Raw genomic sequence first — 136,670 nt, forward strand, 5'->3', positions numbered from 1 at the left:
TATGGGATACAATTTTTTTTAATTGAAATAAAAAATAACCCAGTGTCAAGTGGTCTCATGCCGACTAAAAAAACCATCCTTCCACAAATGACCAATCCATGTTCTCCGAGTTACATAAAAATACCCAGAAGTTGACCCGACAACACAACTTCTGTAATATGCCAATAAAATCTTAAATACATTTCTCCAATATATTGGTCATTTAGAAGGACACATTTATATAGGATCCCCTTCAAAGAGAATCTTGCTTTTTAACAAATATTAAATATACATTTACACAAATATTAATAAACAATTTGCAAAAAGAGTATACTTTTAATGTACCTTAATAATCCTAAACACACATATAAACAAAATATTTGAATATACTACTGTATATATCAAATTAGATCACATGTAAAATGATAAAACGTGTCGTTTTCAATGTACTCTTAATTTTATTATGTGTTTGTCTCAAAGTATATCCCATTCTGATAATTATGGATTTAATGAGCGAAGTAAACGGGCTGAAGTCTTTCGATACATTCATTAAACACCAATTGTTTCAAATAAACAACTAACACACTAAGAAAGATAAGATTAACATCTTTATTGAAAAGAATTCAAGATTGTATACCTTTCATCGATAGTGCACAGAACAGAAGTGGATTTATTCTACAGTGTAAATCCAGTGGCACTGACAGATGAACGTCCGTTCCAGAGAAAATCATCCTCTGTTGTTATCATAAGCCACGGTAATCAGAACTGTGCAGCAATAAGCAGGAAAACAAAATGCATGTATGATGGTGGTAGTTTGGTTAAGAGTGTGTGTGGTGTTTTGAACAGATATTAAAGATATTAGCAGCTTGACAAAAGGCATTCAAGCTGTCTGTCCTTTAACATGCATCTTCATACATCCCCTTCTGATGCTTTTTTACCCTTCCGGTTCCCCTGTAAAAAAAGAAATTACAAACATTTTGAATTAAGATACTGGTGATGTCATGTTTATTTCTCACTGTAGGATGCGTCTAAACATAAACAATGTTATGCTCATATTAATATTTTGACAATTTAAAAAAAAAAAAAAAAAATCCAGTCCAAACATAATTTTGATTAAATTCAACATATGTATTAAAATTATACATTAAAGTATACATTAAAGTACATTAAACAATTATACATTAAAGTATAATGAATTAAATAAAATTACATATATTTTAGATTATCAAAATTAAAACACACACACATATACACATATACACATATATACATATATACATATATATACATACATATATATATATATATATATATATATATATATATATATATATATATATATATATATATATTAGGGCTGTCAAATTCATTAATTACATGATGTGCCAATTAATTAATCGCACATCAGTCCCCCCCCCCCCCCCCCAAAAGACCATTTAAAGTCATTATTGTGTTAGATGAGAAAATTATTGAATAGACATTACAAAAAAGAACCTTTAAAAATAAATATTGTGATTCAACAGAATAAACTTTTAAAGCTACAATGTGGTCATGATCATTTTTTCAGTGGCATTTAGATATACTGACACTGTTTAATGCAGCTCAGGTGGCATGAATGTGAATAAAAAAAAAAAAAATAAAAAAAATGAAATTATGCTCTTAATATGAAACTAAAACCAGCAGTAGGAGTCAACAAGTCACTGTCTTAATGAGTGAGTCATTCAGTCATTCATTCAACTGATTCATTCAAATGGCTGATTCATTCAGAACTGAAGCTAGTGACCGTCATGAATGGGTCACTTAATCATTGTTTTACTTGATTCATTAAAACCCTCAGATTCAGTAATGAAACACTGCTGTGTTGCTCAGAGATGCACAACAGCTCTGCTGTGGCTTTGTTTGGAACTATTTTCATTAGCAAAATTGAGCAAAAACAGTTCACTGACAGCCGATTATTGACTGTTGTGATCAAATTTTACCTCCAATGAACTTCTGGCAGTGTGAGAAGATTTGGCGCACAGTCCTGTTGTCCTACGATAAGCGTCAAATTGTGGCAGTGATCAAAATTAACGCTAGAGATTTCTTTGTTAGCCACCATTTTAGTCCCGCATGTAATTCAGCTCACAGTCACCGAATGTGTATGGGTTGATGATGTAAAACTCCGGACAAGTTGTTCATGCACACGTCCGTTTTAAAAGCGTCTGGACTGTCGGGCAGTCTGACATAAATGACAGCTGAGATCCCACAGTGTGACATGAGGATCATGTTCGTACAGTCTGACAAGCAACAGTCGCAAAGGACTATTGTAAATCTCACAGTGTGCATCCGGCTTAAAGCTACTGAATTTGTTCTAGATCATTAAATGTGATATAACAGTGCCTTGGAACTGGGTCCAAAAAAGTGGTCAAAAACTGTCTGCACTGAGACTCACTGGGCAGTGACCCAGACACATTTCAGATACACTCATGAAGTTCTGCGGTACATATGCTAGAATGTGATAGTCATTGCAGGTTTGGATGCATCATACCTGATGTTTCGGTTGCTCTGACTGTAAGCCCTTCACTTTTGACCTCTCTTGTTCCAGAGCTGTGTGCAATTGTGACACCTAGAAAGGGGAAACAAAATTTGGTATGCTCAAAACATCACAACACAACACTAACATTAAGGCAAGTGCATCCAGAGAACGACTGAATGTACAGACACACACCTGCGAGGACAACTCCTCTTTAATGTTTAGGAGCTCCTCCACCTGCAGCAGAATTTCAGCTTTGTCCTTCACTGAATATAAATAAATGTTATAAATAACCAGAATAAATGCAAGATTTCAGTCTGTCAGCTGTATTTGCTGTCCTGCACTTACTTTCTCCCTGTTGAAGCATTTTAAGCAGCTGACCGTTTCTGGCCTTCACTTCCTTGTATCTTTCCTGAAAAAGACAGAAAGATACTGTTAATCACACTGAAATCATCAGTTGTTAATTTAGCATTAGTCAAAAAGACAAGCCACAAACACATTTCACCAGAGAAAGCAGAATCTTCATTACATCAAAATCATCAGAACAGTTATTTACTAAATTAATTCTAACTTAGCCAAAATGTCTTTTCTTATGTTGTTTTTTGCCCTTGATATTGTAATTATTATTGCCAACTAATATAATTCACATTCAAATAAAATGTGTGTGCATGCCATATTTACACCAATCACTTTAGTTGAACATGAGTTTTGCACTCTCAATGTCAATGTCTACACAAGTGACAAAAATTAACTTTTCTATTAAGGTGCAATGTTTGATTTCTCGGATTTTTTACATTTACGGCAATTTTTTCTAACATTTTTTAAAATATTGGTGTCATATTTTGTCAAATTCTTAAATTTAATAAAATTCAATTACAATAATACAACACTATAAGCTGTTACCTTTCAAGATTAAAATCAGCAAAATCCACCTCTGAGTCACAGTGAGTCATTGAATCAATCATCCAACCATTCATTCAGAAATGAAGGAAGTGACTCTCTTCACTGGGTCATTCACCCTATTCGAACACGACTGATTTTCTAAACTTTTGAGCTACACTTCTTATTACCTAACATCTGTGATTTCATGTACTGATTTGGACGAGACTAACATCTCTGTGTTTATTACAGAAGTGTGAGTGTGTGTTTTCTAGATGTGGGCCTTGCAGAAGGTCATCTGCTGTGCTTGCGTGCATCACGTACATGACGCATATGACATACATGTCTTTTAATTAATTATTTATATAACTGTAATTTTACACCTTAATTAAAATATTTTAAACTTAACATGAGGTTATAGAAGTGGCGATTTATAATAAACCCACATAAGTGAGCAGAGATATCTAGACAAATATCTTACCTGAATGATATTAATATGGGCAGTCTTTGCAGTTTTGGCTATATTTATTAATTTTATCATTTTATTTTTTTGTCGGATAACATCCATATTGAGATGAAATGAAAGCATGCAGAGATTGGTGCACAAACAGTAGCTCAGGTAGATCAAAAAACATGAGAAGGAGAAACGTGAGAATAACACAATATTGACAATCACACACATTCGCGTTAGAACTGGATTAGATTTCTCAGAGAAACCATTGAGTGATAAAATTAGCATTGAAATTTTTACTGAGGTTGTGTGTGAGAATACACAAACTGCTGGAGTTGTAATCATGATTTTTTTTTTTTTTTAATTGTGCAGCCCAAATTAACATTTCTAAAAACATCAAGATTTAAAAAAAAAAAAAGTTAACATTGGTTTATAACATTTTTAGGCCTGGTTTCACAGAAAGGGCTTAGATTAAGCCAGTTCAATAGTTCCATTAGGATATTTAAGTAGCTTTTATAAACGTACAGTAGAAAAAAAAACATTACTGGTATGCATCTTGACAAAACAATGGCAGTGGAATATTTTAAGATATGTCAGTGCCAGTTGCTTTCAGTTAAAACAGCTCAAACATGCATTTTAGTCTAGAACTAGCTTAAGCCTTGTCTGTGAAACCAGGGGTTATTTTTTAAATGTTCATTAAAACTCTCAGACCGAAATATACCAATGAGAATAAAAATGCTGCCACACTTCATCACTCATCAGCTTCTTACCTCCCATTGTGAAATCGTCTTTTTCAACTTTCCAATTTCCTGGTCTTTCTTTTCCAGTTCATATTTTAACTGTTCAGTTCTCACATCCTGCGAGTTTCAGAAAGAAAACAAAAACAACAGTTTTGGTGTTATACTGAGCTACATTCTACATTATGATACATCTGACCACAAATTCCGCACTTTTCTTCTTTCATCTGGGTCAAAGACTGCGAATGAGTGAATGTATTGGCAGAACGTCTGACCTGCTCCTGCTCTGAGGATGTGTTGACCTCATGACCGGCGCTGTTGCTGTACTGCTCTCTGCGTTTGTCCCGTTGGACGATCTTGCTCACATCATCCTCTAGCTGGTTGAAAAACTTGTCGTCACGCAGCGCAGGATTCACAGGCTTAAAAAACAACAGGAAGAAGAAACTGCAAATCTGACAAACACTTCATTCCACATTTTCAGTCAGTATCCACTAATCCCATAACATCACTGGAGTATCAATATGTGACACACAGTATGATGCTTTATCATAAGTGAAAATCATAAAGAGTGTTCAAACGTTTTGATACCAAGCACCCCCAAATACTGTATACCAATCCCCCTGAGAGGGAACAGAGCCATAAAATATAAAGACAGCGGTATATTTCCATGTATAAATCCATTTATACAAGTGTTGTTACTGTTACCTAAAACCAAAACTATTAAAAATCCTTGTCATTAATTGAAAAAAGATTAAATAAAACCAAACATAAATATTAAATGAAAAGCTTAAAAATCTAGAAATGTTGCCTTGGCAACTAACTGAAATTAAGTAAGTTTAAGTACAAAACTTAATAAATTACAAAACAAAAATAAATGTAATTAATTTTCTTTCTTTCTTTTTTTTGTAATTTTTGTCATTTTGTCATTTCATATATAGTTTTTATTAATTAAATTAAAATGAAAAATGTTTTTTTTAAAGGTTAAACTAAATGAAAATGAGAAATGTTGCTTTGGCTAATGGTTGCTTTCAGCTAATGGTTATTTTATCTCTATTAAACAATTTTTTTGGTTTTAGTTTCAGTTTTAGTTATAATAATTCTGGTTAGAAGTAAATTTAAATATTAAAAAAAGTGAAACAAAATAAAAACAACAAATTGAAAATAAAAGCACTCAAAAAATTAATAAATGTTTCAATTGTATATAAAAAATAATAAAAACATTTACACTGTAAGAAAAACATTAAGTATATTACAAAGACAAAATATTTCCAAAATTAAGCTATTATAAATAATTTATAAACAATTCTAAGTATTTCATGTCATAATTGTACCAAAGACAAAAAGTTAATTTATAATTAGAATATTATCTGGAGAACATTTATTTTGTACTAAATTGACAGTATCTTTTTCTACTCTTAGAGTAATATTAAGATGTATAAACTTCTAAACAGATTTTTTTAACTGATTTATGACCAATTTTTATAAAGTGGAACCATCAAATTTATTAATTTTGTTAATGCATTAAATGTATTTAATATCTTAAATGAACACTAACTGCGACAGCCCTAAAAATTCATGTAGTAAAATTCTTTCTCTCTCATATTTTCTGTGGAGCCCTCTAGTGGCCCTCTGGGTGTTTCAAACCCTAGTTTGAAAACTCCTAATCTAAATTACACCGAGAATTAAGTGTTTATATGCAAATGCAGTTTGCTTGAAATATATAAAACATTTATGGCTTTAGGGTATATAATTAGTCATCATCAGTCCCATCATGCTTCAGATAAAGCTTGTCAGAACCGGAGAGACCGACTCTACCATCAAACCAGCCTAAACTTGTATTAAACTTGCAACTACATGCTCACTCACCTCTCTGTCAGGCTTCTTATTCTGCTGATCTGCAATAGAGATAGTCAGTTAGAACGGCCTCAGTCCCTCTCACACAGCAGTATCGTAACAGTGATTTGTCCGCCATCTCTCTTGATAAGAATACAGCATTTCTCACCCACACCACCCTCCTGCTGGAAGTCTTTGAGAGATACAGTGACTCGTTTGTCTTTCCCCTGCTGATTCTTCTTCCTGTCCTTCTTTCCTCCTGCCTTTGTCTTTGGCGATGCCGTCTCTGTTTTTTCAGGATCCTTGAGAGATTTATAACATTAACCATTAAGAATCATGCAAAATATGAAAATGCTGAAATAAGTAGCGCAATAGTTGCCATTCATAGTTTCATAATCAACTGCAATTATATTATATTGTACAAGGTATTATAGACCATTTAACTTCTAATATATCACTCTAACCACAAGAGGGAGTAGTTACACTTGTCACTACATTTAAAAGAGCTAGAAAATGAACCTCCACAAGATTGAACATGTAGCATATTGATGTTTTGGCAGCGTGGAGATGTAGAGAACAGTGGGCTGGTGCTCAATACGCTTAAAGGAATTGAATATCTATAATTTAAATTTCACTCTGTTCCTCAAACACATTAACCCTGTAAAGCCCGACATGAAATAATAGCCATAAAAAAATAAATAAAAATAGAACACTCTAAATATATCGGGATATTTATATGGCCTAAAATGAAGATGAAATTCTGATAGCTTGCCATGTAAATCAGAGAGATCTTTCTAACAGTATAGAGATTACTTTCATAAAATGCATATAAATATCAGATTTCACTCTATATCTCCCCTTAATATGCCTTAGTAAGATATTTAAATGCTTACTTTTATGATCAATGCTGTAGTTTTAAAACACATAATGCAATGCAGTACAATGATGATGAACAAATAAACGTTTCTCAAAAGCCTGTCGTGTCATATTTGATACTCACACTTTAACATGATTTTTCTAAAAAATGATGTATGGATAATCGAGTAAACCTAAGTTTCTTCAGTCCAGTAAGTGTTCATTTTGAAATATTACTAACAACATAAAAGTTATTCCTACATTTGCATACTAAAAATCAGTAAAGATTTCACAGAAAAAAAGACACGTGAACAACGACCTGAAGTGGGACATTTTTGCAATTATACTAAAAGGCCTTTTACTTGCTATACAAAAAATATCAATCAGACAACAGAAGGCATGTAGTAGATTGTCAAAAAGGTTTTTCCTCAAAGTTGATCATAATGATAAATTAGAGCCATTAGAAATTTGCATATAAAATAAGGTACAGTAGGCTTTAAAGGGTTAAGAAGATTTGATTGTATTCTTCCAGTAGTTTTTTTGTCCAGTTTTTAGCAGTGTCCATCCTCACTCACTTTGATATCATAGAGAAGAGCCCTAAAGGTTCTATCAGTGTCTTCATGTCGCTCCAAACCCATAAGACTTTTGTTTATTTTTGAAATACAAATGAAGACATTTTACTGAAATCTGAGAGCTTTCTGTCCCTCCATCAACAGCTACGCAACTGACAATTTGACTCTTGAAGAAGTTCATGGAGAGATCTTAAAACTAATCCATATGAACTGAGCGGTTTAGTTAAAATTTTCTGAAGACACTCAAACACTTTATATGATGTAGAGTAGGGCTGACCCTGAATAGTCGACGCTTCGATGCTTCAATAGGAGGAGCCTGATTCGACTAACGTTACCAATCTCACAGTCAAATCTTCGCAGGTGTTATGAAACAAGATATGGGTGTGCTCTATATCTGATTTTACATAGATGTACCGGTTCTCTCCCAATAGGTTAATATACAGCCTATTATGTTAATGCTGTAAATAAAAATGTGAAAAGAAAGAAGCTTTTAATAAATATTTTTAATGTGCGTGAATAAATCCAACCACCCCTGTGACAGATTTAAGTTTCACTTGATGAACCATGATCTGTGACCGATAGAGGAGCATCTTGGCGGCAGGATTACATCTTTAACAATGTCTGGGATAATAAAATCTAAAGTGTAAAATTGGATGCACTTTGAAATGGTAAAAGATGATCCAAAAAACGTATGATGCAAGTTGTGCAAACAGCTCATGTCCTACCGCTCAACAAAGTCAAACATTGCGGCGCGCTTCTGCTGGCCAACGAGCTGACTATAGTGCACTATTTGAAAAGACTCAAACGGACACAGGCAGATCGCGTGAAAGACTGGATTTTTTTCGATCGTTAAAAAAGACAAAGTTGACAATTCTGGCTATACTTTCGTTATTTTAATAATTTCTTTAATTTTAATTTATTTATTGATCACTCTGGGTTATCTAATTTAACTATTTGTGGCTTGTGTTTTGAATATAGGCTATGTATATGGCATTTTGCAGTTTTGACTTGATTATGACTATTTCATTTTTTTAAATTTTTAAATTTTTATGTATTAGAATGGTATATTCTGTTCTAATTCAATTTTGTAAATTAATGCTTGATTAAACAATTGACCCTTCGCCAGGAGTTTGATTGACAAGCGATCTAACCAATCAGAACGCCGAATCCGCCATTTTGTCCGACAAAGCAGTCAGTAGAACTATGATTAACCTCGGATGGAGTTAAACTTGAAAAATTGTGCATATTGACGTCTTTCCGCGTTTGAAACAACATACCTTCTGATGTTCATTCATGTTTATTTGATGTTATAAATAAAATAGTAGGAAGAGATTATCGGTTTACGAGCCTCTTGAGCTGAGGCGCTACAGCAATCTGTCACGACCATGGTCACAACCCATTAAAGAGCTACAAAACGGTTTTTATTGTTTCAATTTCATAAAAAAACTACAAAGTCTGAAAGCTGGGACTTTGTTTAATATCATAAGTAACCTGCTCTGTCTTGTCTGTCGACGTGTTGTCCGTGTCCTCTTTGCTCAGCGATGTAGGTTGATTAATTTTGTACACGTATGTTTAGAGCCAATTTGATTTTTTTTTTTTTTTTTTTTTCATTTTTCATGAACTTTACATTCTCGGAATCACTCAAATGTGTATTAAAGGTGCCATCGAATTGAAAATTGAATTTATCTTGGCATAGTTAAATAACAAGAGTTCAGTACATGGAAATGATATACAGTGAGTCTCAAACTCCATTGTTTCCTCCTTCTTATATAAATCTCATTTGTTTAAAAGACCTCCGAAGAACCAGGCGAATCTCAACATAACACCGACTGTTACGTAACAGTCGGGGTGTACGACCCCCAATATTTGCATATACCAGCCCATGTTCCCAACATTATAAAAGGCATTACACAAGGGCAGCCAGTATTAACGTCTGGATCTGCACAGCTGAATCATCAGACAAGGTAAGCAAGCAAGAACAACAGCGAAAAATGGCAGATGGAGCAATAATAACTGGCAGGATCCATGATAACATAATATTTTTAGTGATATTTGTAAATTGTCTTTCTAAATGTTTCGTTAGCATGTTGCTAATGTACTGTTAAATGTGGTTAAAGTTACCATCGTTTCTTAACTGTATTCACGGAGACAAGAGCCTGTCGTTATTTTCATTTTTTAAACACTTGCAGTCTGTATAATGCATAAAAACAACTTCATTCTTTATAAATCTCTCCAACAGAGTGTAATGTTAGCTTTAGCCACGGAGCACCTACCAAACTCATTCAGAATCAAATGTAAACATCCAAATAAATACCATACTTACGCGATTAGACATGTTGCATGACGAACACTTTGTAAAGATCCATTTTGAGGGTTATATTAGCTGTGTGAACTTTGTTTATGCTGTTTAAGGCAAGCGCGAGCTCCGTGGGCGGGGAGCGTGAGCATTTAAAGGGGCCGCAGCCTGAATCGGCTCATATTTAATGATGCCCCAAAATAGGCAGTTAAAAAGATGAATAAAAAAAATCTATGGGGTATTTTGAGCTGAAACTTCACAGACACATTCAGGGGACACCTTAGACTTATATTACATCTTTTAAAAAGACGTTCTACGGCACCTTTAATAAACTTCGTATAATAGTTTACTGATGCCTTTGATGAATTGTTTTCATTTTGTTCTCAGCAGCAAAACGTTTTGCAATTTTGATTGCAACTGTATATAATAGTAGGGATGTCCAGATCCGATCACGTGATCGGAAATCGGGCCCGATCATGTGGTTTCAGACTCGATCGGAATCGGACGTTACCTCCCGATCAGGACTCGGATATATATGTATATATATTCTCATTATTCTTAACACATCTATAGTGATGCGGTGGCACAGAGTTAGGCCTGTTTCACACTGCAAGCGTAAGCGGCGCGTGAGTAGCGCATATTTTTTTCAGCGTGCAGCTTGTAAAGCGTCAGGCAGGAGCGTCGCGTAAGCAGCAGTGCCGCAATCGTCTCGGCACCGAGTCTATCCCTGTGTCTCAATCAGCTCCCTAGCTCCCTAGGTCGTGAATCAGTATATAATGAAAGTGAATGTGGCTGATACCCTGATCAGTGCCCTGACTACTGAACCAGGGAGCTGATTGAGACACGCTGCGCTGCTGACGCGTAATTAAAGTGAAAGCACACTTTTGATGGACAAAATAAATATAATTTCACACAAAAAGTGTTCAAAATGCACACAATACGCATGTCTAATGTGTTTTAACAAGAATTTGAGTATGACAGAAAAGAAAATTAAGAATCAAAAATAATAATAGAAGATTTAACCATTTAAACTTGTTTTTTATTATTCAGTTTGGGTTAAAGTATGGTGTATTATAAAAAACTAAAGTAAACTAGCCAGAAAATATGATATATATAAACATTATTTTAGTTATTACACAGACTGCAGCATACCCAAATCAAACCAAATATATTTGTTTTTATATTAGACTTTTTTATATTTACTGTTGCACTAAAGTGAAGTGAAGTGAACAATTTATGTTATTTATTACTTGATTGTTCAAGCTACCTCACAGAAGTGCTCTGTTTGTAATTAAATAAAAAAAAAAGGAACGTCCTGGATCTGTTTTTTTTTCGCTCTTCTTTATTCTTTTTTTGATGTATTATAGAAGTATCGGATCAGGACTCCGTATCGGCAGATACTCAAAATCAAATGACTCGGACTCGGACTCAAGGGCAAAAAAACCTGATCGGGACATCCCTATATAATAGTGTATCAGTCTGGTGAGTAAACTATACTAGCCAATGGCGATTCTATTGCCAAGGTGTGTGTAGAGTGTTGAGTTTTAACTTGATAGTTGCATGAAATTAAATTTTTAGAGTCATTTATTTAAACTATGAAAATATACCTTTTTATGTTCCTCAAATTCCAATTTACTCAGAATCAAGGCCTTCTCAAGGTCTGCCTCATACAGGTCACTGGTCAAGCTGTGACAAACACAAACATGAACATGTTTGCATAAAGCAAGGAGAGAAATGGGCCATAGGAAAGTCAAATTATGGGGTTTTGGGAGAAAGGTTTACCTGTTCATCTCTCTGTTTCCACTCCTGCCAGTTCTCCTGGGGCTTGGAGCCATGCTGGACAGCTGCCGGGTTGACCAGATCATTCGCTAAATCCTGGAGCGTGAGTGTGGAGGGAGGTACCGCAGACTTCTGAGGGATCTTCTTAAAAGCAAGACTCCTGAGCTACAGTGTGTAATGACAAAGACTCTTTGTTAGTAGGCATTTAGCTGACGTTTTATCTAAAGTGACTTTAGCCCAAAACAAAACAACTAAACCACCCTCTTCACATGTAAGGATGTTAGAAACATCAACACTGACTCATCATCATTGCTATTTTCAGAAACAAACATGGGGCCTAACAGCCTTTTTAGATACATAGATAGATAGATTCGGCTGAGTCATGTAAGTGGTTAAATGATAAATGTTATGATGCAAGATTTGTAATTCGCTTCAACCTTTTCGAACTTTATGAATGATTATTTTAGGTTTAAGTGGTGTGTGTAAAGGAACTGGTAGCAGGCAGTGTACGAGTGTTTCTAAAGCACGTATAGTAGCGCCATCGGCGGTTTAAAAACTAAGCTCAGAATCGATTCAAGAGACAATCGCGATACATCGGAAAATATCAGAATCACTCCAGATTCTTCATATCGCAAATTGAGATTCTATGTATTGTCCCAGCCCTAACAGACACAGATAGACAGATAGATAGATAGATAGATAGATAGATAGATAGATAGATAGATAGATACACACTCAAATGCTCACGAAGAAGAGCGCTTGTGAGTTCGACTGAGTCTGAGAATGTACTTGCATCTCAGAATGCTTTTATGACGCGAGATTAATGTAAACAGCCCACTGTAAACACCCCTGTAATTCGCTTTAACTTTTTCGAACTTTATGAAAAATTCTTTTATAGAAGGTTTAAGTGGTGTGTGTAACGAATTGGAAGCAAGCAGAGTACGGCTATTTCTAAAGCACGCAGTGCCATCTGCTGTTAAAAACTAAGCTCAGAATCGATTCGAGAGAGAATCGTGATGCATTCAAAAAATCTCAGAATCGATCCAGAATCATTTCTCGATTCGTGATGCATCCATTTATTGTCCCAGCCCTAATAGATAGATAGATAGATAGATAGATAGATAGACATAAAGAGAGAGAGAGCTATATAGATAGACAGAGATTATATGACACAGATAGACCTCATTGGCTTCACTCTGCTGCTGTTCCTTCTTTCGTCTTCTCTTCTCTTTCTTTTTGTCTGCATTTTGGTTGGTCTTCCCGCTTGGAGATTTCCCAGAGCGAGGCTTCCCAGCTCCACGACCGGCCTTTGGCTTTCCTGCATCCGAATCGGTGTCAGAATCAGAGTCGACCTGCAGCAGAGCGAAGCGTGATGCCGTGGTGGGCACTGAGATCATTGTTGATGCCATCATGAACCTGCCAATGAGACAATCAACACATGATGGTCAGTTTGGATGCTGCTGCTGCTGCTGCTTGACATGAAATGATTGTATCAGATTAGTGTGAGACATTTCAGTGAAGTGCTGGTGGTCTCTGGGACCAAGATAGAAAAACATATTAATAGCATTCAAGAATCAGTGCAATGTACACATTGAGGACACCTCTTTTCGCATAATATACTGTTAATATAATGCAATCAAATAACACCAGCTTTAATTTGTATTATTGAAAAGCATTATTGTATTATTGAAAATTATCATTGAAAAGCATAAATCTGCTTGCTGCAGAGTTAATAAACACTTGTCAACTAGAATGTGTAGTAAGTCGATTTGTGCTGGATTCGTGAATTGTTAATATTTTAGTCTGTTTAAAATGAACTGCCTACTAGACTAAAGATTTGGTTATCACATTATTCGACACCTAAAATGTCGCTAGCTTAGACTTTTTTTTAGCTCGCCAGTGCTGAACACAAGAAACAAACGAGCCCCTATCGCTTTCATTTTTCCTGAACGCGTTTCATTCCGTTCAACATGTCTCGTGTAAACCTGCCGGAGTTTTGAGCGGAGACGCCGTTAAAATGAACTAAACAAACTTTCACCTGGTTATGACTGTCGGTATCCTCGCCTCGGCTTCGTGCGAATGGAAACTGCAAACACAGACGAGAGTATGGCGGCCTGAACGGACACAAAAGCTTCAATGCTATCATTGAGTAGAAATGTCCATAACCTGTCATATAGTAGTACTTACTGCAGAGGGCGCTCTGAGGCTCAGGAAGAGGAATCTTCGATTGTTTGTCTCTCTGAAGACATTTGTATCCTAAAAATAATTTAATTCTATGAATATATATACCTGACATGCATAGGAGTACCTGCCGCAGCAATCTATAGGCTATAGGATTAATAAATAAATGTTTTATCAAGTAATCACAAATGACTGTGAAAAGTCTGTGCTAATCAACGGTGAGAAAAGCAATGCATACCACGTGACAACGCTAACTGATAATTCAGCAGCGGTCTGAAAATAATTTAGGCCTGAATAATGAGAGAGGGTAACTTTAAGACATTAGTTCACTTTCAAATTAACATTTCCTGATAATTTACTCACCCCCATGTCATCCAAGATGTTCATGTCTTTCTTTCTTCAGTCGAAAAGAAATTAAGGTTTTTGATGAAAACATTCCAGGATTATTCTCCATATAGTGGACTTCAATGGACCCCAAACGGTTGAAGGTCAAAATTACAGTTTACAGCGATCCCAGACGAGAAATAAGGGTCTTATCTAGAGAAACCATCGCTCATTTTCTAAAAAAAATAAAATAAAAATTTTATACATTTTAACCAGAAATGCTCATCTTGAACTAGCTCTCTTCTGCTTCTTCTCTATTTGAATCCCAGCAGTGTAGACACTGCTAAGTGTATTACTGCCCTCCACAGGTCAAAGTTTGAACCAAATTGTCTTATACAATATGCTAGTGCAAGTATATAACAATTAGTTCAAACTTTGACCTGAGGAGGGCAGTAATACACTTAGCAGTGTCTACACTGCTGGAATTCAAATAGAGAAGAAGAAGAGAGCTAGTTCAAGATGAGCATTTATGGTTAAAATGTATAAAATTTTTATTTTATTTTTTCTAGAAAATGAGCGATGGTTTCTCTAGATAAGACTCTTATTCCTCATCTGGGATTGTGTAGAACGTTTTGAAGCTGCAATGAAACTGTAATTTTGACCTTCAACCGTTTGGGGTCCATTGAAATCCACTATAGGGAGAAAAATCCTGGAATGTTTTCATCAAAAACCTTAATTTCTTTTCGACTGAAGAGAGAAGGACATGAACATCTTGGATGACATGGGGGTGAGTAAATTATCAGGAAATTTTAATTTGAAAGTGAACTAATCCTTTAAATGACACAAAAAGTCAAAACAGATCCCAGAGCCAGAAACACTGCCCACAGCCAAGCCCCAAAATAAAATATGACGATTCTTATTTTTTTATGAAATATTAAAGTATTTAGTATAAATTGGGCCTATTTATCTGTGCTCATCTTTCCCCCTTTTTTTAAAAAAAAACTCATGTGCCCTTTAATCAAAATAACTTCCCCTCCCTCTTGCAGGACATCTCATCTCTTCTCTGATGACGTGTTTACTGGCGGGAGGGCGGGGCAACCTGTCAATCACATGAGTTCACAGCAATAGAGTACCTCAGGGATGACGTGTTTTTGTAGGCCAACCTGGAAGTTAGCGGCACATGGGTTCCCTCGATCGAAAGCATTTTTTTCCAGACTTTTGGAAAATCATAAAAAATAAGCTCTGTGTTTAACAAAGGGTTATGACACTTACATGTTTTGTCTATCAAGATAATCTTTACAAGTTAACACAACATTTATACATTTTGAAGTCTAAATAAAGTCGTCAGATATAAAAAGCTAACAGTAGGCTATAAACGGACTACAGCACACCATGGTCGCGGATCAACGTCGTCACCACCAAACTTCCTCAAACTTTATTTAAAAAACAACTTTATTTAAAAACATGCTCACTGATTATGATCTGCGCTGTGTATGAATACTTATCCACTTTTTCATGAGAAATACTGTCCAAATGTCCCGTTTTTAATGATGACGTCTAAAGTCCCCGCCAAAGGAAGTAGTCCCTTTTAGCAACTTGTTAGCAACTGCCGTTTTAAAGACACAATAAAGGTTTAAAAAATCACAAGTGGGTTATAACTGGTGTGTTTTATGTCATAGATAAAAACTTGAAAATATTTAGAGGCTTTGTTAACCACAGACCTTATTTCATTTATCAAAAACCCATTCAAAAAACCCATTGACTTTACGGCTTCCGGGTTTTGCCTACAAAAACATCATCCCTGAGGTACTCTATAGCAAAAGACAACAATCCAATGATCCAATAAATTCTCGATGGGCAAAATCAAGTGCTTCCCTTACATTTTTTCTTGTTTGAGAAGCCATTTCACTCGGATGTCACAATAGGGAAAACGGCAACTTCTGCTTGATGCCGACTTTAAGGCCCATTCACACCAAGAATGCTAACTAGGCTATAGCTAAGAAATGGAAAATTTATTTTTACTTTTTATTGTATATGCGTGCTACAGTTAGCCTATGTCGTCTGCTACTTTAAGCTCTATTGTATCTTCTCCTGTATGTTGGACGGGACTCATAGCATCTGCTGTTCACATAAGCCTAGTGTCAAAAGACATCATAAAAACCATGTCTACTACAGTTTAAACCTGAAATGCTGTTTTAAAATCAAGTTAAAATCAAGGTTTATTCTTAGCTTTTCTGTGGGTGCACTGATTGGTTGAGGTATGCCTCTAATGAAGACATATTAGACATAATGAAGACATAGGCCCAGTTTCACAGACAGGGCTTAGCCTAAACCAGGATTAAGCCTTAGCTCAATTAGGATATTTAAGTAGCTTTTATAAAAGTACACTAGAAAAAAAACATTACTGGTGTGCATCTTGAGACTAAACTATGGCAGTAAAATATTGTAAGATATATCAGTACTTGCTTTCAGTATCAGTTGCTTTCAGTTAAAACAGCTCAAACATGCATTTTAGTCTAGAACTAGCCTAAGCCTTGTCTCTGAAACCAGGGGATAATGTTTAAAATCTATGTTACATAATACTTTATGGAAATGTCGTAGTACTGACTGTTGATATATGAGTCATTCCACGAAACCAGTATGATTTGAGTCCCTCTGACATTTTTCAGTGTATTTTATCTGTTGGGTCACCAAAATATATTGTTTAAAAGCTTTTTGTATTAACTGAAATGTCTCCTTTAATAATGTTTAAAAACATGACATACATTTTATCTTTATATTAGAATCTTTTTTTCCCCTCAAGGCCTACTATGAAAGTGTACTTGGGATATGAATAATAAAATGAGAAAAAAGTCCATGCATTTTGCCATTCCCATAAATATCTATCTGTGATTTTTTGCTGGTAATGTTTTTTTTTTTTTTTAAAGTAAATTCATTATTCATTAAAATAATTACATTATTTCACATTATTTACCTCCGTACCTCAGTAACCCCTCAACCCTGTTACACAAACCATTCTCCCCCTATAAAAATAATGAACCAGAAGTCTTCTGAACAACATTGTGAGCAGACACATGCAAGTTACTACCTTCTTTAATAATTATAACTAAATGTTGTTGTGAAATTGTGTTGGTCAAGCTTAACGACTCAACCCCGTTACATCGATTAAAGATAGCAAACTATTACTTGTGAAAATTATCTTTGTTATTTCAACATTATTCATGATTTCTTAATATCATGCATGCCATGCGCTCTCCATTTATTCTCTAGATTTAGAGCAGTGGCCAATTTGGGGAAAAAATCACAACCCCGTCACACCTAAATTTTTATTATTATTATTTAAGTTTATGAAAAAGTAATTTAAAGTTAGTTGAACTCTGTCTGAAATGTTCAGAGCAATCATAAGAATACTGATTTTAGTTCAAATTCTGAAGTTAAGCCTTTGATAAAAAAAATGATGAGGTTGCTGTCACAAAAAGTGCCCATTCAGGCTTTAGTATAGCAAAAGTGTGAGGTTTTATAAAACTTTTATATTTGCAATTATTGAATTAGTGTGAGGGACATCTGATTAATAGGAAAATGTTGATTTTATTACAAACACATTTTATAATAATATTCAGAGAGTTCCCAGTGTCCATAACTTAAAATAATGACCAATAATAATAGGGATTTGATGCCTGAGATGGGAAAATATGTTTTTCTGGAAGTTAAATATGTCATTAATGTTCAGAAAAGTAATACATTTTGGTAAAAAAGTCCAAATCGTACAATTTTCATGGAATGACTCGTATACACACAATGACTGTTTCCCCTCTATTCTCTTTTTAACAAAAATATTTATACCAAATGCAAATCGCCTCATTTTCATAACTTTATTTAAAGGTATAAACAACATGATACACAAAAGAACTTAGCAAAAAAAGATGATGCTGTCAATAGTAGATGCAGCGAGTGTGATGTATTGGAATATGTGCCATTTCTTTGTGGTGTTTTTTAGCATAGGGCCACAGGTAAAAGTCAATAAGAGCAGAGTTGATGTGACAGCTCTTCCCATCTCTCTCCTCCACAAGCTTCCACAGATGGTGCCGGATTCTCTCCACACACCAGATGGAGCAACCCCTGATCTCCACCTCTTGCCTCTCACCCGAGCTCAACAATTCACCTGTGAAAGAACTAATAATCACTACAACAATACTGGTAAGAGTATCTGTCTATTATGTAAGGATTAATCAATTATGTGACAAAGATATTTTTGTGAAATTCACCCATAATCAAGTGCATGTTGCAGTCTTTCACATCAAACAAAGGTTTTGAATTGAACAAAAATCTCCAGATTAAATTAATAGGACAACTGGAAGGCACAACAAACCGTTTTTCAATGTCTCCATAAGGGCATCAGAGTAGCGTAAAGCCCCAAGGTACACGAGGCCTTGTGGCACCCTGTAGTCAGCGAACATTGTCAGGTAGTCAAGGTTAGGGATGTTGCCCTCCCCTCGTGCCTCCATGATGCCCCAAAAGTCCGCCACAAGGATTTGAGCCCTCTTGTAAAATGAGATCTTCTTACCCTACAAATACAATATACACAAAACATTACACATTATGAAGGAAGTACACTTTAGCATGCTTTTTAAAAAAAGTACTTCTTACAGAAATAATAATAATAATATAGTGCCCATATTATGCTTTATCAGATATTACCCTTCATGTAATTTAGCTGTTTGTGAATGTAAAAGGTCTACAAAGTTTGAAAGATTAAAATGCATGACAAATAAAGTGATTTTCTCTTAAAAGAAAGAATCGATTCTGAAATGCCGAAACGAGTCGCCAGTAATTCAAGTCTTACTTCCCGTAGGTTTATATCATTTGCATAATGCCAATCTATGGTCTTCATTAGCTGCCCACAAACTACTAAATCTACTTTGACCTGGAATCAATTACTGTAGTTGTAGCTTAGGCCTGGAAACTTTTGGTTTGTGTTGTCGACATATTGAGAAGATCCACTCTGCATGCACTTCAAAAGGATGAGAACTCGTGCTGGAATTGATACAGTAAAGCCGACACCATCGTTACTGTTTGTATCACTGTGTATCAAGTGAGGAAGACCCGGAGCTGAAATTCAGTTATGGTAATGGCCGTTTCATTTCCGACATGTGCTGTAAGTGGTAGATCAATCACAACAGACTGAGTCATCTGACCAATCAGAGCAGAGCAGGCTTGCAGAAACTAAGGAGGGGTTTAGAGAGACTGAATTTTTGAATTAACCGTTTTCAGATATGAGGTGATGTGTAATGTATATACCAAAAAAATAAAGTGTTGTTTGATCTGGGTCCATGTAAACCTATTGTAGGAAATAAAACGAGGAACCTTTAAAATGGCATAAGGGGCACTTTAAAAGAATATACTTAAGTACAAACTAAATGTAATGCTTTTAGACTCTTAACTGCATATTATTTACAATTAAATGAAAACGTATTATACAAACCCGATTCCAAAAAAGTTGGGACACTGTACAACTTATATTTTATTCTCAATAGAATATAGATAACATATCAAATGTTGAAAGTGAGACATTTTGAAATGTCATGCCAAATATTGGCTCATTTTGGATTTCATGAGAGCTACACATTCCAAAAAAGTTGGGACATAAGAGGCCCGAAAAGTTAAATGTACATATAAGGAACAGCTGGAGGACCAATTTGCAACTTATTAGGTCAACTGGCAACATGATTGGGTATAAAAAGAGCCTCTCAGAGTGGCAGTGTCTCTCAGAAGTCAAGATGGGCAGAGGATCACCAATTCCCCCAATGCTGCGGCGAAAAATAGTGGAGCAATATCAGAAAGGAGTTTCTCAGAGAAAAATTGCAAAGAGTTTGAAGTTACCATCATCTACAGTGTATAATATCATCCAAAGATTCAGAGAATCTGGAACAATCTCTGTGCGTAAGGGTCAAGGCCGGAAAACCATACTGGATGCCCGTGATCTTTGGGCCCTTAGTCGGCACTGCATCACATACAGGAATGCTACTATAATGGAAATCACAACATGGGCTCAGGAATACTTCCAGAAAACATTGTCGGTGAACACAATCCACCGTGCCATCCGCCGTTGCCGGCTAAAACTCTATAGGTCAAAAAAGAAGCCATATCTAAACATGATCCAGAAGCGCAGGCGTTTTCTCTGGGACAAGACTCATTTAAAATGGACTGTGGCAAAGTGGAAAACTGTTCTGTGGTCAGACGAATCAAAATTTGAAGTTCTTTTTGGAAAACTGGGATGCCATGTCATCCAGACTAAAGAGGACAAGGACAACCCAAGTTGTTATCAGCGCTCAGTTCAGAAGCCTGCATCTCTGATGGTATGGAGTTGCATGAGTGCGTGTGGCATGGGCAGCTTACACATCTGGAAAGGCACCATCAATGCTGAAAGGTAAATCCAAGTTCTAGAACAACATATGCTCCCATCCAGACGTCGTCTCTTTCAGGGAAGACCTTGCATTTTCCAACATGACAATGCCAGACCACATACTGCATCAATTACAACATCATGGTAGCGTAGAAGAAGGATCCGGGTACTGAAATGGCCAGCCTGCAGTCCAGATCTTTCACCCATAGAAAACATTTGGCGCATCATAAAGAGGAAGATGCGACAAAAAGACCTAAGACAGTTGAGCAACTAGAAGCCTGTATTAGACAAGAATGGGACAACATTCCTATTCCTAAACTTGAGCAACTTGTCTCCTCAGTCCCCAGACGTTTACAGACTGTTATAAAAAGAAGAGGGGATGCCACACAGTGGTAAACATGGCCTTGTCCCAACTTTTTTGAGATGTGTTGATGCCATGAAATTTAAAATCAACTTATTTTTCCCTTAAAATGATACGTTTTCTCAGTTTAAACATTTAATATTTCATCTATGTTGTATTCTGAATAAACTATTGAAATTTGAAACTTCCACATCATTGCATTCTGTTTTTATTCACAATTTGTACAGTGTCCCAACTTTTTTGGAATCGGGTTTGTAGTTTACATTTATATTAAAACACAATTAGTTGAACTTAAGAGTGTTTGTTTGAATATACTTATGTTTCTATTTAAACTTTATTTAAATTATACATTTGTAATGATAAAGTTGTAATTTAGTACATTTAAAATATATTTACTGTAGATGTAATACTGAATAACACACTACAGTTAAAATTAAAATCTAGTACTTCACATTTGCTATAGTTTGTTAGTTAACGCATAAGTGTACTTCTTTAAAGAGGACTTATGCTTCAATGTTCAATTTTCTTTAGTGTGTAATGTTGCTGTTCTGTGTAAAGTTCTGCCAAGTTATGAAGCACAAAGTCACTCCAAAGAGAATTATTCTCTATATCAGTGTCACTGTTTCTGAACTCCTTGAAACGCCTCCATTGTAGTCTTGAGTTTTCTTCCGGGAACAAACATGTCACAATATTCCTAATTCAAATAATTCCTGTCCAGGGCAAACGCAAAAAGAGGCGAAGCCTGGTTGAGTTAGTTAGTTGTGAGTTGAAACTCACAGGTATGGTAAGGGGTGTGACATTTCCAAAACACACTCAAAGCGATTGACCAATCACAACACACTGGTCCAACTGACCAATCAGTGCACACTGTGCTTTCTGGAAGAAGGTGCTTCATAGAGATAGGAACTAAACAGAAGAGCTGCAACAATGTCAATTATGTGTAAATGAATTTTTTTCATGTAAACCTATTCTAGTAGACCCCAAAAACAAGTCAAGATTGAAAAGGGGCATAATAAGTCCCCTTTAAAGCACACCAAAACATTATGAAAAGTGAACTTAAGTTCACTTAAGTGGTCTTTTATTTCAGTTAATATTATACTTGAAAGGATATTTAAAAAAAAAAAAACTTTTAAGATTTGAAGTACACTACAAGTGCACATTCAATACAATTAAGTGTGCTTATTTTTTTATCTAACATCTAACATGCTAGTGAAAGCTAAGCAAGTTGAACTAAAGTTCTCAAAAGCCATGCTTTAAATGACAAAACTGAAATTGTACTATTGATTTAAAAAATGTTTAATGTGAATATATTCACCTCATATGTGGCTTCATCTCTGTATGACGGTATATTCTGAACAATATACTTCATCATCCTCTCTGCATCATTCTCACAATGACTCATGAACATCCGGAAGGATCCACCATGCTCCATGAGCACTCGTCCGGCCTCTGTTAGGGCCTGGTGACGCTCTCTCAGCATGGGCATGGGAGTAGAGTTGTCCGAACGCAGGACTTTGGCCAGCTCGGCCTCACTGATCTGAGAGAAGTAGGTGGGGCTCGTAATGGGCACTCCTAAATGAAGACATCATAAAGTTGAACTTTCACAGAACACAAAATGGTTCTTATAAAATGAAAATGATATAAATTCAGAGATACATATTCAGTCACCTTCATCCATAGCTCTAGTCACCGCAGCACAGAGAGACATGTACCCTCGATAAGTGTTTCCCCTGCACGTGACCTCACACTGTTCTTCCTCCTTCTCAGGCCAGAAGGAGAAGTTCATGGTGTCTGTCACAAATACCCAGTTGATGGCATCATCCGAGTCTGGTGAAGGTGCCAGAGGATTCATCATTTTCCAGCCGCTGGCTGTGAATTCTTCGCTGTCACGGAGCTCGTAAATCATCTGCGCCACACGTTTAACACCATCTTCATCCACAAACACATCTCGACTCCTCTCGGCCACAAACTGACCAGACTCTCGAGGGGACAGTGGCTCTTCCATTGTTTTCTGTTTGGGAAGAAACATTGCGTGACTATGGCTTCTTCTGATTGGTTGATAACTTTTGACAGCGTTTTATCCAGAAGCAAATTCATTTCTGCAAGAGCATGGAGAGATTTGCGAGCGCGCAGGACACAGTTTGAGCGCGCACACGCAATATCTGAGCAAGAAGAGAGGCAGTTCATAAGAGAGTACTGTATATTTGAGAGCGGACATCCAGTTTTGTGTGAGAGCAAAGGAAATCCGCATTACATTGATGCGCATTACATTGATGTGCTCTCGACATTTGTCAGTAAAATAACTCCATAGGCAATCAGTACTGTGATTAACGACCAATAAAATCTTAAGGATCGGTTGCGGGGCAGCATGGGCCTGGCTTCTGACGTCACACCTGGATGTGGGCCGGCCGGGTTGGATGTCCATCGCAGGCTGCAGCGAGACGCTTCTCGCCCACACTGAAAGCGAGCTCTGCAGCAGACTTCTTCCCGACAGTCAAAGCGGCGTTACGTCACGAAAGTGCAGACTCGTAGGAAGACAGCGAGTGTTTAGGGTGCCATTTGGGACAGGGCCAAGGCCGAATTCCAAACGGCATTTTTGAACCCTTCAAGGGCACTTCGGGAAGGGGGACGCCATTTGTAGGGGCGTTCCAAATGGCTGCATTACTGCATTACCATCCAAAGTCCCCATTTCAAGGGCTCTGCCCTTCAGAGAGAGTATATAGGGATGCTCACATCCGATTGAAATTCAACCTAAATGTAGTATGTCCAGATTTTATTCATACTACATACAACCAAACTTTATAGAACATAACTTTTTTTAACAGTCGTGAAGTAGGTACTTAATCAAAATTAGTAACTACTCAGAGAGTATGTGATTTCAGAAGGCAGTCCTCCTGTTAAGGCACAGACCATCGGAATATCCCATGCGTACTGGAAAGTTGCATACTGTGCACAGTATACTGCAGAAATAGAGTAGCCTATGCTATTCCATCTTTGTGCTATTCAAAAATGAAATAATTAGCAATTAAATCATTACTTAAAAATGTTTTAGATTTCTTAATCCTTGTTTTATGACCATTTTTCAACAATTGTAATTCTAACATTTTTCTATAAACTTGCATTTTGTGTCATGTGCCTCGTTAAATAGTACTTACTGAAAAGCCCGTGTCCAAAAATCGTCGCTACTCAAATTACAGTCCTTTTAAATTTAATCAAGCAATCTTGCTTTAGTTTCCAGCCCTGCTAGAATATACGGTAGTAGTCAAAGATCATTTCTACACAAGTGAGGAGAGTGCAAGAGGGTCTGAGTGTGAATGTCTCCTGGTACAAAGTACATTAGGTCGTTTATCTACTGCATATTTACTGACTTTTCTCCTCGTGAGTAAACCTATAACACCTAATGACAATTAGAATTTGGAAATACACACGCTGTAGTTTTTAATTTCCGTGTTAGTCAGGCTAATCTTACCGCTTGTTTTCAAGCTAAAACTCGTGTCACACCATCACGCGGATTTTGTCTGGCCGTTTTGGCTTCAAGCGGATTATAAATGCGCAAAAATGCGCAATGTATACAGACAAGTTTTTTGTACAAAATTTTATAACATGCATGCTATTTGGACCCCCAAAAGCATATGGACACGTAAAAATATCGTTGCAATTTTATATTATATGTTCAAAAATGAAGACAAAAAGTCTTGGAGACTTTATGGAACATGTTTTTATGTTAATATGACATATGACCTACACTACACCATGAAAAATGACTTTAGATAAACTGGTAAAACATATTTGAAAACGCTCAGAACAGAAAAGCTCTAGCGCCATTCGTTTGCACTTGGTTTGGTATGTGTGCATCTAATGCAATACATTTCATTTCAGAGAGTTTTGTGTTTTAAGCAAATAAAAATGTCCAAATACTGTACAGTATGTTCAGGCTGTATTGAAAAATCAACTGTGTCAAACAATATCTAAACGTCTTTATCACAAACAAGGTGTGAAGCCATCAAGATTACTGTCGGCCAAAGTGCAAAAAAATCTCTTGAGGCAACCATTTAACTTCATAACTTGCATTGCTTGCATGAATGTCAAAGGAATAAGAACACAGGACAAAATTTTACTGCAAAAGGTTCAAATATTGTTTTTGAGTCATGTATGGCACAAGTCTTTAACCCTCTTCTAATGATTGAGATGATATTCTGGTAGTTCACTTGAGGGAAATTTAATAATACACAAGTTCAAGATAACTATAATTACATATTAGGTGAATATGGACCACACAAAATAATATTTTGCATATTCATTTGAACTATTTAAGCCTTACTTAACTACATTTGTAAAGTAGGACTTTACTTCATGTAGGTATTTTTGTTAAATGTTTGTCCAGACATAATCATTTTCATTTTATAGAAGGGATGGGACATTAAGTGTATTGACACAATTTAATAATCATACCACACTGAAAAAAATGGCAATTCCTTTATTTCAGACAAATGACAAACTCTACAAATGTGCCTGGTTGAAGAACTTCAGAGAAAATTTGAGTAAAAAAATAAAGATAAGAAAAATAAAAGACAGGGAGAGTGAGAATTATTGTCCTGCTCCGACACAAATATAGTCTAAAACTTCAAATCCACTTGTTTTTTCTTCTTAAAAAGAAAAATGCACAATGATTATGAGCCTTCTTTAGGATGGCAGGCCTACAAAAAATTCCAGAGGTAGAGTAATTTTTTTTAAAACACTAGATTTTAAAAACCCAGCAACAGACAGGAGAAAAGACATACAAAAAAAGTACTGCAAGCTTTCAGTACCTGGTGAAAATATCTGTATTTTTGCTGAGGAAAAACATCACATGAATGAAACAGAGTGTAAAGGATATATTCATATGTCCATAGTAATCATTTTCCATAGTATCACTGGATATTTACATTTTATTCTCTATCAAATGCAGTTTTAGAACACTCAGGGGTGTTTAAAAAATAATAATAAAAAAAGAAGGGGGGGTTGAATGTGTACATTCCGGATCAAGCTTTTGGAAATTTTCCTAACTAATAAAACATTCACTCCAAAAGGGAAAAAGAAAAAAAAGAAGAAAAAAAAAAAAAAAAAAATCAACAACAACGTCCTGTTGAGAAGCAGCTATCTGCTCATTCAAGATTTGTGTGAAGTGATAGTTGGCCCATATAAAATTAATATTTATAAAAACAACCAAAAGAAAGAACAATCCCACAAAATCCACAATCAAGGACAACCAGAGGGCTCGGGCTTGTACGATTCTATGAGGGATTCCTATAAAGGTGACAGACAAGGACGCGTCATGTGTCAGGCCATCACGCGGTGACGAGGACTTGAGCTTCAGTTGGATGGATATCCTGAGAAACAAGGGCTGGTTAGTTCTGGCGTCCCAAGAGGTGTAGAGCGCTGATGAACAGAGAGAGTGGGAGAGAAGATCAGTCAGCATCATAATGCTTTAGTCCACTCTGAGGTGATCACTCAATCTGTAACATACCTGTTCTGTAACAGGTACTGAGCGTTCTGGATCTGGTCTTGGGTTCCTGTGATGGTGATGATGCGGTCCTCAGAACCCTGTAGGGGCTCGTCGATTTTGATTGATGCTCCGGACTCATGACGAATCTGCTTGATCCTCTGACCCCCTTTACCGATGATCGATCCGGCCAGCTGAGAATCACAGCAGGAGGAGTTAAATACGTGTTTCATGTGTAAATGGTATCGCATCAGGAGTGATTTACTCACATCTTTAGGAATAGTCACTTGTGTGGTGATCACAGGACCTTCACTGTAACTACTTCTTCCACCTGAGCATAAAGAGAGGGAAATGTATCTTAATGGGAGATGTACAACTGGAGAATTTCAAGAAGTCTATTTGAATTTGAAGGAAAAAAAAAAAAAAAAAAAAAATATATATTATATTATATAAATTATATACAGTACAGTCCAAAAGTTTGGAACCACTAAGATTTTTAATGTTTTTAAAAGAAGTTTCGTCTGCTCACCAAGGCTACATTTATTTAATTAAAAATACAGTAAAAAATAGTAATATTGTGAAATATTATTACAATTTAAAATAACTGTGTACTATTTAAATATATTTGACAAAGTAATTATTCCTGTGATGGCAAAGCTGAATTTTCAGCATCGTTACTCCAGTCTTCAGTGTCACATGATCCTTCAGAAATCATTCTAATATGCTGATCTGCTGCTCAAGAAACATTTATGATTATTTTCAATGTTGAAAACAGTTGTGTACTTTTTTTTTCTTTTTTCTCAGGATTCCTTGATGAATAGAAAGTTCAAAAGAACAGCATTTATCTGAAATACAAAGATTCTGTAGCATTATACACTACCGTTCAAAAGTTTGGGGTCAGTAAGAATTTTTATTTTTTTGAAAAGAAATTAAAGAAATGAATACTTTTATTCAGCAAGGATGCATTAAATCAATCAAAAGTAGCAGTAAAGACATTTATAATGTTACAAAAGATTAGATTTCAGATAAACACTGTTCTTTTGAACTTTCTATTCATCAAATAATCCTGAAAAAAAATATTGTACACAAATATTTTGTACAATTGTACACATTAAATGTTTCTTGAGCAGCAGATCAGCATATTAGAATGATTTCTGAAGGATCATGTGACACTGAAGACTGGAGTAATGATGCTGAAAATTCAGCTTTGATCACAGGAATAAATTACTTTGTGAAATATATTCAAATAGAAAACAGTTATTTTAAATTGTAATAATATTTCACAATATTACTGTTTTTACTGTATTTTTAATTAAATAAATGTAGCCTTGGTGAGCAGACGAAACTTCTTTTAAAAACATTAAAAATCTTAGTGGTTCCAAACTTTTGGACTGTACTGTATATATTAGGGCTGTAACGATATGCGATATAAAACCGAAATCGCGATACGCAGGTCCACGAACCTGTATCGCGATGTGAGAAGGCAGAATCGCGACACACCCCTTCCAACTCCCAGAGTTATCCTGTCTCAATCAGCTCTCTAGTTCAGTAAGTGTTTCGCGCACACATTGAATCTTGCAAGCAGGTTTAAACGTTTCTCATGTCAGTCTCTTGCATGGTCGCGTGAGAAAAGTCGTGGCTTTCTTTCACCGCAGTGCCACAGCAACAGCTGTGCTCACAGAAAAGCAAAAGACGCTTGCGATGCTTTGCTTTAAGAAGTTCTGTGGGGCCGTTCACATATTGCGTCTTTTCCGCGTGCAAGTCCGTTATTATTTTCAAATGTAGCCGCGTGGCAGGCGTGCTCATAATGGGATCAACGCGGTCGCGACGCGCATGCAATTCTCAACTTCTCAGAATGCCGCAAGCGCACCGCAGGTCGTGTGACAAGAATCAACCGATCAGCTATGGCCTTTCCGTAACAAAACATCAAAAGCTCAGCCGAACAGCTGATCATAGCTGTACATGGTGGTTTTTATATCTTATCTCCATCAATATATCTCGTAGTAGAACTAATGCAAGGGCTAGAAATCATTTATCCTTTGCAGAAACATCCTGTTCCTCTTGGAGAGCTCAGTTCATGGTTGCATAGCAACGACCGACGCCACGGGAGCGCGAGCGCTTTGGGAAGAAGGAGAAGCGGTGCGGCCGCGCCTTCCACGCGTTTTTAGACGCGATATGTAAACGTCTAAGTTCATGTTAAATTTAACATTTTTTTTCAGTGACAGACAGCCCTATTCAACTGTTAATTTGAATACAGAAGGTTTTTATTAAATTTTTATATTTATTTATTTTATTGAAATGTGATCTTGTATGTACAACAAGGAAAATTATTGAAATTTGTTCATGTTTTTTTAATAAATCTTGTTTGAATTTCAGTTTCATTTTGTTCAAAATATCGTGATACGTATCGTATCGTGAACTCCGTATCGAGATACGTACCGTATCGTGACCTGAGCGTATCGTTACACCCCTAGTATATATACACAAAGCTTCAGCTTTGGACACACCAAACCGATGGTCAGCCATCAGAGAGAGAGATTACTTTGATTGGCGGTTCAACTAAGCAAATCAGCACACGAGAAAAAAAAAAAAAAAGCACAAATGTGGCTAAAGCAAATGATAGAGTAAAGAAGGAACACACTACAGGCACGTATTCTTGTAATTTCATCTCATTTGAACAGTAAATTATTTTAATAGTAACATGGCTTTCAGGACATCAAAGCTACACAAGTAAGTCTGTAATGAGCAAGACTGGTGTGAACAATGGTAAAATCAAGCGTTGCTTGCTTTGTATATCCACAGTTCTAGCTCTTCCAGTGTTTCGAATACAGACTACTGCCACCTGCTGGTATGGGGGAGTCATGTCCTCATGCAGGCACAGAACATACGTTCTATTTGGTTGTCGGCTGTAATCTGTGCGGTGTTCAAGTATAACTTTTTTGCCCCAATCCGAGGCGACGCCACAGTCGGCTTTCATCAGCGCTAGTTCTTTGGCGCTGGTTTGGTGTGTCCCTATCTTATTATAACAGGATGGTGTACTTACCAGACTGATAGGAGGAATCCCAAGATGAATTATTGTCTGATTTGAGAAACAAAAAGAAAAAGTAAATAATCTTTACTGTAACAGCAGTGGTTCCCAACCTTTCCCAACTCACGGCCCACACAATCAAACACTTTAAGTTTCTGCGGCTCACTGCAAGAATTTTAACGGACCCGACTAGGTGTCATGTTGGTTAATGATGACTTACAAACTGATATTGACACTGTAATTACTGAATAATTTACTGAATAAACTGGCAATGAACAGAAAATGCAGATAATGGGTTACACCGAGCCCAGGCCCGGTTCCAGAATCAAATCGGGTACTCTAGCCTTAAAAGGGTTAGTTCACCCAAAAATGAAAATTCTGTCATTAATTACTTCCCCTCATGTCGTTCCAAACCCGCAAGAACTTCGTTCATCTTCAGAACACAAATTAAGATATTTTTGATTAAATCCGAGAGCTCTCCGACTCCTCCATAGACAGCAATTTAATTACTACTTTAAAAGGTCCATAAAGGTAGTAAATACATCACTAAAATAGTCCATGTGACTGCAGTGGTTAAACCTTAATGTAATGAAGTGACTAGAATACTTTTGTGTGCAAAAACAAAACAAAAATAATGACTTTACTCAACAATTTCTTCTCTTCCCTGTCAGTCTCCTACGCTGTTGACATAGTGAATGCAGTGCAGCACTTCCGTGTTTTTACGTCAGAACGCAGTCTCATTATTGGTCGGCTCCTGCGTCAGCAGCTCACACATGCATTGTGCTGCTCAGTGTACAGCGTCGGCCAATAATGAGTCAGCTTTCGGACGCAAACACAAAAATATCTTAATTTGTGTTCCAAAGATGAACGAAGGTCTTACGGGTGTGGAACGGAATGAGGGTGAGTAATTAATGACAGAATTTTCATTTTTGGGTGAACTAACCCTTTAATGCATGTATATCAGACTTTTGTCTTACCCACTGCTATGCAAATTTGAGAGTGAATTCCACATTTGCAGCATGTACATGGCTGTTAATCAATGAAGCTGTCTACACTGCACAATAAATCTCTTTACATCGTGTCTACACTTTGTTTGATAAAATGAGATTGAACAAAAGCGGTGAGTGGATTCAGACTATCTGATTGGCCATTGCATTCCAGAAATTAACAGATATACCTGTGATTGGCTACATTGCTCAACACTGCAAAAGTATGTTGTAAATAGAACCATTTGACGCTGTCCAGAGCGCAAACACAAAAACGCACTGAAACGTTTGCTAAATCTGTGTTGCCAATATCCTATTATTAAAGCTTCGACTGTGGAACAGGGCCTGGCCGAGCGTCAAGAGACTCTGGCACATAATTAGACCTTATAAACTAAAATCTTTGTGACTAACCTATTCTAATGCAAAGGTTGGTGTTTTTTAGCATTTACTAAGCACTGTATTTCGGGCTGAAAAGAAGCAAGTTGCAAACGGAGATCAGGCTTGATCTGCTAAAGCTTTTTCCAATAAAATGTGTAAAGTGAAAAAAAAAAAAAAAAAAAAAAAAAAAGCTAAATAATGTAAAGCTTCATTTCAGCTGCTTGTTCTCCGTTCCAACACGTGAACACTAGAGCTAGGTAGTCACTACTGTATTTTCTTCGTTTAGCTTTATTTTTAGTCTTTTTGATGTCAGGCGTTGCTGAAGATTTATCCTTACTTGTAGATGAAGAAACATCTGCATTTGTCCTTTTCAGCGACCCTGTTGATAACCATTTATCCATGTTTAAATCTTTTGTAGCCTACAGTAACTGTATGCAGCAAAATGGCAGATAAACTGGTGGTTTATTCTTAAAACAACCGAACAGCGAGCTTAGATAGTGAATATACAGTAACAGTTTAATTTTTTGGGCATTTAATTATATATTGAATTATTATATTGAATTAGACATTTTTACATATATTAACAAAATTATTATTTTTACTAATAGTAAATGGCACCCCCCTTCCCCGCAATATCAAAAACCACCGGTGTACAGTAAAGATATGTAAACTGGGCCACTCTTTTGATAGTCTTGAAAGTAAAAAAAAAGTGTCCCGATTTACTTGAATTCACTCAGTAAATAATTAAAACTACAGAGCCCCTAAAAGGACATGGTGATGGTTAAAGAAAAAAAAAAAAGATGAGATGGATGGAAAAGTTGTGTTTCAGTGCTTTTGCATTCACTCAAAAACATTTTCATTTGTAATGGAAATAATATGTTGTGGGAGGAAAAGCTATATTTCAGTGAATGCAAAGTTATGAGAATGCATTTTTTTTTTTTTTTTTTTTTTTTTTTTGGTGAGAGAAAGGAAAAGCATTGAAATATAATTTTCCCTAACATGTAATGTTTTCCCATCATCATGTCCCCTTATATTTTAGATAAACCCACCCCTAGACAACATGCAACTAATAAAGTTGTGGTTAGTTGCTTCACACAGTCAGACAATCTTCCTGTCTAAGTGGGCAATACTCGGCCAAAGTTAGTCAAATAGTTTATAAAACATTTCAAAGACTTTGGTGAGACTAAAAGTTGACATAAAAAGGTGAAACAAATTTTCCTCAAGAAAAAAACACAAACAAAAACAATTTCATTATGAGCCACCTTTCGAATGCAGAAAAGCAAATATGTATTTAAAGAAAAACTTACCATATCCATCATTCTGTAAAGAAAGAGAAAAGAAGGGTGAGAATTAAAAACCTCTGTGCATGGACTGTGGTTTTTAAAATGTAGTTTGAGTCATTTCTTGAAACAGAACTAAATAATAAAATTGCAAGAAGACTGAATACTGACCATGCTGCCTCCATAACGATCACTGCGCCCTCGTCTTTCCCCACTGGAGAAAAAAAGAAAATTGATAAATATGGCATACAGTGATTAACTGCTAATAACATCCTACACAACACAAGAAAGCATTATAGCTGATAACAAGGGAAAACATGAACAGCACTGATTCAACTGAAGAACTTACTGCCGCCTTTCTTCCATGTGGCCACGCTGGGAGCTGTAGGAGTACTGGTCATCACTGTAAAGTTAGAAACACAGCATTCAGGAACTGTTATCCAACAAAATGACAAATCAATATTTAACGATAAACCAAAATGAAAATTCTTGGGGGGAAAAAAAAATGTCTAAAGTTTTTTAGATCCTACATATGTTAAGACTGGAATACACTACACAACTATTAATTTGAAGAGTTATTGAAAAACTAGGCATCATACACAAAACAACTACACATTTTACACACTAACGGACTTTCAAGTCAAAGTTCTTCAAACACTGAACTAAATTAAAGTTGCTCCAAACATAAACTCATGCAGAAACATGCGCCTCAATGCATGAGTGTTCTAAAATCAGTTAAAAATATCAAAGACGTGTGATATTCTCCGACAGTCTGTGGCCATCATACACTATACGATTTTCTGTGACGGTCAACTCCGACTGCCCAAAACCTGCAGACTGGCTCTGACTTTCAGCTACTAGCGTTGACTTGTCCAGACTGCAAATAAGGGGAAAAATCAAGGCAAAAGGCATGTAGTGTATTCCAGTCTTTATATTTCAATGGAATAAAAATATATATCAGAGTGGCTCACCCTCTCCTGTGGTGTGGGGGTCCCATGGGCATGTTTCGCGGGGGACGACCCCCTCCTCTCCCCCCCTCTCTGGGATGGAGGGGGGGCCCCTGCGTGGGCTCATGTCATCATAGTCTCTCCTGTTCTGCATGTGGTGGCCACCACGTCCTCCACTGGGGGGCATTCGATCAAAGCCACCTCCGCTGCCACGCCCCCGCGAAGAGAAGCCTCCCATGGGCCGACGGCCCCGCTCTTCATACGTACTGCTGAAGCCACCATAGTCGTAGGTCTCGTCGTAAAAGTTAGGGTCGTACTGCTGAGCTCGTCCTTTAATGGGAGCCTGGAAAGAGAGAGAGAGTTAATGAGAAACATGTATAACACCACAGTGACAAACAGCACTGGGAAATGATATGTCAGTCTGACCTCCACAATGAGCTCTAGCATGGTCCTAATGCACTGCACCACCCGCTCTGCTTTGCCCCCCACTAGCACCACGCGGTCAGTGGACTGAGGACAGCACTCCTGAAAGAGTTTGATGGTGGTCTGGGTGCTCTAGAACAGAAGGTTTTTGATCAGCACAGATATAAAATTCATATTTTATGGTTAAAATTCTCATTTTAGTGTCTTACTTCACGAAGTTCCTTAATCTTGGCACCCTTCACGCCAATGATGCTTCCAGCTAGACTCTGATGGATGAGAAGCCTCAGTTCACAGTCAAAGTCCACGCCCTTATGATGTTGATACTGCTCCAACCAATCAGAGACGAGAATCAGATGTGCCATTCAAATATATAGTAACAGGTTCAGGGAATGTGCAGCTTCTCATCAAGGGGTAGGTGACATAAATTACATTATTTTAATATAAGTTGGTCAAGTTAAAATTAATAAATAAATATATTAGTACTGTCAATCTGTTTAAAAAATAATCAATTATTATTATTTTTTTTTTTAAATCGCTGTAATTAATGGTGATTTAAACATTTGAGTTTTTAATATTTTTATATTGTAATAATTTCACAGTTACTCTCCAAATTAACGTAGAAACAATTTAAAGGCAGTATATTTCAAATATTTGTGTAATGGCATCTTTTTATGAACGAAGGCCAGTATCACTGAAACTAATACTGGTACCGATTTCTCAATGAAATTGATTATTTTTTTAAAACATTAATTATAGACATTTAACATCAGTGCTTCCCACACAGACTTTACTTGGGAGGGCCGCCCACGTATAATAACGACCGCCCAAGTATATTTGGAGACACATTTTTGCTTTTATTATTTTTATCCTCTTATACTTTTATATCCGCGCAAGATAATGAAACCATCCGCGATCGATTAACTAGTCGTTTCGTACCTGCTCATTATGTGTGCGTCAGAACTGTTTACTCCCGCTAGCATTCCCACGGGCGCTGCATGTTGCAAAGTCACAAGGTGGCGCTGTTGCGCGTTCTACAAGCTCACGCAACAGTGCCTCAGACTGCTTCAAAGTGATTCTCAATCAATGAAAAGCGCAGATTTATGCCAAGTGATTGCTAATGAACTCAAGTTGATGAATTATTACAAAGTCTACTTCATGGCCTTTATATAAAATATTTTAGACGATTGTAAGAATCTGAAGGAACAGCCTGCAATAGTACAGACATTTCAAAATAAGAGTACCTGTGTATTTCGGGCTTGTTTATAATTAAAAGTCACACATTAAAAGTTTTTTCTTTTTCTTCTGGGCATTATTGGGATTTTGGTTACACAATAAATTGTATTTAATTTGATTTCCATTTAATTCATAGTAAATTATTATAGTCTCCCCCACAGGAAGAAAAGACTAAGAACATTATTTGACACGTATATTATTCATTTTATAAATTTTACTAGTAAAAGCTGTGTCCCATTCACTGAGAGAGACACTATATGACAGCAAGGAGAACATATGAAAAGGTGAACCATTTAAATGCTGTCATTTTGCATAATTTACAATGCATAATAAGCATAATATTAGTATGTAATTAAATGTAATATGCTATGTAATTAAAATTAATTTCAATAAATAAAAATACTGTTAAAAATCACACATTATTTGTTTGTCACATGTAGTAGACGATTTTTGTGCCGTGGGTAATAGGAGGATTTTTCGCCCGGCTACCACCGCAAGTATATTTCAAACCTGTGGGAAGCACTGAACATTACAGTATAATTAAAAGCCATCAATTTCAACATTAGGCTTAAAAATAAATGTTAATTTAAGTGAACTTAAAACAATCTTCACATAAACCCATTATAATAAAATGTCATATTTACCTGTCTAAGAGGTAGGAAATATACAGAAATTGAATAAAGTTATCAAACACTTTACAGTCTTGACTGCATAAATTATAAATTAAATATAGATTAATCCTTATTAAAGCTACAATTTTCTCTGTTACATTTGTTCTTTGATTGACATTAATGACAGATATCACAGCAACTGGTTTATTAGGCTGCTGTGACTTTAAGAACTGCTGCTGCCGTACATGAAGTAGAACTGACACGCATCTCATTTCCTCACAACTCTTTAAGTTCATTTAAGACTGTTCTTTTGAGGATACTAGACAAAACTGATACTTGGGCATAATTCTGTGTTATTGTTTGTTCAAGCGCAAAAGAGAACTTGATACTGGCACATGTCTTTCTGTGCACGAGTCGTGTGTGTGTCACACAAGACAGACATTACATTCTCGTTTGTCTTGTGGCGCTTGAATGGTTTAAAAGCATTTGCGTGAATAAGAGCATGATCATATAATGTAACACTAGCCAAAAATGGATGCTGGATTAATGCCATTAAAAACACGCACTTAACGCACTAATTTTGACAGCATTAAAAATAAATAATAAGAATATCTATTTAATTTTTAATATTATATATATATATATATATATATATATATATATATATATATATATATATATATATATATATATATATATATATATATATATATATATATATATATATATATATATATATATACACACACACACACACACAAGTATTTTTAAAATGATCTGCCTACGTGATTCCGAAGCAAACCATTTTCTATGTAAATAAATTAAACTCAAATAAACCAAAATAAATGTGTATCACCCACCCCTACTCCCATGTCATATGAATTGTGAAAAACACTCACCTCTTCTAGAGTAGGTATGATCTTCAGCAGTATCTCAGCTACAGTGGGAATATCGGCACTGATGCTTAGGATTCTGTCAAAGTAATGTATCGCATTCCACGAGAAGAGAGAAGAGAGTGGATATTAGACACACGAACAGCCTGAAGAAAACGATCAGTGCTTTTGTTAGCGCATTTAAATGTGAGGAGAGGGAACAGACCCCAAATAGAGTCATGGAGTCATGCACCCCTTGGTCAAAGGGGAGTGGAGAACACAGGAAAACAAAGAAAAACAAACTGAAGCTCCTTCCCGTTGCTGAAATGTCAAGATACAGGGAAGGTCAAGGTATGAAACTGATAGAGGGGTGAGACAGTGCAGAGACAGAGAATGGCAGAGATGAACATGAATCAAGCAGGTTCCAGATCCAGTAGAGAAGAGAGACAGATGATAGATAAACAGACAGGGGGGTTGAGGGTTTGCGGGGGGGAGCAGTGGAGCAAAGTTCAAAAGTCAGATACCACAGTAAAACAATACAACAGACAAAAGGGAGAAAATGTATTTTGCACTGCCCCTTCACCATAAATAACTAAATTCAGCCTTGTATTAGCAAGAAACCTTTAAAATGAAAACTGTGGAGGAAGTACATTTCCCAAAGGTACAAAATGTTTCTGACGTCGGAGAGGGAAACAGGGTGGGAAAGGGCTTCCCTTACATGACAGAAAAGGCATTTGAACATAGCACAACAGCATTTAAATTCATATTGATCGTCATGGCAGCATCATACTCATGTTTCATGGTAGAAAGGGAGTAGTTTGTACATTAAGGATGTTAAAACAGTTCTGATATTGGCAGTAACAGAGCTGATATGACTTGGAGGTTGGAGTATCTGAGTGGCACGTACCGCTCGGGCCCACTGCTGTCTGGGACTGACACAGTGGCATTGTACTGCAGGGGGCGGGGCCAAGTACCCAGAGCAATCAAGCACACGGATGTCAATCAAGTAAGCCGCCCAATAGGAAGGGCGCGATTATGGGTGTGGCCAACCAGGGAGTCAGGAGGTCAGGCGGCAACGCAGGTGGGCGGTACGAGTCGATCCGGAATATGGGAATTGGCCAAAAATGAACAGAAAAATAAAAACAAAAACAAAAAAACAAGGAAAAGGGGAGAGGGAGTGGAAGAGGAATACATTTTTTAATTGGAAACACTTTCAGTGTGAATTCTCATAATGTTGGAGGAGAATGGAGAACAGGAGAGGAACAGATTATGAGAATATGTACTAGGCCAAACACTAATTTAGCCAGCATCAAAGATTCATATATACTCTTCAATTAACTCAAGAGTACAGTAGAATGTGGGGTATTTATTACACAGCACTGCTTTTGTAACACAAACTGCCTTGGTTCCACAAAATCTATCATTTTCCTTGGACAAGGATGATGAGCTTAAAGTGTTCTGTTGGTTTTTATACTTATTAGCATTATCATATTATAACCCAGTTCTACAAACATCTACCACAGAAAGAGTGAGAATGTGCAAACTAAACAAAAGAGTACTCACATCTGTGCGCAGAGCTTTAATATTCTTCCCACCCTTTCCAATCACCGCTCCGGCATTCTGGAGAGAAGAGTGTATCAGCATTGAGGTACAGCAGGAGAAACAAAACTCAGAAGTCATGGGAAACTCAGGGACTTACTTTGCTCTGTAGCAGAATTCTGAGCTCCACCATGTCATCAGAATTTCGTGATCGCTTATGGGGCTTGTCCTCCTCAGTATCCTCAGCAGAACGCTTACCTGAAATGGAATTCGCAACACATATGTTTATCATGTAAAAGCTGCAATGAAACGGAACTAGCGACAGATCTTTTCTTCTGTATTGTGACATACATTAAAGCAGTGCTTCCTGGAGGCACACCAACAGTGCACATTTTGGACGTCTCCCTTATCTGACCCATATATTTCTGGGCTGCATTCCACTCCAAACTTTCATGCCCTTCACTCACTAACTTTCCTCCATCTCATGAAATCGGATATGCGTCATTGCTTACATTGCATGAGTGCCCACTACTGGCGGAACTCGTGCATAAGGTTTAAATGAAACGCACGTATCACTTGGAATTCACTATGGAGCTGATTTATTATTTAAACCCCTTTTACCAATTTGTTTTATGCACCATTCTAAATGCATATAAGCTGTTGGAGAAAATATAAAATCCTATAAGTATATGAGCTGTTAAAAAAAATTAAATGACAAAAAAAAAAAAAAAAAAATCAATAGATTATTATGATTATTATGTGACTAAATCTCAACATAATTATTAATATATGATACACTATTAATTCAAAAATAATTAATATATCTTGCACTTCAGTCTGCTGTGATATCACAATCAAGCTGAATTGTGAGATATAGATCTGCTTGAAGTGTACACCTAAGTAGACTCGCTCCCTCGGTCAGAATCGAGGGAAAAGGGTCTGTCCATATAAACTTCCCTTGTTCAAGTGGACGCACTTCAAAAAGCAGCGAGAATCCCCCGAGGGGAAGTGCTTAGTGAAGTTCATGATTGGGTGTCTAAAAGTGGAGTGGAACACAGCCCGGTCTTGGATGGGTTGAATCAGGTGTGTTTGATTGGAAAGAGTTTGAAAATGTGTAGTGTTGGTGTGTCTCCAGGAGAGTGCATTAGAGTGTAACTGCATTAGAGTGTAACATTATCGATAAAGAAAAATTTAGGTTGGGGAAATGTGGGGTATGCAACGGTCTTCAACCTTGCTCCTGGAGGCCCACTGCCCTGTAAAGTTTGCATCCAACCTGATTCAGTATGTGATTTTCAAGCGATCCTGAATTAGCTGGTTCAGGTGTGTTTGATTAGGGTTGGAGCGAAACTCTGCAGAACAGAGGGCCTCCAGGAGCAAGGTTGGAGACTTCTGGTGCAGGCAGATGAACGCAAGTTTGCAGGGGCACGTTTGAGTGGACCAAATGTCTGGAGAATTTGGCATATGTCATCAATGAGAAGTTCGTTGAAGATCCAGTTCAGACACTTTGATTAATTTACAGGGTCAAAACAATGTTTTAAAAATTAAATCTATACATGGATGAACCGCTCATAATAATATCTATAACATGCATTTAGAAAATAGGATTAATTTTCATTTCATGCTAACTTTAGCCTACTGTATGATATTTGCTTTCAAATTTCTAAGGCCTCTAAATAATCAACATGATCAAAAATTTGCTGAAAAACCTGTGGTACACCATCTACTACATACCTTCTGTTATCTGATTGATGGTTTAGACTTTTTTTAGCAAGTAAAAGGCCATTGAGGGCCTATTTACACCTGGTCACTTCATGCGTTTTCTCTGATCAGACGGTTATCTGAACGTGAAAAGACCAGGTGTAAATGTCCTCCAAAGTGCTTTCGTGAGGAGGTGGTTTGAGGTGCATTTCAGATGAAACTGGACAACTGTAAATGCATCTGGTTGTTGACACCACATATGTAAATTTTACTCCTCCCAAAATGTGTGAGAGCGTGTTATAGGCGATATGTTATAACCAGATATGACGGCGCTGCCGACGTGTAGCCGAGTTTCTCTGGTATCTCTTTAAATGAAACTGAAACTAAGTTGCAGACGCTCAAATCACAATAATCATCATTAAAAGTAATAAGACTAAATGATCTTACCAGTGCTGATGCCGCTCTTTCTCCTATTGCGGTCTTTGATCTTGAAATTAGCTGATGATAAATAAAATGCAGCTCATACATGTTGCTTTCATTGACGTGAACTCCGTTAAATTTGCATATAGCGCGGGAATCGAAGATCGGATTTATATCCGTTTTGCGGAGACACAAACTATTCCATTTCAGAAATTAGATTTTTCTAACTATTATTTCATGTGTCTGGATTTAAAGGGTTAGTTCACCCAAAAATGAAAATAATGTCATTTATTACTCACCCTCATGTCGTTCCAAACCTTCGTTCATCTTCGGAACACAAATTAAGATATTGTTGATGAAATCCAATGGCTCAGTGAGGCCTGCATTCACAGCAATGGTACTTCCTCTCTCAAGATCCATAAGGTACTAAAAATAAATTTAAATCAGTTCATGTGAGTACAGTGGTTCTATCTTAATATTATAAAGCAACGAGAATATTTTTTGTGTGCCAAAAAAAAAATGGTTTAACAATATATAGTGATGGCCGATTTCAAAACACTGCTTCGGAGCATTATGAAACGCGTATCAAACCGCCAATCTGAAGCTGAAATCACGTGACTTTGGCGCTCTGAACCACGGATTCGATTCGTAAAGCTCCGAAGCTTCATGAAGCAGTGTTATGAAATCGGCCATCACTAGATATTGTTAAAAATTCGTTATTTTGGGGTTTTTTCATGCACAAATATTCTTGTCACTTTATAATATTAAGGTAAAACCACTGTAGTCACATGAACTGTTTTAAATATATTTTTAGTACCTTTATGGATCTTGAGAGAGGAAATGTCATTGCTGTCTATGCAGGCCTCACTGAGCCATCGGATTTCAACAAAAATATCTTAATTTGTGTTCCAAAGATGAATGAAGGTCTTACGGGTGTGGAACGGCATGAGGGTGAGTAATAAATGACATTATTTTCATGAACTAACCCTTTAAAGGGTTAAACAAGTTACTGCACAAGAAACAGAAGGATTTTGGGAAGTTGGGAAGTGGATGGTTTTTCTTTGGAAAAAGAATGCACAATAACAACATTCAATATATTGGTTCCATTTTGATTTTATGCTGCTTTAAAAAAAAAAAAAAAACACACACACCACAGTATCTTACCATTACTATCTTTGTTGCTGTAGGTCTCCTCTTCCTGCGGGTCGTTTTCTGGCTCCATTATCTATCTACAACAAGTGGAGATGAACAGTTCTCTCTTTCCTAACGGATGCCTAGGGGAAAATACAAGTAGTGCATGACAGAAAATGTTATATGACCTGATAGGATGCTAATCCCAAGATTGTTTGTATGATCATTCTAGGGATCCCATCAGAATGAACGGTTCTCTTTTTGTCCATGGAGCATGATTAGTGCAAAACACAGTATTTTAAGAGGAATGATTAAAACAAAGCAGAACTGAAACTAAATGTTCTGGTAGCTATTCTGCAGGAATAAGAAAAACCTTAAATATGGACTGAAAAGCAGTACACTGCAATATAACGTATCTAAAATTAGAAAGAAACTCAAGAACGTATTAAAAACAAACCAACACTTGGGCTGTGTATCAAAATGTATTGGGCTGCCTACCTAGACAGCATTGTGCGCACTACAAGGGCATATGAACGCTCGAACGCGCCTGTGATGCTCACTAACTATTCGCCAACTGATTCCTAACGATGTTGTCTAGATATGCAACTTACAGTGCTTTGAGACACAGGATTACTGTAAATAAATTGATTAGTCGCCATCTTCCTGTACGGAATCAGCTGCATGACGGGCTAATTAACAATAGTTTCAGGAAGCTAACGAGCTAGCTAACTACCATAAAGTATTTTTTCAATAGAAGTTCTCATGGTTACTACCTTTGGTGGTAAAAATTAATAAAACAAATAAATACAACGCAAACGCTTTCTTCAAACTGTGGAAATTACAGTAGATGAAATAGCTGATTAGGAATGCTAACTTCCTTTAGCTAACAGAGATGAGGTTAGCTATCTAGCAAAAATGCAACTTAACCGTGTGCACAAAAAATGTATATCGATCATTTAGAACTGTGAACATGTTTTACACTGAAATATATTGGTTTACTGTATTAATAACAATAATAGAATGATTTTTGTATCAGGAAATATACTTACCGACCTGTTCCTGTCTTACTCCCCCTTCGTAACAACAATGACGCACTAAATCTTTCTAACGCCGATGTAGCGCGGACCAATGAAAGCACCTCCCTCCACAAAAGAAACGCGCTCTGATTGGCTCAAACCGCAGCAATACCGAAACTCCAGCAGCGTCACGAACAATCATTGGTCAAATGAAACGCCAATCTTTTATGACCGCGTTCATGATTAGCACGACTAGTCTTTCAGAAAGTACAGTTGTGTTTTGACATGAGGTAGGTTTAATTGTGATGTTTCTTTGTAAGTTATTCCATGAAGTGTCAAAAAAGTAAATTAGTCGCTGTAAGGGAATCACAAGACGACCTGTAGTGTAGGTTATGATAGCAACACATTCACTAGAACAAAGTGGCGCTCTCTAAAATTAGGCACCATGCAGCCTGCACAGGAATAAAGATGGAATTACTCATTTTCTGGTAAGGTATCTACTTTAACTAATCATAAAAAAGATGTATATACTGTAGTACAGTGTAGTTATTTGGTTTTATTTTAAAAAATGAAAGAAATAAAAATGTTTTCAGGATATATATATATATATATATATATATATATATATATATGTATATGTGTATGTGCATATATATATATATATATATATATATATATATATATATATACATATGTATATGAGAGAGAGAGAGAGAGAGGGGATATGCATTAAAGGTGCAATATGTAAGAATTTTGCAGTAAAATATACAAAAACCACTAGGCCAGTGTTACATATTTTGTTCACTTGAGTACTTACAATATCCCAAATGTTTCCAACTATTTGTAAATCGTGAGAAAACTAATTGTTGTTATATAGCTCAACACGTTTAGTCTTATTGTTTAAATCGAATTTTCTTGATTTTTTGCGAGTACCATGTTTTACCATGCCTCAGAGAAAAACTATATTTTGTGAAGTAGCTAACATACATAATCAGATGCAGCTTTATTTTTAGTATCAGTAATACAGCATTTCCATCATACAATACGTTTTAAAATTAATTGCATGCCATTTATCAACACAAGCCATCCAGCATTTAATATGATCGAAGCATTTAATAAGAAATCGATCTATCTTACTGCAGTGTGCAACAGCAGCCGCCGAGCGAACGCACAAAGTAACATTATAACATCATTTTCAACACACTCAAATGTATCTAATATGATAAACAGAGCTGCGTTACCTCATACTCATGACTGGAAAAGTGGAAGCGGCGCCGGCGACTGTGACATAATAAAAGTCCCGCTGCTCGTGAGGCGTGTGTTGATCAATCGCTCCAGCTCCTCGTTCAGCTCCACAACACTCGGTCCTGCTCTGCTTCATACTACAGTAACATTAATAATCGCATCCATGAACATGATTTCTTCCCGAATCCTATCCCAATTGTTTTCCACCGGCCGTGAGGTGAAGACCACATGTCCCAAGTTTCCGCACCCAGCTTGGCTACGCCTTTGTTTTGAATAGACCTCTAGCGACCTCTAGCGGACAAAAAAATCTTACATATTGCACCTTTAACTCTTTATTTAAATCCTAATTCTTTACTATATATTTGCCTCTTTTCATGTTTAAAAGATAAGGCTCTAGGGTTTGAGAGGATGTCCGTGGGTGAAGTCCAGGTTACCCAGGCATGGCTGCACTCTGAATGGCACGTCCAAGTCCCTCCTGCCTGGCTGGACGCTTGTGTGAACTGGATAAAGGAGGAGGCGGATAGAGAATCCGTGCCTCAGTCGCAGCTGAATCAGCGAGTCTTGGAGCAATGGCTGCTGACGGACCTGCGAGATCTGGCCCACCCAGTTCTCCCCGAAGGAATTTCGGAGGCACTGAAGACACAACTGGACAGCTGTTACTGTGTTCAGATGGACTCCGTACTAGACATCAGCCAGCCTGCCTACACTCAACTGCAGCGTATTCGAGGCACCGACTGCTCCAATGATCAAGTCTCGGCTGTTACGCAGGAAACGCAGAGGCCGTGGGAGGCCAAGCCCACTCGCGTGTTGATGTTGCAGCTCACGGATGGAGTGCAGAGTCTGGAGGGTATGGAATACCGGCCTATCCCAGCTCTGAGTACCAACCTGCCTCCCGGCACAAAGCTCCAGCTAGTTGGGCCGATCGCCGTCCGTCTAGGGGTGTTGCTTTTGAAGGCTGAGAACGTGAAGGTGTTAGGCGGGGAGGTGGAACAGCTTTTGGAGATATACTCTCAAGGAAGAGTGCTTTGTGGGACACTTGGTTTGCCTGAGGAGAACCATCCACAGGGTGAGGAACCGGATGACCGGGAGCTTCTGGCCAGCGTAGAGGTTGTGGGAGATCATCAGGTAGCCGACAGCGGCTATGACAGCCTAACTTCAGAAGCTTCCTCCAGACCATCTCACCATCATTCACAACCCCATCCTCAAGTGATGCCCATTTCCAGGGAAGACAACTGGGATAATATGGATGAAATTCCAGATGATGACTTCAGAAGTATTCCAGACAATTTTGATGATGTTCCACAAAACGCCGCTGATGATATGATGGACTACATTCCTGAGGACTTTGATGACATCCCGTTGGAGGAGCTGGACAGTGTGATGCGCCCGATAGATTCAGAAGTCTTGCCAAGTATTTGGGAACACTCTGAAATCCAGCAACCTGACTCAAAGTTACCAACCCAGCCCAAAACGGAAGAACTTAATCCTCTAAGTTTTCGCTCCAGAACTCCTCTTAGCAACACTCACCAAAGCAGAAACTTAAATGAAGCTTGTGATACATCTGGTGCAAGTTCCTCTACAAACACCGTAGAGTCTTCTGGTTGCAAACGAAACGCACCTGCTCCCACGTACCTTTGCACACTACAGGCAGGCAGTTGGCCACCCGCCAGCATTCAGGTTTTTCGTCTACAAGCTTTCATCGTCACACTGGTGGGAAAGTTGCGCATTAGCGGCAGTGCATGGAAACTGGAGGCCACCATATCAGATGGAACCGGGTACTTGGACGTGGATCTGTCTGACACCATGCTGGCCAATCTCATTGGCTTCTCGGCAACGGAGACCCGAGTCCTACGGAAAGACCCGGCGAGACGCGGTGAAGTGGACAGTGGGATACTGCATTGTCAAAGAGAGCTGGTGGATATGTGCTGTATGATGAGCGTGCAGGTGGATCAGACGGGCAGAGGAGTCGTGTTGAGTGCCAGTCCGCTCTCTGACAGAGACTGCTCCGAGCTGCAGAAAAGAGTGAAAGAGAGGAGGAATTAAGCACTACTTATTCTCTTGACTCTCTTTTTAACCTAACCTCACAGTGTTTGTACTGATTCAGTCAGTGGCTTCAACAAGATTTGAGTGGAATAACTTGTTTTGGTTCTCTCAGTCTCAAGAAAACTGCATTTCAGAATTCATTGTATTCTATTTTCATAATTGTTTTTGTTCAATTTTTTGTGTTTTTTGTATTTTAATGTCTTCTGTGAATATTAAAAAATAAAGAATTCTAATTTCACTTGATTTTTATTTATTTATTTTTTTAATTTCTAGCACAATTTTAACTGTTACATTTTCTGGAGAAAATGTAAGGTGTTGTAATTGGTTGCCAGGGTGTTGCTATGTTGGTTCTACTGTGTTCTGGGAGGTTTTAACATGTTTCTTTATTAGAAAAGTAATAGAGCACTTTTCCCCAATAAACAACATGATTTGAAGTAGTACTATATCAAGTATAGTCATAACGAAGTGCAGTTGTAACATTGGAAGTCTTTCCAACTTTTTTAATGAGATCCTTCCAGAAAACATTTTAGAATTTTTAATTTTTGTGTAATTTAATTTATTGTATTTTTCAGTTTTATTTTGATTGGTTTTATTTCTACTTTGTAATTGGTAGAAATGTATAACACTGCTATGCCAAAATCACCTCAGCTGCTGACATGGCATTAGAATTGTCTACTAACTAGCATGAAAATCTTTCCTCCTCATGCATGTTAGAACTCTCATCATCTGTGCGCACATTCACATTAGCATCTTCTCTGTGCATTGACAATTTCAAGCATGTGGACCACATTCCTGCAAATGTGGGTTATGCATTTTTGCATTTTTATTGTGAATCTATCAGTATTCCTGTCCACCCTGCTGACAAAGAGAGAAAAACAAACAAACAAACAAACAGCTAAGCAGTTTAACTGGTTTTCCAGTCCAGTCATAGCTGGGTGATTTAGAGGGGTTTTAACCAGCTAAGACCATCCAGCCAGGCTGGTTTTCAGCAGGGTGATCATGAAAACCAACAGTGTCTGTTAAAATTACTGCTTTGTCTTTCTTGAAGTAAGGTTTTTAGGACATTATTTGCTTAGAAAATCAGGCAAACATCCAAGATGGTCAGTGGTAACAGTTTGCACTAATGCTGGTGGAGGGAATGTATGTGTCACCACTGTGAAAATGAGCAGAAAAAAACATAAAAATACTGAACTAATATGTATACATTCAAAACAATATGAAAACAATAAGAGTATAAAATGTGTCAGCGAATGAGAATTAAAAGTAGGCCTAATATCAAACGGAAATGTGTTTGCAAATCCGTCATCCTTAACAATAAGAGTGATGCTTGCCTTTAGCATGGACTTCATAAAAGTCCTTAAACAAATACCAATGGGCACCGGTAGATGGCAGCAGTGGAGTGTAATTCCAAGCACATCCCAAATGGACCGTTTAATGAACCAGCTTGGACAGCCAGCTTCTTTCTGCTGTGTACATGAAGGTACCTGCTATTTATAAAAAAAAAAAAAAAAAAACATTGTGGAAAATGTATGCACAATTCAAGACCACAACAAGGCAGGGCTTTCATAATGAAGTATCTCTTGTTTTAAGTAATCCCATACTCCATCTGTTAAATTTAAGCAGATAGTAGTCCTGGCTTCTACATCTTTATCTTTATGGTTTATGGTCTTGGCCTAAAAATACTTGAGTGTCATTAACTGAGTGCACGTAAATTGCCCCTTCACGAGACTCCCACTGTGCTCATCTAATTCTCCTTTGATTTATTTTCCCGCGTCGTGCGTCAATCCTGACGTCATTAGAGTGACGTTTAACCGGGTAACGGTTGAGCAAGCTGCTGTTCTGAATCGGTTCATTAAAACGATTCGTGAGTGCCAATTTGTGTAATTATGAGCGAGTCATTATTCGATTCGTTAAAATCTGTTTGTCGTGCTCGACCGAAACAAATCTGCTTTGTTCAAATTTTCTTGTCCACAAGATTTTAGCCCTGATTTTCCACTCACCGGCAGTTAATGGCGATCGCAAAAAGATGAAAATCTGAGGTAAATTGGTGATGCTGTTTGAAATATCTGAGAGAAGTGCTGAGATATTTAGGCTATATAAAGGTAAACAGATCAGTAATTGCTTATCATCATCATAAACAGATATTAACCTAGCCTAAATAAAATCCATTATGATTTTGATCCATTTTAATCGTACAGTCGTCATTTGTTTTTACACAGCCTAATTCTTCCGTAAGCTAACGTTAATTTCTTTCCTTGTTGTGAATCAGACTGCACTGAACGACTCACTTATTTGAGCATACTATATCAGAAATTATAGTCCTACTGTGAAAATTAATATTATAAATATGAATAAAATAATACTTGGAAAATATTTCGTTTCTATTATGTTACATTAGGCTATTGGCCTACGTTTTTTCCTGCTTACTATCATTTTTAGATGTATTATTTATTTATTTTTTAATCAATTTACATTAATTAATTTATTTATTTTAATCAATGTTTTGTTGTTGTATTCAATTTTATGTATTTAGTTTAATCTAATTTTTTATTATTTAATTTCACAATTTTTACACTGTTTTTCTTTAGACTTTTCCATGGACATGGGAAAACTGGGAGAGACTTAAGGGAACGAGTCGAAAACTGCGAGTCAGTGCATGGAGGAAACGAGAACAATTCATTCATTTAAAAATTCCTTCCAAAAACTGATTCATTCACAAATGAAACACTACTGCCATGTCTGGTTCTGTGTTAAAGGATTATTTCACTTTCAAATTAAAATTTTCTGATAATTTACTCACCCCCATGTCATCCAAGATGTCCATGTCCTTCTTTCTTCAGTCGAAAAGAAATGAAGGTTTTTGATGAAAACATTCCAGGATTTTTTCTCCATATAATGGACTTCAATGGCCTCCAAACGGTTGAAGGTCAAAATGACAGTTTCACTGCAGCTTCAAAGCGTACACGATCCCAGACGAGAAATAAGAGTCTTATCTAGAGAAACCATCGCTCATTTTCTAAAAAAATAATTAAAATTATATACATTTTAACAATAAATGCTCATCTTGAATTAGCTCTCTTGTTCTTCTATATTTGTAGACACTGCTAAGTGTATTACTGCCCTCCTCAGGTCAAAGTTTGAACTAAATTGTCATATACAATATGCTAGTGCAAGTATATAACAATTAGTTCAAACTTTGACCTGTGGAGGGCAGTAATACACTTAGCAGTGCCGGAATTCTAATAGAGAAGAAGAAGAAGAGCGCTAGTTCAAGATGAGCATAAAAAATGTAAAAAAAAAAAAATTTTTAGAAAATGAGGGATGGTTTCTCTAGATAAGACTTATTCCTCGTCTGGGATCATGTAGAACGCTTTGAAGCTGCAATGAAACTAATTTTGACCTTCAACTGAAGAAAGAAAGACATGAACATCTTGGATGACATGGGGGTGAGTAAATTATCAGGAAATTGTAATTTGAAAGTGAACTAATCCTTTAATTAGTGGCTGTCATTAACAAAATCTGAGCAACATTTTTCCTTTAAACAGCTGTCCTGACTTGCATTGATAACTGAATCAGAACATAAATATGCGATTTATCTATACAGCAGTGTATAATCCATACGCCTTAACTTAAAGTCTTAAATCGGTGTAAGGATGTTGTCAATAATCAATAAAGTGCTTTAATGATCTCTTCTCCTCCTCTCGTCGTCTCCTCCCCTCAGATGCGCTGCGCATCATCCAGCGCTCGCGCTCCCTCACTTCAGCACTCGCGTTTCTCAAGAGCGCGTCTTCTGTCCTTCTCCGCTCACCCGGACGCGTCATTGAACGCCAGCATCATTCTAGGTAGAGCGAGACGTACAGAGGCAAGAGGAGGAGAGGAATACGAACACTTCGCGTAGATAGAAGCCCGAGACAAGGTCGACTGAGTCTTACGATCCGTTTTGCGTGTCTCCAGACGCGGGCGCGTGTGTTTTGCGCTGTCTCCACGCGTCGGATTCCAGGGGTCTTAAATCTGGAGGCGAGGACCCGGGGATGAGCCTGCTGTCGAGGGGCTTCGGCATGTCGGGCTGGGGGCTCAGTGGGGTTCTGATGCTGCTCGCGCTCTGGAGGCCCGGTACCGCTTGTCCGGAGCCCTGCACGTGCACGGGCGTTCGGATCTCGTGCGTGGATGCGGAGCGCAGTATTGTGGCTTTTCCAATGCTGCAGTCCGAGGCAGAGATGGAGAACATCACAGACATGTAAGTCATACAGAAGATGCCAGGGGTCACTGAAGATGATGCATGTTGTGTCAACTCTTTAAAACAGACAGCCAATGAATTACAGAGTCGTTAACTTGCATAATTGTGCCTGATTTCTATGATTTATTTAGTTTGATTTATTGTACATGAATTACTGTGCCAAAGTAATTTCATAAGTACAAACCACATTATTATTGGCATTATATTCGCTTCAGTGCGAATGTTGACAGTTTTGCACAAATGTTTGCAAAAAATAATATGAATCTGATGTCATTGAAGACATTTTGATGGACTTCAGGTTAAGTTGCTGTAACAAATCACACCAGAGCATCATTTAATCAAGCGTCCATTACCCTGGATGACTGTTTTAGAGACAATGTTCTTGTTGCTGTTTACAGATACATTGCAAATCAAATCAGTTTCACATCCATTAATGAAAAAGATCTCAACTTATACCGCAGCCTCAGAAACTTGTGAGTACTAAAATGTGGAACCACTTTTATGGTCTTTTTATGCTGTCTGTGAGATGGAAATTTGTGAAATCAGTGTTTGTCTTATCCTACAGAACTGTAACAAACACACGGCTCACGTATATTTCGAGGCAGGCCTTTCAGAGCAACCTGAAACTACAATATCTGTGAGTGTTTTTGGTTTTGGAGGAGTTTTGGTTGTTTACAAATTTTCATTTTAGCATTATGAAATAATAATTTTACCTATTAAAACACATGATATTGTAGGAATTTAGTATATGTTTCGTTGTCACAGCTGATCATTGCCTCCTTTTACAGGAATCTCAAAGAGAACAATCTGTCGTATCTATCCTGGAGGACGTTTCATCACTTAAACATTTCATACCTGTGAGTCTCAGAATGTGTACTGAAGATATATTACAGTTACCATTTAGTGTACTTAAAGGGTCAGTTCACCCCAAAATGAAATTTCTGTCATTATTTAATCACCTGCATGTCCCATAAGACCTTTGTTCATCTTCAGACCACAAATTAAGCTATTTTTTATTAAGGTTTTTTTATCCCCTATAGAAAGCAACGTAATTACCGTCATTCAAGGTCCAGAAAGGTAGTAAAGACATGGTTAAAATAGTCGACATGACTGTAGTGGTTCAACCTTAATGTTATGAAGTGACGAGAATACTTTTTTGTGCGCAAAAACACAACAAAAATAACGACTTTATTCAACGAATTCATCTCTTCTCTGTCATTCTGCTAACGTTCGGCGTTCTGATGTAGAACCTGGAAGTGCTGAACGTAAACAACGTAGGAGAATGACACAGAAGAGAAGATATTGTTGAATAAAGTCATTATTTTTTGTTTTGTTTTTGCTCACACAAAGTATTCTCGTCGCATTTACTCACAAATTTCCTCAACATGGCGACAGAAGAGCTGTTTAAAAGTAATCCGTTACTTTACTAGTTACTTGGAAAAGTAATCTGATTACGTAACTCGCATTACTTATAATACGTTACCCATATCCATGCTATGAAATATGCTATGACCCTGGACCACAAAACCACTCATAAGGGTCAGTTTGTTTTAAATTGAGATTTATATGTCATCTGAAAGCTGAATAAATAAGCTTTACAATGATTTATGGTGGTTTGTTAGGATAGGACAATATGTGGCCGAGATACAACTATTTGAAAATCTGGAATCTGAGGGTGCAAAAAAATCTAAATATTGAGAAAATCCCCTTTAAAGTTGTCCAAATGAAGTCCTTAGCAATGCATATCCACTCACAAAAATAATTTTTTGATATATATATATATGATAGGAAATTTACAAAATATCTTCATGGAACATGATCTTTACTTAATATCCTAATGATTTTTTGCATAAAAGAAAAATCGATAATTTTGACCCATACAATGCATTGTTGGCAATTGCTACAAATATACCCGTGTGATTTATGACTGGTTTTGTGGTCCAGGGTCACATATACTGATTATGATGTAGTTCAACGAGGTTACATGTAGAGTTATTTGGGTTGAGTACTGCATGTTTCATGGCACTGTTATAATACACTTGTATGCATTTACCTGTTGCAGGTTGCTGGCAGGCAATCCTTTGCAGTGCTCATGTGAAAACGTGTGGTTGAAGCAGTGGAGAGGAGAGGAAGCCGAGGAGCTGCTGTGTGTGGAGGAGGGAGGAAAGAGGAGGGCTCTGTCTATGCTCACACTGCCTAACTGTGGTAAGAATTAGTTGATAAAGAAAAGGTATGGAAAACACAATCTAGACTTTACTTTTACAGGGGTCATATCATGAGCAATCAAATTTTCCTTCATCTTCTGAGTAAGATATACAGAAGGAGCTGTATGAAAATGTAATGTAACTTTTAGAACTCAAAACTTTAGGCCATTTATTGAAACAAGATTGCAAAAAAACATTCTGTACTTACCCAACTTTCTGATGTAAGACAGTCCCAGTGAGATAATATGAAGCTGGTTAGATTATTGTTAGACTGTGATTCCTAAACTAATGATAAATGCGTAATATAAGCAAAAGTTGGGTCAAGCCTCGTACTTTCTGGTGCTGAAGGATCCCAACGTTTGGAACGAGGGACTGAATTTTGTTTTTAACAAGGCCCCTGATCATTTCAGTGGTTACTGTTAATTTCACCATAGATTGTTTTGTGAACCTGTCATAATGTATTATTGACTGCAAGGATGGGACAGTTAAAAACTTTACTGGAATCAGCATTGACCCACAGCGCAGTGCTGTATCCTATTTCACATGCGAGAGTGTGTTTATATAGAATTATAAAAAGGAAGCGCAGCAAAAATGCTGTTGAAATTGAAGGATCAGAAAGAAAAAAAAGAAAAAACGATGAGGAAAAAATTTGATTGTGGCTGTTTTGGTGAAAAAAGTACATGAGCACACCTGAGGGGAAAAAATAAATAAATAATAATAATAATAATTAATATCTATGGATAATTTGCATAATAAACTGCTTTCAAATGTGTCTTTACCAGTGTTAGTTTAGTATTATTTTACATGCTATTTTAGTATTTATTAATAGTAATTCACTAATATTAAGTATTAGTAATTTTGTTATGTGCTTTTGTCATTTTCATAATGTTTTTATTCTATTTAGCTTAAATTTATTTTTAATAATTCAACTTTAACTTAATTTATTTCAGTTAGTTGCCACGGCAACATTTCTAAATATCATTTAAGTTTTTCTAATTTTTATATTCTATTGTATTTCAGCATTATTTAAATTACTGAAAATGATTTATAACAGTTTTAGTTTTACTTAACAACACCAACACTGGTCTTTATTACAAGGTTTCAAGAATTGAATGTCAACCAGATGTGTTTCTGTGACGAAGCCAGTTGATTAGAAAGAATTAACTAAGACAATCCACTATGGCCTGGATAACTCAGAATCAGTGTATTTTAAAGGAAACTTTCGGTTTCACTCATTTAATATTCAAGACTGAAGTTTAGGTTTGTTTGTTTGGTAAGATGTGATTTGTCCAGGCTGTAGTTTTATGGCTGCGGCTTGAGACGCGGATCATTATTGATCCAAAGATCAGCCTCCAGCCAGGCCTATTTTAAGCAATACCACAGCAGAAGGCCCTCGAGGGAGGAAGAGAGAGAGGGAGGAAAAGGGAAAAATAGAGACAGACGGGGGGATCCCCAGAATGCAAAAACACTGAGACATTTAGACTCTGCTGCGAGCGTCTGCTGGCCTGTGGCCAAGTGCTGCCTTTCTTTTCCATTTTTTGTGACATGAAAGAAAATAAGCTGCTCCACTGAATCGTTTTAACTTACCGTTGTTTTTGAAACACCTCGAGTGCCAAATGTACATGAGAGATTTTAGTGGAAGTGAAACTTGTTGCCGTTTAATCCCAAAAATTATTCACTTGCTCTTATGTCATTCCAAACCTGTATGACTGAACACAAAAGAAGACATTTTGAAAATGTCTCAGTGGTTTTTTGGTTTTCTTGAAAGTCAGTGTGGTCCAGTGATATTTTAGACCCCAGTATCTTTCATTGTATGGACAAAAACAACTGAAAACAACTTCAAAATGTCTTCTTTTGTGTTTCACAGAAAGTCACGGCGGTTTGGAATGACATGAGCATGAGTAAATGATGACAGAGTTTTCATTTTTGGGTGAATTGTTCTTTTAAGAGTAGGAGCTGTTATGGGAAAACTGTTTGTCTGGTCAGAACAGGCTGAAGGTGTGTGTTGTGTGGTGGATATTTACAAAAAAACTTCAAGCATAAAAAATAGCACGAGTCTTGAAATGATCGTAGTTGCGTGACCTGCAGTTTCCTGCGGCAGAAAGAGATAGCAGGGATGCGATGATAAGGATGTAACCTGCAGCAGCCCGGGAGCAGATGGAGATAGAGATCTGATTTGGCTGTCCATTCATGACAGAGACAGTCAGAGCTGTCTGCACTCTTTGGCCTCGAATTTAGTGGGAGCACCTAGCGGGTTAGAATGGCATTCCTGTGATGCAGATGGAAAAGTAAAAGTGATCTGATATCTGATAAATAAAATCAAATATTATACACTTCGGCGTCACTTTAAATCTACCCTGAAATCGCCTGTTAGAAAATAAGAAATAAAGTATATACAATTATAATATAACATAATATGCAGTAATATAATATTGAAAGATTCGGAATATACTTAAATACATCACAAAAATTGTTTTTGAGAATTGGTGAAATGTTTTCAAAAAGTTTTCATGTTAAACTACAGCTACAGGCTTAATTTTACTATGCAAAACAAAAAATGCATAAAGATACAAAAGATACGTGAGCTTTTATATCTTCACTTATTAATATTTCGCTGGTTCTCTCTTGTTTTAGCATGTGTTCATAATTTTTTTGTATGACAGATGGCCAAAAATTATGTCCGCACAATTTGGAATGTTTCATTGTGTTATCACAAATTGACTTAAAGTTCAAATACGCAACACGCTTACAAAACCTGTAAAAAAAAATTAACAATACTTGAATAAAGAGTGAAGATGACAAAAAAAAAAAAAAATGAGAGAATTTGAACATTTTTTAAATTCATGTGAATTTTAAAGCTGCAGTCCGTAATGTTTTTTGGTTAAAAATTATCCAAAATCAGTTTTCAAATCAAGTACATAACCAGCCAGTGTTCAAAACTCACCTTAGCCCGATTCACAACGGTAAGCTTGTAATAATGTTTTATAATAAAATCAGTACTGGTGGATTTCCGCGGGAAATTCGAGCATGCAGTCGTTCATCTTTGCGTCATTACGTCACATCTGTTTACATAAAGAACGAGTCCCAGCTAGTAGGCTATATGGCATATAATGATAATAATAATAATAATTTACAAGGTTTGACGTGATCCGAGCTAAGCGATCGTTAGATTTAATCACCATTGGCACCATTTCCTCAGATGGTCAGAACAAAAGTGGCAGACGTGTTACTTACTTGTTCAGATTATATTTTCCGGTGAAAATTCCTACTTTGGTCATACTTCCAAGACAACAATCTGTGATTTGAAGTACAGTATCCACACCGATGTGGTGACTGACAGCAAACATTAGATTCATCCGCGCTGAGTAGCCATGCCGATGTACAACCCACGTAAAGATGATCATTCTGCAAATAACTGCAATTGCAGGTTTCAAACAGAAATGGCGACAAAGAGGCAAAACTTACGGACTGCAGCTTTAATATTCATGTTAAAATTAATTAACTTTCTTACTCATTTATTTAAAGTGATTCAATTTAAAAAGCTAAAATATGAAATATACAGTGGAAGTATATATATAGTATTCAGACCCCCTTAAATTTTTCACTCTTGTGTTATATTGCAGCCATTTGCTAAAATCATTTAAGTTCTTTTTTTTTCCTCATTAATGTACACACAGCACCCCATATTGACAGAAAAACACAGAATTGTTGACATTTTTGCAGATTTATTAAAAAAGAAAAACTGAAATATCACATGGTCCTAAGTATTCAGACCCTTTGCTCAGTATTTAGTAGAAGCACCCTTTTGATCTAATACAGCCATGAGTCTTTTTGGGAAAGATGCAACAAGTTTTTCACACCTGGATTTGGGGATCCTCTGCCATTCCTCCTTGCAGATCCTCTCCAGTTCTGTCAGGTTGGATGGTAAACGTTGGTGGACAGCCATTTTTAGGTCTCTCCAGAGATGCTCAATTGGGTTTAAGTCAGGGCTCTGGCTGGGCCATTCAAGAACAGTCACGGAGTTGTTGTGAAGCCACTCCTTCGTTATTTTAGCTGTGTGCTTAGGGTCATTGTCTTGTCGGAAGGTAAACCTTCAGCCCAGTCTGAGGTCCTGAGCACTCTGGAGAAGGTTTTTGTCCAGGATATCCCTGTACTTGGCCGCATTCATCTTTCCCTCGATTGCAACCAGTCGTCCTGCAGCTGAAAAACACCCCCACAGCATGATGCTGCCACCACCATGCTTCACTGTTGGGACTGTATTGGACAGGTGATGAGCAGTGCCTGGTTTTCTCCACACATACCGCTTAGAATTAAGGCCAAAAAGTTCTATCTTGGTCTCATCAGACCAGAGAATCTTATTTCTCACCATCTTGGAGTCCTTCAGGTGTTTTTTAGCAAACTCCATGCGGGCTTTCATGTGTCTTGCACTGAGGAGAGGCTTCCGTCGGGCCACTCTGCCATAAAGCCCCGACTGGTGGAGGGCTGCAGTGATGGTTGACTTTCTACAACTTTCTCCCATCTCCCGACTGCATCTCTGGAGCTCAGCCACAGTGATCTTTGGGTTCTTCTTTACCTCTCTCACCAAGACTCTTCTCCCCCGATAGCTCAGTTTGGCTGGACGGCCAGCTCTAGAAAGGGTTCTGGTTGTCCCAAATGTCTTCCATTTAAGGATCATGGAGGCCACTGTGCTCTTAGGAACCTTAAGTGCAGCAGAAATTTTTTTGTAACCTTGGCCAGATCTGTGCCTTGCCACAATTCTGTCTCTGAGCTCTTCAGGCAGTTCCTTTGACCTCATGATTCTCATTTGCTCTGACATGCACTGTGAGCTGTAAGGTCTTATATAGACAGGTGTGTGGCTTTCCTAATCAAGTCCAATCAGTATAATCAAACACAGCTGGACTCAAATGAAGGTGTAGAGCCATCTCAAGGATGATCAGAAGAAATGGACAGCACCTGAGTTAAATCCAGATCCAGGAAGTGGAAATGGGTAGATTTAGATCCAGGGGTGGAGACGGGTAGATTTAGGGATATGTAAAGTGGGAGGAGTTGGATCTGGATCCAACCTCGCCCCCTGGATCTCGTGTTCTGCAGTGACCATCTCAGTTAAGTAGCCCTATATGAGGGAAATTTGAGCAGAAGTGAGTGGATTCAGACACAGATACAGATAATATTGTTCCGTTTGTATGTTGTTACATGTGTCATGCCCTGAATGGCAGACTACTGCCAATCTGCTGATTCAGACTGAAATGCATTTTGAAAAATCTGATTTCAAACCACATATGTTCTAAGGCAACCATACTGATTAACAATATGACATTTTTTACTTAAATACTTTATTGTTAATTAGTGTATAAACCTTGTGTTTTGTGGTGTGTGTTTTGTTTCTAGTCCTCCCCACTGTGACTCTCACTCCCACTAAAGTGACCATGAAGAAAGGGTTAAATGTGACGCTGATGTGCAACACCTCAGGAACGCCCACGCCTAGTCTCAACTGGAACACCTGCAAATTAAATTCAGCATACGAGGTAATACTGACCTTCATCTCTAAGTTGATTCAGTTGTAATTATCAGTGGTTGTTGCAGTTTCTTTTCATGTGAATTCTGCAAGGAGACTGTGGGATTGTGGGTAACTACACCATTTAAATTCACTATTTTCACTAGTTTGTTTGGTCTTGCCACAGCATTTTAAAATTGATTGTATTGCAAATATGAAAGTTATGCATTATGAAAGCCATTTCTTATGACATTTGCTTTAGATTTTTGCTGAGAGTTTTGCTTTGAGTAATTCTTTTAACACATATAATATATGATATACACATATATTTAACCCATATAATATATATGATAATATATGAAAGAGGGATTTTTTTGTTGATTTTAACATTTTTAGGCTTTGAATTATGGAATTGGGCAAAAACAATACACAAATACACACAAAAAAATTTTTTTCCACCATCGGTTAGCCAACCATGCTGAGAATTCTGGGCCGAGAACGGTTTGTAATCATGCCGAACCAAGCAGATCTGGAAATATAACCAAAATCATTCCTTACCGTTCTTATAAATGTTAGGCCCGACGGTGGAAAAGTGGCTAATGTATATTGCAATTTGCAAACCATTTTCTTAATGTGGCGTAACAGGATATTCACAAAAACAGCCATGTCCGAGCTATTGGTTAACATTATCCAATTGGTCATCTGCCTAAGTGACGCCAATGGAAAAGGAAAGTCATTTCAGAGGAAAAGCAAGTGATTACATTTTGATTAAATATAGTTTTCTTTGGAATAACATGCAACAATGAATTGTTCACAATAAGGCTAGGAATCTGTATTAAGACTGTAAATAGGGAGGAGTTCGATTGCATAGACTTTAAATAGAAATGACATTGACATTGTTGTAACTCACACCCCCAGCAAGAACGCTCAGGTCAGATGTTAGCGCTTAAGCTCTTGAATGTCTCTTCACTGGACAACGGATGCAAAATCACCTGCAGATCTGATAACATGGTGGGAGAGTCTGAGGCATCTGTGCATCTGGACATACTGTGTAAGTAATCAAGAGTAACACACAGCTGTAATACCAACATGTTTTATGAGAATTATTACACAAGTCTGGGATACTGGGATATTACATTTATACTTTTTATTATACACACTACCCAGGTTTTAATGTTTTTAACAGAATGCCCAGATAGCTACATTTATTTGATACAAAATACAAAAAAAGTTGTAATATTGTGAAATATTATTGCAGTTTTCTTTTTAAATATATTTTAAAATGTAATTTATTCCTGTGTTCAAAGCTGAATTTTCAGCATCATTACTTCAGTCTTCAGTGTCACATGATCCTTCAGAAATCATTCTAATATGCTGATTTGCTGCTCAAGAAACATTTCTTTTTTTATATGTTATTGTTGAAAACAATTGTGCCGCTTAATATTTTTGTAGATACTATGATGAATTTTCTCCCCCCAACCTATCAGTGTTTATTTGAAATCTTTTGTAACATTATACATTTCTTTACTGTAACTTTTGATCAATTTAATGGTGAATAATAATAGTAAAAGAAAAAAAAAATCTTACTAACCCCTAACTTTTGAACAGTAGTGTAAGTCCACATTAATTCAATGATTTGTTCGCCAGAATATCAGAATTTAGTTCGCAATTTTGTACCTTTAAGATTTCTGTATTAAAATGATCTTTGATATGATTGGCTAACCTTCATCAGTTTATAGATCACAATGTTGTTTATCGAGTTGTTGAATATGTGATATGTAAAAGCGGGTGATCTTATGTTAATGAGCTGGTTGTTACTGAGTGCGAGTACGATATTCCTTTTAATCCATTCATCATCAATTAGAGTTTTGGTTACACTTTATTTTGAGGTGTCATTGATACAGTGTATTTTAAGTACTGAGTAATATTAATTTACTACATGTGCTTATAGGGTTAGGGTTAGATTTAGGTTTAGTGTTAGTTGCATGTCATTATGCATAATTTATAATTATTATTTCTATAGTACATTGTAAAACCTAACAATCAAAATAATGAATTGCTTTGAGTAGGACAAACTTAAATGAATCAAATTAGTTCAGTCAAATTAACTTTTATGAGTATGAAGAAATCTCTTTTTCTTTTGAGTTCACAGAACTGATATATTTTAAGTAAACTGAACGGTTTCATTGTTTTGAGCTCTATGAACTTATTTCTTTTAATTTAGACTAACTTAAGTTGGACTGGGATTTCTATTTCCCAGCATGCTTTGCCCATGGCATTTGAAAGGGAGAGTAAATGCTAAAATTAAGTGTTATATAATGTTTTAATGTTTTGTTAATGTGTGTTTTTGGAGAGTTGCTATCATGGTGAATAAATGGTGCATGCAGCTTGGTTTGAGAGCAAGTATGTTAAATGTTTTATATTGCTGTACTCATTCAGCAAGTACTATACTATGCTATTGTTAACATGTTAGCAAATGAGCAAGTTAGCATTTTATGAATTAGCTTGTTATAGCTAGCTAAGTTTAAACTAATAAAAATATTCACATTGAGGTTGCATTGAAATTTTAAGTTAAATGTATGAATTAGTTTAGTCAAACATTTCAAGTTAAAGGGGCTATATGTAGGAATGACGTTTTTTTCTGCCAACTGTCAACCTATGATGTCGAATAACTATTGGATAAACTGGCAGCACATGGTTTCACACAGACCAAAACAAAGACAGACATTCCGACACGGAACACACATTTCAAAGTAGAATGTCTGGCTGTAACATTGTTTTTCTGAGAAACAAGTAGGTGAACTTAGCATGTTTCATAAATATCTGCAAACATATTAGGGTATTTTTATGCTTTATTAAAATGAAAATCTTACATAGAGCCCCTTTAAGAACAATTAAAATGTATGAGTACGAAATAAAAATCTGTAAATTCTGCTTACTTAAACTGAATTTCTTAACTTCTCAACTGATTGTCTCAAATTTTTTGAGTTTTGCCAACTTATTCATGTTTACAGTAAATGTGTTACGAGGACGCTGGAAAATAAAGTGTTACCTGATTCTTTAATCATCAAATAATACATTTTAATAAGACTAAACCTGTAAAGCTACCATAAATAATTAAGTATTTAAGTTATTTATGTTTGTTTACGCTTGTCTTGTCCATTTATTTGGGATGCCAGTTCCACCTGTAATCAGCAAGCTGATGGATGCTGTCTCAGACCACCATTGGTGCATTCCCTTCAGCGTGTCGGGCAACCCAGAGCCCAAACTGAGCTGGCTATTAGAAGACAAACCCGTAGAAGAGGGCAGCTTTATCCATACCATGATCCACGATTATTCAGAGGGTGAATACCATGGTTGCTTACAGCTGGACAGTCCCACACACATCAACAATGGAAAGTACACGCTGCTGGCCAGTAATGCATACGGAGAGGACAGCAAGGCAGTATCCGCTCATTTCATGCATGAGCCATGGAACGGTGAGTTGAAATTAGCATGCAGCCAAATCAAAACCGTTTCAGTGAATGTGACTCAGAACTTGCCTTTTTTTCTTTTTCATGTTTATTCATCAGAATCAGTTACTGATCCACAGTATTATGGTGAGTCTTGTTTAAGAACTTAGAATTGAATTATGCAATATTATGAATGAAAAAAGTCATAGTTCACCCCAAAATGTAGATTTTGACATAATTTATTCACACTCACATCATTTCAAACCCATATGGGTTCCACACAAGAAAGTCATATGGGTTTAGATCAACTGTTGACAGTTTTCATTTTTGGGTGAACTATTGCTTTTTTTAGGCATTAATTACATATTACATGTATTAATTATAATGTTATTAAGTTTTTATTACAATAATTTTTATATATATAAAAAATGACAATTCATAATCATTCTTACATTTTCTTCTTCTCTTTGTCTTCTTGTGTGTGAGATCCCACAACAGGTATGAACAAAAGACACAGGAACATGCACATTATAGATGATAGATTTATAATTTAAGATGCACATTTATCTTAGTGTTTTTTCTCTTCCAAACAGATGACACTCCTCTTGGACCGCCTGAGGACAAAGTTGCTGTGAGCAAAATTTAATTATTCTTCATAATTTCTGTTGACCTTTTACTGCATCAAAATCAAAAACCAAGTCTGTGTGTTACATTGATTTTATTACGAGTATGATTTTACAAACGATGCAAAGTGGAGTGCCTAAAACCCCTTAACAATGTTAAAATCATTGTAACACACCCTCAAGTGGCTTTTAGACTTTTGTTTTAAATGGCAGCAATAGCAATATGATAATTGACACTTATTTTTAATAAATGGCTACTTTTATTAATATGAATATTTGGAATAAACCATTAGGCTGTTAAAGGGATAGTTCACCCAAAAATGAAAATGATCCCATGATTTACTCACCCTCAAGCCATCCTAGGTATGTATGACTATCTTCTTTCAGACCAACACAATTGGAGTTATATTAAAAAATATCCTGGCTCTTCCAAGCTTTATGATTGTAGTGAGATTTTGAAGCCCAAAAAAGTGCATCTTATCCGTCCGTCATAAAAGTAATTCATACAGCTCCAGGGGGTTAATAAAGGCCTTCTGAAGCGAAGTGTTGGGTTTTTGTAAGAAAAATATCCATATTTAAAACTTTATAAACTATAATATCTAGCTTTCAGTAATGGCTGTACACGAGTCTAGTTCTGGTGGACGAGTGACCTCAGATGCGTGACCGGTGTTTTGTCTTGCTCTATCCTCTGCGCTTGTTCATCAATACGTCTTACGTCGGGTTAGAGGTCACTCTTCCGCCGGAAGTAGACTCGCTTATGGCCATCTGCCAGAAGCTAGTTATTATAGTTTATAAAGTTTTAAATATGGATATTTTTCGTAAAAAAAACAAAAAAACATTGCTTTACTTCAGAAGGCCTTTATTAACCTTCTGGAGCCATGTGGATTACTTTTATGATGGATGGATGCATTTTTTTGGGCTCCAAAATCTCATGACCCTTAACTCCCATTATAAAGCTTAGAAGAGCCAGTATATTTTTTAATATATCTCCGATTGTGTTCGTCTGAAGAAAGTCATATATACCTAGGATGGCTTGAGGGTGAGTAAATCATTGGATAATTTTCATTTTTGGGTGATCTATCCCCTTAAGCTTGCCACATTAATATGTGATGTATGTTTATAGTCATTTTACAACAGCTTTAAATACATTTCAGCCAATCAGAATTAGTCTAAACCATTTTTTTTTTTTTAAATAAGTACACTTTTATAAATTTCATCAAATGACAGTGTTAGGGCATCAATGCAACCTGGAATTAAATAGATTAAGCCAACTGTGATGTATGTTTGTGACCTAAGATGCCCAATCAGTTTTTAGCATAGTAAACTCGTATAAGAGAAATTGTCAAAATCTCATCCTCATGGAGAGCAAGTTTTTTTACCCACTGAAGCTTTGAATGCACTGACTGCTCTTTGAAGACTCTTCATTCTGCCCGTAGGTGTACGTGGTCGTGGGAATTGCAGCAATCACATTCACAGGCTTCATCTTGATGCTTGTCATTCTGAAGTTTGGACGCAACTCAAAGTTTGGAATAAAAGGTAAGCACCTCTCAGCTCTATGCGCGGCTCTGCCAAACCTTCATTAAGGACTGTAGCTTTGGAAAGACATATTGTTCTGGGCGGAACAAGTGGGTTTCCTTTGGGAAAATTGAAAAAGAGGAATGCTCAAGGAAGGCTGTGCTTCGACTCTTTAATGAGCTCTAATAATTACTAATACACGCTTAACCTATTATAACATTTGTTTCTGATGGAGTATATTAAAGAGGACCTATAATGCTTTTTTAACATTTTCTGTTGCTGTTTTAACATAAAAAAGGTCTGCAAAGTTCCAAAGCACAAAGTCCCTCCAGCGGGAGTTATTCTCTATATCATTGCGCATTGTTTCTGAACTCCCTGAAACGCCTCCATTGTAGTCTTGAGTTTACTTCCAGGAACAAACACGTCACAATATTCTTTATTTAAATAATTCCCGGCCAATGCTAAAGCAAATTAAAGGGGCGAGGCTTGGTTGAGTTGCATTAGTCCCAAACACGCTCGAAGCGGTTGACCAATCACAACACACTGGTCCAGCCGACCAATCAGAGCACACTGTGCTCTTCAGAAGGAGGGGCTTCATAGAGACAGGAACTAAACAGAGTGTTACTGACAGACTGGGAAGAGAGGAGATGCAACAATGTAAAATAAGTGAAAAATAAGATGTTTATTTTGAACATTGAAGCATGTAAACCTATTCTAGTAGAGGCCAAAAACAAAATCAAGACTATGTAAAATGGTTTAATAGGTCCTCTTTAAAGTGCACACTAATATATTAAAGTTTGCTTGAATAATCTTTGCTGACTGTTAGATGACTACTAGATACTAAAGAGTTTTCTTGCATTCTTGTCTCTGCCAATGGTTTGTGCCTGAACATGACTCCTCTTAGGGAATAAATGTCTGCATTGTGTTGTGGAGGGGTGATTATTTTTCTTATGTTTGTTAGAAGATACGTTTTCTTAAGAAAATAGTGTGAAAGTGCAGATGTTGCTGCCGCGATGCTAGTGTGGTTGACAGAGCATTGCTACAGTATATGGTGGTTAAGGTGCTCTGAGTAGTTTCTATTTCATTGTTATGTGGTTGTTAGGGTATTTTGGGTGGTTGCTAGGTGGTTACCTGGTATGATATTCTTGATATTCTGATTGCTATGCCTTGGGTCCTCCAATATAAATAAGCGATTTTTTGCTGATTTTATCATCAGAAATTGTAGGTTTGATCACTAAAAGTAATTGCACACCTCTTATCAACAAATTGCATAGTTTATTTTTGTCTGTAAAAAACAACACATGAAGAATTACACAACAAAGTTTCATACTAAGAAGACACTTTAAAACGAAGAGGCTTTCTTTTGGGCAGTGCGGTAAATCCACCCATTGCAAAAGTATGGAACTTTTTTGGAACCTTTCTGTTGGGGTACCTAGCACAGTAGTCCAGTACCTAAAGGGCTGAGCTACACTCACTGCAGGACGTTGATTGGTTGACAGAGAATTGTCACTTGCGCGTGCTACAAGGGCAATGACAACACAAGAGGCGCCATTTTTTAAATATACAGTTGAAACACAAAACCATTGCAACACAGTGGGCCCTATCATACACCTGGCACAATGCGACAAGTTTTTTTTGGCTAGTTCAGCCCGACGCAGATATCATTTTTTTCACGTCCAGCACTCATGCCCATCTGTTCGCCAATGGCTGTGCTGGTCTGAAAACGAGGTGCGTTCAGGTCCGTTGTTGGCGCTTTGCTATTTTAAGGCAACTGAAAATGACTGCACCATTGACCAACTGAGACCTGGTCTAAAGTCAATGGCGCATTACATTTTTTAATTTAAAGGGCGTTTTACTAATATGCGCCTATAGACGGGTACACAACATGCGTACACTTTGCTTGTTACACAGCAGCAGCACACAAACATTTTAAATATTAAAAATTACAGGATTCGTCTCTTGAGAAGCGTTCTGTCTTTCCGCTTGCAAATACTGCAGTGTAAATAGCGAATCCCCCATGCTGCAAGCACAACTGGCTTTTAAAGGGAATGGGAGATTGGTTTACTGCAATTATTTATTTAAATTATTCATTAAGAGACTAGGTACAACCCTTTTGGACCATGTGCCTGGTGCGGCGACCATTTTTTCCATCGTTAAACTATCAAAAGAGGATTCGGCCTAAGTGCACCTGCACCATGCACTTCAGACCTTGCGCTTAGATCATTAAAATAGGGCCTAATGTCTTCTTGTGACAAACAGCCACATGCTAAGGAGCAAGAACAAGATTTGCTGTATGTCCTCCATTGTTGTTTACTGTCGCTTTTTTCTTCGTGCGATCGCTACTCTCCAGCATACACCACTCCTATCAGGGTTTACTGTCCCAAATCGTATACTGTACTGTACCGCTCGATGGAAACGAGCCATAAATGTGACCGCGCCTTTAGGGATTTGTTCAAATCACTAACCCTGAGCAGAAGTAACAGTGACGTTTGGTTTTTCAAATAATCTCGGCACTCGTAATTTACTAATTATCCTCTAAAACAGATTTTCAGGTTCATGCTTGAATGTTTTTTTTTTTTTTCCCACATGAATGTGTGTTTGCATTTGTCTTGCTCCTGACAGCTTGATAGTCAGTTGGTCTCTGAGTGAGAGCGTGTGATTGTTTTTGTGGTTTTTCTGAGAGGAAGTGTTGAGTTAGATGTCCTAAGGGGCTTATTTTCGCACAGTGGTCTTGAGTGTGTGCGTAAGTGCCTCCTTGGTTGTCCACAAGGACAAAATGCATGATTACTTACTTATATGAATGTTTCATGCCTGTATTTTTGGGTTCTAAGAGTGTTGTAATCACTTTCTCTCTATTTCACTCTATTGTTTTCTAATTTAATACACTTTTGTATGTATAAAAATTATATTGTAAGAATAACGATTTGAGTGAAAAAAATTTTTCTAGATTTTGATCCCAGACTTCCAGTGTGTTTTCAAACTTTCGGACCTCACTGTAGATAAACACACAAATACACAAACATATCTCACTGCAGCACAGAGAAAAGCAGACCCCTGCACCATTCAGAGAGGAGAGGAAGTGGAGTGGGAATGGAATGAGGTGAAATTGTAGCCCTCAGGTTCAGGAAGTGTGGGTGTCTGAAGAGATGCAGCGCTCCATCTGCCTGACAGAGAGAGAGAGGGAGAGAGTCAGCAACCTTGTGCTTATCAATGATTCAGAGGGCAGGTATCAGTTTTCTCTGGTTTGGACGAATCAAAAAAATCAATAAAGCTTGTCAAGGTCAGAAGTATCATCAGTCCTGGACTCGTGGCCTTTGGTTAACAATCTAAAGGTGCACCTCACCCTCCTCTCAGCCACTATCCCACAATTCTCCTCTCTCCACCATCAGACGGGGTGGTTTTTATAGGATTGTTCCTTGTTCAAAACAACATTTGAATACTTTGAACATGACTCAAAGAACCATGATTAAAATAATGCACTTATAATAGAAGTCTACGGGGAAAAGCACTGCTATGGAAAAAAGTAAAAAACACACTGTTCTGAAAGTACAGCCACAAGTGAAATGTTATATCCAATATTTCAACTTCTGTCATGACAATGGAAATCTGTTACACCAGTAACTTTCACATGGATATTAGAAAGAGTCTGTTTACATTGGTAACACTTTACAATAAGGTTCCATTTGTTAACTGCAACAGTTAACTAATCATGGAAAAATACTTCTAAAACATTTAATAATCTTAGTTAACATTAATTTCAACATTTACTAATACATTTTTCAAATCAAAAGTTATATCTTGTAATATTATTTAATAGACATGAGCTAACATAAACTAGAAATGAATGTACTTAGTATTTTTATAAACTAATTTTTTATAAACAAATATTAATACTGTAACAAATGTATTGTTCATTGTTAGTTAATATTAGCTAATGCATAAACTAATGTTAACCATCGGGACCTTATTGTAACGTGTCACTGCTAAGAATTATGTTGGTAATCTATAACAGAATGTCTAACCCGATCTCATGAGAAAACATAACTATTTTATGAGATGGTGATTTTTTATGAATTTGTACATTCTGAATTATATTGAAATGTATGATTTTATAAATTAGCCATCAATTTGCAAAAATGTAAAACAGCTACAAATTGCCATTAAATTGAATTAGCATATCCACCACTAAAAAATATGAATTTACAGGTAAACACATTTTTATTAATGCTGTAAAATCGATTAATCATAATAGTAAAATATCTCTGAAGTATTTTTCCATTCATATTTACATTTTTTAGCACACCAGGGTGACTAGGAGCATGAAATTGTCCAGCCATGACTTCCTGTTCCAAAGGAGTACAAATATGTGTAAACACAAAGGCCAAATTCCCTTGATCATTCATCACAATGAGAAAAAACAAAGAATATAGTTCTGATGTGCAGCAAAATATTGTTGAGCTTCACAAAATAGAAAATGGCTATAAGAAAATAGCTAAAGCATTGAAAATCCCCATTTCCACTATCAGGGAAATAATTAAGAAGTTCCAATTAACTAAAGATGTTACAAATCTGCCTGGAAGAGGATGTGTGTCTAAATCGCCCTAATGCGCGGTGAGGAGGAACGTTTGAGTGGACGAAGACTCTTCAAGGATCACAGTTGGAGAATTGCAGAGATTAGTTGAGTCTTGAGTCTCAGAAAGCCTAAAAAAAAATGATCAAACAGCACCTACATCCCCACAAGTTGTTCAGGAGGGTTTCAAGAAAAATCCTCCTCACTCATTCAGAAACAATTTCCAGCATATTCAGTTGTCAGACACGACTGGAACTTCATAAAGCACTGGCTTCTATGGTCAGATGAAACTAAACACATGGATAAAAAGTACCCCATGCCCACGGTTAAATATACTGCTGGATCTTTAATGTTGTGGGCCTATTTTTCTGCTGGAGGTCCTGGACATCTTGTTCAGATACATGGTATCATGGATTCTATCAAACACCGACAGATAAAAATCAAAATCTGAGTGCTTCTGCTAGAAATCCAATAATGGGCCATGATTGGATCTTCCATCAGGACAATGATCCAAATCAAACATCAAAATCATCACAAAAATGTGTCACTGAGAACAAAACCGTCCCAGTCCTCTGACCTGAACCCTAAAGAAAATGAGTGGAGTGAACTGAAGAGAAGAAGCACCAACATGGAGTTGGGAATCTGAAGGATCTGGAGAGATTCTGCATGAAGAAATGGTCTCTGATCTCTTGTCAGGTGTTCTCCAAACTCATCAGGCATTATAGAAGAAGACTTAGAACTGTTATATTGGGAAAAGGACGTTGCAATAATTGTGGCCAACGTGAACTGTTAAACACAACTTCTGTTTCTGCTAGCATAAAGTAATACAGCGTACGGAAGCTAAGGGAAAGCATATGGAAAGTGGAGCTGCCTGAACCGAAAAAACACATTGCATTACTTAAAAATACTTTATCTTTGCAGATAAATTTTCTTTATCTGCAGCTTTGCCTCATTCAGTTGGTATCACTCCCTCATTCAGGAACAACTTTGAAGCAAATCCTGCTTTGTACTGTCAGCTTGAAGTGATTAGCGCACACAAGCAGGTTTTTGCTTACTGTTTCTGGGGTTTTTCCATTGAAAATAAAATAAAATCTGTGCAGCCAACAACAGAACAGTTAGCATGCTTTGCTCGAACTTTTGCCATGCCGTTAGGACTGAAAAAACAAAATGGAGGTACCGTGGGTGTAAACATGCAGATTAAGGGATGGTAATATTATAATAAGATCCCCTTCCTACAGTACGCCACTAGGAGAGTGAAATCTGAATGGCTCATTTTTTCACATGCTTGCAGAGAAAGGCTTACCAAAACAAAGGGTTGCTGGGTTGTCCTTTTTTTCACGTTTTCTGGGTTGGTAAAGGAGACCCAATTATAGCACTTAAACACGGAAAAAGTGTCCCCTTTAAAAATCAAGCTGCGTATTTCTGCTTTTTGGCTGTCTAACGCTTGCCCCATAGACTTCCATTATTAGAGCATTATTGTAAAATGCACTTATTTCTTGCTTAAAAAATAGTCATTAGTTTTTGTGATAGTCGACAGCATGCCAGAGATGTGCGTTTTGTAACTGTAAAACAAATATAATTATTAGGTTCTAAATGTATAAGCAATTTTAACTGGTGTTTTGCTCACATTATTTTAAAGAACCTTTAAATCACAACCAATGTCACAGATCTAGATGAGGCACACAACTGCTGCGGATGTTGGATTTATTAAGTGCAGTATCACAGTAAAAAGTCCAGCCGGTAGGTCAAGGGCACATTACAGTGTTTCTGAGAACATTGATGGTTCATTATTGTGAAGAGAGCGTTCAATATTCAAGTGCATTCAAGCATTCAAGGGGCTGACCGATAATAGATGCCTAGAGAGCAGGGTGGCTGTTATAATGTCAATATATACATGCAATAACACAATTTAACGATGACAAATGAGATGTACACTACTGTTTAAATTAAATGAACACTTATTGTACACAATATTTACTCAAATTCCATAAAAAATGTTTTTGGAACTGACACAAGAGTGTACTACCAGCCATACTGGCTAATTAAAGAATATTCCAGATTCAGGTAAATGTTAATTACTACAAAAATTACTACTTCCTTCATTTTTGTAAAAAAAAAAAGAAAAAGAAAAACGTTATAGTGAGACATTTACACTGAAGTAAACGGCGTTAATTCGTAAATTTTAAAATTCTCACATTTTCAATACATGGTTTAACAAGATGTTAACATGTTTTTGGTGTGAAATAATTTATTTACCTGGTTAAACATTTCTTTGTAAAGTTATATCCAATTTTAAAAAAAAAAACATTAAAATGGCTGCAAAATTAAGTTATTTTAGTTTGTAATTTTAGTTTTATTTATATACTATTATAGTATTTATTAATATTTTGAATTACCTTTTATTTTTATTTTTCATTTTTGTTTTAGTAATTTTATGTTTTGTCATTTTTGTCATTTTTTAAAAATATTTCCATTTAGCTTTCAATTTTAGTTTTAGTAATTTTAGTACTTTAACTTCAGTTTATTTCAGTTAGTTGCCTTTTTAGTTGTCAAAATGTCTTTTTTTTTAAAAAAGAAAATGAGAGCTGAGTCAAAATTATTTTGTGGTAATCGAGGTATGCATGGATGTCACTTTCCCGCCGGAACACACTCCCTCAGCTGGAATGAGTGGCAAAAGAACCTGCTGCATGACTGGATTTAATAGGGGAAACTGCAAAAACGCGAGTAAAACAAAAGATTACACTAAAGTTTGGGCTCAAAAGTCCTCCTTATAACATGTCAAAGAAACCTAATCCATGGATATTGACATGCAGCCAGGAATCGTGTTTCATGACATTTGTATGTGCCTGATTTCAACGCCGAGGAAATACATAAAGCAAATCTGCCTGTGAATGCTTTATATAAATACAATATAGGTAGGTTTAAATCAGAGTTATCACTTATATCAATGTTATATATATCGTCATATCGTCCAGCCCTAAAACTTGTATTTTTTGTCATTTATTTAAAAACATCCAATTATGCAGAATATAAGATGGTAAATATTTAATTGATGAGTTGTCAACACAATATATAACAATACAATATATACGGTATGATTTTACCCCAAAATCCAACATTTTGACACAAAATGATAACTGCAAATCCATGTTTCTCTGCCTGGAGTCTAGCTGTTTTTGTGAATTACCATTTGCTTCTTTTTTTCTGTTGCTTTCGGCAGTCTGTAAAATTATAGCTCAGATTTTGTGCCAAAGCTGTTTGTACAGTCAATCGCAAAGCTCTTTCCCGTTTTGGATACATTGGATGTTTTTTTTTCGCGGCATTCAAGCTTAAAACCAATGCTGCCACTCAGTCTTTTGCCACTCAGTGGGCGTCATAAGTGATGTCACGTGCAGACCCTCTATAATCAACATTATGACAAAAATGTTGCCGACTGAACATAACTTATATTGAACCCAGAATGTTTTTTTCTATGTGCTAAGGCTTGAAAAAAAAATTTCATTAGCTTTCATATTACTCTGTGATCACATTGTAATTACTACCTAATTAAAACATATAACTAAAGTACTATTTGTGGATCTGCTTGTAATTAAACATTTTAATAATTAATTGCATGTAATATGTGTAATGGGCACTGCAATGTAAAGAGATGCCGTTTAAAGTAACTCTTTCATATGTCGTTACAAAATCTGTTTGAATGTGATTATACTGCTAGTGGTATATTTCTCTGGTAAGAGTTAAAGGGCTCATTTCGTTGAAGACAAACAGAATAAGCCCTGATTAAGTGATCTGAAAACTGTCATTACCAAACAACGACTTCCGTCTGTCATTCAGAGTGCGCTCGGTGTGTGTATTAAGAGCTTGGCTTGGGGGTGGACCTGCCATCCCACCACATGCACTGTTGCCATAGTTACAAGCGTCATAGCTACTCTATTCCAATGATGAATCATTCTCACAGAGCATGAATCACCGTCAGCTGAGATCAAACACACATTCACTTGCGTAACATGCACAAAACTCATAAACATAAATGCCTAAAAATTACAGTTATGTATTTGTACCAGTATCAGTATCAGTAAACCCTTGTTTGCTTAAGAGTGTCTTTATTATTGAGATTTCTTGCGTTTCCAGTGTCTTCTCACTGGTTAGTGATCACTATGTTCACACTGTCAGTCCAAATCCGATTATTTGTACATCCGATTGGAATCTGATAAAAATTATTGGCTGTCCACACTGTGTTGGTATGCAGCACTTTGCAACAACACAACCATGTTTCTGCAGTGACTTTCCTGAAACGGATTTCCAGAAATAAGATCTGAATAAGTTTTCAAACCACATATGAATGTAGCTCACAATGGATTTGTAAAAATCCCATTTCATGTCATTTTTTTGCCTTTCACACTTGTTAAATATGTTCCATATTGGATTCCAATTTGATATGCACAAAATTGGATTTGGACTGACAGTCTGAACGAGGCTTGATTACTGGTTTAGTACAACCAAAAATACACCAATAAAGCATAAAATTGTTTTTTACTGAAATATGGCTAAGAAAAGATGTACTTTTTAGTACTATCAGATCAGTGTGTTTTCTGGTTTTAACTGACACATAGATCATTTTGTTATTAATTTTTTTTTGCCCCAAGGACAATTATACCACTTCCAACTTGGTAAGCGTACTCTGGCTAGTGGCCACTTAAATGTCACCAGTGTCACGTGACATAATCAATATTCATGTGCTCTTCCCCAGACATACAGTTTTAAGTTTGTATGCTCCAACCAACTCTATTTCCAAACACCCCAGGAGTGTTGTTATTGTTAACTAAAACTATTGAAAATCATTTTTGTTCATTTAAATAAAGCTGAAATAAAATAAACATAAATGTTAGATGAAAACTAAAAACTTTAAAAAAACTAAAATAAAATTAAAAAGTTTAATTTAAATTACTAAAATTACTAAAACTAAAACTAAAAGAAATATAAATTAAATTTAAATGGAAATATTTAAAAGCAAAAATAATAAAAATGATAAAACAAGCATCTAGCATCAGCCGCTAGTGCACCTCCTGAGATCAAGGAAGTGAGATTTATCTGCACAGCTCTTACTACCTGGCATCCATTACACTCACCCTCCAAAACCTCACTCCCATCCGGGTCACGGCACCAAATGTAATCGGTCCTAATTGACCCTCTCAGAGCAGGATTCGAACCAGGGTTTCCAGCATGGGAGGTGGGTACGCTAACAAGGACACTAAAGACTGCATCCTCTAGCATCAGTTGCTAGTGCACCTCTTGAGGCCAGGGGAGTGAGGTTTACTCACACAGCTCTTAATAGCTGGCGTCTGTTACATTCACCCCCCTAAAACTCACTCCCATCGGGGTCACGGCACTAATGTAATCCCTCAAGTTTAACTCAAACCGCTCTGTGCGGGATTCGAACCGGCGTTTCGGGCATTAGAGGCGGGCATGCTAACAAGGACGCAGTCTCTAGCATCAGTCGCTGGTGCGCCTCTTTAGGCCAAGGGAGTGAGGTTTACCTGCACAGCTCATACTAGCTGGCATCCTTTACACTCACTCCCATCAGGGTCATGGCACCAATGTAATCCCTCCAGTTCTACTCAAATCGCTCTGTGCAGGATTTGAACTGTTCGTTTCCGGCATGGGAGGTGGGTGCGCTAACACACTTTAGTGTCCTTCCATACCAGCCTCTAGCATCAGTCTCTGGTGCACCTTTTGAGGCCAAGGGAGTGAGGTTTACTCACACAGCTCTTACTAGCTGGGTTCTGTTAAGGCAGGAACACACCAAGCCGACGCCGACGAACTAGTGGCGACGAAAGCAGACTGCGGGGTTGGCTCACGTCGGCAGTGTCTGTGTCCAAAGTTGCCCTGACACACCAAACCGACACTCGACAGCCGACGGCCAAGTAGCACTTCCGTTCTGCTCCTGCGTAAGAAGAAATGCCTTTTCGAACTAGCAGGTGGCAGTAGCTGAGCAGCCAATCAGAATGATCAGATGGCCCAACGGACCGACGAGCTCCAACGCTGATTCAACATGTCGAATCGGCCGAAAAAAGCTGACAAGGACTAGGGATGTGCGCAACGACTAATTTCATAACCGTTTAAACAGAATTTTTTTCAACCGACTAGTCGACTAGTCTAACCCTGTAGTGTTAACCCCGATGTGCTAGTCTCGCACATCCCTAGCGAGGACTAGGGCTGGGCAATATATCGCATGCGATTGTCACACGCATTTCGTCAGTAAAGCCGGTTCCCTGATTACCGCTAAATCGCCATCACCTGCTTTCAAATGGAGCGGCATTTAATAGACAGAGCCGTAGATCACTGACAAGATACGCAATATCACGTTCATTATTGCAGATGAATCGCCTTAGCGAGGACCAACTTCAGCCGACGGTGCGGAACACACTGAGAAAACTTATTTGGCCGACAAACAAAAACTGGTGTGTTCCTGCCTTTACACGCACTCCCATCCGGGTCATGGCATCAATGTAACCCCTCCGGTTCTACTCGCCCCACGCCGAGTGGGATTCGAACCAGTATTTCCGGTATGGGAGCCAGTCGCGCTAACAAAGACTATAAAGACCGCAATCTCTAATATCAGTCGCTAGTGCACCTCTTGAGGCCAGGGGAGTTAGGTTCACACGCACAGCTCTTACTAGCTGACCTCTCTTACATATACACTGAGAAATGTAGGCTGGATTTTGGTAAAACCATAGGTAAAATTGAGGAAAAGAGCAATCAATTTTTCATATGTTATAGAACCACTTCCAGTGTTGATTGATTGGAAGTTTGATGGCTTTTGGTTTTGGCTCATGGCTTCAGTCTTCCATACTAAATCACTAGGACTAACTATCCCTCTTTTGTTTGTCTGCCACACACCTTTTGACTTTAACCTCTAGATGCTAATAACATTTTCGCAGTTTGATTCTTACAATGATGCATTCCAAAAACTCTGAAATTATTAAATTTTTATTTACTGTTTTTTTTTCCCTTTTCATTGGTTAATTTATTATTAGATATTTCAGTTTACAATGTTTTATATATTTTCATTTCTTTTTATATGTTGTATTGTGTTATGTTCATTATGTTAATGTTGTGTTGTGTTTTTTATGTTTTGTTGTGTTTTGGTTTCTTTTTAGGTTTTGTTTTATTTCACAATGTTCCTGTCGAGGTTGTGGCAAGATAAGAATGACTGTGGTCACACCAGACTGAACTGGACCAAGAATTTATGGACCATTTTTGGAGAGAGGTTTATGGCTGACCCCACCTGCAACTCGCCAAGCCATCTAGCTAATCATACAATAGCTTATTATAGACAGGGTGGATTCTTATTGGTTGTTGCAGAAGAATGGTTCTCTAACTAAACCAGTCTGCAGTGGGGGAATGGTGTGACCTGGTCTCGTACTTTTGCTGAGTGGAATAAATGGGTGAATCCATCACTGGGTTTGTACTGTAAGCTGCTAGAATCTGTGTCAGTGGGCAAATGAACCCTTGATGCTTTAAGAGAGAAGGACAGATCGCACCCAAATGGAGTCGCTCATAAATGAATCATGCCAGATGGGCCTTTTTTCACCCTGTTCACACATTTAATGACCAGATAGCAAAGTGACAGCTGAACCATAAAGATTTGCACGTACTGAAAACAGACACATATGTGTGAAACGAGACACAGTCTGTACAGAAAAAAATGATATGTACGAGACACAGTGTCTTGTTCATCCTTTCATATTTATGTATGGTAAAAATGCAGATAAAACTCTTTTAAAATAGTTTGAATCGTGCAAATTTGTGGCCACTTTTACTAAAACAGTATCGGCTGACACTCAGGATGTTCAGTTCATTTGAGTCAAAAAATCAGACCACCTCTGAAAAAGAGGATATCTTTAAAGTCAGCATGAAATCACAGTCACTTTTAACAACACAATTCATTTCCATGTTCTTACTATGAACAAAACTATTTGTCCACTGCTGAATTACTGTCCTTTTTGGCCATCACAAAATCCTTTCATTTCATATGACAACTTCTGCACAATCAAATCTGGTGTTCGATATGCAGAAATTCATCACATTATGGAAGTAAAATAGAGACGAATAACATTTCATGTTGACTTTAAATGAAATAAAACTGCATTTGCGCAATTGTTTTATCACTGTATTTTGTTTTGTTTATCGGTACAAACAAAAGTTTAATTTTAGACATCACAGACTCAGTAACACACAGTAAGTGTAAAATGTAGTTCATTTTAACTGGATGTGCACAGCTGCTTTGATGTAGTCTTAATTTTATTCCTAAAATGATTTTATCTTTATGTTTGTTTTTGTTTGATTTACTGTGTTGTATACATATATTGACTTGAGTTTTGATTTTGTTAATACAATATATTATGGATATAACAACCCCAAGCTCATCAGGAGTTTTGTTATTTCTGCAAATCAAATTTAAAGTGTCTGATTTATCAAAATATCACGAAAACAAACAAGAGATGGTGCTGCATTTAATAAAATGCATTATTTTAGATAACACGCTGCTGCTGCTGCTTTCTTGTGTCTGGACGTCATCATCGCTTTAGTCGGCCAGACAGAAACGCTCTTCAACACGCATAAAAAACAATCCGTCTCATGTCCCAACGTGGAGGTGGAAGAATTTCCTCTTTTGCCCCCTCTCCTACTCTTTTTCTCTTTCTGTGTGTGTCTCTCACACACAAACACAGATGTCAAGAATGGGAGGCGTAATGCAGTATGATATTGCAGCTCAGAAGCAGTGATTGGCTTAGACACAGAAAGTTCTGCAAAGACCTTTGGGTGTCTTTGAATGTTCAAGTTCCCTGGGTGTAGCTCGGAAAAAACGAAAAGCTCTTTTGAAACCAGCTTTTTTTCTTCTTTTTTTTTTTTTTTTTATCCCTTTTCACTTCATTGTGAGTGGCAATTTTGTAAAGGCATGGCCAGGGCTTTAGAGGGCCCCACGGTGAACAGACTGAAGGGGACCCCACCAGCCAAGGTTGGCCCCGCTTCCTGGGGCCCCACCCCATGCTTGTGACGGCCCTGGGCATGGCATTAACACAACCGGCCTCACCACAGTAGGTGGTTGCAGGGAAAAGAGATCAGTGTTATACATCTGGGCAGTTCATCTACATACATTATAAGTTGCGTATGCTAAGGCAGAAAATCACTATTGCTCATATTCAGGCTAAAAGTATTAATATGTAGTAGGTCCCGCACTGTTTGTTCTACAGACTTAATGTGGCTTGTTGAGGAAAGGTGCTTTAGGATGAACTATTTTGACTGGCTACTATAAGCAGCATTGGGGAAGCTACTTTAAATCTGTATTAGCTTGAAAAAAGTACTTATATAACTACGCTTCTTTTCAAATGTATTACTATCAATGATATAATTTATAATGTAATCAGACCATTTTTTATGATCTGGCTCTAAATATTACACAATCAAAAAAACAAACTGATCAATTTTGACTTGATAAAACATAAATGAGCACACACAATACGTGGCATTAAAAGAATAAAATGTAGTGTTTGTTTTTACTACACAGCTAATTAGGTCTGCATGATTTGAGGAAAAAAATCTAATATAAATTTTTCTGATAAAAATTGTGATTGTGATTTAAAATGCAGTTTTTTTAAAAAGAGCAATGCTCATTTGTAGCTCTGAATAATTTATGCAAAAAATTTTGACTATATATCAATATGACTATGATGATGATAATATCCTGATAATAATCTGTAATTTAAACTCAAATTTCTGCGTTAATTGCCTTTAAAAAAAAAAAGAAAAGAAATTTGTAGTAACTTAATGAAATTGTCCTGATAACCTAGGCAGTGTCTGGAAATTAGGCAGTGGATTTGTAGTTCCCAGCATGCTTTGCATAGGACAGGATAAGAAGAATAAATGTTGAAATTTATGTGTTTTTTAGGGAAGGGAAAGACCTTTTAGTGTTTAATGCTGTTATGATTAACATTTAAAAGAGTTTCTGTATAGTGTTTTTGTAAAGAGTAGACACATGAAGGTAAACACTATTGACGCTATAAGCAATGACTGCGCTAATGCCAGTGACCAGAAATATCTCACTTGTTCATTAAATGTATGTTAAATAAGTTGTGTTAGCATCTGCTATGATAGCTGTTGATTTGAACTGAAATAAATAAGATTAATTGGTTCTCTCAACTCTGGTAGTTGGAGCAACTTAATTTTTTGAGTAATCAACTTAAAAATTTGTGTTTATGCTACAAATTATTAAGTTCCTCTAACACAATGTAGCTTTCTGGTGGAACGTAAATTCACTCAAAGTTGTCATAACTCAAAAAAAAAAAAAAAATTGATGCAAACTGTTCTTTTTTGAGCCAACACATTATTTTTTAGAGTGTATGTAGTTTTCCTAAATAAAAGCTTGATTATTATTATTATTATTATTATTTAAAAAACAAAATAATACTAATTCATTGTAAAATAAAGTATTTAAATTAATAATAAAATTAAAATTTGAACATTAAAAGTGACCCAAACACAGCAGATGCAGATGGCATTCGTGTGGAGCAGCATTTACTGCAAACCAAGCCACTCTGAAATGCTAGAAACACTGAATCATGAGCTGCTCACGTGTAAAAGAACACAATGCCGCACTTTGCTCTGGAACAGGCAGTGCAGTTATTTATTTGATAATCGCACTAAAGCCAAATCATGATTTTAGTTCAATTAATTGTTCAAACCTACCAGTAATCACTGGAAAATAGCTAATTACTGGAAACGCTACCGTTTTGAAAGCAGATGAGCTACTCATGCAACTGAATAAGTTAGCATTGCTACTTTTAGTTTGCTGATCCTCTACACTGCTACTAACCACCAGATCCCTTTAGCAAGCACATAGCAATGTGCTAAATAGTAGCCTACTTAAAAGACCTTAGCAACTGCAAAGCAACATTCTTGTGGCAGTGGGCTTTGCACGGACAAGCACATTTTCTTCAGAAAACATAAGAATCTAGATGTAACTGTAGACCTGCTGCTTCACAATGAAGAACCAAAAAATATGGATGTCGAAAAAAGTGAAGTATGCGAGAGAAGCTGATTTTGAGGTGTGTTTATGGACAGTTTATCTTTTAATCTAATCTCCTGTATTCCTGTTTCAGTTGTATAATGTGTTGTATTATGTATAAACCTTCTAGGCAGCCCATTAGCCACTCCCCAATGTCCTGCATGGCAATTTTATTTAGATAGTTACCGTCCTCCCTTCTGTTCACAACATCTGTTCTCTCTATATGATTTCTCTTTCCATTCCTGAGTGCCACAGTCCCTCCTCTGACCCCTGTGAAAATGCTCTTTTTTACTTCAAATATTTTCTTTTCTTTACCCTGAAAATATCCAAAGGGTCTCATGTTGATTTAGAAGTTGAGAAATCTCTCGACAACTCTGTGACCAAAAAGAGGACAAGTGAAAGAATATAGTCTCTAATCTAACTTTTCACCTTTGGACTATGTAGTTACAGTCAAACATGCTGAGTGATGCACTCCAGTTTAAACAACCCTCAATGTGATGACACATGGTTAGAAAAGAAAATCATTAGTACCATCACTTTAAAAAGCTTGGCTGAAGGATTTAGCTGTAACATTCCAGTTATTTTATGTTTGGAGTGAAGGATGTTGATGATTTTAGCAAAGTTTGCTTTCAGATTACCCTGTTGAATTTCCGACCATCTGTGTTTTCATTGGACATGTTCGTTCAAAGAGAAATGCTCATGGGGTATGTTTGGAAAAGCATACTGCCATACTTCTCTTGCTGTTTACTATGTACTATGTATATTTCTCAAATGGACACTTTTAAATGTCAAAAGTTTGGGGTCAGTAGGATTTGTTTTGAGAAAAATTAATTGCAAGGATCCATTAATTTGATCAAAAGTGTCAGTAAAGACTAAGTTACATAAAGAATTAAAAATAAATCTATTTCAAATAAATGCTTTTCTTTTGAGCTTTATATTCTTCATTATTGTGGTTTCCACAAAAATATTAAGCAGCAACTCTTTTTTTCGACATTGATAATAATAAGTGTCTCTTAACCCACAAAAACCGAGACGGCCGGCGGGGACCAAAAAGAAATATAGTTCTTAAATTTTTAATAACTTTTGAACCGTTAATCCAATCTGTATGCAGTACCGTAAAAAAAGGAGATTCTCGGCTTTCCAATGATAGTGCATTTATCTCATTCTGACATTCAGAGGCTCCGTAGTGAGACTGGTTACATCATCAAAATCTGCTGCATTGATTCGTCAAGGCAATGCATGTGGGAAAGCCAAACAGTAACGACTGTTGATGCCTAGTCCCGCCTCCTATGCCCAGATTGGTTCAAACCATCATCATCTCAACCAATTAACATAGGTTTTGGTCATTTGAACCACAATACTATCTATGCTATGTTTCTTTGGAAGTATGAATAAGCGCAAAGTTAAAGTATTTGCATGCGCGTGTATCTGCGTGTATGAAAACAAACACAAAAATAACAGATTTGAATGAGAACACTCATGTTACAAAGCATGACTTTGACGTAACATGAACCAAAATTAAGGATAAAACAGTTCCACATCAGATAAGTTATTGCAATTTATGTTTTCAAACGTGTCTCTATGCAGCGAATGTGACGCATTCAGTGAGGAGTACAGCCACAGGACTGCTCTGTTTGGTTGTTATATTATAGTTGTGAAGATCATTTACATTATTATTTCAGTTGAACTACTTATATTTCTCTCTCATTTTGTCTGTATTTTGTGAAAAAACCTTTGCAAAGTTTTTATTTTCATTGCACAAGACAATTTTCATAATTGTTTTCATTACTTGCAACACAATTTGTTTTTATTCATGTTCAGATTGAGAATATATTTCTCTAATAAGTCACTTTTGTACGGAAGAGAATTAGGGCCAAGCAAAAAAATGAAACCATCTCGAAATTAAAGTTGTTGTTGACTGAGTTCGAGAAAAAACTCATTAAATTTCGAGAATAAACTCATTAAATTACTAGAAAAAACTCGTTAAATTTCAAGAAAAAGGTTGAGATAAAATGTTGAGAATAAACTTGTTAAATTATGAGAAAAAACTTGTTAAATTTCAAGAAAAAAGTCTAGATAAAATGTTGAGATTAAAGTAATTAAATTATGATTATATCGTTGCGAATTTGTTCTCAACATTTTATCTCAACTTTTTTCTCGAAATTTAACGACATTTTTCTCATAATTTAACGAATTTGTTCTCGTAATTTAATGACTTTATTCTCAACATTTGATCTCGACTTTTTTCTCAAAATTTAACGAGTTTTTTCTCGTAATTTAACAAGTTTATTCTCAACATTTTATCTCGACTTTTTTCTTGAAATTTATCGAGTTTTTTCTCTTGATTTAATGAGTTTATTCTCAACATTTTATTTAGACTTTTTTTCTCGAAATTTAACAACTTTAATCTCGAGATGGTTTTATTTTTTTATTATTGCTTGGCCCTAATCCTCTTCCATACTTTTGCTTTAGTATTCTGTTGTATAACATGTTTTGTATTCATTTTACTCCCTGGTCTTCTTTGGGCACACATTATCAATAAATAAACTACACCTATTCATCCCTAAAGAGTAATATTGTAGTTTTATCTAGAGTAATATTGTAACAAATGGCTATAACTTGCTTAGAGATACATTTATAAAAAATTTCATTTGAAAGTTTAAAACATCCAAATGTAACTTTTTAAAAGAAAAAATCCAAACTTCAGGAGGCTTTGTGTGAGTTTACAGTGAAAAACACCAGATTTTAAGTTGTTACAGTATTTCACAGTATTAGAATTTCCTTTTAACTGTATTTTTTATTGAATAAATGCAGCTTTGATGAGCATAAGAGCCTTATTTCAAAAACATTTAAAAATCGTATCCCCAAACTTTTGAATGGTAGTGTACAATTGCCAAAATGTGCATCCCACAATGCAATGCACCTGACTTGTTCCATTTCCAGTGTATAACAAGTGAGTAATAACAGCCAAGATTTTTTATTCTTGCTGTGTTCGTGATAAGGTCATATGACAGCGTTTATCATTACATAATAGTGTTTTTCATACTATAGTATAGCCAAATAAATTATATACTATGCAATAAAGTATATACTATACATACTGTAGTATACTAGTACAGCCCTGGTCACCATTCAGTGTCAAATATAAGTCAGATCTGAGAGCACAGTTTATTTTTAACTTTCTTAATTTAGTTTAATGGGGGTTTAGGATAGATTTTCATCTCAGACCAGCGAGAAAATGTGAATGAGACACATGAGGAAGAAAGAGAGAGTGTTTTCCATTGTTACTTGAACTTCCTGTGACCTTGGGGTCTTCAGAAGGAAGAGGGGCTGGAGTTTTACTGTCACACGAGAGGGTGAGAGCATTTTTGGTCTTTAAAAATAGCAGCAGGCATTAAAAGCTAGAAAAACGATCAATCTCTGTTATTTTTGGGAATATGATATTTTCCTCTTCATGTTCTGGCCTGAATGTGTCTCTGAGAGCGCTCAGCGGTCCCAGTCAGTATTGCTGTGTAACCGAAATCCAATCCTGAAAACAATCCATCCGTTGCTGTCCTCTCTTGACGCTTTTTCCTTCCCACCCCTCATCCATCATTCCATCCATCCATCCATCCGTCTATCCATCTCTTCTCATTAACTCCTCTGATCGATAGATCACTTCCTCTCTGCTAGCAAGAAAAAAACAAGAGTTTAAGAGTGTGCAGTGGCTGGGTTTCCTTACCGGATACACACACACACACGCACACACATACAAATGTGTGCAAGAGCTGAGAGCCTGAGAGTATTTGTCTGTATTTTGGCCCATCTACTAAATGTGTATCTGAATTTCCTCATTTAAAACAGCTTAAAACAAACCAGTGATTTTCACTTGTGCTTATTACATTTCTGTGTACGAACATATAGTGTATTTTACATTTTTGTGCGCTAGAAGTAGGAAAAAAATGTTTTTGTATAAAATGTAAATATTTAATCGTTTATATGATCATATTTCACATATCCACGTATTTTAGTGACATTTTGGTGGCAACAATGTACTGTCAATAGTAGGGTTCTCAAAAGTACCGACTTCGATACCAAGTCGATTCTGAAATTTTAAAAATGTGACGATACCAGCAATATGTCTGTGATTGGCTTCAAGTGAATAACACTTAAAACATGTTGTAAATAGACACCTTTGACGCTCTTCACCGAGCGCTTACACAGATACACACAGGAGCGTTTGAAAGCAGGCATCTATCAGTGGATCTCCATCAGCAGATATATTTGAGATCTGCTGATAAATGCCTGCTTTCAAACGCTCCTATTTACAATGTTTTTGAAGCGTTGATCATTGTAGCCAATCACAGACGTATCTGTTGAGCACATCAACACAATGGCCAATCAGAGGTGTTTAACAATCTGCTCAACAGCGCTCGGGTAAAATGCTGGTTTTGTCACATTTTTAAAATTTCAGTACCTACTTAGAACCAGAGTCGGTACTTTTGACAACCCTACCTCAGCCCTCTATCCTTTCGGGTCCACTGAGCTCTTCCTTCTCTCTGGCTCCTCCTTTACTCCCACTGGCTCTGCCTCGGTCCTCTAACTCTCCAGTTACACCTTGGTCCCTAGTGCCTGCAACATTGCCCTTGTCCTTCATCCGTCTGTTTTTTCACTTTTGCTTCATCTTGGTCTCTGGCCCACCTGACTCCACCTCAGTCTGCAGTTCCCCTGGATTCACCCTGGTCAACACTATGGAGGGCTCCACCATTCAGCCTTCCAGCGGGCTCAGGGGAGGTGGTTTCTCCGATTCCATCATGGCCTCCTCTGCTGGCCCTTCAGTGGTTCCTTCCTCCGCCGGATCCTCCTTGGTTTCTCCCTCCATCAGTCCCTCCCTGGAGGCTTTCGCCTGGGGGTCCTGGCCCTCCTTCCCACTCCCTTGTAGATAATAGCACCTCCTCCCACCATTTCGGTGTTATTTGTGTTTACGGCGCCAGAAGGCACCTACCGGGAGGGGGGTGTATTGTAACGTGTAGCCTGATCAGTTATTATTTGTTTTGTCAAGGCCTTTTAGTTTGTTAGTTTTGTTTCCCTGTATCTTAGTTCCTGACATGACACCCTCATAATCTTTCATCAGAATAATCCTGTCAACCTGTCACTCGCATGAGATCACAGCAATAGCAAACCACAACCATCCAGTCAATTCCCGATGGACAAGATCAAGTCCCGCCTGACAATTTTTATTGTTCAAGAAGCTGTTTCACTAGAATATACAGTACATCACTGTCACGATCACCTGTGAGAGTGCCTTCAGCCTCTAGAGGGCACTCCTTCCCGGACTCATTGTTTCACTCATTTCATGAACTACATTTCCCATATACACTCCCTGGACTAATTACCATTCATCATTGCACCCAGCTGTTTTGTGTTTGTTAATTAGTGTTTGTCTATTTAATCTCAGTTGTGTCTGTCCCTGGTTGTGGTTCGTTGTATTTGTTACGTGCACTGTTTATATCTCTGGCTTGTTGTTTTGTGGACTGATTACCTGGATTTTGACCTCTTGCCTGCCTTGGATTACGTTTCTGGACTCCCCAATAAATACTTATGCTGCACTTGGATCTGTTACATCTTGTTCTTGTGCACCCGTGACAGAACGAACCACCACTATGCAAGGATCCAGCAGCAGGAGACTCCGGTCATCAGTGGGGGCTGAGGAGGCTCAGGCCCTTTTGGCGACTCTCCGCCAGAGGAGAATGGGAGTGCGGGCATTCGTCCAGAAGTTCTGGTCACGGGCGGAGGGGTATGGTCTCTCTGATACGGTCCTCAAAGACACTATTAATAACTGTCTGGATAGACCTCTGCCGCAGTGGGAGATGGAGCTGGTAAGGGGTTAAACTTTTGGAATTTCTCCAATTACCTGCATCTGCGTGGGAATGGGCCGCTTCGACTACCTCCAGCACCCGCTCCAGCCCGTGTGCCCGCTCCAGCCCGTGTGTCCTTTCCAAGGCCTGCTCCAGTCCATGAGTGCGTCCCAGCCCGTGAATCCGCTTCAGAGGCCTCAGAGGAGGTTGGCACTGAGTCTCCGCTTCCCACATCTAAAAGGAGGAAGAGGAGGAGGAAGGCTTCCATTCCCCAAAACCCGGAGGCCTTTCCAGAGCCCGCTCCAGCCAGTGAGTCCACTCCAGAGCCCGCTCCAGCCAGTGAGTCCACTCCAGAGCCCGCTCCAGCCAGTGAGTCCACTCCAGAGCCCGCTCCAGCCAGTGAGTCCACTCCAGAGCCCGCTCCAGCCAGTGAGTCCACTCCAGAGCCCGCTCCAGCCAGTGAGTCCACTCCAGAGCCCGCTCCAGCCAGTGAGTCCACTCCAGAGCCCGCTCCAGCCAGTGAGTCCACTCCAGAGCCCGCTCCAGCCAGTGAGTCCACTCCAGAGCCCGCTCCAGCCAGTGAGTCCACTCCAGAGCCCGCTCCAGCCAGTGAGTCCACTCCAGAGCCCGCTCCAGCCAGTGAGTCCACTCCAGAGCCCGCTCCAGCCAGTGAGTCCACTCCAGTCTCGCATGCTCTCCCTGTCAGTCCCGTGATGGCCAGGAGGGCTGTCTTCACTTTTTATATTTTGGCTGTCTTGCGTGCCTGGAGGATGCACTCAGAACAGCCCGAGCCCGCTTCAGCCAGTGAGTCCACTCCAGCCAGTGAGTCCACTCCAGCCAGTGAGTCCACTCCAGCCAGTGAGTCCACTCCAGCCAGTGAGTCCACTCCAGCCAGTGAGTCCACTCCAGCCAGTGAGTCCACTCCAGCCAGTGAGTCCACTCCAGCCAGTGAGTCCACTCCAGCCAGTGAGTCCATTCCAGAGCCCGCTTCAGTCAGTGAGTCCATTCCAGAGCCCGCTTCAGTCAGTGAGTCCGCTCCAGCCAGTGAGTCCACTCCAGAGCCCGCTCCAGCCAGTGAGTCCGCTCCAGTCAGTGAGTCCACTCCAGAGCCCGCTCCAGTCAGTGAGTCCACTCCAGAGCCCGCTCCAGTCAGTGAGTCCACTCCAGAGCCCGCTCCAGCCAGTGAGTCCGCTCCAGCCAGTGAGTCCGCTCCAGCCAGTGAGTCCGCTCCAGCCAGTGAGTCCGCTCCAGCCAGTGAGTCCGCTCCAGCCAGTGGCTCTACTACTGAGCCCGCTCCAGCCAGTGGCTCTACTACTGAGCCCGCTCCAGCCAGTGGCTCTACTACTGAGCCCGCTCCAGCCAGTGAGTCCACTACAGAGCCCGCTCCAGCCAGTGAGTCCACTCCAGAGCCCGCTCCAGCCAGTGAGTCTACTACAGAGCCCGCTCCAGCCAGTGAGTCTACTACAGAGCCCGCTCCAGCCAGTGAGTCTACTACAGAGCCCGCTCCAGCCAGTGAGTCTACTACAGAGCACGCTGCCGTCCCAGAGCAGCCCCAGCCTGGGCACGCTGCCGTCCCAGAGCAGCCCCAGTCTGAGCCCGCTGCCGTCCCTGAGTCCTCCGCTCTCCCTGATACGGCCACGGAGACCGTTACCGAGCTGTCCGCTCCCCTTGATACGGCCACGGAGGCCGTCACCGAGCTGTCCGCTCTCTCTGATACGGCCACGGAGGCCGTCACCGAGCTGTCCGCTCTCTCTGATATGGCCATGAAGCACCCTTGGCCTACTGCCCTGCCGCCGTCCAAGCCTTCTGCTCTGCCGCCACCGCCCAGATCTTCTGTCCTGCCGCCGTCAACCAAGCCGTCTGTCCTGCCACCGTCGTCCAGGCTTCCTGCCCTGCTGCCACTGCCCCGGCCGTTGGAACCGTTGGAACCCGCCTGGTCAGTTCCGCCAGCACCGCCCTGGCACTCAGCCAGGATTCCAGAGGCGCTGGCACCAGCCTGGTCAGTTCCTCCAGCACCACCCTGGCACCCAGCCAGGACTCTAGAACCGCTGGAACCAGCCTGGTCAGTTCCTCCAGCACCACCCTGGCTATCAGTTGGGGACCCTGGATCTGGCCCACCATCCCTCCCCCTGATCCTCCTCCTGTCCACCTCCCTCCTGAGTTTTTTTTTTTGTGTTTTTGTTTTTTGTCTGGTGGAGCGTCTGGTAGCCGCTCCTTTGAGGGGGGTAATGTCACGATCACCTGTGAGAGTGCCTTCAGCCTCTAGAGGGCACTCCTTCCCGGACTCATTGTTTCACTCATTTCATGAACTACATTTCCCATATACACTCCCTGGACTAATTACCATTCATCATTGCACCCAGCTGTTTTGTGTTTGTTAATTAGTGTTTGTCTATTTAATCTCAGTTGTGTCTGTCCCTGGTTGTGGTTCGTTGTATTTGTTACGTGCACTGTTTATATCTCTGGCTTGTTGTTTTGTGGACTGATTACCTGGATTTTGACCTCTTGCCTGCCTTGGATTACGTTTCTGGACTCCCCAATAAATACTTATGCTGCACTTGGATCTGTTACATCTTGTTCTTGTGCACCCGTGACAATCACATTAGGGAAGAAATCTTCCTTTTCATGCAGATTTTAACTGTTTATTTAAAAATATATGTACTGTTTGTGCAGTTCTAATAGGAATTGGCTATACTTGTTCCACAGTTTAGTTGGGGCCACAGCGAATGCACAATCTCCCCTATATAGATTTTAGCCGAGACTCTGGTTTACTGACCTAAGAGTTTTCACTGGGTGATGTTCTAAGAAAAGGGTCAAAGATTTAAGAAGGTGCTAGGCCATTTAAATATATAAAAACAAAGCAAGCACTTTAAAAACAACTCTATAATTGATTTTAAAGTGCCAGTGTAGCCAGTGCAGAGACACTTAGACAGTAGTAATATCTTCATGTTTGTGAACACCAGTTAAAAGTCCTGCTGCCGCATTTTGAATGATTTGAAATCAAGAGGAATGGCTGATTCCCAAATACAGGGAGTTGCAGAAGTCTAGAGGAAATAAAAGCATGAATCGCTGTTTCAGACTTCTTAAAAGAATGAAGTGATTCACTTTAGCCAAAGCTCTTAGTTGGTACATAAACTAGATTTGGCATCTAAGTTAATTTCCTTATCAAACTAGAGGGATCTATCTAATAAGACTCACATTTTTCACACACAGTTTAACATATGAAGACAAAATATCAAAGTTTAAATTAGATGATTGACTCAGGAAAGCAAACTGTGTTTGTCAAGCTGTTTCATGGCGTCTTTAATAATATGAATATTTCATATAAGCCCAAGCACAAACCAAAGCAGTGATACAAAGCTGATAGCTTTAACCCAATGTGATTGTATTAGATGTATTATCATGTTTGAATAGGACAATTGTGCGTTTCGATTCAAAGACAGCATCATGTAAATCACTGAGTGTCATGTATCTCAAGAGACCTTCAACATTCAATTACCCCTTGAACAGCAGAGAGAATCAATACATTGGCCTGAGTTTTGTCCGGCCTCAGGCTCATGCGCTGTAATGTCAGGACCCCTGGTCACTTGGTCACTTCTGATTGTCTCCTCTTTCGTCTGCTGCCTCTCTCTCAGTATTTTGCCCTCTTCAACCTCACCAGACTGCCGTCTGACCCCTGTCGCTTAACTCCATTTGCAATGATTTTTGCAGTGAAACAAGTACTTAAACCGAAGGGCAATCAATCAAACACATATAAAGCCTTTGTGTGTTGATAATATATATATATATATATATATATATATACATATACATACAGCAAGTGTGCATTCAGTTGATCAGTATTAAAAAAGAAAAATAAAAGTATCATGAGAATGTATAACAGTTTCCACAAAAATATTAATCAGCACAACAGTGATAATAATAAGAAATGAGCAATTTAGAATATTAGATTTCTATTAGGATCATGTGACACTGAAGACTGGAGTAATGATGCTGAAAATTCAACTTTGTTACAGGAATAAATTACATTTAAAAATATTAAAATAGAAAATTATTATTTTAAACTTTAATAGCATGTCACAGTATTACTGTTTTACTATATTTTTATATTTTACTGTATTTTTTATATTTTACTGAATTTTTGATGAGCCGAAGAGATTTTTTCAATTATTATTTTATTTAAAAAAATCTTACAGACCCCAAACTTTTGATCGGTAGTAATCATAAAAACAGTGAAAAGTCGCAGTGCTGTTGGATTGTATATCAGCACTGTTGGAACGCCACTCAGCCAATCAAATTCAAGGACCAGAACTTGCCACCGTGGCAATGGGTCAATCATTCACCCCATTACTACAGCTATCAGTATCTTCTCCAGCTCTAGATGATGTCATAATGGCTGTAAATACGGTGTTGACGTCCTGTAAAAATTGTTCATTATTTTCACAGACACTTTTCCTGGTAACAAGACGCTTGGGTTTTCTAGTAAATGCTTTAAGCTGTCATGTGCCATCAGAGGGGTCATCGCAACATGGCCGATCTCCAGTTTCCTGTTTTATTTTCTCAGATATCAATGAGGCTAATGCACCTCTATCGCTGCTATATCATTCAACATGTCACCGGCTGTTTCAGCCAAATATTCTGTCTTGAGAGTCTCCATCTTTTACTGGAACACCCGGCTTGGGCTTTGGGCTGGAATTAGTGGCTTCAACAATATTTTTTACAATATCAGGCAGGGTTAAGGAGTTATCTACTTGGTCACTTCTTGTTTTTTTACTTATGGAATAGACATGCAAAGAACAACATGTAAGTGGCCACCAAGACACATTCAACATGAATAGCAATCAAACTCAAACCTTGTTCAGGAGATGCATACACATTGTTTTTTTTCTGTTTCTTTCTTCTGCCGAACACAAATGAAGTTCATTTAATTTTATTTTTTATTTAATCGTTTTATTTAACTGTTTTTGTCCATACAGTGAGAGTCTGTCCAAAACGGTCCAAAACAACATTAAGCCCCATTGACTTTTACTGTATGGGAAAGAAAAAACAAAAACAGAAACAAATTCTTTTGTGTTCCACAGAAGAAAGGAAGTTGACAACATGACAGTGAGTAAATGATGACAGAATTGATATTTTTTGATGAATTATCGCTTTAGGACAATACAGGTATTTGAAGCGACAGCGAATGTCTGTTCCTCAGCCTCATTTTCATTTCCTTCAAATTAAATGTGACCTCTGACACCTGATGTACAGTGCTCAGTGTAAATGAATACACCCCCTTTGAAAAGTAACATTTTAAACAATATCTCCATGAACACAAAATCAATTTCCAAAATGTTGACAAGACTAAGTTTAATATAACATCTATTTAACTTATAACATGAAAGTAAGGTTAATAATATAATTTAGAGAACAACATTTTCAGTTTTACTCTGATGCAAAAATGAGTACATGCCACTGAAAGTCTCTGGAGCAAAGCTAAATTTTAGACTACAAATGTTTTAATTTAACAAGAATTCAACCGCAGGTGAGTCTAATAATTCATTACACAGGTGTCCAGCAGACAGTTGACTATAAAAGGGTGTCAGCAATGGCACCACATGGAAGAGAAATGTCACAAGACCTGAGAAAGAAAATAATTTCTTTACACCAGAAAGGTGAAGGCTACAAGAAGATCAGCAAAGCTTTACTTATCAGTCAGAATACTGTAGCAAAAGTGGTACAAAAATGTAAAAAAGATGGAACTGCAACCATCTCACAGAGACGTCCAGGTCGTCCACAGAAGTTAACATCTCGACAGGAGCGTCTTCTGATGAGAAGAGTTGAAGAAATCGGCATGCAGGTTCACTGAAGTTATCTAAAGAAGTAGAAAGCCAAACTGGGGTGACTATTTCCCGTGACACAATATGGCGTACACTGCAGAGGAATGGCATGCATGGGTGCCGCCCATGAAAGAAGCCTCTCCTAAAGCCCAGGCACAAAAAAGCCTGCCTAGAGTTTGCCAGTGCCCAAGCTGACAAAGATTAAGACTACTGGGACTCTGGAGTGATGTTTTTGAATGTTTTTGGAACTGATGGCTTCAAAACTGTATGGCATTACAAAGGTGAGGAATACAAAGAAAAATGCATGGTGCCTACAGTGAAACATGGTGGTGTCAGTGTCCTTATGTGGGGCTGCATGAGTGCTGCTGGTGTCGAGAGCTGCATTTCATTGATGGCATCATGAATTCACAGATGTACTGCTCTATACTGAAAGAGAAGATGCTACCATCACTCCGTGCCCTTGGTCGTTGTGCACTTTTCCAACATGATAATGATCCTAAACACACATCTAAGGCCACTTTTGGATTTCTGAAGAAGAACAGGGTGAAAGTGATTCAGTGGCTCCTGATCTGAATCCAGTCGAACATCTATGGGGAATTCTGAAGAGACAAGTTGAGCATCACTCTCCATCCAGCATCCAGTCTCTAAAAGAGGTCATTCTTGAAGAAGGGAAAAAGATAGATGTTGCAAAATGTCGACAAATAGTTCATTCCATGCCTAGAAGACTTGGTGCTGTCATTAAAATCATGGAGGCCATACAAAGTACTAGATGTAGTAGTTTTTGTTGTGGGGTGTGCTCATTTTTGCATCACCCTAATTTGAGTAAAACTGAAAAATGAGTAATCTAAGTTATATTATTAACCTTAATTTCATGTTATAAGTTAAACAGATGTTATTTTAAACTTAGTCTTGTCAACATTTTGGAAAGTGTTTTTGTGTTCATTGAGACATTGTTTAAAATGTTACTTTTCAAAGGGGGTGTACTCATTTACGCTGAGAAATTTGTTCCAGCATGATTTCTGTCTTCTATTCTTCCTGCTGTGGTGCACTGTTACTGTTGAGCAACTTAACATGTACAAAAGTAGATGTTCCAAAATCAACATCCTGTTGTTCCTGGAACAACATTCCTATCAACCAATGTGCAGTGGTTTTGTGGATGGGACTAGGGTTATGATTGGTAGATTTCCTGTTTTTGTACAAAGACAGCCAAACTACTGATCTTAAGACTAGACACTACAGGCAAAACCATGGTTTTTCAGGCAATGGTCAATTTTGACTTGTCTTCTTTCAGAATATAGTGGAAAGAAAACATCCACAAAACACATTTAATTGTTTATTTTATTACACTCTATTTGCATCTGTAGATTTCAATTACAATATGTTTGAAGGCTGTTTTCCCAAAAATGAGTTTTTTCTTCTTGCTCTGAGCCTGAAATCTCCATTTATGCACTTAATGTACACACACACACACACACACACACACACACACACACCCCAAACGTTACAGGTTTATTCCTGGCTATATTCTAAACGTTTTCACAAATTATTCACCTGATTTATATGCCATTTTATTCCTAAAAAAGATTTATTTTTATTTATTAATATAAATGTTTTTTGGATTTTTTTTCTAGCTGTTGACAGAATTTTCTGATTTATGGAATGATGAAAGGAGATCCCCTTTGCAAAATCCCCTTTGTAAAAACCTTAAACTATAATATGCCACCAAATGAAACAAGAATTTTGAACCTGGTTTTATCCAGTGTTCCGGTTTCTGTTCTGGAAATGTATGGAAATTAGAGCATATTTAATTAGATCATTCATAATTAGCATATTCAAACATACCATTTTAGAAAACTTGTAATACAAAACAATTGTTTTAATGTACTGCGATGATGATATCTATTAGTTAAAATACCCCCATTCACCTGTAGTGTCGCACTTTAAAGTTGCCATGAGACAGAAGTTGCAATAGTCTTTTCTTGTGGCATATATCCAAGTCAAGCAGCTTCTCGAACAAGAAAAAATGTACGATGGGACTTGTTTTGGTCCATCAGGACTTGATTGGATGGTTGGATGATTGTGGATTGCTATTGATGGATCTCATGTGAGTAACAGGTTGCCACGCCCTCGAGCCAGTTAACATGTCATCAGAGAACAGATGTCGCTGCAAGAGGGAGGGGAAGTTATTTTGATTAAAGATTATGAGGGCACAAAATGTGGATAAATCATTTAAAATAAACTGCAATATTCCTTAAAAAAATAAGAATTGTCAATTTTGTTTTCATGGAGACTTTAAGGCTATTAGAATGTCCTGGCCATCAGTGATGACGTTACACTAGCTATAAACATAAACATATGTTTTAAAAACGAATATATTGATACACAGGTTTGACAAATAAAAACACAGAATGAAATTATTTTTAACCTAAAACCTACAAATTTATTTAAAGGGATCCTATTACGCTTTGTTAAATTTTCAACTTTCTTTAGTGTGTAATGTTGCTGTTTAAGCATGAAAAAGTTCTGCAAAGTTCCAGTTATTATCAATATTCTCTATAACTCCCTGAAACCCCTCCATTGTAGTCTCCCGGGAACAAACATGTCACAGTATTCTTTATTTAAATAATTCCTGCCTAAGGCATAGACAAAATAAAAGGGACAAGGCCTGCTTGAGTTGTGTTTGTAGTGTTGAAACTCATGGTTATGGTAAGGGGCGTGACATTTTCCAAACACACACAAATCGGTTGACCATTCACAACACGCTAATCCACCCGAACAATCAGAGAACATTTCAGAAGAAGAGGCTTCATAGAGACAGGAACTAAACAGGGCTGCTTTTCCCAAAGGCATTGTAAGTTTATAAGTAGATCATAAACTATTGCCACCGATGGTCTCTATGATCAACTTAGCTCACAATACTTTTGGGAAATACAGCCCAGAGCCTTAGTGACAGACTGGGATGAGATATGCTTGCAATAATGTGAAATATGTGAAAATTCAAGCATGAAAGCCAAATCAAGACTTTGTAAAAGGGAATAATACATCAAATTTAAAACTATTACCAGCTAAAATGCATTTTTGCAAAGTATCTTTTCCTGGGAATTGTTCATGATAGATGTATTGCTAAACATTGCAAACCTCATGGAGAACTACTACACCCTTGATGGTAATTCTGTTGAAACTTTTTGGTTTTCTTGGCGCTTGAAGATGTTTACATGTGCACTGTTCATTTCTTATATATTCCAGTTACAACAGAAAACTGATTAAGTATCATGACTGCTGAACACTGTGATTTTGAGGGTCTTGTCTGTAGTATTTATTAGTCTTAGAATTAGTTATGTTCTCCTTTTGTTTTGATGACAGCAGCATTTGAGCTGCATGAACTCCACAAGTTTGTATAAAACCTGATGATCTTCAAAGAGTACACAGGATGTCAGTGTCTCCAATTTACTTATTTACTTAGCAACCAAGAAATAGTGCAGAATTTTAAATATTTCATATTCAAAGATTATTCATAATCTTTACTCGTTTTAAATGATTGTTCTGAATTGTACCCGTCCCACATTTTCATTGTAGTCTCAGAGTTTTGGACCCTACTGTACATACAAATATCCTGTCAGACAGGAAGCCCCCCACATTTTTTTATTTTCATTTCATGTATTACATTTTTCCTTTCTGATTCTGCCAAAACATTTGACTTTGAACTGTGCCAATCTTTTCAAAGAGAGACCTTGCTCTGATGTTTTTAGTTAAACATTTTTTATTTATAATTTTTGTTGGAACATTTAATTTTGTTGGAACATTGGACCAAGAGATTGTTTATTGTGGCACTGAATATTAAACTTCCCTTGCAAAAGATCAATATAAAAGTGTATGGTGGCAAAAAAGGAATTCCTGATGCCAATAAAAATGACATTTTAATAGCAGTATACTCTTGCCAAGAAGGAAATGTTTTATAAACGGCCTTTAATGTAGTGGTTCTGAGTGCAAATCTTTGTCTTTGACACAGGTCCTTCCTCAGTCATCAGTAATGACGATGACTCTGCCAGCCCTCTTCATCATGTGTCCAACGGCTCTAACACACCCTCGTCCTCTGACATGAACGCGGACGCCGTCATCATTGGCATGACCAAGATTCCCGTCATAGAGAACCCGCAGTACTTCCGCAGCACCAGCAGTCTGCTCAAATCGGATACCTGTGAGTCTATCTGTCTGTCTTTGTTTCTTCATTTGTGTCTTGTCTATGAAACAATGTTATCCCAATGAAAACAAGATGATTAACAATTTGAATATTCTATCAGGATTTTTTTTTTTTTGTATAGCTGTTCACATTGTTGTTTTAAATGTATAAAAAACAAAGAGGAGGATGCGAAAAAAGAGAGCGAGAGAGAGAGTTTTTAAACATTTATGATACGAGCCCTCATGTTTTGCTTTTATATATAGCTGTCACTGTAATTATGAGTTTTGACACATCACTGTCCTTCACTGACCAACTTTCGCAACTTTGAATAGACTCCCATGAGTGCAGAATTGTGATGAATGTTGCTCTAGAGTGACGTAAAAGTCGCATGAATTCCTATATAACTGTTCAGACTGAGGTCGCATTGAAAAACGTCTGACCTTGTATTGGATTTAGTACCACATATGGAAGGCTACGTTCAGACTGTCAGTCCAAATCTGATTTATGTGCATATCTGATTGAAATCCGATCAGATTTAGCAAATGTGAACAGCAGGAAAAAAAAAATCACATGCAATGCGATTTTTACAAATCCGTTTCAAGCTACATTCATGTATGGTATGAAATCCTATTCAAATCGCATTTCCGGAAATCTGTTTCAGTCTGACCGCTCGGGTGCGTTTCCTGTACAACAACGTAACTCACTGCTTTACTACCGTAGTACAATGCATCGTTGAACAAATCAACTAGCTAGTCAGGACGGTTTCCTGAAACCGTATTGTCGCAAACCTGTTGTTCAGCCACATTGGTGAATGATGTCACACAGGTGGTGGAGTAATAACTTCTTTAAATGAGTCCGTTTGAGATGAATTAATGCTAGATTTTCTGCTATAAATTACGGACATGGCATCTGAGGACTAATTCTCATTTTTCTCAGTTATTTTGCTTTATTTCCAGATTCAATCATAAGGTTGTTCTGACGTATTACATACATGAAAATCCCTCACCTTTCGGTGAAATTCGCCGTTTTGAAACCAAAATAGGTGACCTATGTGAATTGTGTAGATTCGATGAGAAAATTTCAGTGAACTGCGAACATGTGCGCGTGCCAGAAGGGAGCGCGAGATTCAGTGAACTGCGAACTGCGATTCAGTGAACTGCGAACATGTGCGCGTGCCAGAAGGGAGCGCGAGATTCAGTGAACTGCGAACTGCGATTCAGTGAATTGCGAACAGGTGCGCGTGCCAGAAGGGAGCGCGAGTGCATGGAAATATTAACGCGAAGGGCCTTGCATCACCATTGCAGACCACCATCAGAAGCTGAAAGCAAGCCTGGCCTCGGCGATTTACCTGACTGAATTTGGTGAATGATGGTTTCAATAATTTTAATATTTTCTGGTATATCTAAGTTAAGTTACCCAGGAGCTCTGTTAACATAGACTTAGCTAACGTTAGCTACAGCTTGATGAATTGAGTCATTGAACACAGCAGGAGAGAACGCAACGTTAGCCAGCTAGCTAAAGCTTCGGTGGAAAATTATTAGCTAACGCTACCGTTTTTGAGGAGGTAGATTTTGAGGTGAGGGGACTGACAAGGCAGAAGGTAAATTGGTCCACCGTTCTATCAATAAGCAGACCTGCCAACCTGTACGCAATTTGCGTAGCAGATACGCATTTTGACTTCAAAGTACGCTGGTACGATTTGTCATTCTAAACTATGCAAAAACCTGGTGACGCCTCTGTGCACGCGCAGTCCTCAAATCAAGCAACAGCAAAAGAAGAAGAGTTCAACCAATCATAGTGCTAGGTTCTTCACCCAAATAGCAAGTGGGGATGATTGACAGATGCGTAAAGCCTATCATTAAAAAGAGACTGAAAATCGACACCAATAAAGATTCCCGCTAGATCCCCCTTCATAATACTTAGTAAGGAGGCCATAATAATTTTTGACTCATGGCTGAAGTTAAGTTTCTCCAGCTCTCCCCAGGTTGGCAAAAAAGCATCTCAAAATGCATCAGATTAATGCTTTAAAATATGGAATATTTAAATTTTTCTTACGGGGGAGCATGCCCCCGGACCCCCCTAGAGGGGTAATATCCTTCTCACCTTTTTCACCCCTGACACATTTTCATGCCTGGTATTAGAGCATGTACGCACATGTGTACTCTTCAAAAAGCGGTGCTTAAAATCTCTTGACAAACTAAAATATGTAAATGACATTTGTTTATATTCGAAATAAAAGATTTACATTGTACTTACTGTGAGCTTGTAACCACAGCTTGAGAGACGTCGTTCCAACCACACAAGTTTTGAATGTTCGTTTGAACGATGGTTTCGGGAAACACCAAATCGTTGAACTATGTTAGTAACGGCGGAACTTGCGATGTTAATTGGCTAACGATGCTTTTGGGAAACACACGCCTGATCGGATTTCACGTGGTTTATGTGACTTTCTCACACCACGTAAAATGTCAGACGTTGTTATAGGAAACATGCTGAAAGTCGCTGCAGAAATAAGGTTGTGTTGTTGTGAAGTACCGGTCGAGCAGAAAATCACAATATAACGGAGACATGTTTTAAAGACCGGTGGACACGACAGCATGGAATAAAGCCGTTCAAACCAGCATCCTATATTTCTGCTGCTTCCTCATAAGACGCAGTAGTCCAGCGCAGTGGCTATACATTGTCATGTTGTAAATAAGACAACATCAACCCCTCCATGTTGCTGTTGTTGTTGGTGTTTTTGGCGTATGCCTACCAACAATGTCATTGCAATAGAAACCAATGCAGATATTCTGGAAAATGAAAGAGTAGCATGGACACACAAATCAGATTTGTGTGATACAATCGGATTTGGACAGTCTGAATGTAGCCAAAGTGGCACAAATCGGAATTGAAAAGATCAGATTTCATGTGGTTTGTGCCGTTTGCACTGTCATGAGAAATGAGTCACATGTGAGCAAAAAAAAAAAAAAAATCGGATTTGGGCCACATTTTCCTGCAGTCTGAACGTAGCCTTATAGTCATTAGAATGCCTGTTGAGCATCAAAATAAAGTGTTAGCAGATATTAAGCAGACAGTCTACTGATACTCTCATGACTGATAGTTGATATGTAGATGCAAAGTTACTTCTTAGTAGAATGGCTTAAAGTGGACCATTGAAATAGAGTGTTACCCTTTATTGTGTCTGGATATGTTACTTTTTTATTTTGGGTTGAATGTAAGGTAGCAGATATCATTGCTCTGGCCCACATTATTAACACTCTTTTTTTGTGTGTATTTTTTGTGTATTTTTGTGCTGTTATGCCATTTTATTTTATGTATTTAAAAATAATGTAATACTGAAAGGGAAGTGTACTGTAGAGTTAAAACAGCAAAAATTAAAGGCAGCACATAATTTACAATTTAAATAATATACTTAAAGGGTTAGTTCACCCAAAAATAAAAAAATTATATCATTAATGACACCCTCATGTCGTTCCAAACCCGTAAGACCTTCATTCATCTTCAGAACACAGTTTAAGATATTTTAGATTTAGTCCGAGAGCTTTCTGTCCCTCCATCGAAAATGTATGTACGGTGCACTGTCCATGTCCAGAAAGGTAATAAAAACATCATCAAAGTAGTCAATGTGACATCAGTGGGTTAGTTAGAAGTTTTTGAAGCATCGAAAATACATTTTGGTCCAAAAATAACAAAAACTACGACTTTATTCAGCATTGTCTTCTCTTCCGGAATCCTTTCCATTGAATTGATTCAAATGAATTGATTCCATTGAACTGATTCCACTGAATCCTTTCATCAGTCGGCGTTGGTAATGCACTTTTACATCACCGTGGTTGTTTTTGGCGATTAGGACATCTGCGACATTTTGAAACATCGAAAATACATTTTGGTCCAAAAATAACAAAAACTACGACTTTATTCAGCATTGTCTTCTCTTCCGGGTCTGTTGTCAATTCGCGTTCACGACTCTGCTTCTTCTTCTTCTTCTTTCCTGTTTTACGGCGGTTGGCATCCAGCTTATTGGTGCATTACCGCCCCCTTCTGCTCCGGAGTGTGGTTCACGACTCCGCAGTGACGCTGCTGATGTAAGACGCTGCTGACGTGTTATCCGGTGCGCCCGAGCTTCGTTTACAGCCTGAGGGAGATGTGCTGTATTCAAGCTATTCTACATTGTTTGTATTTTGGTATTGCTATATTTTTTAAAATGGTGCGTAAGTGTGCATGTCGCGAATGTCCTAATCGCCAAAAACAACCACGGCGACATAAAAGTGCATTACCAACGCCGACAGATAAAAGGATTCACTGGAATCAGTTCAATGGAATCAATTCAATTGAATCAATTCAATGGAAAGGATTCCGGAAGAGACGACAATGCTGAATAAAGTCGTAGTTTTTGTTATTTTTGGACCAAAATGTATTTTCGATGCTTCAACAAATTCTAACTAACCCTCTGATGTCACATGGACTACTTTGATGATGTTTTTATTACCTTTCTGGACATGGACAGTGCACCGTACATACATTTTCAATGGAGGGACAGAAAGCTCTCGGACTAAATCTAAAATATCTTAAACTGTGTTCCGAAGATGAACGGAGGTCTTACGGATTTGGAATGACATGAGGGTGAGTCATTAATGACATAATTTTCATTTTTGGGTGAACTAACCCTTTAATGTTTTCACATTCTGTTAATTAGAATTTGGGTGGAAAATGTACTTAATTGTCTTAATGGCCCTACAGTAGGCATAATTTTCTTCAGACAAATATATATATATATATATATATATATATATATATATATATATATATATTTTTTTTTTTTTTTTTTTTTTTTTTTTTATTAGGGTGAACATACTCATATATTTATTTGACAGGTTTATCTGACTGCACATCTGCATACACAAACACACAGCATCTTAAATATTTATTTTATAACCCTCATCACTTGCCTCTCATTTTTTATGTTCTCTGTGTCCTTTCCTTCCCACTCTGGTTACTTTTAATATAGGGTTATGGTGTACAGTGAGTTACTGTAGATCGATGCAGCCTCATCATCTAGCTCTCGCTAATGTAATCGGCTGACTGGCTAGTTTTTCTTCAAAAGCATTTCTTAATCACATTAAGGATAAATCTCTAAGAGTGCAGTGTCTGTTCAGAATCTTCTCTCTCTCTTTATCTCTCTCTCTCCTCCAGCACACTAAACGGCTGATTAATCTCGTCTTATCTCTGCACTGTCCTCACTCTCTTAAGGGACGCCTGGGATAAAAAAAATAAACATCTCTTTTCCACCAAATCTGAAATAATCTCTAGTACACCTTTTATTAAATTATGTCCAATGTCCGGAATTGAATGCGTCTCTTTTTTATAATTGAAGCTCTTGGATACCCATTATTTAAGAATAAATAACAAAACTTAGCCATTGGGATGTCAATAGAACAAAGTCTTTTTTTGAATTATTTGTGGAGTGTCCAACAAGATGAGTTAAATCAGGAGTGTTTGATTAAGTCGGTTACATCTCCCATGCTTTAAATATTTTTTCTCTAGGTTCTCACAAGAACAACCTACTAAGTCCCTACCCATCAGGCTTGTCACTCATCTGAAATTGCTCAACTTACCATGACTGAAGCACTAACATTGATCAGGGTGTCTATATTTAACAGATCACTTCCACCCAGTTGTGTAGTTGCCATAATGCTGACAACACTAATCCTATATACTCATCCTGTCCAGATTCCAAACAAGAGTCAGCTTCTTCAATTACTTGACCTTGATGTTGATTAGCTTCAGATAAGGTATAGACTATACTAGTTTTATTGTTACTGTGTTATTAATATTTATTACACATTGTAATTCAGTCTCATGAGTTTGGTTTATTTCAAGTTTGCTTGAATTTTTGGATATGTCATATCTCTTTTTTTTTTAAAAAAAGGTATGATTTATTGTGTTTCTTGAGTTACTTGTTCTCAATACTTTGATCTTCGTGGACTTCTGTGAATAAAGTGGCTCTTAGATCCTTCAACTCTTGTTCTCTAAGACTTACATTACAGAACATCTGACCGTCAAGCTATGGATCTAACAGCTATATTTTCTTAACTCTGCCTGGCTGGTTTATCCATTTTGGATTACTTGTTCTGTTTTTATGAAATATCCAGTCCTCTGAACTGTCTTAAATCCATCTGGATTCACGTAAAATATTTTTATTATTGTGGATTTACCAGAAATGGGAAAACTCACTTTGAGGGAATACATCCAACATCACTCTGGAGAGTTTGTTAACGCTCTTTCACCAGAAGCGCACAGCACGTTCTGAGGCCTGCGTTTCCTTTGCTGAGTCATGTCATGGAGGTTGCTCTGCTCCATGATGTTCCTGCAATGGCCACTGCATCTAAAGTTCCTGCATCGTCCATCCCGGGAATACCTGTACCTGAAGACCTTGTTCAAGTTTCTTGTTTGATTCTCCTGTTACTGAGACCCTCACTTGGTTTCATATTTCTAAGGCTCTTGCTTAGTTCCTTAAGTTTCCTGATTTCAACGTCCACTTGAGTAGTCCCGGTGCCTGGACACACGACTTGGCTTTTATAGTTCTCAGGCATGAGGTTAAAATCACTTTACAAATCACATTTCCTCAGTTGAAATCTCGTTCTCCCCTTCGGTTCAAATCGTTATCGGTTTAGATCGCATTTCGGTTTAAATAACGTTCCGGGACGGGGGTCAGATCATCACAGGAGGGCTTGAGATCATCACATGGGGGGCTTGCCCTTGAGTCTCCAGTCTTCAGGAGTCATCAGCTTCTGACTCATTAGCCTGTGAATCACAATCTTGAGCCCCAAGATCACAATCAGGGCTTGATATTGAAGGATTAGTTCACTTTCAAATTAAAATTTCCTGATAATTTACTCACCTCCATGTCATCCAAGATGTTTATGTCTTTCTGTCTTCAGTCAAAAATAAATTAAGGTTTTTGAGGAAAACATTCCAGGATTATTCTCCATAAAGTGGACTTCAACAGCTACCAACGGGTTGAAGGTTCAAATTGCAGTTTCAGTGCAGCTTCAAAGGGCTCTACACAATCCCAGATGAGGAATAAGGGTCTTATTTAGCGAAACGATCAGTCATTTTCTAAAAATAAAAAATGATATACTTTTTAACCACAAATGCTCATCTTGCACTAGCTCTCTTCTTCTTCTTCTTTTTCTTGTGGAATTCCAGCAGTGTAGATGCTGCTAAGTGTATTACTGCCCTCCACAGGTCAAAGTTTGAATTAATTCTTATATACTTGCACTAGCATATTGTATATGAGTATTTAGTTCAAACTCAAGATGAGAGCCAGTGCAAGATGAGCATTTGTGGTTAAAAAGTATATATTTTTTTATTTTATTTATTTTTTTTTTTAGAAAATGACATTGTTTCACTAGATAAGACCCTTATTCCTCATCTGGGATTGTGTAGAGCCCTTTGAAGCTGCACTGAAACTGTAATTTGGACCTTCAACCCACTGGTAACTGTTGAGAAAAATCCTGGAAAGTTTTCCTCAAAAACCTTAATTTATTTTCGACTGAAGAAAGAAAGACATAAACATCTTGGATGACATGGAGGTGAGTAAATTATCAGGAAATTTTAATTTGAAAGTGAACTAATCCTTTAACACCCGCCAAATGCGTGGCATGTAACGATGTCACTCCTACTTTGGCAGGTTGAATTTTATATATAATATATACATTTTTCAATTGTAGTCCTTTAAAAAGGCATCTGAAATAATAAACTAAGTGCAATGTAGTGTTGTCAAAAATATAGATTTTTCGATATATCAATGCTAAAATCGATAAAATCTTGGTGAGTATTCACGTAAACACAGTCAAGAAAATGCATCTGTAACAGTATAATGGATCTGTGCATTAGGTTTTAAAGTGACAGCATCCTAACATAACTGTTGCCAAATTATGAGATAATATTAAAAATATCTAAATGGCAGTTTTTCCCCATGGTATCAATGTCAAAATTGTGGCCAGTGAAAATGCTGAGTGGCTAGTAAATTTGGAAAACCACTAGCCACAGTGGCTGGTAAGCAAAAAAGTTAATGTCAAGCCCTGGTCACAACCCATGTCCACCATGTTTGGCTCCAATCCCATTATACTATTTTGGGATTGAAGGTTGCAGAGTTGAAGGACAGTGCAAAAAGGCAAAATGTAACATAAATGTGTGATTGTGTTTTGTTCTTTTGACAGTTGTTCAGCACATTAAGAGGCACAACATTGTACTGAAGAGGGAACTTGGAGAAGGAGCTTTTGGGAAAGTCTTCCTGGCCGAATGCTACAATCTGTCCACAGACCAGGAGAAGATCTTAGTGGCTGTTAAGGTTGGCTGTTTAATTTAGTGTTGATGTTAGCATACTGAACTTTGTGATGAATAAAGGTTGTCAGTATACTCAGTGTATTTGTACACATTCTGTGTTTGTAGACACTGAAAGAGGCCAGCGAGAACGCCAGGAAGGACTTCCATCGTGAAGCCGAGTTGTTGACCAATCTGCAGCACGAGCATATTGTCACATTCTACGGAGTGTGTGTGGAGAGCGATCCGCTTATTATGGTGTTTGAGTACATGAAGCATGGCGACCTCAACAAGTTCCTCAGGTAATGCTTCCTGAATGTGTCTGTGTGTGTTCATATTGGAATCCAATAGTGCTTAGTCACATCTTTTCTAATTGCTTTGTCCTTGAAAGCCAATAATTACACATAATTTATCATGTATTAAAAATCTGTCACTAATACAAAGTAAATCATAGGACTTTCATTGCTGCTTTATAAAGTTAGTTAAAGGATTAGTTCACTTTCAAAAGAAAATTAGCTCAAGCTTTACTCACCCTCAAGCCATCCTAGGAGTATATGACTTCCTTTTTTCTGATGAACATTACCCGAGTTATATTAAAAAATATCCTGACACATCCGAGCTTTATAATGGCAGTGCATGCATGGAAAGAGCATCCATCCATCATAAACATACATACATGCAGCATATATTCTCTGGCTCTGTAAGCATCTTACAACAGTTCCCACAGCAGCGATTTATAGATTATCATGACAGAATATGCTAATCAATGACTTTAAGATAGTTAACTCCACATCAGCTACATAAATTCATCAACTAACCGTTCAGAAGCGTCCTGTTGCATATGACATGTTGTCACTTCTTCTTGAGTCCTCCATCATTGTCTGACTCCGTTTTGAACATAAAAAGCTGAACAGTTTCTGACATTTTTAGTGAGTCTGAGGTAATCAGAGCTGCTAACATGAGCTTCTGAAACTCCGCCTCCTTTTGAGAGCAGCAGCTCCTTTGCATTTAAAGGGACACACACAAAAACGTTTTTGCTCAACCTCAAAAAGTGATAAATTTATCATGCTTTAAAAAATTATCTGTGTGGTATTTTGAGCTAAAACTTCACTTACACACTCTGGGGACATCAGAGACTTATTTTACATCTTGTAAAAGTGGCATTATACCACCCCTTTAACAAGTTATCAAGTAAAATATCTAGCTTCCGCCAGACCACCTTTCGTATTCAACGTACAATGAAAGTGTAAAACTCTTACAGTTCAAAAAAATTACACTATGTCCTATGCCTTCCCTATTCAACTTACGGAAAAAAACATAACTGACGCGATGCCGTGGTCTGGCGGAAGCTAGATATTTTACTTCATTACTTGTTTAATATGCTTTTTTTTTTTTTACACAAACGTATCGCTTTGCTGCACAAGGCCTTTATTAACCCCCCGGAGCCGTGTGGAATACGTTTATGATGGATGGATGGATGTGGATGGAAGCACTTTCTTGAGCTTCAAACTCATTGATCCCGCTCATTGCCATTATAAAGCTCAGATGTGTCAGGATATTTATTAATATATCTCAGATTGTGTTCAACAGAAAGAAGAAAGTCATATACACCTAGGATGGCTTGAGGGTGAGTAAAGACTGGGCTAATTTTCATTTGAAAGTGAACTAATTCTTAAAGCATGTTTTGTAGTTGGTAAACAAATTCTCCCTAAAATCCATATAATCTAACAGGGTGCTGATGGCCAATTATATAATGTTTAAGTTTATCTCTGACTTTAAAATGAATGTTTGAGGTTGCTACTTTCTCTGTCCACCCGCAGGGCTCATGGTCCTGATGCAGTTCTGATGGCTGACGGACAGGTGCAGCAGCAGGCAGAGCTCACTCAGTCTCAGATGCTGCATATTGCGCAGCAGATCGCCGCAGGCATGGTGTATCTGGCATCCCAGCACTTTGTTCACAGAGACCTGGCCACACGAAACTGCCTAGTCGGGGAGAATCTCCTGGTGAAGATTGGAGACTTTGGAATGTCCCGAGATGTCTACAGTACGGATTACTACCGGGTAAGAATTGCTTTATAGTTTGTCTGTATTTTTGTCCCCAAAATCAATTTGGATTCTTAAATTACAATTAAAAGTAGGCTACTTGGTTTTATAGAAGTACATTGAAAAATATATTTTAATAAAATTATAAATATAATTCTAATTTGTTACATTATTAATAGTAATATTATATAATAATATAATTAATATATAATTATTAATTATTATTATATAATTATATTATTAAATATAATTATTAATTATTAAAATATATTATGATTAAATATTTTATTAAAAAAATACAAATAATCTAATGTTTTATTGCTGTTTTGTTATCTAATGCAATGACATATATATATATATATATATATATATATATATATATATATATATATATATATAAATAATATACACACACATACATTTCTGATATTTTTGACATATTTTTACTAGTGGATGCAGGACACTATAGGGACACTATAGTTCATTTATGTAAGTGAAGATAGTAAAATAAAGTAAACTGTGACATATTATATAATGATCATATTATGATAAAAATTTGGAACCAAAAATTATTCAGACACTTTGACCTGACTATGTTTTGCTTAAGTTTTATCTAACATAATTAAGATTATTTTTTTCTGACACAATTTAACTCTGAGATCTTGTCATATTTTATTACCATTTTTTTAAACTATAGTGAATAAATGAATGAAATGTTCAAGGTGTCTGAATAAATGTTGCTTTGACTGTATATATACATACATACAAGGCCATACATATTAGGCCAGATTATATCAGTATTCAGATTCATATTTATTAGTTAAACTGAGATCAAGATGCATAACCTCCCATTCTGTTTCAGTTTCATTTGTTGGAAATGAATGCTGACTTCACAAGGACACTTTAAGTCGGCATTCAAATCCTTTTCCCAGTATATGTATAAATCAATATGCTTCTCATGTTTTTTGCTACACACTGTCTACAGATCACTGAATACCAGCTATTCGAACACATTGACCCTACTGGCTCTCTTCCTGTATGATGTCAGCAGAATTTCAGTGTGTGTGTGTGTGTGTGTGTTGATTCACTCCCGTCAGTAAGTCTCTCCCAGATTAGGAGTCAGGGAGGAAGGTGGCGTGGGAACAGGAAAGAGGGGTTACTATGGCAACAGCAAAGAAAAAGAATAGAGCGCTTGCGCCATCAGACAGAAACTGAAAAAGTCATTAAAGATCTCTCATTAGTATTCACCTCTATATTCAGCATGAGGGCATACCGAGAAGGAGAGGGGCCTAAGTTAGGGGAGAAAAAAAGAAAGAGTAAAAACAAATAAAATGATAAAGAAATATAATGTTTACAGAGAAAAAAAATCAAGAAACCAATCCTTACACATTGGGACATAAAGCATTTGAAGAGAGACAGACAACTTAATTTATTCTTTGATAGCAAGTTGTTCCTCTGTTGTGTTCCATTCATGTATTCAGCGTGAATCATCTATCCAGAGATTGAAAATGGGTTGAATGATGTTTATACATGCAGAGATGTACTATTAGATAACTATCAACTGTGCCAAGTTCATTCAAGTTCATTTATCTCTGAATACTGATGAATATCATGACACATCTCCATTATATGAGCCTCCATTGAGATTCAAATGCAGGTCAGTAGATTCGTGTGTGCGCACAAATGTGTACACCATTGATTAGGCCTATAGAACACCAGTTTCCATAGAAACAACTGGTCAGGCAGAGGCTGATGGGTGGAGTGAAGTTGTGAAAGCATGTTGTGTAACCACAGAACTTCTTATGAAGCCACATTCAGAAGCTTTAGTTGAGAATCCTCATAAAGTCAACCGATGGCCTTTGTCTGCATTTAATTGTTTAATAGAGAGTCAGTTGTTTGTCTTTTAAATTCAGCATGAAATCAAAATTACATTCTTTACTTTCCTAATACACATTCTTGGTCATATTATGCGCCATTCATCACTGCACATTATACTAAAGAAAAAAAACATGTCTTTTTAATCTTTCATTCAAATGTTAGAACTTGCCCTGCCTCTGCAGAAACTTTTTGGCTGATCTCACCAATCCCTCTTAGAAGCACAGTTTTATGAATCAAATATGATGTTGCCCATTTTTTCTCATTGAATATCCAGATTTCCCCAATTATGAAAGCAAAATGGTGTGTAAACAGTCATTTTAGTGAAATATCTTAATAATCATTCAGTTCTATTATTATTATTAATGCACCCTAAATGAACACCTTCTTTTTTAGGAAAAAAGTGGTCCACTTATTGAACAAAAATTGGAACAAATAGAACAAAAATTATATATATACCTTGCTGAAAAACAACAGCTTCAGCAAAGGTGGTTGAGTAGCTTAAAGTTTTGGGCACTGCTGGTTTTGGTTGGTCACCCATCATAACTGGTATAGCTTATTTCCACTGAGTAACAATGACCAAATAATACAATGTACAAAAGATAGTAGACAATATCTTTTGTACATATTTCATAATGTACACTACCACTCAAAAGTTTGGGATCGGTAAGATTTTTAATGTTTTTAAAAGAAGTTTCGTCTGCTCACCTAGGCTGCATTTACTTAATTAAAAATACAGTAAAAACAGTAATATTGTGAAATGTTATTACAAATTAAAATGACTGTTTTCTATTTGAAAATATTTTAAAATGTAATTTATTCTTGTGTTGGCAAAGCTGAATTTTCTGCATCATTACTCCAGTCTTCAGTGTCACATGATCATTCAGAAATCATTCTAATATGCCAATTTGCTGCTCAATAAACATTTATTGTTTACAATTGTACAAAATATTTGTGTACAGCATTTTTTTCAGGATTCTTTGATGAATAGAAAGTTCAAAAGAACAGTGTTTATCTGAAATCTAATCTTTTGTAACATTATAAATGTCTTTACTGCCACTTTTGATTGATTTAATGCATCCTTGCTGAATAAAAGTATTAATTTCTTTAATTTCTTTAAAAAAAAATAAAAATAAAAATAAAAATTCTTCCTGACCCAAACTTTTGAACGGTAGTGTAAAATGTTACAAAAGCTTTGTATTTCAGATAAATGCTGTTCTTTTGAACTTTCTATTCATCAAGGAATACTGAAAAAAAAAAAGTACACAACTGTTTTCAACATTGATAATAATAACAAATATTTCTTGAGGAACTAATCATCATATTAGGATGATTTCTGAAGGATCATGTGACACTGAAGACTGGAGTAATGATGCTGAAAATTCAGCTTTGCCAACACAAGAATAAATTACTATATTTTATAATTATTAAAATATATTCATGTAGAAAACAGTTATATTAAATTGTAATATTTTTTCACAATATTCCTGTTTTTACTGTATTTTTAATTAAATAAATTAAGCCTTGGTGAGCAGACGAAACTCTTACCGATCCCAAACTTTTGAGCGGTAGTGTACATACTTATAAACTTATGCATTTTAACAGTCTGTTTGACAGTGTGAGCAAAAACATGGTTTGACCTGCAACAATAACCAGCTTTGTCAGTAATTGCCTACCTAAAACCAATTAAAAGAACCTTGGATTTTAAACTGGTGCAAACTGGTCTAAGCTTTTTAGCAGGATGTTGTTGTGTGGATAAGCGTGTGTGTATGTGTGTGTTTGATCGCAGGGGAAAAAGGTTTCTAATAGTGCTTGTGCAGTAGACGTCTTTTTAAGTGACCCTTCCAGTCTGTAGCTCCACTATGGGACCAGTGAAAAGCCTAAAAGCTTTTGACCTTAATATTTGATGAGTCCAGTATGTTAAACCAATTAATCTGAGACTAATCCACATACTGGACCACAATCTCATAATTAATATTTCAGAGGCAGCGCATTATAGAGAAAGCTAATAAATGAAATGATTGGTTTTGGGGTTGAGCTCCAGGCCAGACCAACTCCCAAAGCTTACAGCATCCAAATCCTGAGAGGCGCAACTTACGGCACCATCTGAGGTCCTGAACTGGAAATACTGTCAGCATTTACCTGAGAGCTTTTTGGACTGAACAATGCTCCAGTTGCAACAAACAATCCACTGTCTACTCTTGTGCTAAAAGTCTGTATGGATCTTATCCATTAGCGCTTGTCCGATTCTGAGAGTTTTGTTAGAGTAGCTTGATTTTATGTATCTTCTGTTTTTATCGATTTGAGCACACCCGGTCATCTTAAAGCCAAACCGCAGTTCAACATATATTCTAAATGTCAGTGCCATTCTATTTTTGTAAATATTTACATTGTTTGTCCATTATCACTTTTATTGATTTGACAGATTCGAACTTACGTCACCTACATCAGCAACATGACTCAATATGTCGGATGACTCAGTGTGCACTTATTGTTTCACATGTGTAGGTTGGAGGTCACACCATGCTGCCAATCCGCTGGATGCCACCAGAAAGTATCATGTATAGGAAGTTCACCACAGAGAGTGATGTCTGGAGTCTGGGAGTGGTGCTGTGGGAGATCTTTACCTATGGGAAACAGCCCTGGTACCAACTGTCAAATAATGAGGTACTGTTGCATAACATACATATCCATGTGATCTCCATGCAGTGAAATGCTTTTTTGGGGGGCCATTAAATAAATGAGCCAACAAATTTAATCCAACTAATCTACTACTTGATCAATGTAGTACTGCTGCTGTACACATTTTGGATGTTTTGTACAGTTCTTTAGACTGCTCTGAGGAGTAACCACCTAGCAATGCCCCAGAAACCACCCAGAACACTACAGCAATTACCTAGAACACATTAGCATACAAAACAGAAGACCTCAAAGACCACCAAGAACACCCTAGCAGCCACCTAGAACACATTAGCCACCAACCAGAAGACCCTAGAGCAAGGGGTAGCCAACCCTGCTCCTGGAGAAAGGTTGGCTACCCCTGCTCTAGAGATCACCCAGAACACCCTAGCAGCCTCCTTGAACACATTATCAAACACAGAGAACACCATAGCAAGTGACAAGAACACATTATCAACTAACTAGAAGACCCAGAGGCAGTGTTTCCCAACTCTGTTCCTGAAGGCACACCAACAGTACACATTGAACTCTTCCTAATGGCTTGTTGTCTGAGTCAGGGGTTTTCAAACCTGTCTCAGAGGATCTCCAGAACTGCACATCTCCCTTATCTGACATCCACTTCAGGTCTTGCAGTCTCTACTAAAGAGCTAATGAGTTGAATGAGTTGAGGCCCCTGGTCTAAGACCCCTGGTCTAAATGGTGTCCACAGAATAGCATAGGATTCATAAATAATTGGCTGAGTTTTTAGGGTAGGCCTGACCTGCTTCTTCGTAGTGTTAGTGCTTGACTTTCCTGGGCCCAGGTCAGAAAGTAGACATACTTGCTTAACCGACCATCTGCTAGCTGCCTTGAGTTCCCTTGTAGCTCATATAAATTGCAATATTGTCATATAAATGTGCCTCCAGGCACAGGGTTGAGAAACTGTACTCTAGAGACCACCCAGAATACCCTAGCACCCTAGAACAGTAGTGTCCAATCATGCTCCTGGGGGGCCACTATACAGCAGACTTTAGCTCCAACCTCAAATAAACACATCTAAACCAGCTAATCACGGTCTTCAAGGTAGATGTGTTGGGACAAGTTGAAGCTAAACTCTTAAGGATGTTGGCCCTCCAGGAGCAGGACCCCCCTGCCCTTGAAACCACCCAGAACACAATAGCAACCACCTAGAACAGGGGTGTCCAAACTCGGTCCTGCAAAGTTTAGCTCCAACTTGCCTCAACACACCTGACTGGAAGTTTCTAGTATGTCTAGTAGACCTTGATTAGCTGCTTCAGGTGTGTTTAATTGGGGTTGGAGCTGAAATCAGCAGGACAGTGGCCTCCAGGAGCAGGATTGGACACCCCTAGAACAAATTAGAAACCAGAAGACCCTAGCAACTTAGCAAGGCCTGCATCTCAGATTTGAAGTTTTCAAACACATAGCTACACTATATAAACTTCAAACTGCTGTACATTCAAACAGTGTCACTCCTTGTATGTCAGTTTATCTTAATAAACAATCCTTTTCTACATTTATAGCAGTTTGCCTCACACATTTCTGGACATTTATTTTGTTTGACCTTTCACTCCTTGCTCTTTTGTAGGTGATTGAGTGTATCACCCAAGGCCGTGTACTGCAGCGACCCCGAACCTGTCCAAAGGAGGTGTATGACTTGATGCTGGGATGCTGGCAGAGAGAACCGCATACCCGACTCAACATTAAAGAGATCCATAACCTTCTCCTCAACCTGGCCAAGGCATCACCGGTGTATCTGGACATCCTGGGATGAGAGAGCATGTGCCACGTGTAGGACTGCGAGTGGATTCCTGAAACTGCCTCCCTCCTCTATCACACCCAAAATCTCATTCTTCTACAGCTTTAACACCTTATTCCTTGCCCTTCTCCTCATCGACTGCTCCCCTTCTCAATGTAAACTTCTAGATACACTGGCAACAAGATTGTGTACAGTGACTATGAATTATGTATTTCTTAACAAAAATGGATTGAATGGAAAGAGCCGTACTCAAGTGACAATAGTTTTGCTTACAGAGAACAAAATCCCCAATGGTTGACCATCCTAAACTTCTGGACCAAATTCACACCTGCAAATTCCAGTTCAGTGAATAAATGCATTGGGGACTTGAGGAAGGGTGTCCATCCGAACAAAGAGGAAATAGCAGCTCCGAAAAATGACCAAACACAACTGAGAAGAGAAATAAGCAACTTTTCTGCCCACTGGACAGATTTGGTCCTTTCAGCTCCCATTTGTTACATCATACATCTGATACAAAGCACAGAATGTGAAACTAGCATGGTGATCAACAGTGACAAACTGCAACAATATCTATACATGTGTGTTTATAGACCTGGACGTTACCAATGTAGTTTCACAGTTGAGCGACTCTAATTAAATGCTTCTGGATGCTGACAGGATGTTGTTGCTGCCGAGCTAATCTGAAATGCAAAGTATCCCATTAAAATGTGTTTCACTGTTATTTATAGTCGGACATGTCTCCACTACTTTTGTCATAGCCGATTTTGTCCCACCACTTTACGCAGCAGGATTATGTCCAGTGCAGTGAATGCATCCAGTTGTCAAGCAGGGGTTTACATTTTGTTAGTATGAGTAGCGATCTGTTGGTGGAATTAGATATGATGTATGATTTTTGGACATTTTTAATCAATGTCATTTTTCACATTTCAGTTCTGACTTGGAAACGAGCAGATGCTCTACTGCTGACCTGATTTCCAGATCGATGCTTCATTTTTGTAAGATCATGTTAAATTATTTGTGCTTAACCTTATTAATATTCATAAGCTAAGCCTTTGCCACTTTGTGATGTCACAACCGGTGTGTCTGTTTTCCGCCCCTGTGCCCTCCACCAAAATCAACGGCCATAGTCTTCAGGTCTGTACACGACATGCACCATTAAGGGCTAGATGGAGTCATTCGAGACGAGGCCATGCCTCAATACCATCAGCTTGCATTTCTTAAAGGAGCTTAATTACGCAGAGTGGCCGATTATGATGGTGCGGGCTGAATTACGACCTTTCTTTCTCTCTTTCTCGTTCGCTGTGTTTTACTACTGAGTTGAAGCACTAATGTAGTACTCAAGCTTCGGGTCGTACAACTGCTATAGTGTAATATATATTTCATTACAGGACAAATGTCTCCTATTAGCAGCAACTCCCTCTAGACTCATATACGCTATCAGTGGGGAGAAGAGGAGAGACGGGAGGGGACAGGATGGAGGGAACGAGACGAGGGGAGGAAAATAGTGTTAAAGAGAGATAAACCTCACTAAAACCCACATTTCTTCTTCCTTTTATCATATATAAATGATCATATCTATCACTATAGAGATCCTATCAAAGCATCGTTTTTGTGTGCGTTGATTATTGCGCTGTCAATCTCCCATAGAAGACTTTACTTAATGCCGTGAATCAGTCAAACAAATATCTTCCAAAAAATTCATTTTGTGAGCGTAAAACAAGAAAAATTGTTTACACAAACTTGTTTGGAGTTAATTACTTTTTTGGAATAGTCTTGCAGACATGTAACTTTTAATTTTATATCTAATTTATTTTGTACTTAATGTGAAGCACTTTTGTGTTTGCCTGTAAATTATTTTATTTATGTAAAAATAATTATTATTAATTTATTTTTTTCCTGTTTGGTTGAGAGTGAATGTAGAAAGGTCTCTGGGTTCGAGGTTGAGGAATGGGATGTATTAATGAAAAAAATTATATAAAGATTACTTATTTTGGGGTAAACATTGAGAAAACTCTACATTAAAGGTTACATTGACTACAAAAACAATGAAGCCTAATTTTGGATTGTGACCATTTTTCATGACCATTAAGAACATTTTCTCAAATGCTCATTAACATATTTTTTTTTTCTGTTGAACTTTTCTAATGCAGTCTTTTTTTTTTTTACTGAAGAACAAAATTTAAATTAGCATTTCTTTTAAAACAGTACAACAAACTACCATGAAGTATGAATATTGAAATGTATATGTACATGGAAATGTGATAAAATCTGCTTAATTGTCATGGAAATAATGCCACAATGCAACTTCTTATTTTCATGAGGTCATTCAAACAGATGAAAAAATATGTTTATCAATATGGATGGGGAGTTTCAGTGGTAAAAATCTCCAAGCGTCCTGCGACAGAACAATAAACTGTGACTGCATATCAAATACTGTCTTCTACATGTACAGAACTTCTTCGGATGTTTCAGAATGTCTATAAGCTAAACTAGTCCACATTTAAACCACCTGACAAATATTGAAGTCAACATGGCAGCAAAATTGATCAACTTTACTTTCTTAAACTTTCCTAGTCTGAAACAACTTTCCTTTTCTGTTCACCAGTTTACAGAAGTAAAATGATTTGCAAAGGCTGTTTCGTGTTGACTTTGAATCCAACATTCCTAAGTCACTTTTCCCCCTAGTATACTTTTCTTGATAGTTTTTTAATGATACATGGCTACTGACACCTGGAAAGAAGATTTCTGCAAAAAGCATCAAGTCGTGTGTGATAATTTCATTTATGGAATTATACATTTTAACACTCAGCTACAAAAGTACAAGCAAAGTCCTTGTCTGTATGATTTCCCTGAGGTATATGGACCAGTCAAGTTGTCCGCCATTGTATTTAATAAAAGTGTAATGTCTTACCTCATCACGTGTGCGTGTGGAGTGTGTTATTGTGACAGTGAGTTATGCGTAGGTCCATGTTTATAGGTTGGTCAATAGAGGTTCATACAGAGTGCTTTGACAACATGGGCCGAACGTATTGACCTACTGGCACTAAAATGCTTTATTGACAGCCATGTTTTTTATGTCTTACTGGCTGCCAGCCTCAAAATTTACCTCATACAGAAACATGATGGAGACCAGAACAAGTTAAAAACAATTTATGATGAAAAGGCACAATCCATAAAGTTTATGTAGCATTAGTGTTGCTATAGTAGATCTGAAGCTCCAAGAGTAGAATAATACAAGAATTTGTTCCAATTCCCAATTCACTAACGTAGGCAGAGGGGAAAAAGAAAGGGAAGACTGATCAATCAGTGGATCGATGGCTTGTTTTGACATTGTACATTAAGACCTAACTAATTGCCAGAGGGCTAAATGCTTTTAAAAACACATCCATGATGCTCAATGCAATCAGGACTTTTCACAGCACGCAGCAGAATTCTCGAAGGACCAAATGTGTGCGAGTGTGCAAACAACTGCAGCTCTAAACAAACAGAGATCCACTCTTCTGATGTAATCTTTGCAAGCCAAATCTTGCAGTTTTATAAACATACAGTATGTTTTAGACTTATAATTATTACAGTTTTACACCATGCTGCAGTGTTTGTTCTACAAACATGAATGAGACCTCAAAAATCGTGGCTTGTTGAGGAGAGGTGTGCTGTTACTTTTCTAAGGCCACATTTACACTTCAGGTCATGATTCCCAATTCTGATTTGTTGGCTATATCCAGCTTACATCTTCTTTTAAAAGTGACACTTGGAGAAACAACTCAAGGTAGACGTACTGACCCAGAAAAGCTTTTGTCGAAAAGGAAGTAAAAACTACACGATTTGCAATGGATGCAGACAAAATGATAATACAAGCTTTTGCTTTCCGCACCATCTTTAAAGGTCAGCAAAACGTTGGTTGAGACTTCGTCCTCCATTGAGCCATTGAAAAGAGACATGTGGTCGCGGTTGGCATCCACCTGAGTTGACGTCTACCTAAATTGACGTCATTTGCCTCCGTCGCTTTGCCAATGACGTACGGGTCGCAATGATGATCTGTCCGCTTACGTGGCAGATGCAAATGCACGTATCCGATTTATATCAGATTTATTTCCACATATGAATGAGGCCTAAAACCGATCTGAGAATATTGGAATCCATGTGCCAAAATCGGAATTGGGTCACTTGAAACATGTAATGTAAATGCGGCCTAAACAATCAGGGGCCGTATTCACAAAACATCTTACGGCTAAAAGTAGCTCCTAACTTGCTGATTTAGGAGAAACTAATAATAAGAAAATAATAGGCATGTCAGTCCTACTTTTAGTAGGTGTATACTTCAATAAGTATGAGCAACCACTTCCGGCAGAGTGCATTCAGACCTTACCAACCGGATGCACAAGGCAGTTGGACATAGTGGTGTATTAGAGGTAAAAAATGATATAAATACTGTTCGGTTTCTCACACAAACGGATCGTTTCGTGTCTTAGGACATCAATGTGTCCTCACTAGCCGCAGGGTTTAATTTGGATTTGTCTAAGCATGTTTTTTTGACTCTTATAGATGGAATTATATGACTGACAGACGGCAACGGTTGGAGTTAAAAATCATCATTTGTGTTCTACTGAAGAAACAAAGTCACCTACATCTTGGATGCCCTGGGGGTAAGCAGATAAACATCACATTTTCATTTTTGGGTGAACTATCCCTTCCTTAGTAAAAGTTGGTCTCAGCAGCTTTGTGAATAGGTTTTAAGAGAAAACACTTAGTTAAGAATTTTTACTGCCATTTAGGAGAACTCTTAATGCAAAGATAAAATGTTTTGTGAATACGACTAATATTTTGGCCTACAATACATTGAATACATTTACTGTGATGGAGGGATCCAAGCCTAGAGACCACAAATGATAGCAAACCATTTCAAGGGGTAGTTTATTGAAAAATTTCATCATACTTTTTTTCTTCTGTGGAAAACAAAATAAATGAAAATGTTTGTTTTTTTATTCAGTGGGTACCAATGATTTTTCACATCACATTTTATGGACAAAAGCCATACAACCGTGCTTAAAAATATGTTCCTTTTTTGAATAAACTAACCCGTTGTACAGAACTTTTAACAGAGAGTAATTTCCCATGTTTGGTAAAACTGAGAAAAAAAAGATGGTTTCGTCAAAATTTAAAGAGAGACACTTTTTTTATGTCAGGGCCCCTCCTCTTCAGTCTAAATGGATTTTTCCCACCTTACTTCCTCAAGAGATATTAACTTTTAAATGGCTATCCAATACATTATGTGGACAACTGTGAGGTTTTGTGGTCTGTTAAACAGTAAACACAGATTAATTCTGATGTCAGGGCTTTTTTTCTGGGAAGATCATTTGGGATATTAGCATGTGCTGTCTATTCATCAGATTGACCACATTAGCAGCTGCTTAGTGTCAGCGTGTAGAAAGAAAACAGTCGCTGACAGCAGGCTTGGTACTCTGGGTCCATGTGTTTTACCACAGTAGTAAATCTGTGTTTTGGTACAATACTGTTTTTAACTATCAAAGCCTACAGAGCGTGTGCTTGGTGTCCGGTTTACCTTACTGTAGATTTAAAGGTGCAATATATAAGAATTTTGTAGTAAAATAGCATTATATATTTTGTTCACTTGAGTACTTACAATATCCCAAATGTTTGCAACTATTTGTAAATCGTGAGAAAATTGCAATTTTAACCAAGGCTCCGGGACGTGTGATGAGTCGCCTGTCAATAGATTCCACGCTCAAACTGGGCGCCATCAAGCTACGCCTTTGTTTGAATAGGCCTCTAGCGACCTTTAGCGGACAGAAAATATTACATATGGTACCTTTAATATAAGTTAGTTTTCAAAACTGCCATGTAGATCCATAAAGGGATATTTTACCCAAAAATGAAAATTCTGTCACATGAGTAATGCAGTTTTTAAATAATGATTCACCAGAATTTTCATAATGTGCTTAAAGGGGACCTATTATGCAAAATTCACTTTTGCATGGTGTTTGTACATAAATGTGTGTTGGCAGTGTGTGTACAATCCTCAGAAATCATAAGCAGTGTCTCCCAAATGACCTGTTTTCAGCCATGGTGCTAATGTGACGTCACATTCCTCATGCCCCGCCCATGACCACTGATTGACAGTCATGCATTACCATAGCGTGTGTCTCAGTCAGTTCCCTAGTTCAGTAGTCAGGGCACTGATCAGGGTATCAGCCACATTCACTTTCATTATATACTGATTCACGACCTAGGGAGCTGATTGAGACACAGGGATAGATTCCGCCCTCAGCGAGCTGTACACTGTCCGCCATTTTCTCCGTGCTCGAGCAGCTGTAGTGACAACAATGTCTGGTAAGTAATGGAGATGTTTTGTTGGATGTAAGAGTGAACAGTCTTCATTTACTGACATCTGAGCGAATCAGTGGATTAGTTTTATTTTTCAAGGGAATGCGCCACAGATATAATATACACATAAGAATTCTGTAACATTGCCTGCTATTTAAATTCACAGACATAACTGACTCTTTTTATGTGAACTGTGTGTATTTGACAGTTTAAACAAAACAAAAAATTTACTCACGAGACTTGACGTCTGACAGCTGTATGTATGTGTGTGTGTGTGTCCTGTGTGTGTGTGTGTGTGTGTGTGTGTGTGTGCTTCAGATAACGATCCGTTAGAAGTTTAAACTGATAAAGCTTTAAAACCCGTGGAAATAATAAACTTTAATAATGAAAGAAGAATTCTTATTTGTATTTGGCAGAGGCAGCAGGAACTGTGATCGTGGAGAGGGGGCGGGGCACAGCAGCTCATTTGCATTTAAAGGCACATGCACGAAAACAGCCTGTTCTTGACTGCAGTCAGAAATGGGTATTTACAACATGGATTTATAAATCTGTGAGTTATTTTAAGATGAAACTTCACAGACACATTCTGGGGACACCTGAGACTTAAATTACATCTTGTAAAAATGGGCATAATTGGCCCCTTTAAACTCCAATGTGCTTTAAAGAATACTACAGTAGCATGTCTAAAAACTACATATTGAAGACATGCTGTGCTAAACACTGCCATTGATGGTGAATATGAATGCTAACAGAAGCTCTCTAAAGATTTTATAGACCACCTTGGGTTAAATGATTAGCTAGTCAGGGGTACAGTTGTTGATTAACAATGCAACAATGTTACGTGTACATTAGTTTAAAGTGAGATTTTTATTAAATATTTGTATATTGTTCATAATTTGTACTTTACAGAGTAAATTCTTTCCGTGAGGCTGGTGGTTTGTGTTAGACTGCAGAATATTTGGAACCAAGAAGTTTTTGACAGTGACTATAAATTAATTTAATTGATGATTGGTCAGAATGATTTGTCCTTCTCTAAGAGACCCACATTTAGCTGAATAACTACATATACATAATGCTACCATGACAGAATTTTTTGGTGATTTGACATTTCATTGGCCCTGTTTACAAAATGTGCAGAGCGGTGGGTCTCCTGGACAAGAGTTGAGATCCATGTTGAGATGATGCAGGGAATGACAAAATCTGATCACAGGAGATGCATGTGAACACCAGGTGAAAACAGCAATGTGTCTTGGCTGAATGCTTTTAAAGGGTTAGTTCACCCCAAAATGAAGTATCTGTCATTAATCACTCACCCTCATGTCGTTCCAAACATGTAAAACCTTTGTTCATTTTCGGAACACAAATTAAGATATTTTTGATGAAATCCAAGAGCTTTCTGTCCCTCCATAGACTGCAACGCAACTACAACTTTCAAGGCCCAGAAATGTACTAAAGACATCGTTAAAGGTGCCCTAGAATCAAAAATTGAATTTACCTTGGCATAGTTGAATAACAAGAGTTCAGTACATGGAAATGATATACATTGAGTTTCAGACTCCATTGCTTCCTCCTTCTTATGTAAATCTCATTTGTTTAAAAGACCTCCGAAGAACAGGCGAATCTCAACATAACACCGACTGTTACGTAATAGTCGGGATCATTAATATGTACGCCCCCAATATTTGCATATGCCAGCCCATGTTCAAGGCATTAGACAAGGGCAGGATGTCTGGATGTGCACAGCTGAATCATCAGACTAGGTAAGCAAGCAAGAACAATAGCGAAAAATGGCAGATGGAGCAATAATAACTGAAATGATCCATGATATCAATGAATTGTTAGCATGTTGCTAATGTACTGTTAAATGTGGTTAAAGTTACCATCATTTCTTACTGTATTCACGGAGACAAGAGAGCCGTCACTATTTTCATTTTTAAACACTTGCAGTCTGTATAATGCATAACACAACTTCATTCTTTATAAATCTCTCCAACAGTGTGTAATGTTAGCTTTAGCCACAGAGCATAGCCTCAAACTCATTCAGAATCAAATGTAAACATCCAAATAAATACTATACTCACATGATCCGAAGCATGTATGCAACATGCATGACGAACACTTTGTAAAGATCCATTTGAGGGTTATATTAGCTGTGTGAACTTTGTTTATGCACTGTTTTATAGTCGAGACCTTGGGGGGGGGGGGGGGCAGCCTGAATCGGTGCATATTTAATGATGCCCCAAAATAGGCAGTTAAAAAAAGTAATTTAAAAAAATCTATGGGGTATTTTGAGCTGAAACTTCACAGACACATTCAGGGGACACCTTAGACTTATATTACATCTTGTGAAAGAACATTCTAGGGCACCTTTAAAATAATCCATGTGACTACATTGGTTCAAGCTTAATTTTATGAAGCAACAAAAATACTTTTTGCGTGCAACAAACAAATGAAAAAACAACTTTATTCAAAGATTTCTTCACTCCAACACTCCAAATTTCTACACTTCCTTCAGTCTCCAACACGGTTCATGTTGTAAACACAGAGGAACACTTCTATGTCAGAACACTGGCTCAGTATTTGCCGGCTCCAGCATAAGCAGCACACGCATGTGTTGTGGTGCTCATGTGTACAGTGTTGGGAAACTGAGACGGAAGAGAAGAATTAATTCTTTTTTTTTGTGCCCAAAATCCGAGTCATTTAATATTATCTGCTGATACCGAGTCCTGATCCAAATAGATACTTGTATATTCTTGGGGATTGGTGCACACTTCAAGTACATCAAAGTATGTTAAAATTAAAATCAATTCAATGGTCTATGCAGAGAGTTTGTCAGGGGCTCAAAAGTAAAAAAAAAAAAAAAAAAAAAAAAAAAAGGGGGGGGGGGGTAGAATCTGTTGTGATTATTCTATCACTACAGAATAATTACAATATAACAATAGGCCTATATTATTATTATTATTATTATTATTATTAGCCTATTATAAATGAGCAAAGTTCAAAAATGCATGCATTAAGATATATTAGCTTGTTCCTGCATCAAACAATTTATTGAAAATGGAATTGATACATTTACCATTCAACAAACCAACATAAATACAACTGAACAAAGATAGATATGATAGGTCTAACAGTAGTACTTTTAGTGACTTTAAAATAGACATGACAAAAAAATTAAACAGAACTCTTAATTTAGAACCCCATGACATTTTACTTTGTTTTCAAAACCCATATCTTTCTCAAAAACAAAATTATGTTATTAATCTTTTAATTATTTTGGCAAAGTTTTATATTCATAAGACAAAAAAACTCAAAAGAAACCCTCATATATACCTTTTATAACACCGATCTCGCAATATATTTTGAAAATTAGATCACAAAACAAAAAGCTTATAAAAACAATACAAATTCTAAAGCTTTTCAAATTCATGTAACTGCCCTAATAATATGTAGCGCTTTTTATCCTATTATTTGTATTTTTTTATTATTATTATTATTTTGTTTGTATACATTTTCTTTTTGTATTTTAGTTGTTGTTACTCTTTGTTTTATATGCTCTGATTGCAATATCTTATATTTGTCTTGTAAAATAATAAAAAATAAAAAGTAGTACTTTTAGTAGTAGTAGAAGCAGTAGCAGATGTAACAGAGAGGTACATCGTGTTACGTCTGTCATCATGAAATGACGTATGACTGTCGTTACCAATCAAAATGTGTGTTCATTTATTTCCATGTCCTATTTCCATTTAGCAAAACTTATTATTTATTAACAACTACACCCACCCCTAAATCTACCCTTAGTGATTTATAGTGCATATACACTTTGAGCACATGCATTCCCTGGGCTCGAACCCACGATCGCATGATCACATCATTGCATATTGTTATTGCAATACTCTGCCAACTGAGCTACGCGAAACTTGAAATATGATGCAGATAAAAGGGAACAATGCATTAAAATGAAAGTGTCCTGTTGTCAATAGGGGCCCAACTTTAGTAAACGCTCCTATGGGTCGTATTTCAGGGAAGTGACAAACGACCTACAGTGGGTACGTAAAGTATTCAGCGTATTCAGACCCCCTCAAATTTTTCACTCTTTGTTATATTGCAGCCATTTGCTAAAATCATTTGAGTTAATTTTTTTCCTCATTAATGTACACACAGCACCCCATATTGACAAAAAACACAATTGTTGACATTTTTGCAAATTTATTACAAAAAAAAGAAAAACTGAAATATCACATGGTCCTAAGTATTCAGACCCTTTGCTGTGACACTCATATATTTAACTCAGGTGCTGTCCATTCTTCTGATCATCCTTGAGATGTTTCTACACCTTCATTTGAGTCCAGCTGTGTTTGATTATACTGATTGGACTTGATTAGGAAAGCCATACACCTGTCTATATAAGACCTTACAGCTCACAGTGCATGTCAGAGCAAATGAGAATCATGAGGTCAAAGGAACTGCCTGAGGAGCTCAGAGACAGAATTGTGGCAAGGCACAGATCTGGCCAAGGTTACAAAAAAACAATTCTGCTGCACCTAAGGTTCCTAAGAGCACAGTGGCCTCCATGATCCTTAAATGGAAGACGTTTGGGACGACCAGAACCCTTCCTAGAGCTGGCCGTCCGGCCAAACTGAGCTATCGGGGGAGAAGAGCCTTGGTGAGAGAGGTAAAGAAGAACCCAAAGATCACTGTGGCTGAGCTCCAGAGATGCAGTCGGGAGATGGGAGAAAGTTGTAGAAAGTCAACCATCACTGCAGCCCTCCACCAGTCAGGGCTTTATGGCAGAGTGGCCCGACGGAAGCCTCTCCTCAGTGCAAGACACATGAAAGCCTGCATGGAGTTTGCTAAAAAACACCTGAAGTAATCCAAGATGGTGAGAAATAAGATTCTCTGGTCTGATGAGACCAAGAACTTTTTGGCCTTAATTCTAAGCGGTATGTGTGAAGAAAACCAGGCACTGCTCATCACCTGTCCAATACAGTCCCAACAGTGAAGCATGGTGGTGGCAGCATCATGCTGTGGGGGTGTTTTTCAGCTGCAGGGACAGGATGACTGGTTGCAATCGAGGGAAAGATGAATGCGGCCAAGTACAGGGATATCCTGGACAAAAACCTCCAGAGTGCTCAGGACGTCAGACTGGGCCGAAGGTTTACCTTCCAACAAGACAATGACCCTAAGCACACAGCTAAAATAACGAAGGAGTGGCTTCACAACAACTCTGTGACTGTTCTTGAATGGTCCAGCCAGAGCCCTGACTTAAACCCAATTGAGCATCTCTGGAGAGACCTAAAAATGGCTGTCCACCAACGTTTACCATCCAACCTGACAGAACTGGAGAGGATCTGCAAGGAGGAATGGCAGAGGATCCCCAAATCCAGGTGTGAAAAACTTGTTGCATCTTTCCCAAAAAGACTCATGGCTGTATTAGATCAAAAGGGTGCTTCTACTAAATACTGAGCAAAGGGTCTGAATACTTAGGACCATGTGATATTTCAGTTTTTCTTTTTTAATAAATCTGCAAAAATGTCAACAATTCTGTGTTTTTCTGTCAATATGGGGTGCTGTGTGTACATTAATGAGGAAAAAAAATTAACTTAAATGATTTTAGCAAATGGCTGCAATATAACAAAGAGTGAAAAATTTAAGGGGGTCTGATTACTTTCTGTACCCACAGTGTATAGGCGTATTGGTTGGAGGACATGTTGTTTCAGATACTTATGACGAAGCCCAAAGAAGCTTGCAGAGATACTTAAAAGACAACTGTGACACAACTGATATTCAGTCAGAGCCAGGAGGAGTTTGATGGTCGACCAAAATGAGGTTGAAGTAATGATTTAAAAGCATTTAAAAGTAGTTATTTCAAGCTTTCTATACATGTTGACTTTACAAATAAAAGTAGACCCTTTGGAATGATGCATTACTCTTATCTGTATGACCAAAACTGACAAAGTATTTTAAGTTATTTTCACTGTTATCAAGAAGAAATGCAAGGGATCGTGCACATTTATCTAGGTTAACGTTAGAGTGAGCGTAGGATGACCAGACGTCTCGTTTTTTCCCGGGACAGTCCCGAATTTCAGCTCTATTTTTTAGTGTCCCAACTTATTTTCTTTATCATGTTTTGTCCCGTATTTCATCTTTCCTTAAATTTCATTACAACTGGGTGATCATAGAATGTGTAATAGTACTAGTGTTCTGTCACGCAAGAACAGCCCAATCAATTCGTCGTAGAACAAAATTACCATCCAATCACTATTCGTTATTGATTAGAGAAGGCGGGATAGGCGGAATCGCTCTGAATGACACAAATCAGAAGCGCTCTCTCGCTCGCGCACTCTCTCTCCCTTTCCTTGCACGCGATCCAAGTTCTCTCAGACAGTGCGCGATCAGTTCTCCTTGCACCTGAATGGTCAAATGCACACACAGTTGTCAAAATGTCCATCTTGTGGAGTATCTCACGTAAATACAGTCGGTTATGGCCTAAGTGGACGTAAACAGGTGGGTGAAAACAGGATATGTGTCAGTATATTACATCCATGGATTCGGATCTCATGAAATAAAAATATCATGGTCATATTGCCCACCCCTTGCTCACCCGTCCCGTATTCCACCATGAGAAATCTGGTCACCCTAAGTGAGCGGCCATGTAAAGTTGCTACTTATATGTTTCATGTGATAAGCCATATTTGAGGTTGATGGATGACATTAGGATTTTCTGCCCTATAGGCTAACTATTGTAACTTCAGGATGAGATTGTTTCATACTAATGTGTGCGGCGTACATTAATACAACTTTCATTTGTGTCTGTTTATTATAAGGCAAAGGGAATGTTTATTTGAACTTTGTCACTGATGTTTGCCAAAGTCAAAAACCAAAGCTCCTTGTTCTACTGCACTTTTGCTTGATTCTGGGAAGTTGTCCGTTCAAGTAAATTGGCAAGCAACAATCTTGACTGCCTTAACTAAAGTAAACAATTCTTCTAATTATCACATATTGTGTATTTTCCCTGTGATGACCTCTTCATTCTGATGTGAAAGCTGCCCTCAGCCTGGAGAAAGATGTGCATCAACATGAGCCCCGTCTTCATCAACTTTTACCTGCTGGTAGGGCATTTAACACCTATATTTAAAACAATGAACTTGAAGTTTAAAACTATTACTTATACTAAAGTGTAAATGGAAACAAAATCTTTTTATTTTCTCTTTTAAGCAATGCATATGGATCACTATCTATTCAGAAACTAATTTTGGGCTCCTTTATCAAGATGCGGAGTGATACATTTTATGTAAACATCTTGAAATTTCAGCAAATGGCTAGCCACTGACTTTGTATGTGAATTAGGGCTGCAGCTACTAGAGGTGTAACGATACACTCAGTTCACAATTCGATACGTATCACAGTATTGGGTTAATGATATGTACACAATATTTTGAACAAAATTAAAAAATGAAACTTTAAATAATTTTCAATAACTTTGCTGTACATACAACTTAATAAAGAATTTACAATATTTTAAGATTTAATTGAAACTTCTGTATGTAAATCAACAAATGACTATGTGTCACTGAACAATAAAACTGAATTTTACTATGAAATAGAATTAGGAGCTGAAACCTAAGAGAGAACTTCTTAAAGCAGTCAAACAGTGGTGAAACCAGAATAAATATTTATGAATTTTACTAAATAATCTTCTAAGGCCATTTATTACTGGTAAAATCAGACATTTGGCACAATCAGGACCCACAAATATTGCCCCATTGCATTGTTATACATTATATTCAACATTATATATAGTAGTTTGATGTAGTACTGTTACTGAAACTCTGTAAACGTTCATTTTTTCTAACGCAGTACACCTGCGCTTTTAATGCAGGCATTCGTTGAATCTTTTACACAGACAAGCCACCCACACAGATTAATGCACTTGCATGATAAGATTACATTTTCTAAAATGCTTTAAATCATAATACTACCAAAACTAAAAACGCGATACAGTTTCAGTTTTAGGAGAGCCGCTCCAGTGCGCATGCGCTTCCGATGATCAATCACAGTTGTAATTGCAAGGCCTGTCATAATGACTTTTCACAAACTTTATTAGTTCATCCAAAAATTTTAATTCTCTCTTCATTTACTCACCCTCAAATCATTTTCACTTGTCATGCACAGATGTACATTTGAACATTCGTGTTTACGACAGTATGTGCATTGTAAATCTTGTCATCATAAAGCCATCGTGTCTCCTCAGAAGACTTAGATTTTGATTGGACCACTCAATTTATTATTTTTACAATGCCCTTATGACCTTTTTTAGATCTTTAAAGTTTTAGGGGAATTGACTTTAAATGGAGGGACAGAAATCTCTTAGAATTTGTGTTTGGAAGAAAAAAATAAATTCTGATAGGTTTGAAACAACATGAGGGTGAATGTATGATAACAGAATTTACATTTTTGGCTGAATTATACTTTATAAATACAGTATGCTGAGTCTTGGATGTCTCGAGTCTTATCATTTACATCAGGGATGGGCAACTCCAGTCCTGGAGGGCCAGTGTCCTGCAGAGTTTATCTCCATCCCTGATAAAAACTCACTTGCTTCTAGCTTTCTACTAATCCTGAAGACCTTGATTAGCTGGTTCAGGTGTGTTTGATTAGGGTTGGAGCTAAACTCTGCTGGGCAGTGGCCCTCCAGGACTGAAGTTGCCCATCCCTGATTTACATCAACGATATTGTTGCATTTTTATATTGCGATATCTCGATATAACGATGTATCCAATGTTTCCTTTAGGATTTGGTGGCAGGCTTATTTCCACATTCCACATTTTAAAGGCCCACTGAAGTGTCTTGGAATGCGCAGCATTATTCAGTGTGTTCACATAATTTCAACTGAAACAGGAAGACAGAGCGGGATGTATAGAATAGCCCCGCCCCCAGCATATCACAGCTCGGCCAGAGCCTCTGAGCTCAGTAAAGCTTTGGTTTCCTTCTAATTTCTTACCGCTTCTCCTCCTAATCTCCTCTATATCACTTTAAAATACAGTATTCTGTGCAGAATTCAAATGGGTCCAGTATGTTTTGAGGTCTGCGCTGACTAGCGCAAATGATCCGCTCTGTGTTCTCGTGTCTCTGGACTGAAGCAGACAGCTTGCGTTGTGGCAGTTCTCATGACACTAACGCGAAAACGCCTTCATTCGCATCAATGGAAAGCATATTTACACTGTCTGAATCGTTCCCTATCCCATATATAGTGCACTATGTGCCATTCACCATATCGAAACTATTAAATGTGTAAACAAGAGACCGATTTCAGCCGCAGTTTCAGCATCTGTTGATAGTGTAGGAGGGGGCGGGACTTCAGATTCTAGAGAGCATTTGATTGGACAGAAGATTTCGTGAGAAGCTGAAGTGCGCGGTGATGTCATGAAAATCTGGGATCAATTTTAGAGGAAGTGAGTGATTGTAAGTTTTGAATGCTTGAATGCTAAATGTGAATTTTGTCATTGTTTTGGAACACACCAGCTTATTCATAACCTTAAGGCTAACATGTTCATACTAAAATCTAAAAAAAGTTACATTTTGATTTCAGGGGGACTTTAATGTAGTGGCCAAGTCTAAAAACCCTAAATACTTTTTGAGCATTTTAATGGTAATGTTATGTTTTTCCTACACAAATCTGACTTCAAATAGGGACTATAGCTGTCCCAGGCTTTGGTTGGCACCAATGCTAATGTGTGCGGCCGGCGTACATTAAAACAACTTTCATTTGTGCCTGTTTATTATAAGGCAAAATGAATGTTTATTTGAACTTTGTCACTGTGTTTGCCAAAGTCAAAAGCTCCTTGTTCTACTGCACTTTTGCTTGATTCTGGGAAGTTGGGAAGTAAATTGGCAAGCAACAATCTTGACTGCCTTAACTAAAGTAAACAATTCTTCTAATTATCACATATTGTGGACTCTCTGCTGCTGGCCCTCTTCATTCTGATGTGAAAGCTGCCCTCAGTTATATATGAATATTAGTTCAATAACTTACCGTTCTGCCAGTTTTCATCTCTGATATTCTTACAGTGATAAGAATTAAACTTGTATTAACTTGGAAGTACAGTATGCAGACATCTTTTTGTCACGTGCTGTTGCCATGGTGAATTGTAATATTGGAGATCCATTGATCGTGGCTTTTCATAGTCGTGGTGCACGCACTTAACTCAGAGTCAACATACTCAGAGTAGACTGAACTAACTCAATTTAGTTGTTCTGAAACCAAAAACTCAGAGTTTCCCATCTCAGAGTAAGTCAACTCAGACTTCATGTTTGAACTCAGAGTTGGTTGAACCGCCTTATTGAAATGGGCCCCTAAAGTGCTTAGTTTGTCCTGAAAACACCCTGTGCTGATGGTTAACATAGAGCAGGGGTGTCCAGTCGTGTTCCTGGAGGACCAATGTCCTGCAGAGTTTAGCTCCAACCTGCCCAAACACACTTGCCTGGACGTTTGTAGTAATTTCAGTGACCTTGAGTAGTTGGTTTCGGTGTATTTAATAAGGATTTGAGCTAAACTTTTTCGTTTGTCAAATCTGTTGAAGCATGTAGTTCCTGTTGACTCGATACAAACTGAAGAGTTCGTCACGAGTTCATAATCAGGGACAAGATGTTATCCTGGCATGGCTTCATGTGTGATGCTGTGCAGTTTCATCATTAGCACTCCTTGAATTAACTGTCATCAGCTAATTAGTGATGTTTACTAAGACTATTGCTCAAATGAAACCTCTTCCTACTCCATATGTGCCACGTAAATTAATGATACCTGAAATCCTGCTGCTTATTGAGAAGTGTGTTTTACTATTACAGATGCATGATTTTGCAAGGTTGTTAAAATCTAGTTTGATAATGTTACTGTGATTTTATTTTGACATTGTGTTGTTTGTAAATCTTGGTATTGAAATTCTCGCTTTTAAAGAGCTTGTTTCTACCTCTGATTAACTAAAAGCCTGTCTGTCTATACCTTTTTTTTTTTTTTTTTTTTTGGTGAAAACCAACAGCACATAATAAATAATGGGATCTTATAGCCTGAGATTGTCCTGCACATCCCCTCCTGTATCCGATGTCCATGTTCAATATTGTTCTAAATGTAAAGGATGCAATGTCACCGTTTTTCTGTAGATCTTGGTTGGTACCAGGTTTCACTTCCTGTGGTTGACCTCTACCCATCTTCCCGTCTTTACCTCTATATATTTCCCAACGCATACCTTAGTTTACAAGATACACACACACGCATCATGTATAAACTACACCCCCCCCCCACACACCCTACCCCCGACCAGCATCTTCACAAATTAATAATTCAGAACACAGATAATCAGTCAATAATGTTCTTTCATATACAACTAAATAATTCACTCATCCATAGAGGACATCTGCATTTATGCGAGTAAGTGTGTGTGCGCATTATTGGTAAGGCAGGTTTTGTGTTAGGGCAGCTCTATCTATGTATATATGTGTTTATGAAGCTATAATGAATACAGTGTAGCCCATTATAAACACCTGCAGTGGCTCTAAATAGTTTGTTCAGAGAAAAGGTCTAACATAATTTGCATTTGCCAGATGGTTTGATTTCTTTTTATCCAAAGAGATAAGAGTGGCTTAAGTGTCAAATTACTTTTTGAGGCCAATGTACAACAGTAAATTGGGGATGTTGTGAATTTTGAACCCATAACCTAATGTGCTTTATGCACACAGAAATATATCCTTCAAATGCCTAAACCAAAACAAGCACCCATGATCTAAGGCAGTGGTACCTGTGGTATTCCGGTATATTATATCTAATATAACTAAATTAGCTTTAACATGCCATGGTCAGGGAATCAGGATGAGTAAACACTGTGTAGGGGCCCTGTTATTCACAACACAATTAATTTCATGGAGCTCTCTCCTAGTAAACAGATGAACTAAATCAGGTATGTTAGAAAAGGGAGACTTACAAAATGTGCACAGCGGGGACCAGACCTGGGGAACCACTGGTCTTCAACCCTGCTCCTGGAGACCTACTGACCTGCAAAGTTTATATCCAAAATGTTTCAGCACACCCGGATTTCACACCAACGTGATTTTCAAGTGATCCTGAAGAGCTTGATTAGCTGGTTCAGGTGTGTTTGATTAGGGTTGAAGCTAAACTCTCTAGGACAGTGGGTCTCCAGGAGCAGGGTTGAAGACTTCTGGTCTAGGGCATGTTTACATAGTGCAACAATGGAAAAGCAGCATAGTGGAATGCAAAAATGCAGTGAACAGCCCCCAACATGTTTTGGTGTAACCAATATCTGTTTGCATTGTTCTCTATTTTATACCATGTTTTGAATGAACAATGAAGTATTGCTCCATCTAGTGGCTTTAACTGGATAGGTAAGGGGTAGGCAACTCTGGTCCTCGAGATGAACTTTCCTGCAGAGCTTAGCTTCAACCCCAATCAAACACACCTGAACAAGCTAATCAAGATCTTTAGGATTATTAAACCCGGAACACACCAAGCCGACCGTTGGGCAGTTTTTGTTCGTCGGCTGACTAAGTTTTCTCAGTGTGTTCCATATCGTCGGCTGAAGTTGGTCCTTGTCTGGGTTGGGGTTAGGGTTTTTCGGCTGATTCGACATGTTGAATCGGCATCGGAGCTCGTCGGTCAGTCGGGCCATCTGATCATTCTGATTGGCTGTTCAGCTACTGCCACCTGCTGGTACGGAAAGGCATTTCTTCTTACGCAGGCGCAGAATGGACGTGCTACTTGGCCATCGGGTGTCGAGGGTCGGATTGGTGTGTCTGGGCAACTTTGGACCCAGATGCTGCCGACGTGAGCCAACCCCGCAGTCTGCTTTTGTCGCCATAAGTTCATCAGCGTCGGCTTGGTGTGTTCCAGGCTTTAGAAAGCTACAGGTAGAGCTTGAGCCACAGACATATCAGCCTGTAGCCCTAAACTGGTTGCCCACTGAAGAAAGGTTGAGTCTGGTTAGTACCACAATTGGAGGCCTCCAGGGAAAACTAGGTTGCTGCTGAAAGAGGTGTTAGGCCGTGTGTCCACCAAAGCATTTTTTTCCAGCGGCTAGCATACTTTTCCAATAGTTTTCAATGGGAGCGCCGCAGGAGCGTAACATGGCGCTGAGCGTCTTTTTCACGCTCAAGCGCTGAGAGCTCGGCGTTTTTTTGCCGGTCGCCTCAAGTTGAAGAATGTTCAACTTTGAGTAAAACGCTGCGCTCATCACTGTCACTTTTTAGCCAGCCGTCCAATCAGAGTGGAGGAGCGTCTCAACTGAAAAAAAACGCTGCGCAGCTGAAGCGCTCTCAAGCACTCACAGATAGGCCAGAGCCTAGAGCCTAGTTTCAAATCAGTTCTTTGTCTTTCGACACTCAAAGCACCACCTCTGAACCAGGAAAAGTGGTTCGTAAGTGCATCGGAGCGGCATGGGCCGATCGGCGTATGACATTGGAGTGCCGCGGGTCTGCAGGAGCGTTTGTAGAGCATACGACTCCTTTTTGATCACTCTCATGGTGCTTTGATGTCATGTGCCGATCGGTCTGCAAGAAGCCGATGCATCTCAAAAAAGTTTGGTGAGTTGTGTAGTGTTGCTGTGAAAGATGAGTCATATACAGTGACTTAAGACCTGGCTCTGTGCTGGCTCTCTAGCCCATGGAAAGACAAACAGGTTCTTAGAAGGCTTGTCAGTTGAACCAACAAGCTCTGAACTAGTACCCGGTTTGTGCCGGTGGAAAAGGGGTATATGTGGTCTGTGTGTGATGTGATGGGAACACTATACTGTAACAAGCACCGTTCTTCAGATGAGACTTTTATGACTCTGTGGTCATAAAAAAATCCTATGGCACTTCTTGTAAAGAGTAGGGGTGTAACCCCGGTGTCGGCCCAATACAGAGGTCTTCAACCCTGCTCCTGGAGACCCATTGTCCTGCAAAGTTTATATCCAACTTGCTTCAGCACACCTCCATGTGATTTTTAAGCAATCCGGAAGAGCTTGATTAGCTGTTTCAGGTGTGCTTGATGAGGGTTAACAATTTTTGCATTCAAACATGGATTCGAGAAAGCCCTAAGAGCCACTGTCTTGACTGTCCACAGTCCATACCTTTCTGTAATTTTCAGGTAACCCCCAAGACCTTGGTCCAGCTGGTCCAGGTGTGTTAGATTAGGGATGGAGCTGAACTCTTCAGGACAGTGGGCTTCCTGGACCGGTGGAGGATAGCCCTACCCTAGCACCTTAAGAGAAATAATTTGGGTTGTAAAAGAGAAATTTCAAAACAATGTTTTATGGCCTTGAAGGTCACTGCAAGAAGGCATGTCTTTCATTGATCCTTTCACCAAGTAAACTTTATTTGACACAATAGTCCTGCTCCCTCCAGAGTTCCTGTTCAATGGTGTTACCCTTCAGACTGAGCAGGACATTCAGGATTCTCACTTCCAATAAGAATTCACCCATAAATTGGGGGCTCATCCAGGATTTGAACCCACAACCTCTCGCACCTAAAGTGAGAAACATGTCCCAGTGCTTCCAAACCCAGTTCCTGGAGGCATACCAACAGAACACATTTTAGACGTCTTCTTTATTTGACCCATTCGTTTCAGATCTTGGAGTCTCTACTAACAAGCTGATGAGTAAAATCAGGTGTATCTGATTAGGAAGGAGAATAAACCTTGCCCCTACTTTCTGAGAATTCATTTTGGTTGTGACAGACTAAATACGTAAGTAAGTAATGGCAGAGACAATGTTTGCAGCATTCCTTTTTTTTCAAGTACTACACTAGACTAGAAAAATACTTGACTGAAAAACATGGTTATGTTGGCTTAATGCTGTTTTCACTTGTCCTAAAAATAAAGGAATGCATCATCATGGTATTGCTCTGGTTTTATTTATGTAGTGGAGCAACAAGCTAAGTCAAACAAATTCTGTTTTGCAAATGGAAATAGCCATGTGTGTGATTGTTCTTTGAATGACAAAAGGTATCTTTTGGCATAGATAGCTTATACACACACATACATACATACATATATATATATATAAACTATATGCAAGCAAGAATGAGTGAGAAAGAAAGACAAAAACAGCTCTCATGAAAAACATCGATAAAGATCTGCACAATGAATGGAGTTACATGAAAGCCAATGAATGGTTTTTAAATTAATAGTCAGGAGAGCATCAGATTGTGTTGACATATGCATGTCAAATGTATTGCCATGGTTAATTAGGGGTCTGATGTGAATACAGCTGTCTTTGAGGGCCAGCTGGGATTGAGTCTTTTGTTTCTGCACTGTGGAAAATGAAGGGATGCTGAAAAGAAAGAGGAAGTGATGGAGCTGAAAAGACGGGAGGTTTCGTTTGGCATGCCGACTGTGGATTAACATTCTTCCGCTGCTTAAGACATGTGTCTCCTGCTCCCACTTGTTCATTCACTCATTTTATTTTTTCCTGTCTGACCATCCACTTGTCCACAGTGTTCCAGGTTCAAAACAAGTTAAGCTTTATGGACAGCATTTTGCACAAACAAGCTAAAATAGCTTTTGCAGTAATGCACGTACAAAGGAAGCCTATGGGCGAGGCATTTAGGAGGGTTTAAAAACATAAATGTGAAGTCTGTAATTTTGTTAAAGCACTTACATTAATTCTTCCCCAAAACTATGTGTTAGAGTTGTAAAGCTGTCACAGTCATCCTTTTAGCAGTAGTGCTCTTTTCTGCACAGATGGACTTCTGTTGTGTGTTTTAAATGTAATTGTAGGGGATTTTCACTATGTAAAGTCTAGTTAGTTAAGGTAGAAGAGGCCGTGCTGATCCGTGACTATATTCACAATACAACTTGATTTGATAAAATGCTTACCACACAATAAATCTATTAAAGCTGCAGTCCGTAACTTTTTTGTTTAAAAATTATCCAAATCAATTTTTGAGCAAGTACATAACCAGCCAGTGTTCAAAACTATCTCATTACCTTAGCCCGATTCACAACAGTAAGCTTGTAATAATGTTTTATAATTCGAGTGGTACTGGTAGGTTTCCGCGGGAAATTCGAGCATGCAGCTGTTTGTCTTTGCATCATTACGTCATGTCCGTTTACATAAAGAACAAGTCCCAGCTAGTAGGCTAAATCAAATGTGAGGATGGCGAATCATTTATAGCCTTTTCTCACATCAGCTGCAATAATTAAACTTATCATTTTGATTGCAGATTGTATGGTATGACTAATTAACGTTAGAGATTAGACTGTACAGAAATTGAAATCTAACGCTAATACACACTAAATACACATAGTCACGCAATGCTAATGTTGACATTAACAATTTGAGAACAAAGTATAACAATAATAATAATTTACACGGTTTGATGTGATATGAACGAAGCGATCGTTAGATTTAATCACCATTGGTAGCGCGATTTATTGTAATGCTTCTTTTTCTTAGTTGGTCAGAACAAAAGTTCCAGATTTGTTGCTTACTTGTTCAGATGACATTTTCTGGTGAAAATACTTCCAAGACTACAGTCTGTCTTTCTGAAGTACAGTATCCACCGGTCCGGTGACTGACAGCCACACATTCTCCTCAAAACATTAGATTAATCTGCGCTGAAGAGTCGTGACGATGCAAAACCCACGTAAAGATGATTATTCCGCAAATAACTGCAATTGCAGGTTTAAAACAGAGATGGCGACAAAGAGGCAAAACTTACTGTCTTCAGCTTTAAGGACACCTTTTTTTATTTACATTTTTTTTATGCAAGTTCATTGTCACATCCGTCCTTTAGGACAGGGGTTTTCAACCTGGGGCTTGGGGAGTACTAAGTGTAAAAAACAAGTAAAAATAAAAGATTTAAATAAATAAATGTATTAAATCAATAAAAATGTTTATATTAATACATAAATAAATGCATGAATAAATAACAGTAGCTACTATAATGAGCAGGAAAAAAAATAATGTAATGTAATAGAAACAAAATACTTTCCAAATATTTGACACATTTATAATATTAATTTTCAGTGTATAAATTGGGTCTTTATACATATACAGCTTATTTTAAATTTTAGGATGGGGTTCCCTCTCATGAGGATGATCATATTTGGGGGTTCGTGGCATCTAAAAGATTGAAAACCCCTGCTCTGAGATATAGTCTCTCATATAACAATGACATGCAACAAATATAACAATATGAGCTGTTCACTGATAATGGTGAATAGACGCTTGTTTCTCTGTTGCGTAAGGCCTATAGGTCAAAGCTATTTTGTGGAATATAACAAAGCTGGATTGTTGAAATGAGCAACCAGGACCGGAACTACACATTTCATCACAGTTATCGTAATTTCATGTTATTATGTATAATGTTTAAGTCGTTGTGATAATATTTGGAAACAGTGTGTATTTTAACTAGTGGACCAGCCTACATGGATGGACAGTATAAGGAGCAATATTTGTGAATTTAATTAATTTAATTCAATTCATTTTACTTAATACTTACTCAAGATTCACTAATAATATTGTGCAGTATCTCTTGGCAAGGCTGTTAAAAGAACTTGGAAATTAGACTAGCAGAGATGGGCACTGGCCAAGATTTTTGGCATGCTTATCGGCCAGTTATCTTGAAATGGCCAAATATCATCTGTTTAAGTGGCCTGGCTGATATATAATCAGTCTATCACCAGTTTTAATGTTTATCCTGGTTAGGTCCCCAACTGTAGAGACTTCCATTACTGTACACAAGATTTTTTTTACAGACTGAGATGACAATTTTTGGTTGTGGCAATCAAAACCATACCACAGATACTGTTTTTTGATCAATTTAAAACCATCGGCATATCGGCTATAGCATGTGTAAGACCGATACTGATGGTTTTGATTATTTAACTGCATGAAAGGTTGTATAATGTCTGTTGCATAATCCAATGTTTTCTCTGGGTAATATCATTAAATACTTTCCAAAACAAAATGAAACCTGTACAAAATATAGCAGGGACGCTCGGGACAATTGACAGAAAAGTCACTGTCCCGATACGGCCAGTGCTGCATCATCACAAAATTTTATCCTTTGGTGTTTTTAAGCTTTGCCAATTTAAATATTCAAGCCCAAGAAGATGTCATAAGTTTTGTGTGCGCACACATCCAAATCGCACGCCCAGAAAGCTGCATCTCAGGCAGCACACAAAATTATATCAAAATGCCCATCTTCGTGAGTATCCTAGTACAGTCGGTTATGGCTTAACTGAATGTAAATAGTTGAGAAATAGAACGTGTGTATCAGTATATTAGATTCGTGCAGCTCTTAAAGTGACAGCAGCCTAATATTCCTGCTGCGTTGCTGTGTTTTAATGTCAACCAACAAAAGACCAATAAATAAAATAAATTGCTCACTGCTCTTGACTAAATAGATTTTGTACCTTGAATAAGGATTAGTATATATATTTAATTTATACAGCAGTCAATTTCTGTTAGACCTACCTGAAAAGCACAGTTTATTTCGTATTTATCTTTGTTCTGTTGTATTTATATTGGCATGTTGAATGTTAAATGGATCCAATCTATGTTCAGTGAAGACGATTTGTAGCCTGACTTCGTCATACTCATATTCTAGGCAGAATGTGAGTCTGATACTGCTCCATTGCACTTGAATTATGGGGCGTGTCTTAACTGAACCAGTAAAAAAAAAAAAACTCTGCACTCAATTGGATAGACCTACAACCAATCAGAGCAACGCAGTAAGTGACGTATGTTGAACTTGTACTTAAACTTTTGCCGAATCCCGTTGGAAGGACGGCAAACACATCTTTCCCATCGACAAATGCCTTGATTGCGGTTCTTTGTTCGTCTTTTAAAATTAATGCGCTGTCTATTTCTTTTATTACAGACGTGATAGCGGAATCTAAACATCTTACTTCTCCAGCTGCAGTCATCGTTGGTGAAAACCAATTCAACCCAAGCGCTCTTTGATGACGTGGGTGGTTACGTTACCGCAGATAGCCTGTCCATCATCGATTAAAGCCCGCCCTGGCAATTTGATTGGCTCGGCCTTCTGGGAGCCGAGCATAATTACTCCACAATGGATCGAGTCCAGACCGAACTTCCCGTTCAAAAAATGTTGTGGGCGGGGTTCGGGCTGGCACCCAGGCTAGACGATTTGAT

At 37.7% G+C, this 136,670-nt stretch overlaps 5 protein-coding genes across 9 annotated transcripts; 2 read left to right on the forward strand and 3 right to left on the reverse strand.

The window, feature by feature from the left end:
• Window positions 1–574: 574 nt before the first annotated feature.
• Window positions 575–14,007, reverse strand: gkap1 (G kinase anchoring protein 1). The gene is made up of 12 exons (XM_048210827.1): window positions 13,932–14,007; window positions 13,075–13,309; window positions 11,897–12,058; window positions 11,722–11,799; window positions 6,561–6,693; window positions 6,425–6,453; window positions 4,834–4,977; window positions 4,592–4,678; window positions 2,840–2,903; window positions 2,687–2,757; window positions 2,507–2,584; window positions 575–930 (listed from the first exon to the last, which is right to left on the reverse strand). The coding sequence occupies exons 2-12, from the start codon at window positions 13,303–13,305 to the stop codon at window positions 889–891; spliced, it is 1,119 nt and encodes a 372-aa protein (XP_048066784.1). The 5' UTR covers window positions 13,306–13,309; window positions 13,932–14,007; the 3' UTR covers window positions 575–888.
• A 4,249-nt stretch (window positions 14,008–18,256) lies between these two features.
• lg12h9orf64 (linkage group 12 C9orf64 homolog) lies at window positions 18,257–24,739 on the reverse strand. 2 transcript variants are annotated; one of them, XM_048210836.1, is made up of 5 exons: window positions 24,632–24,739; window positions 22,831–23,173; window positions 22,478–22,734; window positions 18,768–18,963; window positions 18,257–18,560 (listed from the first exon to the last, which is right to left on the reverse strand). In XM_048210836.1, the coding sequence occupies exons 2-5, from the start codon at window positions 23,165–23,167 to the stop codon at window positions 18,331–18,333; spliced, it is 1,020 nt and encodes a 339-aa protein (XP_048066793.1). In that variant the 5' UTR covers window positions 23,168–23,173; window positions 24,632–24,739; the 3' UTR covers window positions 18,257–18,330. The 2 variants fall into 2 exon arrangements, with proteins under 2 accessions (XP_048066793.1, XP_048066792.1); XM_048210835.1 differs by having other exon boundaries at window positions 24,318–24,686.
• An 880-nt stretch (window positions 24,740–25,619) lies between these two features.
• hnrnpk (heterogeneous nuclear ribonucleoprotein K) lies at window positions 25,620–42,373 on the reverse strand. Its single transcript, XM_048210834.1, is given in 19 exon segments — window positions 25,620–26,580; window positions 26,669–26,838; window positions 26,914–26,975; window positions 29,688–29,723; window positions 31,374–31,415; window positions 32,344–32,356; window positions 32,488–32,530; window positions 32,666–32,719; window positions 33,104–33,193; window positions 33,288–33,363; window positions 33,366–33,606; window positions 33,690–33,818; window positions 33,896–34,009; window positions 36,430–36,502; window positions 37,310–37,353; window positions 37,966–38,022; window positions 38,102–38,199; window positions 41,224–41,333; window positions 42,240–42,373. Coding segments are annotated over 18 exon segments (1,431 nt in total). The 5' UTR covers window positions 41,282–41,333; window positions 42,240–42,373; the 3' UTR covers window positions 25,620–26,549.
• Window positions 42,368–45,737, forward strand: rmi1 (RMI1, RecQ mediated genome instability 1, homolog (S. cerevisiae)). Of its 2 annotated transcripts, none has more exons than XM_048210833.1 (2): window positions 42,368–42,496; window positions 43,837–45,737. In XM_048210833.1, exon 2 carries the CDS (start codon window positions 43,860–43,862, stop codon window positions 45,492–45,494), a length of 1,635 nt encoding a protein of 544 aa, XP_048066790.1. In that variant the 5' UTR covers window positions 42,368–42,496; window positions 43,837–43,859; the 3' UTR covers window positions 45,495–45,737. The 2 variants fall into 2 exon arrangements, with proteins under 2 accessions (XP_048066790.1, XP_048066788.1); XM_048210831.1 differs by having other exon boundaries at window positions 42,447–42,694.
• Window positions 45,738–47,311: 1,574 nt separating this feature from the next.
• On the forward strand, window positions 47,312–114,080 carry ntrk2a (neurotrophic tyrosine kinase, receptor, type 2a). Of its 3 annotated transcripts, none has more exons than XM_048210829.1 (20): window positions 47,312–47,533; window positions 48,083–48,142; window positions 49,216–49,731; window positions 50,130–50,204; window positions 50,297–50,368; window positions 50,520–50,588; window positions 51,794–51,936; window positions 57,324–57,460; window positions 58,348–58,480; window positions 60,609–60,908; window positions 61,002–61,028; window positions 61,368–61,374; window positions 61,470–61,512; window positions 62,941–63,040; window positions 94,323–94,511; window positions 102,722–102,852; window positions 102,954–103,126; window positions 104,645–104,885; window positions 109,251–109,409; window positions 111,007–114,080. In XM_048210829.1, the coding sequence occupies exons 3-20, from the start codon at window positions 49,526–49,528 to the stop codon at window positions 111,190–111,192; spliced, it is 2,391 nt and encodes a 796-aa protein (XP_048066786.1). In that variant the 5' UTR covers window positions 47,312–47,533; window positions 48,083–48,142; window positions 49,216–49,525; the 3' UTR covers window positions 111,193–114,080. The 3 variants fall into 3 exon arrangements, with proteins under 3 accessions (XP_048066786.1, XP_048066787.1, XP_048066785.1); XM_048210828.1 differs by having other exon boundaries at window positions 47,314–47,533; window positions 61,368–61,379; window positions 61,475–61,512; XM_048210830.1 differs by lacking the exon at window positions 61,368–61,374 and having other exon boundaries at window positions 61,475–61,512.
• The last annotated feature ends 22,590 nt before the right edge of the window (window positions 114,081–136,670 follow it).

The sequence above is a fragment of the Megalobrama amblycephala genome, linkage group LG12 (assembly GCF_018812025.1).
Source record: "Megalobrama amblycephala isolate DHTTF-2021 linkage group LG12, ASM1881202v1, whole genome shotgun sequence".
NCBI classification, from domain to species: domain Eukaryota; kingdom Metazoa; phylum Chordata; class Actinopteri; order Cypriniformes; family Xenocyprididae; genus Megalobrama; species Megalobrama amblycephala.

Bases quoted from the DNA above. Each gene is read 5' to 3' on its own strand.
- gkap1 (XM_048210827.1), bottom strand. From the start codon at position 13,305: ATGATGGCATCAACAATGATCTCAGTGCCCACCACGGCATCACGCTTC. The intron at 12,059-13,074 runs GTCTATCTGTGT...TACACACTGTAG, and splicing joins AGCAGAGTGAAGCCAATGAG to CTCAGGAGTCTTGCTTTTAA. The intron at 6,694-11,721 runs GTATATTTTCAT...AAATCTCTCAAG, and splicing joins AATTTGAGGAACATAAAAAG to GATCCTGAAAAAACAGAGAC.
- lg12h9orf64 (XM_048210836.1), bottom strand. From the start codon at position 23,167: ATGGAAGAGCCACTGTCCCCTCGAGAGTCTGGTCAGTTTGTGGCCGAG. The intron at 22,735-22,830 runs GTGACTGAATAT...GTCTTCATTTAG, and splicing joins GACTAGAGCTATGGATGAAG to GAGTGCCCATTACGAGCCCC. The intron at 18,561-18,767 runs GTTTGTTGTGCC...GTTCTTTCACAG, and splicing joins TATGGAGACATTGAAAAACG to GTGAATTGTTGAGCTCGGGT.
- rmi1 (XM_048210833.1), top strand. From the start codon at position 43,860: ATGTCCGTGGGTGAAGTCCAGGTTACCCAGGCATGGCTGCACTCTGAA.
- ntrk2a (XM_048210829.1), top strand. From the start codon at position 49,526: ATGAGCCTGCTGTCGAGGGGCTTCGGCATGTCGGGCTGGGGGCTCAGT. The intron at 58,481-60,608 runs GTAAGTAATCAA...TTGGGATGCCAG, and splicing joins TGTGCATCTGGACATACTGT to TTCCACCTGTAATCAGCAAG. The intron at 109,410-111,006 runs GTACTGTTGCAT...GCTCTTTTGTAG, and splicing joins ACCAACTGTCAAATAATGAG to GTGATTGAGTGTATCACCCA.